Source organism: Oryzias latipes, chromosome 10 (assembly GCF_002234675.1).
Source record: "Oryzias latipes chromosome 10, ASM223467v1".
NCBI lineage: Eukaryota > Metazoa > Chordata > Actinopteri > Beloniformes > Adrianichthyidae > Oryzias > Oryzias latipes.
The window spans coordinates 15,396,781-15,540,959 of record NC_019868.2 but is presented as its reverse complement, the minus strand read 5'-3'; the positions used below and the strand labels follow the sequence as shown (position 1 = coordinate 15,540,959).

Sequence of the window (144,179 nt, the reverse complement as noted above, 5' to 3'; positions counted from 1 at the left end):
TTTTTTGACTCCTGCGACTAATACTCCGGAGCAATTTATACTCCGGAAAATAGGGTAATTGAATTGTGAATGTGAACCAAAAAAATAAACAGAAAACCGACCTGAAGAAGCTCAGAAAAACAAAAATCCCATTTAGTTCTGGTTGAACAACAGATCTAACAAAATTTTCATTTCATTCACAAAAATAACATTTTCAATTTAAGTTTTTTATCCAAGTCAAGTTTCTTTTCAAAGATGTTCAAAAGGAGTTTTCAAATAATGGTTTCAAATAACATTTTCCAGTAAAGTTTTCAAATAAAGTGCACTTTCTATATAACTTCAAAGATGGTAAAAATCGAAAATATATATATAAATACATAAGTCTAATAGATTCAAGTGCTGCGCAGCCATGATTACTGCATCCACACCGCTCTTTTCACAGGTCAACCGGACCTCCAACAGGTTTAGCTGGTATTTGTTTCTGTTGCACTGTGAAGATGGAGCACTTGGCTTAGAACTGTTTATAGTAAAAAGAGTAGTCTGCAGAAGCTTGAAACCAAGCCGATCTCACATTTGAAACAAATTGAGGTTCTTTTATCTCACTTCATGAAACATAAAAAACAGATGAAATAAAATGTTAACTTTTCAGTTTCTTAAAAGAAAAGCATTGGAGCAGAAGGTTAAAACAAATTCTGGACTTACCCAGCTTTCAAGCAAGCTTGTTCCAAGAAATCTCAAAGCAAGTATGACCTAGTGCACAGTGTTCCAACAGTGAAAGTAAAGTGTAAGGATCTATAGATCCAAGTCAGGGTCTTATGTTAGGTGCCTGACATAACCCTCAATGTAAATACAGAGGGTCATGTCAGGAAGGGCATCTGACATAAAATCTTTGCCAAACCAAATATGTGAATTAGACCAATCATACATCAGAGGTTTTGTTAGAGATTTTGGAGATACAGTCAGGGAGGCAAGACTGAAGTGACGTGTCCAGAGGAAATGGTGAATGCATTGGTGGAAGGATGCTGAGTCTATAGCTGCCAGGCAAGAGGTTTAAGGTTGTAAAAAATTTTTTTTTTGAACATTGACAAAGTGAACGTAAACTGCTGAGTGGATTTTTTTTTGTGTCGTCAGGACTTTGTAGAAAATATGCTAATTCAACATAAGGTGAGTGAAAGAAAATTAAGGTGTGGAATTATTTGATTATCAGGACTTGTAGATAACATGCCAAAGTTATTTAAAGTTAAAGTACCATTAGCTGTCACACACCTAGGTGTGTGAAATTTGTTTTCCCCATTTGACCCATCCCCTAGTGGAGCGGTGAGCTGCAGACACACCCGTGCTCAGGAACCATTTGGTGGATTAACCCCCCCAATCCAACCCCTTAATGCTGGGTGTCAGGCAGGGAGGCATTGGGTCCCATTCTGGATTTGAACACCCGACCTTCCAGTAACAGGGGGGACACTCTACTACAAGGCCACTGAGCATTTGAACACATGTTGGAAGATGTGTGATGCTTTGAAGACCGGAAAGCCTCACACCAGTCAGTCAAAGCTTTGAGATTGGAAGCAGGATTTTAAGAAATATTGGTGCAACCTCAAAGCTTTTGGGATCAAAGTTTATGCCAAGAGTGTCTGGAATACAGACAACAAGATCTTTTGTCATTTGAACTGCTATCTTTTCATTATTATTCTTATTATGAGCCTATACATCTAGTCTGATTGTTCTTGGTCTAACAGACATTGTTGATGCTCTTAGAACTTTTCTTTATTCAACTCCAACAACACATTTTGCAAATACATTTTCACCTTGTGCAAAATGTTGTGTAAAATATCTACATTTGAGTACCAATAAAAATAGAGCTTCATGTCAGAACTGTCCTGCCACAATCATACCTTTGGAGTTATACCACCTGTTGCTGACCCTTTGAGCTTGTTTTATTTAGTTTAGTTTATGTCTTTGAGCATGTGACTTCTTAAAGTTTAATTGCCTGCTCTCTACATTATTTGCCATACAGACAATAAAAAAGTATTTTTTTCACAAAGTGCTGCGTCATAATTCTTTTAAAGAGACTTATATTTCATGTGTAGATCATGTCTCAATAATTACAAAAGAGTGAAAAGGAGAGAATGAACAGAACCGGCAACTACATCAGAGTTTGTCAGTAAAAAGAAAGACTGATTTATTATGGAATATAAAATGACCATGTATCTTGTTCAACTTTTCTCTGTTAGTCCAAAACCTTTCTTTTGTCACAGTTGATTACTCTGAGATATTTTATGTTTACTGCTTTAACAATAACCACATATTTTCATTCTTCCTGTTTTTTGGTTTTACCTGAATGATTGCTCCCGTTTTAAACATGTTCTGGAATAATCTTTAAAAAAGGCATGAACATAAATCTGTCAGAGAATGCATTGGGACTCTTTAGTAAATCAAAATGTGTTCATTTCAACAAGTTTGGATATGTGTTTGCATGACAAACTTTAAGTATTTACTTTTACTTTCACCTAATTTACAAATGTAAACTATTCGAAGTCAGACACTTTTGTCTACAGATTAAAAGCACATACACTAATATTTGGGAATACTTTTGTCCTCCTCATTTCCTCTGAGTTTTTGTCTGCATACAGAAGGGCGCATGCGTCTTCCGAGCTGCTAGAAAGTGGCGTGGGCCAATAAGCATGGCGGAGCCTATTAGCTAGTTTGGCCTGCAGCCTGAGTGTCACTTTTTGCACTGCACTCTCAGTTACTCAGGAGGTGGAGGGGACACATGGGGGTGTTTCTATGGCGTGCTTCTTCTCACTTCATTAGCCTCCGCCCACATCATCAAGAACCCTTTTTTCAGTTATTTCCCCCAAGGCTCCTCTTCTGTTGATCGTTAGAGTACATAAATAATAAAATAAAATATTTTGTTATGTCAGTTTTTTTGAGTGAACAAAAATGATCACAATGGTGGCATATTTGTGAGGTTGAAAGGTAACTCAAAAGTAAAACAGAATCATCAGCTATTTAAATTCTTTGTACAAAGAATATATCGAGGGAAAATGATGAGCCTTAATGAACTAATTATATAGTCTAAGTTAAAGTAAGTCCTCCATTATTTACAAGCCATCATCTGACTAAACAGCTATGTGTTCATTTTTCTTTAAAAAGAGCAGTGAAAAATACAAAATAAGACTATTTCGGAATCTTTCACAGCATTTACATTTCTCTGGAACTGATGTGATGATTTTGATTGGTTTTTAATTACTCTGCTTCAATTACTGTCTTTGACTTTATTTGGGTGCCAGCAACCTTTTCCTTTCGCTTCATAGTTTCACAAGTAAAAACCAAATCCCTACACATGTAGTGCTATATTTCTTTGTCTGTGAGGGTCCATGCCACAATTAAAAGGCCATGGTTCCAATCTTGGCCTTTATGTGAGAAATTGCATGTTGTCCTTGTGGATACATGGGTTTTCCAGGCACTCCGGCTTTCTCCCACAGCCCAAAAACAAGCTGAAGAGGTTAATTGCTGTCTCCAAATTGCCCCTGAATATGTATATGAGTGTGTGTGTGTGTGTGTGTGTGTGTGTGTGGGTGTGTGTGTGTGTGTGTGTGTGTGTGTGTGTGTGTGGCCACACAACAGACTGCCAACCTGTCCAGGGTATACCTTGGTCCAGCACTAACCCCAAGAAGGAGTAAGCTGGTTCTAAAATGGATGGATATATGAGTACTTGGGATGGTGGAGTCTACCCAGCTACTGCCAGGGAAATTTAGGGTATACCCTGAACAGCTCTCCAGTCCATCACAGGGCATCAAAAAATCAAAAACATTTGTCAATTTTCTGTCATTTTGGTTAAAATTGCAACAAAAATTGTTTAATAATGAACTTAACAACACAGAACTGAGGGAGTGGACATGGGTACTGTAAATGTAATTTTTACTTTTACACGCTCCAGAATTTTAAAAGCTAATCCTGTATATCTGTCAGATATGTCATTTTCTTGATTTTTGTCTCTGGTCTTCCTCATGCTATATGCTGCTTAAAGAGCCTCCAATGACCTTCTCTTCCTTGTCACTATTTAACCTTAGTGTAATTAATTTGTTGACTTTTGAGCCCAGTTCTGTTCTGGGGCTTCCACCTTCAATTGGACTCATTCAGATCTTCAAGTTGGGAAAAACAAATTCACTAGTAAAAATCTACAGTAGTGGGGTTTAAATTGCAAAGCAAATATCAGGTTGGGGACATGCATGTGCTGGACTGTGGTATTGCCACCCTTCTTCAGAAATAAAATCTTGCAAAATTTTAAACTTTGCATTTTTTTCTTTTTCAGCCTTTTTTATTATTTACTGTGATCACTTTATTTAATTTACATATTCATAGAAAAATAAAGGCTAAAAAGATTAAAATCCAAATAGACAAAGTTTTAAGCATTAAAACACAACTGCACAACTCCATGCAAACACAAATACACTCACTTATATCTATCCTTTGCATAGACCTGCACACACACATATATAAATGTTATTATGGTAGCTCACAAATGCATGCAAACACAAACCAGTAAACACACTAACACAGATATACTTCATCTTTCATGCACAGATGCAAACACCAGTGTGTGTGCAGGAATTAGCAAGCAGTTGTGTTCAGGTGAGTGTGTGTTTAGAATGTCCAATGATGTTATTGATTGTGGAAGAGAAGGCTGCTGCCCCAAAGACCCTCTCAAAAGGCCCATGGTTGGCCGTGTATCGGCTCAGGGGGCCAGGGCCCGTCAGACCACCAATAGAGAAAGAGCCTTAGGGCATCCACCCCTCAGATAACCTGGTGCCAGTCATCCAGAGCCAGGCCTGGGTGCAAAAGAGCAAGATCCCCAGCTCTATAAGGTTTTCAGTGACCAAGGATCTAGTCCAGGGTAGTCTCTCCTTGGCATGCCTTGACATGCCTTAAGACATGACATGCCTTAAGACCAGCCCCAGATGAATGCATATCTGTCACCAGACTGCATAGATGCAATTTTGTTGATCATAGCTGTATAGATTATTCTCATTGGCAAACCAGGTAACCAGCAGAAAGTGGGGCTGGGTTTGTGAAAAACCAGCAGGATGTCGTCCCTTGAGGCTCGGAGTCCGAGATCCCTGCTTTAAGGTTACATGAGCATGCCCAATGCTAAAGCTCATTTGGAAGGTAAAATCCCTCATTCCCATTCCTAAATCATTTTGGTTCTGGGACTTCACACGTATATTTTGTGTTTACCTTTATTACTGAGTTGAATTGTAGTCTCTCCTTGACATTAGTGCTGACATATTGCATCAAAAAGAGTATGATTTAAAATGATAGCAGAATCAGTTTTTCATAAAAATGGCAATAAGACTAAGAACGAAGTAGTTATTTTCAAAAGCAAGGTCTCACAGGCAATTCAGTCTGCATATTCATTTTACATTCTGCTTCCACTAACCAGGAGAACAAAATCAATGGACTTTGCTTATTTGTTTTCTATCAGAAGGGAATATCAGAGCAGAATATGAATAGTTTTGGGAATGAAAATCTACATGTTTTTGTTTCCCACTGCCTGTATTATGTATCACTTTCATCTGAGTGAAAATCTATTTTTGTATTATTAATATATCAATGTGATGTCAATTTATGCTTGCATGGCCCTAAGCTGTGTTTTTTTCTGTTTTTTTAGACGAAATACGAGCAACTCAGAAGATATTGATGCGACTGATTCTTGCACTGTTTTTTTTACATTTTAAATTCGCAAGAAACTTTAATATTGGATACAATTTGGGCCCAAAGTGAAAAGAAAAAAAAAATCACAAATTTCAGGTCCAGATGAGGATGGTGGGTAAAAAGGAAGGGGTTCCCTCTGTTGTCTGCATTTACTCTATTTATAACCCTCATGAAGTAAAGTAATTTAAACAGTTTTTAACGGATTCCAATTAAACATATCAAGGAAGCTGCGGTTATCTGCTTCGAAACACAATTTTAAAAATGTCAGTTGATGCTTCAGATCATTTGCCCCCTATTTTAAATAAAAAGCACAACAGAACAACAGATTGAAAATAAAACACATATGTTTCTGGGCAGAAAAGTTTATTTCGGTGATCAACCCTGGAGTTGCTTTTGCAAACTGAATGTTTACGTTAACTGCAAACTCGTTTAGCAATCAGCAGGAAATAATGAAGCGTACTTCTCATCCAGAGCTCATCCGGCAACGCGCCAAAACAGCAGTAATTATTTTACTGGCTCTGTCTGATTTGTAAAACGTGTAAGATAGAACCAGACCTCCCTCAGCTGATAAGAGAGAGGGGGGGGGGGGGGTGTTGTTTTCTCAGGGGGGCTCATTAGTTTTCAAATGCTCTTGGTTGATTGATATTAAAAATAAAGGACAAAATCAAAAACCAGCGAAGGATTAGATGCTATGTTCTGTCAGGATGGCAGTGTGTGTGTGTTTGTGTGTGTGTGTGTGTCTGGGGGGGGGTGTCACAGGATGAATTATTATTATTGTTATTTGCTAATTTATAAAATTTTGTCAAAAGCTTTCAAATAAAGTTTGGAAGTGAATGTTTCTTAAGAAAGAAAAAAAAAATTAATTGTCTTTGCTGCAAAACAAAAAGTGTGAGATATAATGATACTTCAATTTATTTAGTCTTGTGAAGTGTAACATCAGGGTAACATCAAGAAACATGCGATCAATGAGTTCAGGCAATGTTTGACAAAGCAGAAATGAAGGGCAGCAACACCTTGAAAAAAATGTATTTATTTATTTTTGAGCACGTACTTTTCTCCAATCACTAAAAGGATAATACTGGTGGTTTTCAATTAATGTCAATGAGGGCGCTCTTGCCTCACAGCAAGAAGGCCCCTGGTTCAAGTCCCGGCTGGGGGACCTGAACCAGAACAACCTTTCTGTGTGGAGTTTGCATGTTCTCTCCGTGCATGCGTGGGTTCTCTCCGGGGACTCCTGCTTCCTCCCACCGTCCAAAAACATGCTTCATTGGTTAATTGGTCACTCCAAATTGTCCATAGTTGTGAATGGGTTTGTGATACGTGTGACCTTGCAACAGATTGGCGACCTGTCCAGGGTGTCCCCTGCCTTCGCCCATAAGTGGCTGGGATAGGCTCCAGCAGCCCCTTAACTCTGAAAGGGATAAATGGAAGAAGATGAATGAAGGAACCGCATGATTTATATTATGAATGACCTAGATATATTTTTTTCGAACTGGAACACACAGTTTGAAAAAAATTGGAAATCTTTAAATTGCCAACCAGTTAGAATGTGGATCAGGCATTGTAAGTTGATCCCTGACATAGCCACAAATACACATTAATAACAAATAAAAGAATTAAGAATGAGATAGAGGAAACATCAAAACAGTTAACAATGGGAAAGGAAAACTAAGTACAAGTCAAACTGTAACCACAACGAGACTGACAGTTTTGGAAAGAGTGCATGTCTCCAAACAATGTATAATGGTATATGCACTTTATGAGAATATTGGACTTGGAAATGATGAGAATAAATAAACAACTTCCCCTGACGAGAGTTGGGACGAGGGTTTGGCTTCAGTTGGTTTGACAAAACGTGTGATCTCCATTAAAAATATCATACAATCATCAATGAAAACCAGTTGGTCAGATGATTGTTTTGTTTTTTAGAACTTGTATCCTTTCCTCACCATTCAGTGAAAAGTGAAATAGAGAAAACATACAACACACTCAACAGAAGATAGTCAAGTACACTTCATTCTTAAAACTAAATCATGTTATTTCTATCAATTTTACTATAAATAGTTCACTGTATACACTGTGGAAGTTGAAAAATATTGTTGATATTCTTTTAGTTATTTTTCTAAAATATTTGACAGCATATAGAGCATGTTAAGGGTATTAATTATTTGATTAAAGTCCCACTCCAATCATCTTTTGATCTGTTCTAAAAGCGTTTCCAGGGGTCTTTTAATTATGATGATGTCATTTTTAGCATGTGTTGTTTTCTAGGACATAGTTTCAACAATTTGAATAAAAAAATACTAGGAAAGGCCATTTTAAACTTTATTCCATAATCAGATAAATGCCTCAATAAAAATGTTACAAACACCAAAATTACAATTTTCATTTGAGTGGGTTTTTAATGAAAAAAGGAACACAAAAAATCTAAATAATCTACAACAACTGCATTTTTTTATCATAATTTGTATAGTCTTCAATTCTGTTTTCATCTTTTACTATTTCTTCCAAGCTCAAATTTGTCTGAGTCAGAATCATTGTTCTTCCAGAGTCTCAATGAACTAAGCATCTCATCTCACATTTACCCATAATGCACTGCAACTCTTAGTAAATAACTGCATATATATTTTTTTTTTTTTTCAGAAAATAAAAAATGAGTCCCTATAATCAGTAAGGACGTTTGTGTTACTTTAGCGAATCATCGTAATCAAAATACTTCCAATGTGAAACAGATTAGCCATGTATGTATTTTTTTGTCATTCTTGTAAAACATTATTCTTATAACGTGGTCTTTTCTCCCTTGGGTATTCTGAGGACACAAAGCAGAATCCTGGATTTGTTTGTTGTAGTACTAAGGCTTCATGCAAACAAGGCTATTGATTCATGAGAACACAAATGCTCAAGCAGCAGCAGAAATTTACCATGTCTGTTTACAAGTTTTTTTTTTTTTTACTTTAATTGAATTTCTATAGACCACACAAAAACATTCTTTCATTTCCATTCTTCATTTCCTCTGAGTCTTAAATGTTTTAGTAGAATTAGCATATTAATTCAGTTTGGCTTCACACTACAAAACCCACAGACTTGAGTAGTTGTGTACACAAATGACATTGAGGAAAAAGGCTGATTGTGTTCTGCAGCCATTCTTGTTTGGAAGTGTAATGTAATAATTCCCCACAATAACCATCTCATAAGCCATCATGTAAAACAGCAGCATAGAGAACTAATGTGCTTATTCCGTTGCTAGTTTTTGTAGTGGTGCTTCTATTTAGGAAGCTTAGAGAAGGAGATGAGGCTTTTACGTCAACGAAAAGGAAATTCATTTGTTTTTTCTCTGTCATGCCTGTTGTTTCAGTGTAATTTGTTGCCGTTATTGGAGATTTTAAAATGTTGTTGCAGATTTATAATCAGAAATTCTTGTTCTGGCAAATCTCATTAAAAATCTAGATGAACCGAGAACAGTATTTATAGATCAAGAAAGCAACTGTAGAACTAGAATTGAAACTTTTTGCGTTTTAAATATTTGATCTAGCTACAGCACTTACTCTAATATGTATACTAGACTGTTTTGACCTTTAAGAAGCTTTTTTTTCCTGTCCAGTGCATGGTAGATTAGTATGAACCTTTTTTTCCGTAAAAGCTTTTGCCTTTTCTAACAAAGGTGGACTTTTACATTAATGAAAAGATCATAATGACTTTTCTAACTTCACTCTCCTTTTACAGCCATCCACTCTAATGAGGATAATTTCAATGTTGCTATGCAACACTCTTGCAACTACATTGAACAATACTTTATTTTTACACACGTTATACACTTCAGATAATGTCAAAAGTTAAATTATAAAACAGCCAGTCTTGCACAGAAGACCAAGAACTTAATACAAATAAAAACAATTGTGTGTGGTTTGGTTGTGTGGCTTTGCGGCAGACTGGCAACTTGTCCAGGGTTTAGCCTGCCTTTGCCCATCGGTAGCTGGGATATGCTCCAGCAAACCCCATGACCCCAATAGGGATCCGGCGGGTTTAGAAAATGGATATGGAAGGCTGAGAATAATAGAAAAGAACTGAACAAGCAAATCATGACTGGTAAATTTGGAAACATAGGTTCCCTTTTTTTAATGCAGTCAGTTGCATTCTAATAAAAATTTCCTGCTTTTAAAAAATTGTCTTTTTTCTGTTTATTATCCACAGACCAAAAGATTCCATGAAAAAAAGTGTTTCACAATTGCTCTATTTCATTGCTGCTTGTTTTGAATCAGATTCAAAAGGGAAGAAAGTGATTTCATCCAGCTAAGAGGGTTTGACTTGGACTTTTTGACTGGTCTCTTTCATGCCTTGTAGTCTTTACTTTTTCTGATGCAACGCTATAATCTTTCAATCTTTCCTGATGTTCTAGTTTATGAATTTTAAGTGTAACTTGAGCAGCTCCCAGTGAGAGCACAAATCAGTTTTATGGGTGAGGATGTGCTTGTGTGTGCCTGTAGGAAAAGATAAGGTGACAGGCGGCTCTGAAGTCATCCTGCCTGTATCTTGCAGACAGGGCTATTTGCCCTGTGGGTGGTTTAACTAGACATCTGGTGAACTTGCATCAGATCCTGCAGGGCATTACGTCTGTCAGCACTCGCCTCAGCTGACCCTGGCTCAGCAGACCAAGATTTACATACTGTATTCTTGAATAAAAGGAGCAGTCACTGTGCTCCTGATTTTAGATCAATTTGGAAAATTTGGAGATTAATTTGCCAGTTTCATGAACTTGGTGAAATGTACATCATGATTAAAGTCTAACACAAAGAAACATTAAACTAATAAAAGGTAAGAATAGAAAAAAAACATCAAGGGTGGATTTGTGCATCTGGTTCGCCCTTTTTCTTGTTAAATCCCTGGACTGATAAGCTCCTCCCCCCTGAAGTTCCAAACAGGAAGTATCAGCTGGCTCCAAGATTTTTCTATGAATGACATCACACACGTTACACTCATAGTCTTATAAAGTCAATGGTTAGAACTGTACAAGTACATCTCAAAAATTGTAAAAAAAATGTGTATATTTTTTTCAATTAATTCAAACAATGAAAGCTGTAAATTATTCAGAATCACATATGAAAAAGAATAAACTAAACTATATGAAATGAAAACCTAAATATTGGTTCTAAAAAAATTGGATATTGTGACAAATAAACACTGGTGTTACACCCTAATCAGCTAATGGACTCAAAACACTTCTGACAATTTGAAGAGCCTTTAAATGGTCTCTCAGTCTGGGTCAGTCAGTAAGACTACTGACTTGACAGATTTTGAAAATGTATTGGCATTCTTCACAGTCCAAAAAAGGTTATCGCTAAAAGAGCTGGTTGTTCACAGAGTACTGCATCCAAAGCATGTTAACAGAAAATTGAAAGGAAAAAAATGTGGTAAGTGTACCATCAACAGGGATCACTGCACACAACTGCATTCAAGAATTTGAGGGAGCTTCCAAAGGAGCAGACTGCTGAATTCTGTGCATCAAAATCCACCACATGTATAAAATTGCTCGTCAAGGGGTTACAAACTGCTCAATTCTCATATTAAGCCACTCCTTAACCAGAGATGTCAGGAGGGTCTTACCTGGTCTTAGGAGAAAAAGAAGTAGACTGTTGTTCAATAGTCCAAAGTTCTCTTTTTTAGATTCAATCAAATCTTTCTTTCATTAGAAAATTAAGATTCCAGAGTCTGGAAAGAAGAGTGGAGAGGCATGAGAATCCATGATGCTTAAAGTTCAGTATGAAGTTTCCACGGTCAGTGACGGTTTGGATGCCCTGTCATATGCTTAGTTCACCGTGTTTTCTGAAATCTACAGTCAATGTAGCCATCTGACAGGAAATTCTAAAGCTAAAAAAATCCTCACTATGTCGTAGCTCACCTTTTGTGGTCTTGCTCATTCTCAGATTTTTTAAAGTGTATATTTTGGCACTTAAACATTTTCAGAAATCAACATAATCAAAGAGTCCAGAAGGATGCAAACGTTTGAGTACCAGTGGTCTCTTTGTGAACATTTTGAGCTTCACGTAGAGACAAAAAGTTTTACCACATTTTTTATGTCTGTGCCTCTTTTGTACAGAACTGTCTATCACAGCCTGTAAAGTCAGAGTTGAACCAAGCTGTATTTTCACCACAGAGAAACCTGCTGCTTTTCTCAGCACTGTTTACAGCACAGGCAATCCAAATGAATAGGCCTCAGAGCAGAGTTAGCACCTTTGCTGGAGGACAAGAATGCCTTGGAGAGAGTTTAGACTGCTTGAGAAGAAGTACTCTGTGGTTCTAAAGATGACTGCACAATGGCAAAATAGAGCCGTCTATAGTATAAAAAAGGACTAAAGAAACAAGGATTATAAATGACAGAGTGCATCTTAAAAAAGGAAAAGCATTTCAAAAAGATTCTAAGTTTTATCGCCAAACAATATATTTTATTTTTGCATTGCAAGCCTTCCAAGTCCCAGTAGTGGAAAGAACAGGAGCAAAAGAGGTGTCCTGTTGCCAATTGCAAAGCCTTTCTGGCTCGTAAACATAGTAGTTAAGAGAATTAGGAAGTTAAATCACCTTCGAACATTATTGTCATTGTCTACACAGACATGAATTACATACAAAGTGTTTGGCTTTTTGCCTTACCCTTGGTGCTCTTCCAGCACTTCAAGTTACAAAGAGGTGTCATTATATTATATGCACTTTTGAGAAGACAGTAAAGCGTTTTATGGGACCATAACTCAGTGCATTTTTATTTGACATTATTCAGAGTTTAATTTGAACTGATAATGCTTTCATTCTCCAACACTTTCTGCTCTGTTTCGCTTACAAAAATTACACTTTATATTTTAACATGGCTGTTTTTTGACTTCTGATAGTCTCCTTAAGAGTTCTTTATGAAGCATTATGTTACAGTGCCCATAAGTGGGAGTAATAAATATGTGATTCTTAAATATGTGATGTGTGATTATCAAATTTAAAATACACAAATCATACATTTTCAAGTATCAGCTACAGTTGCTTATTTTTGTCATTCTGGGACTTTTTTAATAATTATGCCATACATTTTCTTTGAAAGCTCATTAAATGTAAATATCTAACTGTTTGTTTAAAAAAAAGCTAAAAAAATACAAAAAAAATAGTAAAAGCAAATAGTAACTCAAAACTATGCCTGCCTCCAAGCATGACTGAGTGTATTGAAGGACACCCCTGAATTGATTTTTAGAGCAATAACATCAAAAGGGTCATCACGAAGCAGATGAAAGCACTTTGATATTAAGTGCTATTGGTTAGGCTTTCTGGATGTATTCTGTCTGCAAACCAGGTTCAAATTTTTCATTAGTCATTGTACAATTTACCTGGAGACACCCAAGGGTGCAGCTATTTCGGTGACAGTGAAATTAACATCCCAAAGCTTTTCCTGAGAAAGATCCTTTTGAGACTGCCCAAATTGTTCAGATTTTAATTAGAATTTAATTTCTTTACAAATTTATCTTTGTAATTGTGGAACTCAAAAGAAAAGAAATTAGAAAATAAACTGAATGATGTTCAGTGATTATGTTCTGCGCCCACAACTCAGAGGAGGATTTCTAATGAACTTCTGCAGCTCTGCAGAAACTATATTCTAGAAAAGTTTGACTTTAAACTAAAACTGGACATTAGAATTATGTTCTCACAGTCATTTGATAATGATGAATCCTGTTATTTGTGTCACAAAAAACAAGCAGAATGTTGATCTGTTCTTTTTTTTTTACAAATGAGGCCCTCCTATTTGTAATAAGCAAACCTAGTTATTCATTCATTCATCTTCTACGGTTTATTCCCTTTCGAGGTCACGGGGCTGTCGGAGGGCAACCTGGACAGGTTGCCAGTCTGTCGCAGGGTAGAACCTAGTTATTAAGAAAATATTTTAAACATCCGCTTTAGAGAACATATTACAGTTTTGTTTTTTTACGTAACATGTAATTAAAATAAAGAAACTGACGGAAACAGAGGAAAAGAAGTAGAGAAAACAACTCAGGAAAAGATAAAACAAATACATATAAGAGAGAATTTAGAAAAAATTTAAAATAAAATAGCCATTTGCTATAGCTTATACACATTTTATGTAAACTAAATACTCCTTCCATTATTATTAAAAAATATTTTTCTATCAGTAAAATTACATTAAGTTTTTTTTAGTGCAGATTCTGACATAGTTCTGCATTTATTAAAAATGTTTTAATTACTGAGTCCAAAGTAGAAACTGAGCCCACGTTATTATCATTCTAAGTAAAGAGATCTTCTGGGAAATAGATGACATTCACATGAAAACAATCCAAACCAAGACAGTTTCAAGTAATCTAAATACACTTTGTAAAGTTGATTGTTAAGTTGACAAATGAAAAGTGTGTAATTATCCTCACTAAAATGAGCTTGCCACTATAAATACAAAACAGAAACAAATTTTAAAACAAGTATTTATTTGATTGAAACTTGAGATGCTCTACTCATTTTGAGCAGCATTTAACCCCTTCTATATCGACAGTAACTAGTGAATATGTATTTTCTGAAAGGTATGGCTCTATTTAAACAGATGCATAAAAATGACTTGAACCCCATTTATTTCTTGCTTATCTGAACTCTTTTTGCTAAGAAGATAAATCAGAGATTGCTCCGGGGCAAATAAAATATTGCTCTTTTTTCAAACAGTCAGCAAACTGAGCCGTATCTGTGAAGTCAGCATGTCCTGTTTTAACATCTCTGTCCCCAAACATCAAAGTGAGCTACAGCAGATGCTGCCAAAGCAGCCTTTTTCACAATCAGGAATGCTCAGAGCAACAACATTACCAGGAAAAAGAAAAAAAAAATCTCTGCCTTGTATTTACACTGTATTGACTTATTCAGGTATTCTAGTGACTAAACATGCAATACTTAAAATTACATTGAAAATAAAACAAAATTGCCATAATAAGATAATTTGTTACACACCAACTTCATTGCACTTTTCAAAAGTAAACTCCTGACAGATGATAGCTGCTTTCCTCCTTTTTAAATGTTGCATTTGTCATGTGGTACCCGTTGAACTGTTTGGTCTACATCACAGTGCATTTTTTCAGATAGTCTTCAAACAAATTGCACTCTTGGCAGTATTGTAAACTCCTCAAGAAAGTAGCTATTGGTTGAACTAAGAGTACATGTCACTCAATTACTCCATTGCCAAATTCGAATTTAATTTTCCAGGGCAAAATAAACAGAAAATTATAAACTAAATAAAATAAAAAACCCTCTTCTGTTATCCACGCTTGAGACTGGCAAATTGATTCAAAAGATACACTTTCATTTCAACTTTGTTCTGCTCTGCAAGTCGCAGAAGTACACAATGGGTAATGTAAGTTAATGAGTCAGAGTGACTGTTTGTGTGTCAAGTGCAGCAATTTTTTTTAGTTGAACTCCATCCATTTTCTTAATCTGCTGAATCTACGGGGCTGCTGGATTCTATCCCAGTTAATGTTGGGCAAAGAGCCACACAACCAAACACACTAACATTTACACCTAGGGACAATTTAGAATCACCAATTACCTGTGAAGCATGTTTTTGTACTGTGGGAGGAAGCTGGAGTGTCTGGAGAAAACCCACGCTCCACTCAAAAGGGCACCAGCCAGGTTTTGAACCAGGTCCTAATTGTGAGACCACTACCCCACCATGTAGCTCTATTTTGAAATCCCACACTGTAAAACTGGATGGTATCTGCGGTGACATTGGGATTCATTTGCACTTTTGATGTGGTGTGGAGCAGCAAAAAAAAGTTAAAAGACTTTAAACAACATGGAATTGTGACAAAATTAGGGGTCATATTAATACGTGATTGTCAGAAGACTAGCTAGTTTAATTCTTTATGCTTTTTTGTTTTTAACATTTCAACTGTGACTTAAGGGCTATCCTCAGTTGTGAATGCCATAAAATGATGTAAACTTGTTGGAAACTAAAAGACATGACAAAAATCCTAAACCTAAAATAACAATATCCAAAAGAAGTAAGACTATAAAAACTATGAAAACTATAAAACAACAGATACAATTTTATGTCAGGAACTGATGGTAATGGACCCAAAATGCAGGAGACTATGTGAGGATGGAGCACTTTAGTTTGGTTTTTCACTTGTGTTTTTGTTTATTTTGCCGATTTCCTTCTGTCAGTCACACGAGGTTTAGGTTGCCAATCATCCACAACTGTCTTAATTTGTGCTGATGATCCTCGGTGTATTTAAGTGTCTGGTTTTTAAGTTCTTCAATGTTTAAAATTATATATTAAATGTTTACATTTCCATGACCAAGTCTGCTTTACTGTAAATTGGGTCCCACACCACTAGTTCCTGCACAAACCAGGCTTTGTTGCAGAAACATTAACATGTAATAAAGCTGGTCATGACCAACCCATACCCTAAGGGAGCAACAACAGGATGACCCGGCAAGGATGAGTAGAAAAGCCGACACTCAGGCTGTGTGCTAAATTCACTCACTGCTCAGTAATCCCCAAACAGTTATTCAGTGTGGGATTATCTGGTAGCCTGAATTTTATTGTACTTTGTTAACATGCTCTCTACTTTTTATTCATTTTATTTTATCTATAAAGTTCTGAATTCAAAATTATGTGCTCTAACTGAATTGACAAACCATAATGTGTGCTACTTTATTCCTAATTAAATAAATCTTTTTAAAGTGTGACGCTGCACTGCATGTGGTCAAGTTCCTATGGAAATGACTAAGAACACCTCCCTCTGAGTTTGGTTCCACAAAGCCCACGCACTGCTGCACTGCTCCTTTCTCTCTTCTCCTTTCAACTTCTTTATTTTTCATGTTTTTTCACAATTTTCATTCATTTTTTATTCTTGCGTTGCCTCCTTTATTATTCCATCACAATACCACCTCTTGCCTTTTACCACCTAATTTTGAGATTAAATTAAATTTAAAAAGGTAAACTAAAAAATTATTGTTGTGTTTTTCATTTATTAAAAATGTGATAATTAAATTTGAACGCAAAACATTGTGAAATTGTATTTATTTTTCACAATTAACTCTTGGTCTAACCGGTCTTGCTTTCCAAATTTTGAAGTTTACCAACAACTTTTCCATTTTTGTGCCCATTTTCGGCATTGTTCTGTTGCCTGTACCACCCAATGGGGTCTCTAATCATTTTACCAAGACATACAGATGGATTCTTCAATTTTGCCTCAAAGCCAAAGCTTCACACAGTGGACAAGATCCAGGACGGCAAACTTTTTCATTGTTGAGTGATGGGCAATAACTTGATCTACATGCTTGTTTACTGTAAACTGTAAACTCTTTTACATCAAATGGATTTCAAGAAAACTTAAATGAAAAAATGAATTAGCACAGAAAGCATGGAACTCTTTATTTTCTTCTTTAATTGTTGTGTGATTTTAGTCTCTCAGAAGACATGAATGTGGAGTTTGTAAATGTCTTTTTCTGTTTTTTTTCTATTTTTGGAATAACCTAAAGAAGCAGTCACTGTTCTTTAAATTTTTTAATGATACAACAAATTCAGAAGGGTTTGTACCAACATTGACAGACAGTAAGTTTATTTAAAATGAATTAGTAATCTCAAGGAGATTGATCAGCTTAAACTTCCTCAAGGAAGCCAGTGCTAGCTATGACACGCTACTTAACTTAAATGTACATGTCCATTACTTCATAGTATTATACAAGACATTAAAATCTGCGTTCTACCCTTTACACAAAAATGGCACACCTAAATCAAATCTAATTAGGCTTATCCGTATTTTATATACTAAAAACTTTTTTTCTTTTGAATTGTGATTATCTGCCATGGCGTCACCAAAGTATAACTTTGGTCCTGCAGCTCAGAAAAATGTAAACCTAATAATTTAGTCATAACTCTTATAGCATAATACCAAACCAATAAATAGCATTTTAAAATGGGTAAATCTCAAGATCTTAGATGTCCGACTTTAGCAGCAATTTCCTGTTATACTTGAAGAAATTGTATATTTATTTCACTGATATATTCTTTGTGCCTAGTTTTTTTTCTTGCACCATGGATACTTCTGTGCACATTTTTTTTCTTTTTTCTGTCATTTCTTTTTAGCTGAATTGAATTTCCCCACATTTGGATCAAAAAAGAAATATTTTATTTTCCCTTATTTCCTTACTAATGACTGAACAACAAACTGAAGAAATTCAACTTCTCAATTTTGCAGCTGAACTGCTGATGGAGACTATTTTAGTTTAAACCTCACTAATAAATTGCAAACAAAGGTTTAGCTTAGAACACAAGGAGTCCAAAACTAAGGAATTCTGATTTAATGTTAAATGGTAATTTTAAAACAACGGAAAAGTAAATTATAAACAGAACTATAAAAAAATGACCAACATGTTCACAAAATTGTATTTAGGATTAAACAATAGTTCCTATTTTCACCAGATTAGCTCTGAAACGTTAGAAAATGCAGTGAAATGTGAAAAAAAGAAATAAATGAAACTCAGTTAATTTAAATGTATTAACTATTTATTACCTGTTACTGTTAGTTATGTTTCTTGGACCATTATATCGTCCTGTGAATGACTTTGTTTTTATGTACTGCTTATCTCCTTTAAAGGCAGAAATAAAGCACAGAAGTGGTTCTTTTGTTGGTATTCCATGGACTTTAGTTGCTTTTTTTTTGCGTGCTTGTAATACTTTTATTGTTCTGCGGAGAACATTTTACATTCAATATCTGAATTTGCAGACAGCATGTGCTGCTTTCAATTTGAAGTTGGAGTTCTGAAATGAATGTTGGTGTGAATTCTTCTTTTTTTTTATACAACACCTTTGCTTTTCCTTTTTTTTTACCTTCTCCCCTTTACCATAATTCCCTTGAAGCATCAAAACAGGCCCATACCATGATTTGAGAAATTGGATATGCCGGGGTGGCCAGGGTGCAGAAGTAGGGTGGTCGGCCTCCGATCCGATGTTGCAGGTTCAATTCCTGCCTTGTGTCGAAGTGTCCCTGGGCAAGACATTGAACCTTGCCTCTGGTGGAAGGTTGGCGCCAATTTTCGGCAGCGGAGCCACCACCAGCGTGTCAATGCGTTTGTGACTGTAAAGCGCTTTGGGCTTTCCAGGAAGGTAGAGAAACCAAAACATTGGTGTCATCTGCAAATAATACGGAAACTGTTGATTTCGCAACAGATAGAAGATCACTTATGTAAATTAAAAATAGTAAATGTACTAAAATAGATCCTTGAGGTATGCCACATTTCATTATATTTCTTTCTGAATCATAACCATTCATGTTTTAGTTTTAATATAAAGGATTGAGGGTCATATTGAGAAACTGAGAGGGTTGAGGGATGGGTTACGGGGTGCATGGTCATTGAATATTTGTGTGTAAATGAATTTGTTTTTAGAAGGTTTTCATATTTTATAAAGTTTTATTTGCCACTTGTTTTTATTAACAGTGCTTTGAGCTGATTTGGAGTCTAAAGCAATTCAATGTATAAAATTTGGTTTCATTTGATTTGAAATGTTTCGGTCTGCTTGAGACTTAAGTTTGTTGCATATCTTACAGCAAATTTTATCATTTGTCCCCTTTAAAACAATCCAAATATTTAGCTAAATATAATTTTTTTTTAAAAAAACCACCCTTTAAGCACTAAAAAATCTAACATTTCTACATTCCCAAGGAAAATGTATGTCATCAAATTCTCACATTTGATTTTCTTTAAAGTCCTCATATAAAATCATGTAACGACACAGCTTTGTGGTAAAATTATCCAACTGTGGTAGTAAAAAAATATGAGAAAACACATTAAAATGACAACATCTTCAAGTCACATTTTCCTGTCTTTCCCAAAGGAATAAACATAGTTTTAATTAAACACTGGTGTAATAAAAATGCGTGTCACATTGGAAAATGGGTGAGAAATGCTGGAATTTTACAGAGGCCATCATAAAAGCGTATGTATAATCAGTTTATCTATTATCCAAATCACTGTAAAGCCTTATTTTGGAGTAGCCAGGGGATCTGTCTCTGCACATTAAGGTGGTTTTGATGAACGATTTTAATGCTGCGTAAACAGAAAATTGAAGGCAGGAAAGGCAGACGATGACAGTTGCTTTGGGCTTTTGTAAGGAGCTGCTCCACTTAACTAGAGGATGAGTAACAGGGAGAGCAGAGATGATTTAGGAGCTCTATGAAGTAATGTGGCAGACTGCAGTCTATTCAGTGATGAAGAGATTGTCATTATGTTAGAGTCTTGTGATCTTGTAGTTTTACAATGAAGTCAGTGGAGCTGAGCCTTAACATGTCAAATGAAGTGGGAAAAGGGTGCAGATAGAACAAGTTTAAAAAGGAATAAGTATGAACGTTAAAGCAAAAAAAGGACTTGTAGGTTGCATTATATTTTTGTAAATTAAAAAAAAAGCAATTCATTATTTCATTCCCTATTCGGTCCAATTAGAACCTGGAACCATTGCTACTGGTAAACATTTTAAAACAAGTCTAGATTTTAGCACAAATAATTAGTAGAAGAAAAAAAAACTTTGTGTCACAGTGTTTTTCAGACTTTAGACTTGGAGACGGGAGAAATTTATATACTATTTAAAGACCCACTCCAATGAAAGTTGTGTTTTTGGTGTTTTAACATGTTCTTATAGCATTTGTCTTATGATAGGGGACATATATAAAGACAATTAAGATTAAAATGGTATCTTTTGAGTTGTGTAATGGGAGCAGAAAAAAAAAATGCCACTGGAAAAAGCCTGTGGCAGTGACATAGGTGCTACGGTTGGTGGGCCACAAGCTCCCTGCTCCATTTTCATGCATCCACTTGCAGACAAATAGATCCATGTACGTCTTCATTTTCCTCATCCGAGCTGCATCTGGCTCAAAACTGTCTGACTGGATAGCTCCATTTTTGTCGCACTGGCAATGTTAGATTGGTGCTGTGAGGGGGTGTAAGCTAGCAGGAAAGAATGTAAACAAAGGGATGATGGGAAATGGGTTACTCCATGCCAAGAGTTCTGCCCACAACTCAGAGGAAAATTTCTGATGACCTATTGCCGCTCTGCAGAAACTATGTCCTAGAAAATGCCACAGGTTTCATATTTATTATTTTATTATAGCTACAGCTTAATAATCATATTTAAAAGATCATTGGGAACTTTTACAATAGATCATGAGATGATCAGAGTGGAACTTTACCTGGTGTTTATTTAATCATTATGTAACACAACTAAGGCTACGCTCTTTGACTAGACAGAAGAGTATCCGTCTCCAGGACATGCAGCTAGACACGGAGTAGGGAAGAAAAATAATGAGTTGAAATAAAACATTAACAAAACAGCATTGCCATGGTTTTGAATGACCTATCGCGTGAGTTGGTTTATTCGCATATTTAAGATTTAATAGAAACAGTGTAGTTGCAAAATTGTGTTCTAGAATTTCCAAAACGTTTTACGCGTATGTGTAATGTAAACGCAGTGATACATTCAAGTTCTAAGATGCATTGTTTTCTCTCGTCTACAGATCCAGAATTATGTGAGGTTCATCATGTTTCTAGAGTTTTGTGGTGGATTTTAGTGCCATAACTCCCCACTGCAGTTCAATGGGTAGCTCGCCATCCAAGGTACTATAGGTGAAGGGTTGAAGAGGGAATTGAATCCAAAAGGTGAACAGAAACAACCAAAAACAGAAGTGCAGCTGAGTGGTTGTTCTATTCAGGTTTTTGGTTTGAACAGCAAATGGTTCAGCAAAGAAGTATATCATCATGGCAAGATGCCGTTTCAAGCACAGCCAGCTGCAGCAAAGAGAAGCAACCGAAGGCAGGAAGCAGGAAGTCAGGAATACACTAACCCGGGTGTAATGTAGCACATGACCCACAGCAATAAAGGTTGGGGATTGGAAAATAGTTGGCTTTACTGGGTTACAAATATGACACATTTAATCAACTTGAACATGTAAGAGAAGTGAAACAGGTTGCAACTTATTCAATACCAAGAATGTATTTGTGCACAGCTTCTCATGGTTTTTTTTTTCAAATAACTGGTCAGTATTGCTTGTACGATACGCACATCAGGGAAAGGGAAAATAATTTTCTCAATTTCTCATTCTTAATTAGTTTGATGTTAGGAAATGGAAACTCATTGTGGAGCTTTCTTGACACAACACTAAAGTTAATTTGGTAGGGATGTTTGTCTGGTACTGTCTTCCACTGGACTCCTTCTAAATTGTACAAAAATGTTAAAGGTTTTACCAAGTTGTCTACTTCACCTAAAATGGGACTTTTACATTGGATTTTGGAGTGTGGTTTATTTAATTTCATTAACAGAAAAATGTGATCTCCACCAGAAAGCTCTAATATGTCATAAGCCTTTTCCTCACAGACTCCTCAACCAAACTATTGTTCTGTCACATGCGTCTCCAAAAAAACAACAAACCACCTGAATGTTTGCTCTCATACGATGAAATTACCTTTAGTAGCAGCAATATCATGGGTCCCTTTTAGCCTCTATAGTGTCAAACCACATCATTCACTGCAAACACACTGGCTCTGTTTAGCAACCATTTCTGTCATTTCATGTTGTTTTTGCTCAAACAAGATACACATTTTTATCTGTTGGATTTGGACATCCGTTAGCCATGAACACTCCCGGTTTATCTCTGCTTACAAAAAGCCCTGCCAAAGCATGCGCTGACCCTTGTAAACTACTCACTTCCAGCTGTTGTTTTTTTATTGACCACATTCTTTTTATTTGCACATTTCTTGTTATCCCACAGAGTGTTAAAACAGCATGAATATGAAAAGTTTAATCCAAAAGCCAACAAGAAAACACATCTAAACTCTCCTCTTTGTTATGCAGCTGAAGCTTCAGGTTCAGAAGATGTCAGAACCAATCCATAGAACTAATGCAGTACCAAATCAAATCCTCCAAAAAACAACAAATATACAAAAGAAAGAAGCTAAAAAAAAACGAGATAACGGTCACACACTATGAAATTCACTCTGAAAGAACTTTGGTTGCATTTCAGCTTATTTTGAAGCTTCAGTTCTCTCCTCAAGTCTTTCTTTATCACGTTCAGCTACTCCTTCAGGCTTCTGCCGATCAAGCGTTTAAAATTGGAAAAACACATAAACAGCCTAGTGGGCATGGTGTTCACCACACTGAAATAAATTTAGTTTGTGACACTTTTTACTGATGTCTGTGTTTTTAATGGAGAGCATTTATGGCCTCAAAGCACCATTGCAGGTTTGTTTTTATACAACAATAATATGCTTCATGATGCATCATAATTCACACCCAAATTTATATAGACATTATTGTGAAAAATGACCAAATATGACCAAGTGAGTTGTAGCCCACAAAGCTGAAAAGCATAATGGAGCATCATGGAGCTCTGCCTCGTCTGGAACTGCCTGAACTGTAAACACAGATAGCAATAAATCTATACTCTTTTGATCATTTAATAAAATGTATCACATGGAAATAATTTCAACGATAGGAGCTGTTGTCAGCTTTATAGTGAAACAAAAATAATCAGTCTTTTTACCTGACGAGACACAACTAAGGACAAAGCTCAAAAATGAAGCTTAGCTGTTCTTTAAATGTCTGCATGGATTCATCCATTATTTACAGTCAAGTCAGACTGAAAAAAAAAAAAAACATTTAAATGCTTAAAGTTACATTAGGAAAAAGAACAAACTGATTGAACACCTAATTTGTCAAATACATTTTTGTTTAAACTGAATGTAGCCAACGTTTATTCAAATAAAATGAGCTAATTAGATTTTTAAGCTTGCGTTTAAAAAACAATGTGCAATTGTTTACATCTACCCAGATACAATATTTAAATTTAGTATCAGTTTCCAATATGTGCTGTTGTACTGGTTGTGTACTACAGTTGATTTGTAATTTGCAATAATGTTACAGAGCGTTGAAATTATTTTAATGTGAGCAATTAAGGGAAATCCACCATGGATGAGTGCCTGTAATGGAAAGTTGTCGATAACCAAGACACAAAATCTGTTGATCTGATTGACTGAAAAAAAAATTAGCATGAAGAAATAAATTTAATTTGAACATGTGATCGTAAGAATGTACTCTGTAGAACTACAAAAAAAAATGCAATGCTTTTCCCCCCAAAGATGCAATGCTTTGGGGGAAAAAAAGCATATCCACTCCTCGTGTAAAAGTGCATAAATATCCTTTGAAAATTCAAAATGTTTCTGTTCTTTTTAACCAAAAGACCTCGCTATTATGTTGATAAGTTCAAGAATTTGGGATCTTATTTCTCCAGGCAGAATAAAAAAAGCACCAGTTCAAATATGAAATAACAAACAAAAGGGTCTCTAATTAAGAAGGATAAACAGGCTTAGTTGACAAAAAAAAAGGAGAAGAAAAAATGAATTTTGAAAAATGGGTGTCCCCCTGCAGGTTCTGTATAAAACAGTATCAGATTGACACCCATGAGCCAAGCCAGTTTTCTAACCACAAAACAAGGCTCCTTTTTCACCAGATCATCCTCACCTGGTTGTTAGGGTTGGGTTTAAAACCCAACGCTAACAATTTGAGAGATTGAAACCAAAAAATCCATATTTAACAGTCTCGTAACACACAAGTGTCACTCTACCTAAGAAGTTATTTATTTGTTCATGTTTGACCAAATACATTTTTATGTAATATATTATTTATTAAGTTCACCAACCTGTCGTTCAAAATTAGTAATTACAGTATCTACTTGTACTGTAGAAAAGTGTTCAGAAGCATTTTTGGAATTTAAAAAACCTGAGTACAGTCTAAAAGAGAAGATATCTTAAAGTATTTGTATCAATTTTTTTCTTTGAAGCAGAACATTGTGGTTCATTGACTGTTGCCAAAATTCACTGCTAAGAATTTGGGATGTTATTTCTCCAGGCAGAATAAAAAAAGCACAAGTTCAATCTGAAATGGGAGACAAACTCTGTGACATGCAGCACCCCTGCAGCCTGCTTAGCTAATCTCAGCTGGAGTTTCGCCGACATCTCAAGCTTTGTTTTCCCAAGAAAACGGTTGAATTTTGCATCTTTCTCTGCAGTGACTAAAAAAAGCGTTCTACATTTAGGAAGAATTTGCACATTGTGCCAAAATACCAGTTTCACATGATAATATTAGGGAATCATTATTGCCTAAGAGCCAATGGTGTAAGTGTGTTCTTCCAATAAATAGGTCACACACTGGACCAGCAACGGACTCCGGTTTGGTGCTCTGGCACTTCCGCGTTGGGTCAACAGTTTATTGGGACTCCAAATTCTGCATTGTGGGCGTGGCCATCCGTTTACTTACTTTTTACTTTAACAGATTTGTTTGTGGGTTGATGTTTAAGGGTTCTGGTAAGATTTGCTGTCCAGTGCTGCCCTATATTGGGTTTGGCCTCGTCATCGCTTTGGCTTTAGTTTATTTTTTCATTTTCATTTTCATTTTTTATTTTACAAGAGTTGCTATTTTTAATGTGCTTACTTTGCTAACGTTGCAGCCTTGTTAATCAGCAATTTCTTTTTTTAAATGTTAAAATACCTTGAAACTGAAGGGTTTTTTCAGTCCGTCTAAGTGGTACAGAATAGCTCACTGAATTGCTCCAATTTCATACTTTTTTAGGTAAGAAAACTTTCTTCAAAGCTATTTTCTGGCTTCCTTTTGCCCATGTGGGTGCAGAGTAAGACATGCTGGGATAACAGCAATGAAGCTAAACTCTTAGGCCTTTGCACTTGACAGCTCAGTGCAAAGGGACCTGCTCTCTGCTTAGGCCAGGGGGAGGGAGAGAGGTAGTTTTCTCATGATGGCATGCAATCTTTACCTGCCAATCTGTCAACATACAAAATATGTTTTTCCGCTTTATTTTAGGGAAAAGAAACTTTGTGGGAAACCAATCTATAAGGATTTTCTGGATCTAATTTTGATCTAATTTGAAGAACTTTTAGTATTAAAACATTTCAATTTTATTAAGTTACATGTTCTAATAAAAAATGCAAAGGTAAACGGGCTATTTCAATGCACAACTTCCACAACTAGGCTCACATCAGGCAAAAGAAACTCAACATTTGCAAAGTAAAGTCAGCCACAGAATGGGCTTAATCTCCCAACTAAATTAAATTTGTCATTGTAACATTGTCTGATGGGCTCAGAGCTCACAGGAGAAGGGATTAGGCTGCTGCTTTAGACTCCCTTTTCTTCACTTCTATTCTCTTTGCTCTTATAATGGAGTGTCTTTAAGCATAATTAAACATTTCTCTGCGATTCAGAAGACACTGGTCCATAATTCTGCATGCAAACATGTTCATGCACAGATTCTGTCATTGTTATATTCATCTTTATCAATTTGTTTCACTGATTTTGTGGGCATTTCATTTTGCAACAGGTTTTAACCACATCTGGTCATTTATCATTGAATAACAAGTATTTTTATATGTATTAATGTGTTAGCAGGAACCTATGGCATTTTATAATAAGTTAAATAATTTAGTTGTAATTTGACTCATCAATATGTAGCAGAAATGATGATACATAAAGGATTTGAAATATGCACCTCCTCCGTCTGCATGCAATTCAACATCTAAAGGTTCCTTGGTCTCATAACTGTTCTTTTGTTGGAGTCTAATGCTCAAATTAAAACCAAATTTTGTCTATGGTGAAACTTTTGAAGTCTAAAGTCTGGAATTTCTGTCCTAGCTCCTCTTTCAATGTCCCCAACAAGGTTAGCTGTTGAGCGTCTTAATTAAAAGTCACTTATTTCCAAAAACAAATTTAATCAAGCAAAACACACCCTATTGTTGTGTTGCAAATGCATTTTTTGGTCTCAATTTCTGACTATTGTTCAGTTCCCACCTGGCTCCGATATTGTGGAGTAACAAAACAATGGGAATACAAAAGCGGGTAAACTTAAACTAAAACGTTTATTCACACAAATAAAGGTAAACGTTAAGAGAAATCAGAGTAAGAAGAGCCTCAGGGAGAGCCAAGGCTAAAATAACAAACAAAAGGGTCTCTGATTAAGAAGGAAAAAAAGCTTAGTTTTTATTAACAAAGCCTAGAATTACAAATCTAACCTCTGACTACCAAAACAAGAAAAAAGAGAAAAAAAAGAGAAGAAAAAATGAATTTAAAAAATGGGTGTCCCCTCTGCAGGTTCTGTTCAAAACAGTATCAGATTGACACCCATGAGCCAAGCCAGTTTTCTAACCACAAAACAAGGCTCCTTTTTCACCAGATCATCCTCACCTGGTTGTTAGGGTTGGATTTAAAACCCAACGCTAACAATTTGGCAATTTGAGAGATTGAAACCAAAAAATCCATATTTAACAGTCTTGTAACACACAAGTGTCACTCTACCTAAGAAGTTATTTATTTGTTCATGTTTGACCAAATACATTTTTATGTAATATATTATTTATTAAGTTCACCAACCTCTCATTCAAAATTAGTAATTACAGTATCTACTTGTACTGTAGAAAAGTGTTCAGAAGCATTTTTGGAATTTAAAAAACCTGAGTACAGTCTAAAAGAGAACATATCTTAAAGTATTTTTATCAATTTTTTTCTTTAAAGCAGAACAATGTGATACATTGACTGTTGCCAAAATTCACTGCAAACACTTTTTTTTTCTTCTTCCAAAAAATGGGGTCAAAGCCGGAACCTTTTGGCACAGATGATAGAAAAAAAGCTTCATCTATTCTATTCAATTCAATTTTATTTGTATAGCCCAAAATCACAACAACAGTCATCTTGATGGGTTTTGTGTGGATAAATGTAGGGTAAAACATAAAATCAAAAGGATCATGAACACACAATTCAATAGAAGGATTCTAAACTGAACTAACAAAACTAAAACTGGCATCCCTGCCCTTAGACCCTTCTTTGCGGTAAGGAAAAACTCTTGAAAAAAAAACGGATTCCGAAAAAAACGAAGAAACCTCATGGGTCTCCACATGAAGGAGGGATCGTCCCCCAGGATGGACAGGGAATGCCAGAACTCATAGAGAAGAATTAGCTTATCTAACTCTACAACTACACATTTAAAGTCCAATAGATGAGCTTCATCCAGATGGAGTCAGGGGGCAGCTGGGGCCGCGAGACGAGCCAGACACAGGATTTAGCCAAGTGCAGGAGCAGTAATAGAGGCAAGCCAGAGACGAGGTACACGGTCAGGTACAGGAGCACGGATGAGCCAATTGGATATCTGGAAGCACTCCCACTCTGCTGGAGGGGAGTGGGAAAGAGGGAAAGTACATGAATCGCACTGCACCAAACAGAGGCATGGAGAACTAAATGATTAATAAATTATGAAGAATAAAGAAGAGAAGGAGAGGAGAAGTAGATGAGATTAGAGGACAGATCCCCAGTTCACCATACTTTCCCCAGGTTCTGGTAAGGGTTAAGTTAAGGGATCAGGTCAGGGCTAGGCTTAAGGGGGTGAGTTTTGTCGGTTGTCTTTGGGTACGGTCATGGATAGGTCGTAATTTAGGCGGGATCTGGAGGTCCCTTGAAAATATTCGTGTGGTTGCAATGTGATCAAATCGTCCCTTGAAGTGTGGTGCAAGAGTCAGGTCGGGTCAGGTCAAGTCGGGTCAGGTCGAGTCATGTCGAAGATGGGTTAGGATGCAGTCAGGAAACATAATAACAATGAGGTATATATTCTCTGATTACTAGCTAGTCTGGCAATAAGCCTGTCCAAAAAGGAATGTTTTGAGACTAACTTTGAATGCACAAACTGTGTCGGCCTCTCTTACATGAGCTGGGAGTTTATTCCATAAAACAGGGGCTTGGTGGCTAAACGCTCTACCTCCAACCGTACTTTTACAAATTCTAGGAACCACAAGCAGTCCTGCATTTTGCGAGCGAAGTGTTCTGTTTGGGTGGTAAGGCAGCAAGAGGTCTTTGAAATAGGATGGGGCCAAACCATTAAAGGCCTTATAGGTTAACAGGAGGATTTTGAACTTGATTCTAGAATCAACTGGGAACCAGTGAAGTGAAGCTAACACAGGAGTGATGTGATCTCTTCTGCTAGTTCCTGCTAACAATCTAGCTGCTGCATTCTGAACAAGCTTGAGATGTCTTAAGGAACTCTTAGGACATGCTGCTAACATTGAGTTACAGTAATCCAGTCTAGACGTAACAAATGCATGGATGAACTTTTCAGCATCGCTTTTAGAGAGTACATTTCTGATCTTAGCTATATTGCCCATGTGAAAAAAATGCAGTTTTAGACATGTGAGCCTTAAATGATAAATCTTGGTCAAATAGAACCCCTAGGTTTCTAACTGAGGAATTGGAGGCTATATTTACGCCATCCAAGGAGACTATCTGATCAGACAAAGCATCTCTGAGGTTATTTGGACCTAGAATAATGACCTCAGTTTTATTTGGGTTCAGGAAGAGATAATAATTGTCATCCAGGTCTTAATGTCTCTGATGCAGGCATTCAGTTTCTCTTTATGGTCATTCTGGTCAGGTTTAATGGATTAATACAACTGCGTATCATCTGCATAACAGTGAAAATCAATGCTGTGTTTCCTGATTATGTTTCCTAGGGGTAGCATTTAAATCATAAACAGGCTAGGTCCCGAAACTGAGCCCTGTGGGACTCCGTAGCTAACTGGAGTGCACTGAGAGGACTGTCCATTTACATTAACAAACTGGTACTTATCAGATAAGTATGTTGTCTATGTTGTCATCCTATAAGGAAACTTAACATTTTGTTGTGTCGTATGTTGCAGACTATAACCTGTGTTGCTTTCTTCTAGAGTTTATAATGCACCACATTTGAGTTTGTTTAAGGATCACATCAAGCACCTGAAACATATTATTTATTTATTTCATGATGACTTAAATTCATTTTAAAATATTGTTTCCTTTATTTTGGAGATACCTAGACTAGTCAGTATGAGAGGTATGTAAACTAGTAACAAGTAAAAAACAGTGATTGATGGATAAAGAATATTAGGCAATATAGGAATGTAGATTCTCTTCAATGAATTTAGCTGCACTTAGGGATGCATCTAAAAGTCTCCAATAGAGAAAAAACCAGTAGCATCCAGAAACTAATCTGCATCAAACGAGGGAATTACTCCCCCGTCGGCAGCCGTCCGTCTTGAGAGACGATGGTGTAGCTCCTTGTTGAATCTGCCTGCACCGCCGAGAGTGGCTGTGCAGTCCGATTCTGGAACGGCAGTCCCTGCCACACTTAGTACAGGCTAAGGATGATGGCTCTTGCAGCTGCTGCTGCCACTGCTTCCTCCTGGTTCTTTTCTGTACAGCATTCTCGTTCCGCTTGGCCTCAGCATCTGTTGTACCCTCCTGACTGCAAGTCTCCAGATGGGGCGATCGTCTGCTTGACTTTCCCATGTGTAGGGGTCAATGGAGCACCACCTCATGTCCTTCTTGCAGACATCTTTGAAGCGTAGCTTTGGACACCCTCTTGTTCTATAGCCTTCAGCTAGCTCGCCGTAGAGGAGGTCTTTAGGGATGCGGCCTGCGTTCATTCTCATGACATGGCCAAGCCACCTCAGATGTCTCTCACCAAGTGCTGCGTGCATGCTGTCCATGTTGGCTCGTTCCAGCACCTCGGTGTTTGGGACATTGTCCTGCCACTTGATCAGCAGCACGCGCCGCAAGCACCTCAAGTGAAAGGTGTTGAGCCTCTCATGCCTTGCGTAGGTGGTCCACGTTTTGCTGCCATAGAGGAGAGTACTGAGCACGCAGGCTTGGTAGACGTGCAATCTGGTCTTCTCAGTGAGGCTGGAATTATTCCACACTCGCTGGATCAGTTTGGCCATGACTGCAGCTGCCTTTGCGATTCTGCTGTTGATCTCCGAGTCGATGGACAGTGAACTGGAGATCATGGACCCGAGGTAGGTGAAGTTCTCCACAACATCCAGGATGTGTCCGTCATTGGCGATTGTTGGAGGGGTCTCAGTGCCCTGGGCCATGACATTGGTTTTGTTCAGACTGATGGTAAGTCCAAACTCCTTGCAGGCGTGGGAGAGACGACTGACGAGCTGCTGAAGGCCGCCTTCAGTGTGTGATATCAAGGCTGCGTCATCAGCAAAGAACAACTCACGGATGAGTACTTCTGTCACTTTAGTCTTGGCACGAAGACGGGCTAAACTATAGAGCTTGCCATCCGACCTGGTGTGGATGTAGATATCCTCGAATTACTAGAACATGATAACTGCTGACTTTCCCTGGCTGACTCAGTTGTTTCCATATTCTGATTGATAGAGCACACCTGATTCAGGTAAGCAATATCAAGAAGTGCAAGGAGAGCTAGGAAACAGGCAGGATGGTAGATCTCAAAATCAGGACTGAGCAGACCTGCTGTAGAATCACTGTGATGTACAAAAAAGAAGGAAAAATTGCTTTTGACAATGTTGTTTTATGAAGGCAAAACAGATACATTCCTTTTTAACTTAATTCTAACATGGATTTGATGTTACATTCTGAATTCATCCGAATGCATTGTTTAAAAGAGGGATGCATCTGAGAAATCTGCTAGATGCTTCAACAGAAACTAAAAGACGAAAATGATAATTAGTCATTGTGACAAACATATTTTTGAAGATGGGTACATATTTGCTATTCAGTGGAACAAAATTCCCAGACTCTACATATCTAAGTGCAAGTTAGACATTGATTGTGTGGTGAGGGAAAAGTAGTGCAGCTTTTTGTCAGCGCTGTTCCACAGAAGTCTGAATCGATCTGAGTTATCACACATGAAGTGCATGGGGAGTTAGAGGGCAGGTGGGGGAGACATGGGGGAGAAAGCAAAAAGAAAAAAAAAAACTAATTTCAAGTAGGAACCAGTTTTTCTTGTCTGACCTGGAGCTAGGTGGTAGATTTTCTTTTCCTTATAAGGATGTAGAGTTCTCTATGAGCTGTCTGCAGTCTGACCATCTTATTAAAGGCTAAGATACACACTTCCACTCACAATATGTTCAAAGAAATAAGGAAAAATGGTTACTTAATGGACTACTTTAAAAGAGAAATAAATGTAAAAAATGTGAAAACAAAAACTATATATTTGGACAAATCAATGTTTATACCTCAAGATTTTGCTTGAGAAAATACAGCAGATGCTGCTCTTCACTCATTAGGTTGACCAACTTGTTTTAAGCTCCATGCTGGAACGTTTGCCGCAGCGTGAAGATGTCAAACAAGTTAATTACATCAGATTTTTCACAACCTCCGAATTGCATCAGTTAATTGCTGTATCCCATAGCTCCCTTTAGGATGAACTCCCATTTTTCATTTTCACTCCTCATTAGCTTTTCCCCTAATCCTGTTCACATAAAAACTTGATGTTACTATTATATCCTGGGAGGTTGCAGTAATTTATCAGTTATTTCCTAGTGAGAACCCTTCTGGGATTTTAGATTGATTTCCTTCTTATCTACTCCTGTTGCTCAATGAAAGCTTTTAAAACTACCAAAGAAAGATGACCTAAAGACACTTTTAAATTGATTTCTGTTCTGATAAAATATTTAATGTTTCTTTCATACCAGTGCAACCCATTACCAAGTTAAATGCAGAACAAGCTATCTGGTTTGTGGTTTGGATGTTTTTTGAAGATTGAGGATGATGCAACCCATACCCATTAAACCACTAGGAGCTTTCTGGCATGTGGATTTGCTAAATTATGCATTGCCACCAGTAGCTACATAATAGTGGCCTGAGATGAGATAGCAATAGGCTATAGCTGAAAATATTTTAATAGTGTGAATCCATGATTAAAGCAGAACATGGTGAAAATAGAAAAAGCTCTATAAGCTCTGCAAAAGTCGTTCTAAGCTTAGTTAAAGTGCACGAAAAAACTCCAAGGTGAAAGACAACATGAATGGTGTTGGAAGACCAAATATTTCAGCTGGAAACAAGGCCCTATTATAGCAACTGGATCAAAAACAAATTAGACTTTTAAACACCTTTGTACCAGGGAGAGACACAGGTTGATTACATTTTGTGAAGGTGTTTTCATTTGAAAGAGATCAGCAATTGAAAAGTTGTTGCTGGGGAGAGAGTAGCCAGATAGCAGAGGATGGTGGCGTGAGGGAGATTCTCGTAGTGAGGAAGATGAGGAGGAGTTAAAAACAGCTTTGGGATATCAGGAGGTTCTCCCAGATTATTGAACAGCTATAATTAAAGTAATTGCGGTGATTGGAAGGCTGGTTTGTCATCAGGAATGAGGAAACCTGAGAAGGAGACTTGGTGGTAGAAGGAAGAAGCTACGAGAAAATGTTCAACCATAGAGTGGAAAAGGAAGCTTTTGTGGAGCAGGAAGAAGCAAAACTCAATAAGGATGAACTGAGGAAGGAAAGGTTAAAAAGTGGAGAAGCAGTTGGTCTTTACAACAGCTGTGGACATAGGGAAGTGTTCAGGAAAGATGGGATTGAAGTTTCTGACTGGGCTGTTCAACAAACTCTTAGAGAGTGAGAGGAGGGCTGAATGGGTGTGAGGTGTACAGAGAAGCTGACGAGTCACACAGCAAAGCTAAAGGGAAGTGTACCATACATCCCAGCAATGTTAAAGTTTGTCAAAGGACCAGTGAACAGCTGGGTTTGATCGTGTTAAAAGCTGAACTAATTTATACCGTCCCATGCAAATGTTAACCTTTTAATACAGAAATCTGTCAATGCTGATACCGTTGTGCGTCCCTGCAATACATGATAGAAATTTTGAAACTAAACAGTGATATCCAAATGTAACTGAGTAAGAGTACTGCTTTTTATATTATAGTAAAAGTTACAAGGTGAAAAAAAAAAACTACTCAGAAATACAATTTTTACCAGACTACCATTTTCCTCCTCTATGAAGGAGTACATCAGAGAGGTTAGACTGAGCAAGAAAAATATTGAGAACAGGATTAAATGGAAGCGAATGACACACTGTGGCGACACCTTAAAGGAGTAGCTGATAGGCAAAGAAGATGTATCAGAGACAGACATCCCATAATTGGATCAAGTTACCTGAACATTCCTGCTGTGGACGCTCCTGTACAAAAATATCGGGAAGAATATCTTAGATCATTAGATATTCTAAACATCCCATATTTGAACAAAAACTATGGTTAACATGTGTCCTACCTATCATTAAATAACCCAACAACATACAAATGTTCCACAGTTTAGGATGCACAATAAAGACTGTCAGTAATAAAAATGTCAAAGATCCTTTAGTTTTTTTTGTTTTCTTGTTAGTTTTTTAAACATTTAAGACAACCCCATATCATTTTTTTAAAGTGTGCACATTGTTATGTATATATTTTTTGTTTGAATAAAAAGGGAAATTTTATTCTCTCGTTCTGATTAAACACTTACTCAACAGTTCTTCTGGGTTCATTCAAATAAATTGATAGTTTGAAGTAGAACAAAGTCTCTTTTTTTCTTTTTGATTTCAGTATAAGATTGCACAGTATTATGAGTCAAACACACAGAAAAGGTTTTGTATAATTTGGGTTTTTATCTTTTCTCAGCACAGTAATGGAGTTGCTCCTACCTTTGTCCAATATTGGGTTAATTGGTGATTTTAAATGGCTGTCAGTGGGTTCCCCATCATGGTTTGACAACCTGCTGAGAACAGGAAGAAAAGAAAGAGTAAGCATAGAAGATGTGTGAATTCTCACATAGGTTATGCATTTATGTAACAAAAAATGAACGATTTGTATATTATCATCATTGGCTTAATGGTCGTATGTGTGCAAATTGATGTATACATGTAATTCAACTTGTGATAATTGACTGCAAAAAATCCAGTTCAGCATTAATCAAATTTAGTCAAGATTGAACAGGCTTAGTTTATACAGACACACACAAACACACACACACACCCAAACACACACCCACACACACACACACTCACTTACTCAGTTGATGTTGTGTCATTGCTACAGTGTTTTCTTTTTTTTTACATTTCTGTTTGTCACTTAAGTTATTTCTGTAGTTACTTTACATTTACGTCTTACACTCTACTCTCAATAAAAACTGTACTTGTGGTTGTCTTCTTTCTTTTTCTTAAAAGTTCTATTCCACACAGTGTGTTATAGATGTACAATCTTGCACTGGTTCATAGTGTCTCCTTTAGCAGTACAATATTACTTTTAAAAAATACAGTACTTTCTATGTAAAAAAGACTTTATGTAAAAAAGACTTTTTCTTGGACAATTTAGAGACATAACCGACATCATTGTGTTGTTGATTGTTCAGTAAATTTTGTAATTAAGGTGGACACACGGGTGTGAGCAAAGAGGATGCTGAAAAATAGGTTAGATGGAGGAGGATGATTCGCTGTGATGACCCCTAAAGGGAGATGCCAAAAGACAAATGAAACATTCAGAGAGGAAAGTGATTTCCTACATCTGTTATTTATTCAAGAGTAAAATCACTTTTTGCACACACACAAAAAAAAGCAAAAAAGAACAAAAGACACAAGTCGGAAATACCAGGTTCAAGTTCTTGCTGAAAGAAGCATGTAAGAACTTAAACTACTTGGGTGGGGTAAATAGGACACACATTTGAATTTCTGTCTTATCTGGTCATGACGTGGCTGGGACCTTGCCATTACTGGACTAATTCAAAAAGGACATTTCCACCAAGACAGCTGTTCATTGCATGCACTGGACAATTGCTGGCAATTGACATCTGCAATTACACTGAGTTCACTTTTCCCCTTTTAGCTTATCTTACACACCAGTTCCTTTCCACTTATGACCAAAAAGGCTTCCTACCATATTTCCAGCTCACGTTGGGGCTCATTTACATTTAAAACAATCTTTTTTGTGTTCTGTTAGATTGCAAGTTTCTATGTGAAATAATCATGTCTCACTTAAGGAAATGATGATCGTGTTGATTGGCCCAAGGTAAATGACATTTTTTAGAACTTATTTTCTCAAATGTATTCACCTTCCCTGGAAGTAATGTGGTCCACACACCAGCCTCCTTAACATCTGCAGTTCAAGCAGGGATGAAGGAATTAATGATGTGTGGTATTAGAGCCAAAACTTCAAAGAAGGCATTCCGTAGACGTGAGACTGATGCTAAATGGTTAAAAAGAAGCATTTGATGTTTCTTCATTTGATGATAAAATATCTTAATGAAGGGTCAGACACCTGTATAAGAAAAAGTAAGTATTTTAGGACCAGCAAAAAAGTTTGGTGTGTTGTACATTAATTTTTTTGTCTTATGTTATGTTGGTAGGTCACAAAACGCCACTTTAAAATATGAGCTTTTTACTTTTAAGGCCTGTTCACACCGGGACGAATTTCGCCGGCGATTTTCGCCGACGTTTAACGCCTCGTGACTAAACAAAGGGCCCCAATGAGAGTGTGCACACCGACGCGAAAAAACGCCACGCGTTAAAGCGTCAAAAAAAAAAAACGCCTCGGGTTCGTTTTTTTTTTTCGACGCGTCGCGTCGAAATCTACTCGACCAATGAGAATGGCGCTTTTGCTCACGTGTCTGGAGCTTCTGAAGTTACAGTAAAACACAACTTGGGGGCGCTCAAACACAAAACTGCCTTGCTGAGCACACATACCAGCGAAGAAGATAGACGCCAAGTAGCGTCTACACAGCCGCGAAGCAATAATGACGGACATTCTAAAACATCCCCGAACCAAGCACCAGTTGGAGCTACTGGTGCTTGAAATATTCATGTTTTCTTTGTTTGATTCTGACAAGCGCGTAAATACTTGCTCTCTTCTTCTGAGTGAAAAGTGACTTTAAGAAGCATAAAGTTGCGCAGCGCCACCTTGTGTACAGGAGTATTTCTGTTTTACATTAAGCGCCATCTAATGTCAGGGAATGAAATTGCATGTTCACTCCACTCATCGTCAGCGAAAATCGCCTGGGTGTGAACACAAAAAACGTGGCGAAAAACGCTGGCGAATAACGCCTGGCGAATATTCGTCCCGGTGTGTACGGGCCTTAAACGTAAAATAAACATAAAGTAAAGAAGCACTTAGGGAAAAATAAGTCAGTCGTGTTTGAGAGTAAGGAAATAAAAAAGCAAACTGACCTTTAATATCTAAAGACAGAAATTTGAGCAACGATAATTTTCAGAGACATTTAAGAAAGCGGATTTGGTCCAAAAGCATTCATATTTGTATAGAATTCTCATGCTTTTAAACTCTACTGATGTTAAACAGTACAAGCCTGATACTCGTTTTTTCTTCTAAAATGAAGCTTAATTTTCTTAATTTTACTATTTTGTTGATAGAACATGATTTATTTATTTATCGTTAGTCTCACAAATGACCCTAAAACTCTTGGGCATTTAGAATACTCTCATCTAATATTTAGTTTAAACTTTTGACAAAGACGGTGTATTATGAGGAGCGTGGAATCAGTTAGAATCATAATCAAAATTCCAGATAAAAGAATTATTAAGATAGGACAATTATAGGAGATTGAGGCTTTTTACCTACACATGTTTTGTCAGCTGCAGCCTTGCTTGAAGGTGTCAACCGCCTGCTGTGTGTCCCAAACATTTTTGACAGAATAGACCTGTCAAGTCTGACTGACCACAGTCCCCATCGCCTGGTGGTCCTGGGAGGAAGGTATCCTGGGTGATAGCATGAGTGGCCCCTTCCTGGTTATATGTTTTTTTTTTTATTAGTGGAGGGTTATTGTTTTAAAAGACCTGGGTGTCTAAAAAGATTTTAAAAACAGAAAGCAAAAGAAAAGATCCTTAAATTCACCCTAATCGGATCTTTGCTAAATGAATAACTGTAAATTGAAAGAATATATAAAACATTAGATACAAGTTGACAGATTTGAGTGAAAGATCCGAGAGACTATCAACATCACTCAATGTAAAAATAAAAAAATAAATGACAGATTACCATGAACTTTGTTTTTACACCACTATTAGCTTATTCCTCACCTTTTTTTCGCCAACAGGGATTTGCCGAGTATACAAATTGTATTAAAATCCAGGATTCGAGTGACTTTGAAGCAACAAACAAGTCCAGAAAATAAATGTTTTTATATGTTCCTTGTATTCTCAAAAGCTTTTGGTTTACCCAAACAAGAAGCTGCTTTTTTGGTGGTTTCTGTTATCTTTCTCAAGTTCTTGGGCTTCAGCACACCTTTGTGGACAAAGACAGCAATGACTATTGATTAGCAACAGTTGTGTGGCCCTGGCTTAGTGTACTCCAATGAAAGATTTTCCCACATCTCCTCCTGCAGCTGTACACAAAACAGTTCCCAATCTATTATTAGAAATGCTCTTGCAGAACTTCTGAGTCAGCTGCAGCACTTCAAATATGACAAACCTTTTAGCCTCCAGCAAGTGACAAAGGATGGAGAGCGTTATGAAAAATGAAGGGTATGTTTCTAGTGCAGGCTAGGATATATTAAACACAAGTAGTACTACTAAATAGCTTGCAGAATAGGGATATTTAAGCCATAGATTCTGCTTAAACAAGACAAAGAGGGCAAAATGGAAACCCAGAGAGCAGGAAAAGAAGGAAGGAGTATAGAAAGGATTTGATAGCACGTGCAAACAAGCATTAGAGCGAATGTGGAAAGTCAGACTGGTGTATGATGCACAAAAAGTGTTCTTAAAAAGAGGCTCCATCTATCCAAAACTTTTCTTGTATCCATACTTAGACAGCCGTGAGCATGCTTTAGACATGTTTAAAATCAACAATAACATGTTCAGAACTGGACAAGACAAGCCAAAACATTTTTTGGACATATGAAATATCTTGAACAAAAATTTATTTTTTTAAATTGACTCTCTGTTTCTCGTCGATTTGATTTTCTGGAAGAAAGAAAAAAGTCTAAATGAACAAATATGTATCATAAATGACTTCAGGTTTCATACACTTTAACCTTTTCATGTCTCAGCTGTGAAGAGACGAAGATTGCAAGGTCACTGACCAGCGAGTATGTATTTTTATGATCAAATTAGGAAGTCTATTCGGTCAGGAAACTTTTATTACTTGTATTGATTTTTTTGTCCTTTTTTGGTCTCCCTCCAATCTCAGAGTCTTTCATCAGAAGCACCTTTGATTTGGAAGCTGTCTGGTGTGATTTTTATTTTCAATGACAGTGGGACCTCAACTACTGGGGTTTAAACATTTAGCATGTGTCCTTTGGTACATTTTAGTAAGAACTGTATATTTAAACAACAACCACAAATGTGCACCTGACTTACACGATCCATCCTTTAATCTTGTATCTCTGCTTAGTCCAGGGTACAGGGTCAGTAGGTATCTTATCCTGACTACCTTAAGGTGAAGGCTGGATACACTGAATAGATGGGTGGGCCATTTCAGATTATTCTTTGTGTTTAATTTCATTGTTTTAGCTGAAGGGCGTGAGTCGAGCCTTCCCCCAGCTATCCCCTAGTTCCATCTAGATGAAGCCCATCTGCTACACCATTCAAAAGTGTAGTTGTAGCGTTAGATACAGTAATTAATCTCTATTCGTTCTGGTACATCACCAGTCCGTCCTAGGAAAAAGGTCCCTCCTTTGTGTGGACATCCCATAGGTTTCTTCTTTTTTTTTACCTGAATCCATTTTTTTAGGCATTTTTCCTTACTGAGAAGGAAGGTCTGAGGGCAGGGATGCCCAGTTTAGCATAATCTGTTTATTTTAGTTTATCCATACCTATTGTATTTTATGACTAATTTCATGTTCTTATACAAGTACCAGTATGAATCCCATTGAGACAACAATGTTGTAATATTGGGCAATATAAATAAATTTGAATTGAATAGAATTAACCTTTTAACACTGTGACAGGAACTGTGATAGAAAAGCAACACACATTATTTGAACTACTTTACTTCAGACAGGTTAGGTAATAATGTAATTCCAATGGAGTCTGATGTTGGCAAAGCCACTTTTCTCCACGTTAGAATCAATTTACGTTGATTGCACAAACACTTCACAAAAATAAAGCATATCGGCGAAAATATGCTTTACTCTGCTTCAGAATTGCGTAAATGGTTGAAGAGTTACAAAAAGAATGTCAACAGGCTTAAAAGTTTTTTTTATTTCAAACTTACTTGGCACAGCAGTTAACAAATATGAGTCTTTTGCAGGACAGCAATCGAAAACTAAACCTTTGAGTTTTGCTTTTGTTTGATACCTTCATTATCTTCATAGGCACTTAGAGTGCTTTAACACTGGAATGAACTGAGTTGTCTAAACTAGATAAAGGTGAGAATTTAAGACATTCTTTGTTTGTTCAAACTAAATCCTTTGGAGCACTTCCTCTCTAGCATATGTGGCTATTGCTGCTTTATGAATTTCAAGTCGCTATAGAAATTTTTTAAAAGAGAGTGAGCAAATATTTTTGATGACCCGACATCTGAGTAGCACTCCCCTCTATGGCAAGGAAGTGTTTCAGTACAAGGAATCTAAAAACTTGAGACTATCTCTAGTTGACATCAAGGTTAAGACTGGTGGAAAATGGAAAGTCAATGAAGCAGTGGACACCAAGCAGAATCAGAGCGGCATTCGCAGAAACTGTTGGTTGCCTGGCTGCCAGCCACACATAGAGAGCCTTCCAACAAATGACTGCAAAGGGCAAAGAAACACTTGAACTGGTGCAAAAGAAGTAAAGGCTGGAGATGAGGAACAGTGTGCCAGGAAAATAGTATGATTGTGGCAGCAGAGCACATGGACAAGGTAAGATCTTTCTCTCAAAAGACCTGAGCTGACCTGGAGAAGGCTGATCCCTGCCACATCCAGTTTTTCATCCAGTCTGTTTATAATAGTCCATCATATCAGTGAAAAGAAGGGAGAAAAATGCAGAGATGGTGGGGTACTGTTGGAGACAGGTGGTGTGCAAAGGGTTTACACTGAGATAGAGAAAGGGCCATTGTAGGAAAGTTCCTCTGCTGAGCTGATAGCTTGGAACATGTAAGGACACACAAAAAAAAGCCATCAGGACAAAGGTTGCAGATTAAAACCTCTGAGGTGCTGTAGATTTGGAGGGAGAAGCAGTGCGCCAATAATTGATCACTTCCAATCAAGTCATAAATTGAAAGACACAAAATCCCTTGTGATATGTCCAAGACAGTGCATTATCAGAAGTATAAAAAAATATATAACTCACAACAGATGTTTGAATTGTTCTTCAGGTTGATTATTAATCTCCTTTTATCTTTTTGCTGCTTTCTACCGCTTAAAAAAACCTACATAAACTTTCATTTTTGTTTTTTGCAATCACAGAGCACTGCATTACAATCTGTTCACATTTCTAGTTTCAAAGTTAGTCTATCTAATTAGCCACAAGGGCCTAATTAGACTTAAAACTCAATTTTAGGAACTTAAGGATTCAGGATTCTTAATTTCAGTTACAAGGACTACATTTATATGCATCACAATATTTCAAAATAAGATTGAACAGTTAAAAATACATATTTAAGTTCAATACTTTTTTTGATTAACTTATGCTAGATGGGAATTGTTCTAGCTAAGACATGTTAAATGTGTTCATTTTATTTGAAAAAGTCCAGCCTGAAAAACCTTCTTTATAACAACAGCTTGCTTTCAAAGGGGTGCAGTGACATGCACAGTGTGGTTTTTACATTTTAATTACCGTAGTCTTTCCATCAGTGGAGAGATTTTATCAAAGAAAGAATGAGCATAATTTGTTTCTCCACTCTGCACTTGTTTAACATTTTACGAAAAAACACAGAAAAAAACAAGGCATAAGAGCTGGCTGTCATTTCCTCGTGAGAAATGACAGGCGTTAAAATTAAAGGGTTAGTCATGACATTAGAAGCTGCTGAATGTGTTTTATTAAAAATGTAGCTTGAAACCCTTACATTTATTATTACTGCTGCTGCATATATAAGCACGCTTTTCTGAAAATTACTAAACCCAAGTTAAACAGTATAGTAATTTTTGTGTCAATGCAAATGAAGTCGCTGATTAAATCCCTCTTCTGCTACCAACTGTTTATTGGCCAGAGATACATTATACTACATTTTTTAATCTGTGGCCCTATATGTTTTTAAATGTTAACAATACATGTTATAACTAGAAATGAAAATTATTCTCCACCTAAACTCTATGAAGCTCTAAGTGTCATTTCCAATTAGCTTAAAGAAAATCTACATTCCATAGATTTTGATTACTCGTCCTTTCCTTAAGGCATCATCACTGTTCTTTTCCACACATTTATTTACATCATGTCATACAATATATAAATATTTAAAACATCTTTTATATAGAATTGCATCCTTATTTAAAATAAAAGAACCACAAACCACAGCAAGTGTATTTTAAATCTCTTGTTTTATGAATAATGGAGTCATAAAGAACAGAACTGCTGACAGGCAAACGGGATGTTAAATCTTAATGAGGTCTGTTTGTGTGAGAATTTAGTGCGGATGCCTTTTGAGCCTCAGTGATTGACCTCTTATGTAAAATTTAACATCGGTTCAACATCCCCCTTCTTACTTATCTGTTTGTATTTCAAGCTTTCAATTGAGTTGCTTTACTTTAAAGGAGAATTGAGTGGAGCTGTGTTCAGTATTTTCCTACAAAAAACTTTTTTTTTTAAAGTATGTTTTTTTGTATAGGATTTTTTTTCAAATATAACTTGTTGGGTTAAAGTTATACAGTAGAAAATGTGTACATTTATTCAAATAGCATTTTATTCAAAATCATCAACCCTTCTTCCACTAGTTTGCTCGTTTTCCTGGGTGTCAACTCTTCAACTCCTCCTTTGTTTATTTCCTGCTATGCCAAATTCAGCATGCGACAGATATTGCTGGAGGCTTCCTGTTTATTAAAGTTTTTGACAATCCATTCTGACTAGTTGCATACAGTGATGCTTAGTTAGCAGCCCTCGGCATCAGTTTTTAACATGAAGGGTTCCCCTGGAGTCTAATTTTTCAGCTTGAAGGAGTCTTTGATAGACTTCAAAGTCTTTCAATTTTTGAAACAGTCCCCCATGGGCCTTTAGCCCGTGTTTTTCTAAGATGATGTCACACTTGAGGGATATGTTGCCACAGTAACCCAAAGCTTGCTCCACTATGATGTCCAAACGTCCATCTAGTCTATTGATAACTCCAAATGTATTGTTTTAAAATGCATTAATCATCATTGGGGTATGAATGACATTCAGACAAATAAAGGTGGTCTCCTTTTATATTGTATACATAAAGGACATTAATGATAAAACTCACAACCAGCACAATATTTTGATTTTATTTTTATTTTTTTACTGAAACTTAAATGAAGTGAAGCTTTGGCCCAATTTCTATAAGGGATATCTCCCTCACTTCTGGGTACACTGGGTTCTTACATCACTCATCAGTTAAACTTCCATTCAAAACAATATCTAAATTCCTCACCTTTTCTTCTCGGCTAATCACAATCATAATTTTGCTTTTAAATTCATAGATATTTATCTCTCTACATTCTAGAGGGTTTTGCTGGGCCTCCTCGACGCCGTCCTCCACCTGGACCAATGCTTTGTCCTGGACTGACTTTATTTGTCTATAGCAGGGGTGCCCAAGTCCTACATGTTTTCCAACCATCCAGCCATTGAAGCTCCTCATTGGCTAAGCCCACCCGATCCAGGTAATTAATAGCAGATAATATGTTTTAATTTATCAAACCCCTTTAATACTTGCCCAACTCCCCCTCACATTTGTGCATTCAACTTTACCTTGGAATTCATGTGTTAAATCCTTCCCATAATGTGTTAATGCATAATATGTTCCACTGAATGTGTTGTTTTGTCTTGCTTTTTACATACATTTCAACTATTTTATGGCCTTTATTGGGCTTTATTGGATATATTTTAACATTTAAAAATGTTCTTCTTCATTAAAAAATGCTGGCCAACACAAACTGTAAAATGTCCAAACAAAGTGTTCTTTGAGCAAGTACAATTGATTTTATCTTTGAGGTGTAGAAAAATCTTCCTGTTGCAGTTTCTATTAGCACTTGCTGTTCCCATCAAAACACCATTCAGTATGCATGGGAATGCTGAAAACGGTATATGATTTCACTTTTCTTGAGTCCTAATGTTATTTAGCAACAGTTGTGAACAGAAATCAAGGTCAACGCAGTGTGTGCAAATGATGGCTTGGGCTTTAACTTTGGGTTGGATAATTTTTTGTATTAGACTTTACAGTTTTTGACTTGGGCTTCATTAAGACATACTAAACTGTTTTTTTTTTTCTTGTAGCTTTTTTCCATTATCGAATAAAAGCTTTTTAAAAGAAAAGCTGGCAGTCAGACCAAACAGAAAACACATAGGCCACTTTTCCCTTTTCCTAGGATCTTTAAATGTTACTGATCGTTGAAAGGAGCTTCAATTGTCCACCGCTTTAATGTGTTTTTCTTCTTTTTCCTTATTTTCTTTGCAATGTTTCCTCTCTTCCTACTTTTTATCTGACATGCTTTTGTACTTTTAATAATTTCTTAGCGGACCAGTGACATGGACTTATCTCAAAGCCCATACTGGTTATCACACTGCAGGTTCTAAGGTAAAAACTGGGAGAGCCACACATTACTCTAATAATTAGAAACATGCAAAGCTGCTTAGCCTTAGACCTTAATTAAAGCCTATAGATTAAATCCCCCTGTGCACATATAGGTGTGATTGTGTACATGTACTTGTCAGTGGATGTGATTTCATTACCATTGACAATGGCCTTATCATAAGCAGTGGAGAAACTCATTAAAGAAAAACCCACAGTCTTGTCTTGTTTGCTTTGGTGTAATTACCCATCATATTGTCACTGCACATAGTAATGTCTTTGGGAAAAAAAATGGATGCAAGTAAATTGCTGGTGATTAAATCTAGACCTAAAACATAATGTTTTTAAATCCTGAATGAAACAATTGATGTCACTAACATTTAAATACAGTATGTCAAGTACAAGCCTCCAGTTAAAGGTATCAAATATCCATCACTTAGGCCCTGCCTCGGGGGTGTTCCTCATTAATCTTCTTTCAATTATATTGGCTTGTCACCAACCAAGAGTGAAGAAATGGGATGCCTTTTTTGATAAGGTTGTTTTAACAAAATTGGATAATCATTATAAAGTTTTTGCTTTTATTAATAATTTATTCACTTGATACAGGCAATCTACCAGAACACTTATTCTCATTTAAAGTGGAGGGCTTTACTTCGATACATAGTTTCATTATTTAGTGTTGCAAGTGAGAAAAAGCACAAGAGGATACCATTTAAAAAAAAAAAATTCAAAAAAGCAGATGATTTCAAAAACATCAAAATTTGTTTTCATGTTTTAGCTTTTGATACCTTTCCTGATTAGTTTTGCTCATTTTACAGATAAGTGGATGTTCCAGCATCCACTCGTGGCCATGAGTTGTGGGTTGTGAACTATTAAGATCATGAATGCTGGCAGCCAAAATGAGATTTCTTCATTAGAGGGCTGGGGTCTTCACAGAGACTGAATGAACAGTTCAGCATTTCAGGAAGAGCTGCTACCCTTCTATAATATTCCACACTTTTTTGGCATGTGACCTACTCTTAAGACGACAACGTCTTAAAGATCTACCTGTAAAAACACATATATATATATATATATATATATATATATATATATATATATATATATATATATATATATATATATATTATTGATTGCCAAAACCTCAGCCTTCAGTAAGAAAGCCTAATACACTCTTTTTAAGATATCTCTTCATGATTCTCTCACTGGAAAAAAGATAAGGGACTGAATTCAGACGACGCTGTTGTTTCTTTGAAGGGCAATATTGGGTTGTAGTGAATTTAATTCCAAAATCGAGCTGATATCTCCCCAAGTTCTTAGCATAAAATTTCCCTTTGTGTTTCAAACAGACCGCCTGTCTTAATGAGCTGGGGTGCAGAGAGAGTAACACAAAGAGATTAAAAAGGCAGAATTTTGCAAACTATAAAGATAGATCTGATTAACTCAAAGAGAAACTTCATTGGATATGCTTCAGAAAAATTGTGCACCTACGGAGAACGATAGATTTTGTCCCCCGTGACTTTCTTTGAAAATTACTTGGTGGGTTGGGGGTTTTCTTTTGGCTTAACATTGACAGCATAAACCTCATGAACCAATAAAACTCTGGCAGTGAATGTCTCACCACCCAGCTTCTCTTACTGGTCTTGTTCAGTAACATTCAGTCTGCACAGATCAGCTGAACCCTAACTTAAGTATGGTAGTGGACTAAGATGTTCCAATAGCCCTCTAAATGTCTTTTCCTCATTATGACATGTTTATTCATCTTTAGGGGTCACGGGGCTGCTGAAGCCTTTCCCGGTCACTTGGGGGCAAAGGCACCAGACAAAGGCACCCTGGAAAGGTCACCAGTCTGTCGCAGGGCTACAAATCACTCACCCATTCACACTCACATTAACCCCTATGTACAATTTAGTGTAACCAATTAATGAAGCATGTTTTTGGACGGTGGGAGGAAGCCGGCACTGGCTCTGGCAACGCCGTGACCCCAAAAGGTATACAGTGGGTTTAGAAAAGGAATTAATGTCTTTTTGGTAACTTTAGGGTTTCATCATCACTGCAATTCCATTGAATAATACTATCATATGTGAATCTTTGGTTGTGAGGAGAACTTAAAACTTAAAGATGAACTAAAACTTTATCAAATCCCAAACCAACAATTGTTTATTTTTAACATTTTGTTCATAAATGCATTTGTTGCACATGGAAAAGTCTTATATCGTAATGCTTTTAATCAAGTTACCGGTAGGTGTAAAGCTATTTAAGACTTAGGGAAAGGTATTCAGAGGTTACAATAAAAAGTTTGTCAATATGAGACTTGGGCCCAATGCTGGTGGTTGTTTCACTAATCGAAGGTCAGTCTATCAGCTGTCCCCGACCAACCCTCCTTCCTCATACGACCACTTATTGGCGAGGGGGGGTCAGCCTGCAATGCACCTCAGGGGTGAGATACTCGGCAGTGGACCCCACATCCCATGGTTGCTGCATGGATTTGGGCACTTGCCCTCTCGGTTTTTAATTCCACCTCAGACATGTAGGACCCTTGTACGGAGGCTGCTTGGACCTTAGACATTTAGGGACCCTTGGTGAGAGGGTGCTTGGACATCACCGTAAGGGTGGCTGCCATTGTGATGGCAAACTGGCATCCTGTTAACTAAGAGAGAGGCTCAACAGCCCTATTCAAATAAGCAAACATCAAAGAAAAGGCCTAAATTGATTTGACAGCACAAGTACTTACAAGAGTTATCACTTCTCGTAGTTATTATCCAGCAATTGAGGCAAAGTAATCCCCTGCAAACTTGACTGCTAAGATTCTAGTGGTTTTCGCAGAAGTAATTTTTTAGAGATGTAAATCTGACAGTTTGACTGCAGTCTGAGGGGAATATGTTTCACTCCTCACAGCACAGGATATTCATCAAGTTTGTCAGAACAACTGAAAGATCCCTCGTCGACCAGGAGAGCAGGGTCATCACTTGTCACTCTGCCTTCCACCAGACACCTGGAGAGTGCAAGGACTGAAGGACAACGATGACCCAGGGTTGTTACTACCTGGCAGATTGCTGAATTATTTATTTTCATTATATATATTCTTTCCGCTTTCAAGGGCAGAACAGTATCTCAACCGGACTCATGTTTAAAGTTTATGCAAGTTTATGTATGTGCTTGTCTGGGTATTTGCCTGCAAAACGACATGATAAAATGGTCAAGCCTCTACATTCAATCAATTTCACATGCCTTTGACATCATTTAATTCTGACAGGAACTCTTTTTATATCAGATTTATAGACTTATTAATACTGCGTGTCACATAAAAATGGACAGAACTTTGTAGCTGGTGCACTCACCCAGAACTTCTGCCAGAATAAGACACTGAACTACTACAAATGTCTTTTAAAAGAGCAATTAGCAAAATCCAATGCAGTAACAGTAAAGTCAATAGTAGATGGGAGTAGCATGCAATATAAGCTCCTGCTAAACAGAAAAAAACAAGCACCCTCATTGTCTATTTTGCTTGCACGCTGTATTTTGTCAGCATAAAAATGTAAGCCTCCAGTTTGCTGAATGTTCAATGAAACCCAGTAAATTACAAGCTGAGATACGGTGGTCTCCAACCTGTTGGAGATAATAAGTAACTGATGGAGAAGCTGTGTTAGGACATGAGTTGAATGAGTAGATGTCTTCTTATATGCCTTCTCTGTCTGCTTAGTAGCTAATCATTTGCCAGATCAATGGCTGATTTCTGCAGAGGAGAGGACTGCATCTGTGCTCTGCTTGATTGTCTTGGTTCTGCCCTCCTTTCATATGTTTTACCATCTAGCAATAGTTTCTTGCCTGTTTTGAACAAGTTCTTTCTTTTCCCTCTCTCTCTGTTGCGCAGATATTTTATACAAGTGGCAAGGCAATGTTTGAGATTTTTATGTCGTTCTTTATATAGTTTGCTGGCTATCTTGATTTTCATTTGTCCAAAAGGGTGTGGCGAATGATCAAAGAGGACATCTACTTTCATCTGAGAGAAAAAATAAATAAAGAACAAGTCATGTCTTTTTTTTTAATTCTATCAAAATTTGTTGCAATCATCAAAACATGATTTGATTGTCTTTAAGGCATTTGCTGTCATCTTGTTCAGATTGAGACCTTAAAGAGCCTGCCTCACGCTTTTCAGATTAAACTATGTCCATGATAATATTTTACCTTTGACAGGACAAGTTAAAGAAAAATGCAGCGCTGTAGCACACAATTGGTAATTGTCCAAACATTTTCTGCTTACTGGCATGAATGTAAGCCACCATCTGCATTATGCACACTCTCATACCTTCAGCTTCCCTGCTGAGTCTCCACTGTTTACTTTCCTTTTATTGGGCTCATACAATGAGTTTAATTTTATGATGATTGTAGTTTAACTGAAGATCTCCAATACAAGTGAAGCCTGTTTTCCTATTACTCATACTGTATGAATTCAACGATCATTGCATGTTTGTGCGCTCATTTTGGAAACTGTGACATCACAAACTCCGACTTGAGGGTAGTGGTTTTCTGTTTTTTTTAACTCTGTGTTCTATGCAAAAAAGCTTGTGTTTACCAGTCCAATCATTTTTGTCTTTATTAGCTGGGTCTGAAATTGTCGAAGCAGCTTAGGCAAAGATTTTTCTAAACTCTGCAGATTTATCCTAATGAGAAACTGAGTAACTGAGAAACTTTTATAAAAAAATAATAATAAAAATACAAAAAAAATATTTAAAAAAGTAAATCAAATGATTAATCACTTATTGAAAATTGTTAAATTGATTTACTTTTAATGATATTACTTCACTTTCTCCAAAAATTGATAAATTGATTCAAAAATCTTTCCTAATGTAGCATAATTTTGCACGTTTTTAACTTTTGATACTTGATGAAATTTTGCTATGAAAATTCCTGAAACAGTGTTGTGTCTACTTTACTGATATAGTATTATGTTTTATTCATATGAATGGCTTTTATAAGTAACATAATCTGCATATATTTCAGATGACTGATCTGCATTTGCCATGTTGATTTCTAAAATAGTTATTTTTGACGTAATACTTAAGTAATTCATCTTTGTCATGTGCTTTATCGATATCTTATGATTTTTAATTCTGTCTGATAAAAACTGGGAACCGGATATTGATAAATCATATAATAAAATGGTTACAGTATAACGGGTTGGGATTATATAAGTTCGCTTCCTTCCACTCCCTTTCAAGCAATATTTATTAATATGTATAATTATCCTAAGTTTGATTAGTTACTGTATGAATGTATAACTGATGATTATATTGCTGTTGTGTATTATTTGTACTTAATTGCTTGAAATAAACCGTTTCAAATCAAAAAATCAAAACTGCAGCCGTGACATCCAATCTTTGCAGCTTGTCCTCTATATGCCTCTGGGTCTCATTCAGGAAGAAATGTCTCACCAGAAAGTCCCCCAGAAGGCACAAAAACAGACCAAGCTTCATTTTATGAGTTTGTACAGAGCAGCTGGTGACTGTTCAAACAAAGAATATTTTTTCTACTTTGAAGCAGTTTTCATTCATATTCATAGTTTATCATGTAAATGTCATGTGTTAAGACAATGTCCTGTGAACTAAGATTTTGGTAAAATAGTTATTGTTTGTTTTTAGGAGACTGGAAATGTAAAAATTAAAAAAATTAAAGAAATCACAAAATTTTACCAAAACCGAATTAAAAAATAAATGAAAGAAGCAAATACTTTTTAAAAAATAACATAAAAAATACATTCAAACTACAGCTTATATATACACACTTATAAAATTATCTGGGAAAGACTAAAACTCACAAGATTAAAATCAAATTCAGAAGATACAAATGACAAAACATCCATAACTGCATGTTTATAAGTCAATTTAGAAAAAGAATGAAAATCTGAAAAAAATGGAAATCTGATAAATAAGAAGGCCCAAAACCTTTGAGAATCTGAAGCTGACAGGCAGCCAGCGCAGACATTTCAAAACTCTTGGTTTAAAGCTGCATTTTGGAAAAGTTTGAGTTTTTTTACTGACTGCTTTGAAAAAGCAGAGAATAGAACTCTACAATAGTCGATCCTGCATGTAATGAAGCATGATCCGAGCCTCTGCACTGGCTTTGGAAAGAAAGGGTCTGAATTGGGTAATGTTGTCAGGTGAGAGGAAGCCTTCTCGGTGTTGTGTTGAATGTAAAAGGTAGAATGAAAATCTGCAACAAAAGATTTTTTGCAGAGTTCAGTGTTTTTATTCCTTGACTCTGCAGGGGTGCTGAATTTAAAAATTCCCTTCATGAAAATGATGTGACAATTTTACCACATTTAGATATTTCTTTCTATATATGCTCCATTTATGTCACATTTTGTCAGTACTTATCATAAATGAGAGCATTTTCTGTTACTTTCGGGTCTGTACTTTTTGATGTCACTCACAAATCTAAAAATTTGAAAAAATTGTACATTTAAATGTTAAATGAACATGTCAAATGTAAAATAAATGCAGCACATATAGAAAAAAAATCTCTGAATGTGGTAAAATTGTCAAATAATTTTCATGATGTGAATTTTTACTATCAGCACTCCTTACTGGGGTTTTAATTTGAAAGTGTTTTGTCAGCTTAATGATGATAATAAAAATGTTTTTTTGTGCTGGTTGAGAACAGCAACACATTGTGGGATTTTTATAGTTTTAATGGCTGTCCTCTTACGTAAATAGGTGATTCCTATGTTTAGTTGTAGGCTGATGATATCCAAACAGTAGATGTGTCTTATTAACATTAAAAATTAGTAAAAAGCAATAGAACTAAACAAATCATTCACTCGAATCTAAAAACTTGAGTCATTTTAGCCTGCAAAACACTTTTTTTTTATTAAAAACAGAAATATTTAGAAAAGCAGAAAAAACCCATCTGTAATGCAAGATACAAGTGTCTTATTTAACTCATTTTAGGAAGGATGAATCCATGTTTGTCACACACCACCTGGTCAGACAACAAAAAGAATCTGATTGTGGTGGCACAAAAACACAAATTAAAGCAAGTGATAAGTTCTCAAAAAAAATGCACAAGAAGTTTAAATTGCTCTGCTAAAAAGCACCAAAGCTAAAAAAATCTTGATCTGGAAAGAGCAATTCTCATCCCATGATAATCAACAGCATATATAAAGATCATTAGAAGATCTGTGAACAGGTGCAATATTGCAAAGAACCCCTCACTGGACATGAGGACTTTTAATTTCCTAAAATAAGACAAATTGAATAAAAACTTCTAAACTTCAGATTTGTGCATTCTAATAATTTATATTTCTTAGATGTTTGCTATCAGATCTAAATCATGTTTGTACAAACATAGCATGCCTAATAGAACATATAAACGTTCTGTCATGGATGTCACATATCTGAACTAACCATCATTTACAAAAAAAATTCAAAGCTCAACCTCTAATATTCTACAAAGAAAAAAATCAGGCTTGTCTTAAATCTGTGGAAAACAGTTGTGACAGAGCTAAAAGCATGACAGGAGGGAAGTCTGAGATACTTAAAGGAAGTGCTGGTGTGTGGAATTCAGCTCACTGCAGAAGATTTGTTTGGTAGGACAAAATGTTCCATTAGGAAAGATGCATCATGGGAGCTCTCATTAAGAGTTTAAAAAAAAAAGGCATTCATCATGAATCCAGCACACTCGAAGAACATGACAGATATTCATAAAAGGCATTGTAATGTAAACAAAAATACATAATAAATATCCAATATGAAAGACATATTTGTGTGAACTATTTTTTTTACTATGAAATGTGCATATTTAGTGTTGATGTGACTGTAGTGTCAGTGCTCATAATTTGTAAAGTTAATGAAACATCCTTTTAGCACAAATCCTGTTTGAATCCAACAGCTTTGCAGCTGTGTGATGCAGACAGTGTGAAATCCAGTCATTTATTGGATCAAAACTGTGCTGTTGCATTTGCTAAGAACATCAACTTCATAACTTCACCATGAAAGCACCAAATGAACTCCTAACAAATGGCGTATATCTGCCTATCACCCGGTAACTACAGAGAACTGAAAAACTCTCTTCAGGGTCCCAGGACACCCAGTCCAGCCGATGCAGCAGATGTTACCAGAATGCGACTTGCATGTTACAAAAAAAGCAATAACAACAAAAAACGGAATGGGTGTCACTCAGACCATCTGGCTTCTAGAAATCAGTAGCCAACTGCAATGACTATAGATTTCAATCAAAAAGATTAAAGCATATTTCCAACAAAATTCAGAAACAAATCAAAGGCTGTCAGTTCTTTTTATCTATTTAGTCATTGTTATTATATTAATGCCTAATTAGACTCATTTGGGTGTTTTTTTTTTAAATATTTAAAATAATAACACGTGTAACTGATGACTGAATGAGCCTCATTGTAATTTGATTGTCATTTCTCCGCCAAGTGCATTAAGATGTCATTATCCAGGAGTTATTCCCTTTAGCAGCTGTCATGAAGACTGTAAGAATGCTCAGAACCAAAACCGTCTTTCATTCCTGTTTGACCAAAATTCTGTTTCCAACTGCTGCAATGAAACACCAGATACAAAATAAAAGCTTTGTGTAATTTAAAGATCAGAAAAGATGATTTCACATTTTTCAGGTCTATTTGAAAGACACCAGCAATGCAGCAATGATGATAGGGGGCTACTTTTATGTTACTGTCATAAAAATGTGTAAATATTAGTAGGTCTATGTAGCTAAAGAATGAAGGCTGAACCTAAATAAGGAAAGAGCAACGTGTTGTCAGGAAAGGGTTAACAATGGACCGCTAAAAAACTGCACTGCTGTAGAATTGATTTGTTTTAAGGCCATTTCAGCACCTGAGGATGGGAGTTTTATGTGTACCAACTAGTTTCCTTTGAGTTCAAGTAGGACATTTAAATGCACACACCATGGTAACCATGGACTCAAAGAAAACTAGTTGGTACACATAAAACTCCCATCCTCAGGTGCTGAAATGGCCTTAAACAACATGCTGTTCCCTGTGGATTTACTGGAGACATGAGTACCCATTGAAGAAATATAAACAGAAGACGATAAAACGTTTTTGTTTTTCAAAACTCCTGACACCATTACCCCTTTACTTTTAATAGAAATTGCAGAACTTCATATTTTACCTTTTCAGTATAAAAATAAAAACATCTGAAGTCAATTCTTTGAAAAAATATAACTACATTTTTAAATATCATCATAAAACATGTATGTGATGATTCTCACATCATTTAATATATTTATATTTCTCTTGTGTTGACTCTAAAAATTCTAAAATCTTAACAGGTTTTGATTAAATGAGAGTCATTCATGAGGGAAAATGAATGGCTGCACAGGATTTAAAGGAGATATAAAAAGAAAGAATGAGAACTGAGCAGGAGGATTGCATCTCTCACTCTGAACAACCTCCTCTGCAGAATTGCTCCTCAGTGAGTTTGCCACATCAAATGAACAATCTGGCTGCTGCAGCCTGGGTGTGTGTGCCTGTACAGGCCCCGATCTATTAAATTTACCTCCAGGTTGACCTTCTCCTATTGTATTCAGAAAATATCTGAGGTATATATCTGGCCATCATCAAGATTTCATGTCACATAAACGTGCTTGTAGCTCCCATTTCTTTCAACCATATGCCCTTCACCCCTTCAGCAAGCTTTTAAAGAATACAAAAGGAGATATGCTCAAATATAACAATGTTAAGTGTGTTGAAATAGAGTGCATCCCTTCTGGTTACATGGGTGTGTATTTCAAGTATTGACTTGTTGACATCAGTTAACAAAGTGAGAGGAATGTTCTTTTTCCTGTCATTTGGAAGAATTTTTACAACTTCGGTGTGACAAGGGTATGACAGAGTTAGATATAAGCTCAAACTTTAAATGTGTACCATGTTCTGGCCATGAATTCATGAGCAACACATTGAATTTTAGCTGCTCAAATGAAGACCTAAGTGATGGCTCCTTGCCACATTATGTTTAAAAAAAAAAACTATGCATGAAATATTCCCTGTTATGTCTATGTTAAGACAAAATCCCTGCTTCCATTACTATGCTGATTGTTATTGTCGTTTGTAAAAGATAGAAATTAAGTATTCTGTTTTATTTCAGTTTCACCAATCCACGATTAAGGATACCTTAAGGCACGATGTATGTGGAAAAAAATTTCAAAGGCAAAAAGTCTCTGTTCTAATCTATAAGGGTGATGCATTGGGCTATTTTTAGGGTTGGTTTCAGTTTAAATTGTTGCAGCAAAAGTTCTAATCCTATGATCTGTGATTTAGAAAACAAACACTCCCTTCTTTCACATTGTCACAGTGCAGTGAATAGTTATATGCCAAAGAAGTGTTACACTTTTAAAACAAATGTGACATCGATCGTGTAACTTTGTGCTGTTGTTTTCTTGTCCAGATGTGCCATTAAGAATGCCAATTTTGAACAAAGAGTGGAAATACAGGAAATGTATTAATCTCACATTTTTCCAAATACACCATTTCATTTGTTTTCAACACACACGCACATGTGTATAGATATTTTTGGTATAAAATTTCTCATAAAGTATTATATTACTATGATATACTTGGTTTTAGTTGTGATATCATTCCTGACACAATCTGCATTTTCCGGATTTAGGACACACGATTGGAATGAACCGTTTACATGAACAACGATCGGATCAACAATCTGCATAATCCACATATCTCGATCAGAAAGAAATTTTGATCCGAACGATTCTTATCGGGGCAGAGTATTCCAAACAGCGTATTTACGTGACAAATTTTTCCTCCGATCAGGCGCTCTTTACGATTCATTTTTTCCATGTAAACGCAGCTGCGGGGCTTTACTGTCTTCACACTTTAACACATAGCAAAAGGTTGGAACCACATCGACGACCTTCTGATTAGAGGTTGAACGCTCTACCTCTACATCACAGCTGCCCACAATGTAGCACAACATTTTTCCTATTTGCTTTCACTTTTAAAGGAAGAAGTTGATGTTTGTTGGCTTTCGTTTTGCTACATTTCAGTTTCCACTTCCCCTGTTTTTCTGATACATTTACATTTCAGATTTTTTTGTCTTATTACTGAGAGCTGTGGTTGGTTTTTTGTTACACTTCTGTGATAAGTGTTTTTTTTTTAAGTGGAGTTATGAGGAAGCGACAATTGCTGTTTTGCAGGGTGATGCTTTTATTTTTTTATTAAAATCCCCAATATTGCTTTTTTGAAATCTAAATAATTTGGATCGTCCATCTCCATCAGTTGAAGAAGTCTCATCTGCCTTTTAAACAAATTTATTTTATTCCAACTCCAGCTGATCAAGTTGTCTCTTCTGATCTATTCTTTCTCTTTTCAGCTCTGGAACTTGTGCAGGTTTTGTAAAACAAGATCCATTAAGTGCAATAGTTGTCTTTCCATGCCTCGGTTGCCATTTTCAGATACTCTAGTCTGTCTGATTCTTTGACAGACTTCTCAAGTCCCCATCAAGCTCATTTAGGGTCTTCTCTATAGTGTTTCCTTTGAGTAACAAGCTTTTATCTGAAGAAGTAGAACAGTTTGGCCTTGCTTTACATCCTTTTCTGTTCTAATGCATTTTCTTCTTTCATTACATTTTAATATGCAGCGCTTCTTTAAAATCTCACACTTCACTCTCTTTTTTGTTCCTCTTGCATAGACTTTGAGTCAGCATTTTTATTTATTCTGACTGTTTTCAGCTTTTCCAAGTTCACTTGATCAATCTATTTTGTTTTTTCCTTAATGTAATGCAGTCTCTGAAGTTGTAATTTCCTTTTGTTTTCATCCCCCATAACATGAAACTGAGCTTTTACTTTAATATTGTTTATCAGCTGTTTATTTAGAACTTTAAGGCTTTTTGATGTTCAGCTTTGGCATTAACCACTTCGTAATAATTCTTTTTGCCTTTAAAACTACAGGTCTTTTGAACAGTTTTCTTGTAAAATTGCTTTTCTTTCTTTTCTTTTTACTTGTGTTATTTATTGCATGACTCTGAGAGTTTGTTTTTAAAATTGAGGACTACTTATCAATTTCGGATCCTTTTTTTCCCTCTCATTTCCTCTAAATGTCTTTCTTTCTTGGCTGTAATTAGTAACTTATTTGTTTTCAAACACAAGATAGACTTAACCCCGTGATGCCTATTGGTGCAAATATGCAACAAACCACCTCGACTTCAAAATTCTCGAAATTTGCCATCTACATGAAAGCAAAAGCATAATTGACATTTTTCGTTAAAAAATTTCAGACATCAAGGGGTTAAATTTGTTTAAAGAGAACACTAAATAAATGTTTTGTCTTTATTCATTTTATTTATTTATTTTACACATTGCTTTAATGGTTTTAAATGAAATTTAGCATCTACTTCTTGTATTATTACTAGATTAGTTTTTTTTACATTTTCTTTTCAGTACTGTAGAAAGTAAAATTTTCATTTTAAAAAATACAATTCTTAAAAACTAGTCATTTCTACCCAATTAAATGACTGTTCATTGACTGTGTCTTAAATCGAGTGCAATGAATTTATTTGATATGAAGTTGAATGTACTGGATGAGATTAAGAGTTTGGTTGTGAAAGAAAAAGCTCAAGGGTTTATAGTTTCCTTGACTTGTGAATTGGGCCTCACTTCTGGAAAAAGGCCATGTTCAAGCAGCTAGGTTTTGAAGGCTGCACTGAAGAATTAAGGCCAAGTGTATGAGGAAAAACAAAATCAAAGAAAATAGACTATCCATGCTGGGTAACATGGTCTGAACTTACATTACTTCCAGGTAGTCATGATCTGATGATCTTTGAAATCGTTTTTAAAAATGAACTTTCACTGGTCAGTAACTCACAATAAAATATATTCCTTTTCCGTCAATAAATTAAGAAGTTTTGTTTTATGTTGATAAATTCTGTTCTGATAACTTTTAAACATGTTATTTTTGCAATTTACAGATACTTTGTACAATAATCTGAAAATCACCATTTTCATAAATCTGGATTGATCATAAAAAGTAAAAAAAGACTACAAAAGACTCAATAAAAGCAGAAACAAAACATACACAATGTTTTTCAGACCACAAGTTGCAAAGCTGTCTAAAATACATTGTCAGTAAAAAAAATATATATAAAATGCACCAGATTACAAGACGATTAGGCGAAACGAAATAGACAACATCCTCTGATACATACGTCACTGCACATGCGTGTTTAAATACAATGAGCGCAAATTCTGTCTGTCATCACAAAGTTGCTACCTGCCCCACGACATGTCAAGTCCCCGGCATAAGACCACTCCGCCCCACTGGAGTGTTTATTGAGGCCCGGATTGCCCAACGTTCCTCCGCAGTTTCATCCCGATGGATCCAAGCCCACTAAGGCAGCAGTGTTTCCTGGAGCATGCGCCTCTCGAGTGCTGCCCACGGAGCAAGCAGCCCTTTGGAAATGCCATGCTCCCCCCATTGCACGGTTTGCAGCAGAGCAGGAAATACAATAGTCGCTGCTTTCTGTTTTTGTAATAAAACACCTCATCTGTAAATACAAAGATCTCCTCACAAATGTTTGTGTACCGGTACTCTTACTAAGTAGTTTTTGAATTATCAGTACATAAACAATGTTTGTTACTAACAGTTCATAATACTATGTTTATTAAACGGTATTATAGTCTCAAAATACTACATGTACTACTATATGTATAGAGAGAGAGAGAGAGGTTGACGTTTAAGACATTGTCGTCTCAAAAGTAGCTCACATGCCAAAAAAGTGTGGACACCCCTGGTCTAATTTCTAACAGTCAGGGTGCAAGCAAGGCGCCGCCTGTGGAGCCTGTACAGGTTTGCCAATTCTTCACCCGTGGACAGCTCATATCCTCCCGTAAGGGCAGATGTGATTAAAGCTTTACTCTCAGGTCTGCACAACTATGATGCCATGCTTGTCTTTATTCTTCTCCTGAAATTTATCCATACTGAACCCTGCTTGCAGGCATCAACTGTGTTAAATCATCACTGTGCAGACGACTCAACTGTGTCAGAGGTCTATGTTTAACTGTACCATAAATGAAAGCACACTTCTTGCTGAGCGTTGTTAGCCTCCTGTGTTTTCTTGCCACGCGTCTTACCTGTAGCATGCTTTGACCATCAGGAGTCTCAGGGTGATGCTCCACTTCGCTGAAGTGCACCGCACTTTAAGTGAGGACACTAGAGGTGGCTTTTATGCTGCTGGGGGGTCACTATGAAAAGGCCAAAGAAGGAAGACAGAAAAAAAAATACAATTTTTGTTCTGACACAGCCCTGAGAAAGGGATTTGTTTTTGTTTTTTTCCCACTTATCTCGTTTAGACTTCTGGAAGTCCAGTTCTATACATTTTGTAGAAAATAAGACTAATGCAAGAAACACTCAGACCCAATGCAAGGAAGGAGGGGAAAAAAGAAACAGCACAATGGAGCGCCTCTGAAAAACATTACCGGAGACTGACTGAGTTATTGTGTGGCTTCTCAATGGGGAGAAAGCTTTTTCACAAGGTGTAATCCAGCTGAGCCCCTTTGATGAATTAGGCCCCTTTAGCTGTGGGTAATGATTTGTATCCGGTGGGAGTGATGAAGCAATTCCTTTCCACAAGCGTGTACCTGGCAGCTTCTTCAAATAACAAAGCACCAGTTTTGAATTTCCACTTGAGAATGTTGTTGTGCAAATCTACTGCTATGCGCAAAATGCGGAGTGAGCCCTGGAACGACTGTTGAGGAATTTGCCAAAGAGGCATATACTGCCAAATTACATTCAAGTGGTCCTAGGGAACTATATATATTCAAGCTGTCAAAAAATGGAAGTTGGGGTGGGGGGTGGGGGGTTCACAGATAAATGACCTGCTAAAATATGGAACAAAAGGCTTTTACTTAATTTAAAATGGTCAATGCAAATAAATGTTGGTTTTTATTGTGTTCTAACAGATTAAAAAAAAGTATTGAAACACACTACATGAAGCCTATGAAGCAAAATGATGATAAACTTTCAGATGAAGCACTTTTTTGGAATATTTTTAAACAGTTGTATACCTACACTCACCTATCACTCCACTAAGCGTACCTATCCAACTGCTTGTTAACGCAAATTTATGATCAGCCAATCACATCGCAGCAACTTAATGCACTTAGGCATGTAGACATGATTAAGATGATCGGCTCCAGATCAAACTAAGCATTAGAATGGGGAAAAAAAGTCTATGAAGACTCTCATTCATCCAGGTAGATTCCATCATAGAAGTAAGTTGTCATCTGGACTTGGTTTTTAAAGTTGAAGACGTTTCACCTCTTATCCAAAAGGTTTTGTCAATTCTAAAATAGCTGGTAAAAGAGCTGGTTTATATGTGCTCATGGGGGAGGAGTCAGACCTGAAACTGGATTGTATTATTTACTTAGACTACCCTCCTAGGTCATTAACAGCTGAAAGAGATGTCCAGGTTGGGGAGGGTAGCTACTGTCGCCCCAACCCCAGCTGAGGACAAAGGACTCTTAACGACCCGATACCTTGTAATCTACGTAGACAATACTATCTAGTTTCAGGTCTGACTCCTCCCCTACTGTGGTCATAAAGGGATGGACATGGTCAACCATACTCGAGTAGGCTGTGTATTTGTAAGGATGCTCAGTTGGTACTAAGGGGCCTAAGTGTGCCAAGAAATATCTTCCACACCACTACACCACCACCACCAGCCTGAACCGTTGATATAAGGCAGGATGGATCCATGCTTTCTTGTTGCTGGTGCCAAATACTGACCCCAACATCTGAATGTGTTGAGTCTGGGTGAACGGTAGCTTCAGTTTACTGTTCTTAGCTGTCAGGAGCGGCACCGGTGTGGTCTTTTGCTGCTGTGGACCATCTGCCCAAAGGTTGGATGTGTTGTGCGTTCAGAGATGTTCTTCTGCAGACATTGGTTGCAACCAGTGGTTATTTCAATGAATGTTGCCTTTCAATCAGCTGGAACTAGTCTGGCCATTCTCTTCTGACCTCTGGCTTTAACAAGGATTTTTTTTCCACAGAACTGCTGCTCACTGGACATTTTCTCTTTTTTCTGAGTATTATCTGTAAACCCAAGAGATGGTTTGAGTGAAAATCCTGGTAGATCAGCAGTTTCTGAAAACCTGAGACTATCCCGACAATCATGAAAGGTCAAAGGCACTTCATTTACCTTTTTTCCCCATTATTAGGTTTAAAGGTTGTCATCTGGACTTGGTTTTGAAAGTTGAAGACGTTTCACCTCTTATCCAAAAGGCTTTGTCAATTCAGAAATAGCTGGCAAAAGAGCTGGTTTACATATGCTCATGCATCTTCTGATGGCTTCTTCCAGCAGGATAAGGCGCCATGTCATAAAGCCGAAATTATCTCAGAGGAATGTTTTCAGTACCTTATTGAATCTATGCCACGGTTTAAGGCAGTACTGAAGGCAAAAGAGGGTCCAACCTGGTTCTAGTAAGGTTTGCCTAATAGTTGCAGGTGAGTGTGCATCACTGTTTTGTATCAGTGAGATTTCGTTTTCATTGCAAAACGTTTGTCTTTACTTATTTTGTCTTTGCGCCTCTCAACAAGGAAAAATGTTTAAAAGACAACAATAAGAGCTATACATACAGTATGTTCTCTGTAATTAACCATACCTTCAAAACTCCAGCACGACTAACCCAACAATCATGTAATGGTGCCAGGAGGGATTACAGCACATGTGTCAAAGTCAAGGCCCGGGGGCCAAATGTGGCCCTCCATGTCATTTTCTGTGGCCCGCGAGAGCCTACAAGCTTTTAATCTCTTAAAGTAAAAATAAAAATTGGTGTGTTTTTATTCATTTCTAGGGGGAATATCGGATTGGGCAACTATACATTAGGACTTAAACACTGTCCTTGTAATCTAACCTGACAAAATCAAATGTAAAAGGATTTATGCTAGAGTAACAAGCAAACATATGTTTTCCATGCAACTGGAATTGTCACTTCATAATAACTAAATAATGAGTTATTTAACATTAAGGAGTAGTTACGTTTATTTTTCGTTATTTGGTTACATGTATAAGTTATATCTGGCCCTTTGGGGACGGCCACTATGCTGATGTGGCCCTCAGTGAAAATGAGTTTGACACCCCTGGATTACAGGAAGAGGGGCTTTTTACTGTGCTTTCTCTTTTTTGTCCCCTTAATGAGCCATCCTATTGCAGAAATGTGGGTGACCACCCCTTGAGGATAGATGGGGCTTGAACACAGTGCCACTCTGACTGATGAAGCCACTTGGATGAGTGGTGAAACGTTTTATAAAGAAGACTTTAAGATGCAGTGACTCAATTTCAAGACGACCATACCTACAGTCTTGGGGCTTAATTCTTCTCTAAATTGCAAATGAGGACCTTCCATTCTGGTCTAAGACACTGATATGGTGCATAGCACGTAGATATCTTAAATTTGTGTGGGACAGGTTGGAAGGAATATAAATAAATAAAGATTTGCATAATTAGCATGGGTTCATGTCCAGTTGCCATAAACAAGTTCACCAGGCTGTGCCAGCCTGACTTCACTGCTTGTTTGTCACACATGGCTCAGCATGACTAAGCTCTGATTAACACATCCCTGTTTGTTGCGCAACGAGCATGGAACTGAGATAAATATCTAAAATAATTTAAGGCACCCTTTGATCGTGCACTATTTTGACTGTGATTATGTTAAAAAAAATCTATTAAAGCTTCGTGTTTTAGATGGTTGCTGCGTAGGCGGGGGGTAAGGGGGGAATCGTTTTCCGAAAGCAACACTAATCAGTATTTAACTTCAAACATTTGCTTGTACTGCTAATTGAGGATGAAACATGAAGAAATTCCAGCCAGCTTGTAGAGTGTAATTGGAGGGTAATTCTCTGTGATTTGTCTCATCTCAGTGGGACAAATCAGCAGTCTGGGAAGGGGAGATAATCAGGTGAAAAAATCATTGTAGCCTGTCTCTAAATTCTTGTTGAACTGCTGGACCTGATAAGCCATGCTGATTATAAATGAGCTCAACAGAACATAACTGCCTGCTGCATCAATGGCTTTTTAATACTATGCATGGTGAAGCGCTCAGCACTGCAGGCAAAATGTTTTGGTTCGATTAATCATCTGGTCTCTTTTGTGTCTAATCCTACCGACAGTGTTTTTACCTGGTAACCCTCGTGTAGGATTATACATAGTTGGCATTGAAGGATCTATTTTCTTTTTTTCTTTTGTTGAAACTCTACACACAAAGAAACTGGAATGAAAAAGGCTTTTAAAAGAGTCTGTCTGAGGTTCCTGAAGTGTGTTTGTTTCAGTCTGTCTGCACTCTTACTTTGTATGCCATAGAGTCTGAATTGTCACGGATATACTTGCATGTAATCTTATTTACTAAACTGTAGATACAACAAACAAAAATTTTTGCATTTGCAACTCAGTTACCAGTTTCTTAGTACATCAGCACCACCATCACTGGTCTTTACACCTATTAGTAAATGCCTTAGTAACAACTGCCCTTCCACGTGGATACGGGGTGTCTGCAGGTAGCCCGGATTAAATTTTAAGATCGTAGACAACCTGGGGAGCCCATAGAACAAAAATGTTAATGCATATCTTTTACTATGGGCATGGTGCAGGTGACAGGTCAGGGCAAAAACTTAAACATGCAAGAGTTAGTAAGGGTGAAGTAGGTGTAACCCTCTTTTTGCTCCTACTGTTCCAAAGGCGGTGGCTGTCCACTGTGGTAGAGGGGAAATGTTTACTCCAGGTTGGGTGAAGACAAATTTTTTCTTTACTTTTTTTCCACTTCAGAAACAAACCAAAAAATAAGTAATAAAAAAAACCACTGAAATCTCTGGGAAAATTGTAATTTGGAGCTCCAAAAAAAAAAAAAAAAAACCTCAAATGAGTGTGTCATGGTGCCTCTGTCAGCCCCTCCCCCGCCTGCTCTGCTCTGGACGCGACCAGCTGTTCCCACTCACCTCATCATCTCTGCAGCCTTCATAAGGAGCTTCTGGACCTTCACTCGACGCCAGTTCGTTGTTCCTCCTATGGTGCATAGCCTGGTCTTATCTCATGCTCATGCTCATGCTCATGCTCATGCTCATTGCCACGTTTTGCCTACTCATTGTGCTTTTCGCTCTACCTCAAAAATCTCTCCGGATACTCACCTGGTCGCTGTCCTCTGGTCTCCCGTGTATTCACCCTTGGAAGTCCGCTGCAAGAAACCTCCAGCCAGTAGCCGCGCCTCCGCCTGGAAAGAATCATCACTCATTTACCTCCCCATTAAATCTCCTAAACTTACCTCGTTGTCTGAGTCTCCTTCCGAATTTCAGCATTTGGGTCACTCTGAACTTTCGCCCGATCATGACAGAGTGCACTCAACATCCCTACCGCCCTCTAATGTCCAGGAATGTAGTTCACGGAGTCGGTTTGGGTGTAAGGGGATGATGGATGGGACCTTTTCTTTTCACTCGAGAAGGGGAAAGAACCAAGATGGAGGCGTGAAGTACCGGGAACAGAAGATGGCAGATGACGGAAAACTCCTCTGGAATATCACAAATGAAAAAAAAACAGCCTGCACAACGTGCAGAAATATTATTCATTTTAAACTCTTATTCATTAAAAATTTAAATAAAACAGTTCAAAAAGTTTTTCCTTTTTTTCCTTTTCACAGCACAGCAACAACATACAATGGTCTTTCACATTTATCAACTGCATTAACCAGGTTATAATTGACAATGTGACTGAAGATAAAACAACCGACAAATTCTTATAAAAAGTAATAAAAGTTATCCCAACTGGTTTTAACGTAATCTTGTGCAGGCTCCAACTCTCTTTAGCATGCTAACAGCGATTTGAAAAGCTGCAATAACTCACAAGGATATCCGTTGTGCGAAGTAAAAAAAAAATGTTCAGGGCAGCGCCAGCATAAATCTAAGTCTTTCGAGGTTTTTCTTTCTTGAAACTCCAATATCAATTCGGTTATTCACTCCCACGTTCCGTTTCTTCCTCTGTGACTCTGCACACGGTGTTGCAAAAAACACAATCACACAAAGATCTCAGTAGGAGTAAGATGATCACTCTGAGCTAAAAATCCGCACGCCAAAAATGCAATTCCAACAACGATGGTGGCCAGTTAAGATGACCACTCTTATATAACATTTGTTAACATTAATTTTGTTAGGAAAAAACATTTTTTTTTCTGTTCTAAACAAAATAACCCACAACAGCAGGCTACTACCTCTAAGTACTATATAAACCTCAGAGTGGGGTCACACTACCTGGGTTACATAGGCGAGACACAGTTACACCAGACAGATTTTTGTCTGCGGGCTGAAATTTAAACCAATCCTAGAGCTGTGAATGGAAAAGCCTGGTGCAAGATTCGCAAGATTTGCACTGCTTTGACATTTCGCACCGAGCCTCTTCCAACTGTAAATACATGTGCTATTAGCAAGAGATCTGTGTGAACACCATATTCTAAAGCGTGTTCAGAAACACCTGTTCAGTGCCCTCTTGAACAAGCATAACATGCCTGGTGTGTATGCAACTTTAGATGCAGCCACACTTGTCTACGACTCGTCTTAGGCCCAGACAGCCCAAAAAACTGCAGCACCTGTACAGATCAACAGGTGCATGTGACTAAGGCCTAACTTTTCCTTTCGCTTTGGCTTCTTTGGTTTACTCACAAACCCGCTCCTGACACTCACCTGTCAGTGCATCTTTTGTTTCCGCTTCTCCTCTTACTGACACTAGCTAACAGTCTTGTTTCTTTCTCAAACTGCAAATTCTTCACTGAATATACCGGTAACAGAACGCACGCCGTTCAACTCTTGTATGCATCCCTATGCTCCTATATCTTTTAGTAATTTGTTCCCTGCATCCATTTCTTTTCATGCCCACTCCCACAGATTATGCCAATCTAACATATCCTCAACTCTGTTTCCTTCACCTCCACACCGTCTGTTCAAATCCCCTTAGTTCCAACATTTCCTCCAGCGCATTCCGGAATTCCTTTTCTCACATCCAACTCGTGGGGCACTGAAAATCTTCCACCCTTAACCCACCTTCAATTTCAGGCTTGAGACCATGTTTGTAAGATATAATCTGCATTGTGTGTGTATCACATATAGCTTAGAATGAAAAATAGGATATCAGCCAATATCTCCCATGCTTGAAATGTGCACTACGAGAATTTATGATATCATGTGCAACAGAAAAGAAAAGTTGAAAGTATTTCTTCATAATAAAAACACTGAATTCAGTTCATTTTATTTTTAAAGCACCAGCAGGAGAGGCTTAAAGCTGTAAACAAAAAGCAAAAATCATTAGACAAACTTTATTAATTCATTCTAGCATATCAATGGATTACATTATTACCATTCTAGCACCATGACTAAGAAATTTCAATCCACATAAAAAATCTCTGGCTTTATGTTTTAACAACTGATTTCCGGTTTATATCTTCCTTTACATGATAAAAGCACAACAGAAACCTAGAAATTCTACGTTAGCCTCTGGCTAACTGTTCAGTAATTTTAAGCAATACACAACTGACTAAATACAGAATATTTCATCTGAATTAGGTTTCTGATTCAACTATCTTAATGTTTTGGGGACTGTACGGGTCCGCTCGGCAGAGATTAAGCCACATGACAAAACGATCTACAAATCGGGGGTTTTATTCTACCGAACACAAAAATTGCATGGGCCTAAATTAAAATGGCATCAACAAAACAAAAATGTAACTGAGAGAATCAATAACAAAAGCTAAAACCAACTGAACCAAAACCGACCCACCAACAGGAAACATAAGGGAGATTTTATACAGGCTGATCAGACCAATGACACAATAGGGAGGGAACTACAAATACAAAACATTCAAAACCTGAATAGTAACTAAAGTAGTAAATTACTAGTAATTTAACGCTTTAAGCAAGAAAATGAACTTATACTTCAAAACAAGTTTAACATATCCAAAAAAATACAAACAATAGTCCAGCATAAGAATAAACTTTGTCTTCCCCCTACATCTTCTCCAGATGGAACTGTTCAGGAAGTTGTCCATGCTCCTGCCTTTCCACGTCATCAGGAACTTCTTCAGCTCCTCCCACTGCCACATCATCAGGGATTTGCCCAGCCCCTTCCCCTGTCCCCAGCATTAGGCCTCAGATAGAACTCAAAAGAATAGAATTACTCAAAACAATACAAAATAAACTAAATGTGTGCACAAGTCATTAAGTTAATTTTGTTATGTAATGTGTGAAATAAAATGAAAGGGTTTATTCAACAGAGAAATGAACTTAACTAAACTGTGGGGCAATGGGTTCTGCCCTCACAGTGACCAACACTAGAAGTATTTTCGCCTTTGGCCCATTGTGGCCAGTTTATTCTACAAATCCTGATGGATCATTGGCCAGCGCACATCTATAGGTCACGTGTTTTGTCATCTGGCTGTAGTAACCCTTGTGGCATCTTAGATGACCCCACCCTTACATTGACGTGTTCTCCCTACCATGACAAAGGTGGACAAAGCTGGAAAGATTTCTTGTAATCCATGGACACCAGTGAAGATCACAAATCATTGAAGAAAAAAGGTTCAGCGCACTGTCTAGTGGGTCTAGATGACCCAACTTCCAACGTTAAAGTGCCTAGGATAGCACAAGGGTTAAGTCATAGCTAAATATGTGTGCAGACAATACAGTTTGTGCTGAAGGATGTTCATTTATTTAAGATGATTTATGGACGGATTTTCTGATTGTCTGATTTCCCTAGAATCTGGACTCTTGAAAGAAATAAAAAGTAAAATCCACATTTATGGGAACCATAACTAATAAATGATGTTCATATTGGTTTGAAAGTCCTCTGCAATCATGCAGTTTACATTAGAAGGTTCCATGGAAGATTTTTACCTCTTCAGTGTCAATTTCACTCTAAAACACTGTAATTCAGCTCCTGCCCCTTCATGTTTAAGAAAACAATAAAAACAGTGAAAAAGGCTGGGAATGTCACCAGCAATTTGATAGTTTAAAAAAAAAAAGCACAATGCTTTGAGAAGCCACCCTTTAAGCTATCCATACCAGCTTCACTCTAAAGGACCATGACATTGCTGGATTGCTGATTGCCCATCTTAGATATTAGGGTCCACCCTGAACAGCTTTGCAGGAAAGCTTACAGGGACAGACCCACTTACTCCAAAGGGGCAATTTGGATTCACCAAACGACACATGAAACATCCTGTTTTGGGATGATGGGAAGGAAGCCAAAGAAAAGCCAAACATGCACAGGGAGAACATGCAAACTCCCCACAAAAAAGACCCAAATAGAATTTGCATTCAAATAACATTTATATCTGCAAACAAAATGTGTGCTTTTGTAAAAGTCAAAAAAAGGCAAGAGCAGAACAATTGTGTTCTTTTGCAATGCCAGTGTATCCTGTGTAAAAATGATATGTGGGTGCAAAAATTCTTTGAGCACGTGTCAAAAAGGTTAAAAATGTTTTGCACACTTTCAGAAACATGTGAAACTCTTTAGGGTGCCATTCCCCCCATTGTAGGGGATGCTGCTATGAACCACAGCTCCTCTGAAAAAGCAAAAAATTAAAATTCTAAATTTAGAAGTGATAATGATTTGGTTTCAAGTTGATTACAATATACATACTTCAACAGATCTAACAATGACACGGACATCAACTTTGATATACTGTCTGTAATCCTTTCTCTGGGAGGTGTCCAAGGCCTACAAAGACAGAGAGGGTGAAGTATTTGATCTGATATAAAGACGGGGAGCTTTTGGGAGAAACTGATGTGAGATAAAGTGCTTATCTTTGCAGCTGCAACACCATTATCACAGGAATGATCAGACCAGCACCAGGACAAAAAAAAAAATCACTTTCACTCAGCCTTACAAAGAAGGTCATATGTCAGAAGAGGACTATTGTGAGTGGCAGGACCAAATGCTTGACCTATTTCATTCTCTACTGCCCAATACGACAGTTTCCTGTTGATGGTCAGAAAGTTGCAGCACGCAGGGAGCTCATCACACTCAAGCAGTAATCACAAAAACAATTATTGTAATTACCCAAGATTTAGCCCAGAAAATTGCACAATACTCAAAAGGAAGTCTGTTCAAGCAACAGACTTCCTTGAAGGCACGGTTGCAGCTTTTCAGGTACAAGCAGCTGCTTTGCAATCATTAAAATGTCAGTTGTATAAGGGCATTTGTGTTGTTTTGCCATTTACAAGATGAAAGAAACCAGACATTTGGGGGAAAAAATGTTCACTCTCTGCAGTTTTGTGTTTGTTCGTTTTTTGTCTTTTCATTTATTTGATTTTGATTGGAATATATAAGCCTCCAAACTATTGATGGTTTTCCACTATTACAGTTGACCATGCTTGCTCTAAAAAAAGGGCAAAACACCAAAGATTCAGTAGTTTATAGTCTGGAATCATTACTGAAAGTCACTCACACTTACACCACTAATTAGCTGTCAGTTTGAACTGACTGCAGTTGCGTGCGTTTAATCTGCATAAATCATTTATTATTAATTAAAAAAGAATTACAAAAAAAGGCAATTAAATGCAATAACATTTCTGTAAAAAACTTTTCTTTTCTTTTTTCTTTTTTTTAATAATACATTTGTGGAAAAATTCCACAAATGTGCATGGATAACACATAAATGACACTGAAGACATACGTCTGTTCAGGCAAGGCCAGAATGACCACAGGGGCAGTAGGGATAGATAAGTTGAATAGATAAGTTTAAGACATCATGCAATCAAAACAAGTGCTTGTGACTTTGTGCTTTTCTGTTTTTTACCTCTATTATCTTATCAGGCTTCGTGTGGGACAGAGGCACAAGCACGTAACTAACAAATCAAGTTCTTAAAAAAGTTTGAAATGCATAATGTACTCAACAATTTTAAAAACTAATCTTGTTTGTCTGTCTCGTCAAGATTTGTGCCAGTGTTGGATCTCAAAAATAAAAGTTTTACCACTTCTGCATCTTCTGTCATCTTCAGTAAGGAAGGGGCAAAAAATACCCCCCAAAATAGGTGTTTCCTTTGATTCGAAAACAAAGCTTTATTGAACCTTGAAAATAACAAGAATCTTCTCAGTTGTTATCAACCAGAATACTTGGTGAAGTTTTTATTGATTTGGCTCAAAGAGGGAAATTACTCTCCACCAGTAAATTTTACTTTGATTCCTCAATTGGCTACTTCAGTGGCCGATAATACTTAGTTACAAAGACACATACTGTCTGGTATTACCTGAAAAATGAAATTACAAAAAGGTCTCGGCTCTTTTCCTTATGGATGATTCTCCAACCTTTTTGGAGGGTTTTCCAAACTGCTCAGGGTAGAATTTATTCCCCGGTTAACCATGAAGCTACTTTTGAGAGGCACATAAGAAAAACTTGACTCTCCAGTGAGGTTTGTCACTTTGGAGTAGTTGGAACACAATCCTTAAACACTGCATTTGAGCGTTACTTCAAGAGTTTCTGTCATGCTGTTGTTTATTTTTGTCTCTCCTGAAGTTTTTTAGTAAATGAAGATACTTATGTTTACTGTAATATCAGAAAAAAACAAAATGAAGAAAAGAGCTAGAACAATAAAGGAGAAACTAAAGCACAAGTTATAACAAACGCTAACAGTTTTAAGCATTAAAATTTTTCTTTGGCAACTTGTACTTTTGATCCTCAGGCTTTATATTTGCTGTTGAAGTGTTTCCTTTTTATTTCTTATAAACTATAACTCCATAACTTAATTAGGTTTAAAATATCTATGCACTGGCCGCTTTAAGAGACACACCTGTCCAACTGCTCGTTAATGCACATTTCTAATCAGCTGAGGCATTAGGGCAGTTATGATGGTAAAAGAGGGTCCAACCCATACTAGCAAAATGTACTTAATAAATAAGCTATTGAGTTTATGCATATGCATAAACCTGTTGTATTTGTCTTGTTTTTGTTTTGATTGCTTGAAGTAAACAAAAAAACAACCCAAATAAACCAAAAACACAGAGTGAATATTAACCTCTTCACACCTTATGTTGCTAATCTGAAATGTACAATTTCATCTTCACTCCACTTAACTCGGCATCATCTTGAAAAAAAACAAACAAACACTGAAGAATATTTTTTTGTATAATTGGAAAGTGCAAAGAAAATAATCAGTCAAAGGGTTTATACTATAAGTGCTGAGTGGACCGGTTTTTATTAGGAATTTTGAATAACAAAACAAGGGCAGAAAGAAGCTTTCTTTAATGCTGCATCACTCTCTCATGCATATTATCAGTAAGATGAAAGTGATACAAATGAATGCTGCAGGTGAAAAGTGAAACAATGCAGGAGAGAAGGAAAGGGCCAATAAGTCAAGAAGACTGTTTTAGGAAGATAAAGTCCATTACATTCTTCTCACTCTAAAAGAATAGCATACATTTGAGAACGCTGTGTTGTGTGTGTGTGTCCATGTGATGTTCCCTGTAGTCAGGGAGCAGAATGAGGCAAAAGCTTCTTGTAAATCCCAGATGTCGTGCACAGGAAGCCAGGAGTCACTGGAGCTTTGGCCTAAATGCAAATGGGTGATGAACGGCTGGTTAACCCATGTTAAAATGACGGAAATGTCGCCGGCATCACCTAAATAACACATGCTCTTTAACCTTCCATAACTGGACGCGTTCAACGGGAATCAGATTATTCTGCAACATTTTTTATTAGCTTTCCACCAGCGCAAGCCACGTCTCTCCGTGATTTACATCCATAGGGTGAGCACCTCACTACTGTAAAGTGTAAATATCTGTGCAATGTTGCTTGTCTCCACTTGAGAACATGCTAGAATAATTTTTATTGCATAAACAGTTTGAGTTATGGTAGTTGAAAGAGTGTAAACAATGGAACTAAAGCTCTGGTGTTAAACGGTTAAAGGGGCCGACAAACAAAAAACACATGATTTTTGATGGTTTTTCGACAAAACAGTCACTGGCTAGAACAGTTTTAATTGTTTTATTTTGAATTCCAGTCAATAAGGCAGTTGTGTAGCAGTTCTCTGCATAAACATAACCAAAAGGGGGAACATATCGAACATGTTTGAAAAACCAATGAAAAAGGCTTGTCCACTGAATGAAATCTTTCAATGTGTGATTTCTTTTAGATGTCCCCAATGACATGAAGTGTTACTTTTCAAAAGGCTAAAAAATGTAAATGTTCAGACTGATTTTTAGTCATTTGTATTTTATAAATTAAATACCGGCCATAATGCCCTTGTTACTGACACATTTTCTTTTGATAATAATAACAATTGATTGAATTTATCTGTGCCTTTCCAGACGTTCAAAGCGCTTACAATGTGTGCATTATTCATTCACTTCTCCTTCATACTTGGTGATGGTAAGCTGCGAATGTCGCCACAGCTGCCCTGACCATCACCAGGAGCACTCATGTGCATTCACACACCAGTGGGGCAATGCTGGGGTGAGGGAGGGCGGGGTGTCTTGCCAGAGGACAAAGCGGCGGTTGACTGGGGATCAAGCTGCCAATCCTTCGATCATTGGACAACCTGCTCAACCACCTGAGCCACTAGCTCAGGTTAATGTGTCTTTTTTTAGAAGGGTTTTAAGGTTATTTTACTGCTGTAGTTAAGTTAGGTTAGAAAGGAGAGAAGTAGAAGACAGAAAAATGAGCATGAGGAAGTAAGATCCAAAGAGAAATTTCAGAATCAATCAAGAAAAGAAGCTAAAGAAAGAAAAAGTTCTTATCCCTTTTTGCCCGCTTACAGCCAGCAAAGTATGTTTATTTTATGTTAGTATTTTTATTGTGAGTGTGAATGTTTATTATCCAGTTGTTTTATTGATTTATTTATGTTTTATTTTTGCTTTTTTGTAAGAATTAAGTGTTTTGTTTGTGTTTTCTATAGTTTTCACGGTGTGTATAAGACTTTAAAAAGGTAACCTGTTTAAGGAAACCACTTGTGATTCTGGACACGCTGCTCAGGAATCACACCATCACCAGAAGTTAAACCATATCTGCAGCTCTGAAGTGCTTCTTCATCACAGCAATGCCTTCATCAACAAAACACTCTAAGAGGACCTGGCTGCAGACATCAGCCTCCACTTCTGGAAGTCCTCGACCAAAACCGAAAGTCAATTGCTCATTGGATAAAAATAAGATAATTATTCTAACTGGCAATCTTAACAGTTTTTTTCTCCCCATTTTTAGCTTTGATAAAAGATTTTTATACAATTCTGCACAATTTTGGTTAGGGTAATTGTATAATTTCCACTTCTGGTCGATGATGTCAGTCGCCATCTTGTCTTTAACCAGGTCCCTCCCAAAAATGTTCTTTCTTTAGAAACAGTTCAGCTTTTGTCAGAGAAACTGATTAATAAATCTTTTCAAGATGTTTGAGCATGTTTTACAAAATTCTTGATGTAAAAAAAAGGTATGTGAGTGAAAGTGGTGGGGTGGAAAAAGTTAATTAGTTGAACTAGAGGACTCACTTGTCAGGATGAACCCACTGGTCAGAACACTGCTCAGAGTTCATTGTTAAGTCAATCAAACCTTTTTATATAGCCAAATGTACTGCTGGTTAACCTTGCCTGGTCTCTCAAATAGAAGAGGAAACTCTCACTGAGATTCAGACATGTTGATGGGACTAGTGCAGATTGTGGTGGGAAAATCTTAACTGCTTGAAATTCCTTATCTTTTCCTATAGTATCTTTATTTTAGTGAATTGAACATGTGGTTAATTGAGCATGTGCTCTGGTTTACCATTGCCAGATAAACAGTTAGTATACTGTACTTTCACTGAATAGATTTTGTGCCAGGAGAAATAGGAGCAACTACAGATTATACACACACCATTATTAGACAAATATTTGATATAAACATATATCTCAAAATGAGATCCTCAAGAAAGATGTGCTGGTTTAGAAGCGCTTTACCTTTCAGTTGAGAACTGCAGTGACACCTGGACCTTGATATTTATGATCTGCAGTCTCCCATATTTTATCTCGTCATGTCCCTTTGTAGTTTGTTGTAACACTCTCATAAAACTGCACAAGGTCAACTCTTGACAAGGAATGACAAGGAAGAAAACGGAGAAAAAAAGCCATTCCTTGCGTTTAGTGTATAACAACATAAACATTACAAGAAGTTAAACTGCAATAATAAATGTACTTGGGCCTTTTTCTTTCCATTTGAATTCAGAAACAGAGACAGACATTTTGCTTTCAGTAACAATCATTTATACGTGTGTACATGCATGGGCGTGTGTGTTTTTGTAAAGACATTCCAGATGCTGCAACTAGTAAACTCAAGGTTGAACGTGTTTTTTTTACTGTCTGGTCAGTCCAATTATACGCCTGAAGGAGTCTGTTTAAACAGCCACCTGATCCCAAACACTGGAGGACAGCTTATTGATTAAGTCCTTTGATTTAGTCCATGTAATCTAAAAGTCTGAGAAATGTATTGATTTTGAAAGCATATTTAGAAATCCTCTTTATGTGGAGCATAAAATGTACTGTGTCTCATCATTTTATCTTCTTGTTGTCTTCCTGCTTATTTTTCAACCGCAGATTTTTTTAAAGTACTCTTAACACGTAAAACAGAAATGTGAGACAGCCCATAATTGGTTGAAATGTTAAAAGCAATTTTACTATTTTAGGAATACTTAATCCTTGCCGTATGTGTCCTTACACACACAAATTTTTTTCCATTAGTTTAGATATTTCCTTTTCACTCCTTCTCACAAGTAGATATCAATGCAACAAGATGTATTGGATGATGTCTGTTTAAACATATTGTTAATGTTAAGTGTCAGCTCTCTTTCCAGCAGCAGAGAGGGATTCATAAACATAGACATAACCATTTGGATTGAGACATTAATCATCAATCAACTGGACTTTGTTCAAACTCCGGTTTTGGTCCTCAGTATTTTTTGGGATCGATTTTAATCAATTTATTTAACTTTAAGATGATTTTATATTGGTATAGGTCGATCTGCGCCAATTAAAAAATTGCCTCAGACAGATAGGTGTGATTGGATCATAGGAACATAAATGATTTCATCGATGGAGTCAATTAATCGTTACATCCCTACTATCTACTTCTAACTTTTATTTTTATTTCATTCATTCATTTATTCATTCACACATTCATTCATTAATACATGCATATGTAGCTATTATTATTTATTATTAATACACATGAAAATGTTTACTTTTACTAATATAAGTATGACTTTAGCTTAACGGGGCTGGGAAGAGTGTAAAAAGGTTGATGTTTTATGAAAGAATGAAAATGCCCAATAAAGTGTGTTTACATAAAAAAAAGAAGAAAAAGAAGCACAACTAGCTGCCCCCTCCCTCCCTCTCTAACCCCCCTGCACATAACCACAACTCATCATGTTCCATACACTGTATCAAACAATAATACAACTTGGGCAAACGTTCTAACGGATTAAAAACAACCTGTGATTTAAAAAACAACTTTGTGAAACATTCCTTCATAGCAACAACTGCAACATTCCGCTCTCACTTAGCAACCCACCCCCCACCCCCACCCCACCTGAATCTGCTTCTCACATTGAAATCTTTAATTTAAAAAAAGCTTGGTGAACATTCCACCGTCACTAAAAACAAATAACGGATGACATCAAAGATCATAGAGAGCTGTCCTTATAAATAGGCTTGAAATTTTTGACCTTCACCACTTCACAGCCACCAGCTCTGAGGGGTAAGTCTCTGTTTTGCTACTTTGAGAGTGGAAGCTTCAAATTGAACTTTTACTAAACACTGCAGTCCTTGTGCTTTAGTGAGGTTTACAACAATTGCAACTGCCTTGATTTTTTTTAGAATCACTTGGTTAGAGATCTGCTTGTAAAGATGGCAAATATGTTAAACAAGAGAATGATTGTGTTTGATGAAGCTTGGGAAAAATTGTGGACCGATGCAATAAATGAGGAGGAAGAAGTATTGGATGATAACTTTTATAGCATGGTTATCTTTCCGGAGGAAAGTCCCTCAGAGAATCTGAACGAAGACTCTCCCATCCTTCTGGTGGATCCACTGCCAAAAGAAGTCTTAAGTGATCAGGACTTTTCTAAAATGGACATCCTTCCTGAAAAACCTCCCTCAGAGAATCTGAACGAAGACTCTCCCATCCTTCTGGTGGATCCACTGCCAAAAGAAGTCTTAAGTGATGAGGACTTTTCTAAAATGGACATCCTTCTTGAAAAACCTCCCTCAGAGAATCTGAACGAAGACTCTCCCATCCTTCTAGTGGATCCACTGCCAAGCAAAAGTGAAAATGTCCCAGCAAAAGAGGAACACTTTGATGGAAAAAATAAGGAAGAAGTCTTAAGTGATGAGGACTTTTCTAAAATGGACATCCTTCCTGAAAAATGTCCCTCAGAAAATCTGAACGAAGACTCTCCCATCCGTCTGGTGGATCCACTGCCAAAAGAAGTCTTAAGTGATGAGGACTTTTCTAAAATGGACATCCTTCTTGAAAAACCTCCCTCAGAGAATCTGAACGAAGACTCTCCCATCCTTCTGGTGGATCCACTGCCAAGCAAAAGTGAAAATGTCCCAGCAAAAGAGGAACACTTTGATGGAAAAAATAAGGAAGCCGTCTTAAGTGATGAGGACTTTTCTAAAATGGACATCCTTCTTGAAAAATGTCCCTCAGAAAATCTGAACGAAGACTCTCCCATCCGTCTGGTGGATCCACTGCCAAAAGAAGTCTTAAGTGATGAGGACTTTTCTAAAATGGACATCCTTCTTGAAAAATGTCCCTCAGAGAATCTGAACGAAGACTCTCCCATCCTTCTGGTGGATCCACTGCCAAGCAAAAATGAAAATGTCCCAGCAAAAGAGGAACACTTTGATGGAAAAAATAAGGAAGCCGTCTTAAGTGATGAGGACTTTTCTAAAATGAACATCCTTCCTGAAAAACCTCCCTCAGAGAATCTGAACGAAGACTCTCCCATCCGTCTGGTGGATCCACTGCCAAAAGAAGTCTTAAGTGATGAGGACTTTTCTAAAATGGACATCCTTCTTGAAAAATGTCCCTCAGAAAATCTGAACGAAGACTCTCCCATCCGTCTGGTGGATCCACTGCCAAAAGAAGTCTTAAGTGATGAGGACTTTTCTAAAATGGACATCCTTCTTGAAAAACCTCCCTCAGAGAATCTGAACGAAGACTCTCCCATCCTTCTGGTGGATCCACTGCCAAGCAAAAGTGAAAATGTCCCAGCAAAAGAGGAACACTTTGATGGAAAAAATAAGGAAGCCGTCTTAAGTGATGAGGACTTTTCTAATATGGACATCCTCCCTGAAAAACCTCCCTCAGAGAATCTGAGCGAAGACTCTCCCATCCGTCTGGTGGATCCACTGCCAAAAGAAGTCTTAAGTGATGAGGACTTTTCTAAAATGGACATCCTTCTTGAAAAACCTCCCTCAGAGAATCTGAACGAAGACTCTCCCATCCTTCTAGTGGATCCACTGCCAAGCAAAAGTGAAAATGTCCCAGCAAAAGAGGAACACTTTGATGGAAAAAATAAGGAAGAAGTCTTAAGTGATGAGGACTTTTCTAAAATGGACATCCTTCCTGAAAAATGTCCCTCAGAAAATCTGAACGAAGACTCTCCCATCCGTCTGGTGGATCCACTGCCAAAAGAAGTCTTAAGTGATGAGGACTTTTCTAAAATGGACATCCTTCTTGAAAAACCTCCCTCAGAGAATCTGAACGAAGACTCTCCCATCCTTCTGGTGGATCCACTGCCAAGCAAAAGTGAAAATGTCCCAGCAAAAGAGGAACACTTTGATGGAAAAAATAAGGAAGGCGTCTTAAGTGATGAGGACTTTTCTAAAATGGACATCCTTCTTGAAAAATGTCCCTCAGAAAATCTGAACGAAGACTCTCCCATCCATCTGGTGGATCCACTGCCAAAAGAAGTCTTAAGTGATGAGGACTTTTCTAAAATGGACATCCTTCTTGAAAAATGTCCCTCAGAGAATCTGAACGAAGACTCTCCCATCCTTCTGGTGGATCCACTGCCAAAAGAAGTCTTAAGTGATGAGGACTTTTCTAAAATGGACATCCTTCTTGAAAAATGTCCCTCAGAAAATCTGAACGAAGACTCTCCCATCCTTCTGGTGGATCCACTGCCAAGCAAAAATGAAAATGTCCCAGCAAAAGAGGAACACTTTGATGGAAAAAATAAGGAAGCCGTCTTAAGTGATGAGGACTTTTCTAAAATGAACATCCTTCCTGAAAAACCTCCCTCAGAGAATCTGAACACAAACTTTGAGAATAACCGCCCTGTTCAACTACCCGTTAATGATGACAACATTTTGGATTATCATTTAAAGCAAGCGAATATAGTTTTTATTGAAGAAATGGCCAGCGAAGCTGAGATAGCTTGGTGGCATCAAGAAGAACTTGCCAAAAAATCAGATGACAGCCTTGTTCTTATAAAAAGACTGGCTGCTGAAATGCCTCAAGAATCAGATGTCCCACATCCACAAAGAACTTTGACACCACCTGTGGACCCAAAGCTTTTAGAAAGACCATCTTTATGGCGACGGATAAAGAAATTTTTTACACCAAAACATCGCCGTCAGTACAAAAGAGAGAAATTCCTTCAAAATTTTGAACAACAAGCATCTAGAACAAAGACTGCCACAGTGGGGCATTGAAGATAAATTGCTGACAACCCTGATGGTGCCTGTTCAATACGACAGAGTTTTAGGGCCACCAAAAAAAAAAAAAAAACTAGGGCCAAAAAAAAAAAAAAAAAAAAAAAAAAAAAAAAAAAAAAAAAAAAAAAAAAAAAAAAAAACTACAATTACGAGATTTTATCTCATAAATTTAACACTTAAAATTTCGTAAATTTACGAGAAAAAAGTCGTAGATTAAGGAGAAAACACCGAAATTGTCCGTTTATCGGAGCGTAGCTGGAGAGATGAAATATGTTGAAGCTTTTGTGAAGCTTTATTTCCGGATTATAGGTTTAAAGCAAAGAGATTCTATGAAGGTGAAAATGCTCCAAAAAGAACGCACCTGTAGATTTGATTTGAGATCTTGTAATATAGAAAGTGAATACTTGTGCATCAAAAATCTGGATCTGTGTGTAAAAATCTTCTGTTGTGAACTGACAAATTCCCATTTGCATGTGTTCATTTAGAGTTACAACTTCAAATCTGTGATTCCAACTGCTCAATTGTGCTTCTGTGTGTGCTCGAATCTGCTGGCGCAAATCACAGGTGCGCTACAACTGCGCTCTGAATTCTGACACATTCCTTGCAAGAAACTTGTGTCTAAACTGATTTGTGTCCGATAATGGGACTAGGGGGGTGCAGGACTCTGAGAACTGGGTAAAGTTAGAAATACCTTCACAAATTCGGACTTCCTGCTTCAATAACTCTTCTGATAAACGTTCAAATGTGACATTAAGTCTCCCAATCATTTTGTATTAACACAGACAGTGAACAAAAAATACATTTCTAAAGAAGAAAGTCCGTTTTTTCCTGCATTTTAATGAGAAATGATCTCTTCGTGCTTTAAATGCAGACATGCAGCTATGGCTGCGAACGGACAGCGTCGGCAGGAAAATCATCTTTGTTGTAGCAAGACAACAGGGCCACGGCTATTGAGCAGCTTTATTATAAATCATATGGATTAACATTTGAAAAAAATGTATTAGATCAGATCAACGCTTTTGATGTCTGTGTTAATACAAAATGATTGAGAGACTTGGTGTCACATTTGAACGTTTATCCGAAGAGTTATTGAAGCAGGAAGTCTGAATCTGTGAAGATATTTCTAACTTTACCAAGTTCTCCTAATCCTGCACTGATTGGTTGACTCCGCCTCTTCTTACCCCCCCCCCACCCCCCACCCCCCAGTCCCATTATTGGACACAGATCAGTTTAGACACAAGATTCTTGCAAGGAATGTGTCCGAATTCAGAGCGCAGTTGTAGCGCACCTGTGATTTGCACTAGCAGATTCGAGCACACACAGAAGCACATTTGAGCAGTTGTAATCACAGATTTGAAGTTGAAACTCCAAATGAATTTTTTTTTTGGTGGCCTTAAAACTCTGTCGTAGTTCAACCTAAAAAAAAAAAAAAAAAAAAAAAAAAAAAAAAAAAAAAAAAAAATTATATCCCCTCCGTGAACCGCCACCTTAACGTGGTGGAGGGGTTTGAGTACTCAAGTGATCTTGGGAGGTGGGCTGTCTAGGGCTGACACCGCTGGTGAGGGCCCAATGGCAGACAGGCCCTAGGTCATGAGTCAGACTAAGAGCGGTTCACAACCCCCTTGTAAAGATCGGCACCACTTGGGGCCAGGCAAGGGCCTGGTGGCCAGAATTCTTCAGAATGGGTCATTTGGGTCCACTCAAAAGGAAAGCAGGAAGATAATTTCCAACAAAGGGTTAAACTTTGAGAGATTAAACAAGTTTGAAAATGTTGATCTTTGTCTTAGAGAAGTGTGTAATGAGGGATTTTACAGCCTTAAAACATCAGCAATTTTTGTGAGAAAAAAAAAAGGATTTCACTTATTGCAGGTTTTTTTCAGCATGTAACTCCAGTGATAAAAGATGGACCGCTGTAAGCAAACTTACATCTAGTGAATAATCTTTAGATATAGGTTATTCTGTTTATCCACATTTTTTTGCCCTATTTGATGTATCCATGGCCGGCCCTCCCTATACGTGAATTACGCAGCCGCGTAAGGCCCCCGTCAATACCAGGGCCCCGAAGTGGCGAAAAAAATAAAACAAAGAAGGACCCAAACCTGGCAACCCATTTCATAGAATTTCCGTACCAACGTGCGCTCTGAATGTTGCAACTACCCCTGGCTGCAGCCGCATTCCACTATGTTGACCAATTCTGCAGGCTGCAGCCAGGGCTTACTCGAATGTTGTGCAAAAGAAAGTTGCCTGCACTTTTGTGATCCCCTCCTTCAACACACCTGAACCAATCTGGCAACCCAAATAAGGACGTTACGCCCCTCTTAGCAGCGATTGGTCAACATCATTGCATCTGATCCTGGCACAGTGTGAATTTATGAGCGCATTTTATTTCAATAAGGTTGGGAAAATGAAAAAAACGAGCACATTTTGTCACACTGATCAAAGCGACAACAAGAGAACTTCATGCCAAAGAGACTTTATGCATCATTAGGAGCTGAAAAAAGATGAAGAACTTCAACATCAATCACAAGGTAAGTTTGGAGGATGTTGGGGCCGTATTTTTTACATTATCCAGTATTTCTGTGCAGCTGCACAATTTACGTAAAATACTAATCGATCCGAGGTGAAGATTGCACATAAACGACCCCGTTTGTTATTATAGCAGGTCAGGTAGTCTGACTTTTTCAACATTGAATATGTCTTAAAATCTTGCATTGGCATGAAATATGGAGAATCAAAACTGCCAAATACATAGGAAATAAATGTTCTCATTTATAAATGATAAACAAAATAAATGTACTAATTTTAAAATCATGAACGTACAAAATAATAGATAAAGACGTGTATAAATGCTTATATTTCCATTTCTACTCAAATTATTGTTCACATTTATTATTTATAAATAGGTACATTTTTTTCTTATTTGTATTTTGCAGTTTTGGTCCTACATAACGATGATGTTTTGCACAGTTCCGTCTCAGCCAACAGTTTCTTCTGCTCTCAAAAAGTATTGGAGGTGGTGCATTACCTGAGATGTCATCTCAGGTAATTTTAAAAGCATGTAAAGTAATTTAAAAAACAGTGTCTGCAAATCCCCTTATGTTCATTAACAGCAGCTGAAGAGTATGGAGTCCCAAGTTGTTCATAATTAAATTAATAAATATGACCTCATGCAAATATACAATCAAACAATAAATCTCATAAATATATAAAAAGATCATAAATTTGTGAAAAAACCTGCACACAGATTTTAAATGAGCCACCAAACTATTAGTAGTTTTCTGCTTTAGGTTTTTTATTAGTTTTATCGTTGATTATTGTATAATAATAATTCTTGTTTTTTAGCTGCAGAAGAAACTCCTGTCACCACATCTACTGTTGAAAGGGAAAACATTTGACTGTTTGACTTTTCACTGTTTGCTTTTATTGAAGATCTGTATCTCATGTTCCAGAGGCTCCAAGAGAGGCGTGTATGAAAGAGGAGCCCACTGGATCCAAAATTCCACCTACCGGTACCTCAAATCCAGTTGGTCCAGCTGAATGACCAACCACACTCTCTGATACAGTAAGAATGGATTTGGTGCAAAGAGGCCATTTTTAGACTGAGAAAGATTATGACTTTCCAAAATCTGTTGTTTTCTTTATGTTGGATTGTTTTACCGTTATCTGATTTGGTATTAAGTTGCTGTTTTCAAGAAGTTGGAGTTTTGTGAATGTCATTTGCCTAATGTTACATTAAAAAATATATATCTATATACATTTGTCATTCATATTTATTTCTTTGCATTTAAAATTTGTTTGGCACCACTAAATGTGCATCCAACATGCAGGCAACATACTGTATTCAATTATTCGGCAGCAACAATAATTCACAAATGTATTAATAGAGAGATCTCATTTAGATTACAACAGTTACGTTTTTTTGGTGCTGCTGATCAGTTGGAGGGCCCACAAATTAAATTTCGCTTAGGGCCCCCAGAAGACCAGGGCTGGCCCTGGATGTATCGGTTAAAAAAACCCTGCTTAAAACAAGTTTGTCAAAAATCCTCACTGACTAGAAAATGTACAGATTATTTTTCTATTTTTTGCAGGTATTCATATAGTTTTCCATTTTAACAAATTCCAGCAACCTTTGTTTTCATCTGGAAATCCAATATATGCCACTTCAGTGAACTCTCTATTAAAGATTAAAAATGGTCTGTAAAACAACATTTTCATACAAAGTTGATGTCATCATTAAGTTATAAAAGGTGTTGTGTCTTTATTTTAGGCAGCCAAAGGGCAGAGGAAGATCCCACCTTCGGTTCTGGCCTTGCCCGCTGAGTCGAAGTGTCCTTGGACACAAAACTCCACATTGCTCCTGGTGGTTATAGGTGACGGTGTATGGCAGCAGAGCTGCCATCAGTGTGTGTGCACGGGACTGTAGTGGCTTGGGCCTTCTAAGAAGGTAGTAAAGCCTTATGTAAGTATATGCCTTTTTTTTTTTTTTTTTCACTTTTTTTTGTTCAAAACTGGACATGGATGACTTGGATTATCACAACTCAGATGGAATGTGCTTAATTTTCAAGACTTTCTAAAAGGTTGAGGTAAAAGTAGAGAATAATAGATAATAAAGGCCCGTTCACACCGGGACGAATTTCGCCGGCGATTTTCGCCGACGTTTAATGCCTCGTGACTAAACAAAGGGCACCAATAAGAGTGTGCACACCGACGCGAAAAAACGCCACGCGTCAAAGCGTCAAAAAAAAAACGCCTCGGGTTCGTTTTTTTTTTTTGACGCCTCGCGTCGAAATCTATTCGACCAGTAAAACACAACTTGGGGGCGCTCAAACACAAAACTGCCTTGCTGAGCACACATACCAGCGAAGAAGATAGACGCCAAGTAGCGTCTACACTGCCGCGAAGAAATAATGACGGACATTCTAAAATATCCCCGAACCAAGCACCAGTTGGAGCTACTGGTGCTTGAAATAGTCATGTTTTCTTTGTATTATCCTGACAAGCGCGTAAATACTTGCTCTCTTCTTCTGAGGGAAAAGCGAGTTTAAGAAGCGTAAAGTTGCGCAGCGCCACCTTGTGTACAGGAGTATTTCTGTTTACATTAAGTGCCATCTAATGTCAGGGAATGAAATTGCATGGTCGCTCGGCTCATCGTCAGCGAAAATCGCCTGGGTGTGAACAAAAAAAACGTGGCGAAAAACGCTGGCGAATAACGCCTGGCGAATATTCGTCCCGGTGTGTACGGGCCTTAAGGCACCAAAGTGGAACCCTTCAGTCTGTGTTTATCTAATGTTCCATTCATATTTCATTCAAATAGCCATTAAAAAAAGCCAGAACATCTTTAGCCATTAATTCAAACAGTGTGACTCAGAGATAAATACCTGGATACTGAACATTACAGGTGAAGTTTTCCAGATTCCTCATATTTCTTGCAAGATGATCAAGTGTAAATATATAGCTAATGGATTTATTTCAATTTGAAACAATGTTGTAATGGTATAGGTTGATTTGATTAACAACTTGCTGTCACGGTTCCTCCGGCTGCTACTCCTCCCCTCCCTGCTCCTTCATTGGAACCAGCTGACCTGCATCATCTCATCACCTGGCAGACCTTCTTAAGGAGATCCATCCCAGCATACTACGCCAGTCCGTTATACTCACTCCGGTGATCACGCCTGGCCTCAAGTTAAGTTACCCTCGCTTTAGTAATCCTAGCTTGTACTTACCGTCTGTCTCACGTCTTCAGGTCTTCACTCCATTGGTCACGCTGGTTCCTCGCTCCACGCTGATTACATCATCCTCGACGTCCTCGCCTTGCCTCAAGCTGGTTACGCTGTCCTCAGCGTTCACGCCTCGCCTCAAGCTGATTACGCTGTCCTCAGCGTCCACGTCTCGCCTCAAGCCGGTCACGCCGCCCTCGGCGCTCCACCACGTCACGGACTGTGAACGCCGTCCTCGGCGCTCCACCTCGCCACAGCAGTTTCCTGCATCCACGACGTCCCCTGACTTCTATAATTAAAACATCCTGTTAAATACAACGCCTTCCTGAGTTTCTTCCGGGTTCCAGCATCTGGGTCTCCCTAGTAGTCCGATCATGACAGAACGGACTGGCCATTACCCAGACCCAGCTGACCCGGAGGGACTCCGCTTGGCCGTCACTCACCAAGGCATCGCTCTGGGACGGCAAGCTGAATCCCTCAACCAGATGGCCGCCGCCCAGCAGGATCTTTTCCGTCGCTTGGACGGTATTTCTCTGGCTCTGACGGATTTAACCTCCCGAGGACCTACTAACGCCTCAGCCAGCAACACGGGTTCCGCCACCGGAAGCCCGGGCCCCGCTGCAGACAAAGCAGCTCACGAAAACATCCGGCTCCTTCCTGAGCCTTTCCTGGGTGACGTAGGAGCCTGCGGGGGATTCCTCCTGCAATGTCGTTTGATCTTCCAGCAGGCACCTCGGCACTATCATGCAGACCACAGCAAAATCACCCTTATAGTGAACTCTCTCCGGGGTAAAGCGCTTCAATGGGCTCAGGCTTACCTGACCGCTAATCCCATCTCTCAAGTTCCTTTCGAACGCTTTTTAGGCGAGTTCCGGCTGGTTTTCGACCAACCCCGCAAGGAGGAGGAGGCCACCCGCCGACTGCTAGCCCTCAAACAACGCCACAGATCCGTGAGTGACCATCTAATAGACTTTCGGATTCTAGCTGTGGAGGCGGGTTGGCCGGATATAGCCCTTAAAGGGGTGTTCTACCAATCCCTTAATGACTCGATTAAAGACCATTTATGTTCGCAACCCGAGGCTAGCTCTTTTGAAGAGCTCGTCACCGCGGCCTTGCGGTCCGACGTGCGTCTCCGTGAACGTCATGCTGAGCGCCCCCGTCAAGACAAGAGACTCCTTACCAGTGCTTCTCCTCCATTCCCTGCTGCTAACTATGTTCATGTTATGTCTCACGATTCTGTCGGACTCTCCACAGAGGAACCGATGCAGATTGGACATTCTAAGCTCACCCCTGAGGAGCGGCAGAGACGAAGAGATGAGGGGGCGTGTTTCTATTGCGGCCAGACCGGTCACCTCGTTCATCAATGTAAGCTTCGTTTAAACTCCCGAACCCCCCGTTAGAAGGCAGGCCACGGGCGGGTCAATCTTCTCTCTCTACCGAGAGACCTTTTCTTTATTTACCTGTCAAGTTAAGTTTTTCTTCTAGTGTTTTTGAAGGTAGAGCCCTTATCGACTCTGGAGCTGAGCAGAGTTTCATTGATGACTGTCTTGTTTCTGAGCTTAACATTCCCACAGAACCTTTGGATATCCCTGTCAGGGCGGCCGGATTGGGTGGTCAGGTCCTCACTCACATAACCCACCGTACTAAGGCCGTTCGTCTCATCACGTCTGGTAATCATCACGAACTCATTCAGTTTTACATTACCAAGACCCCCCAGTCTCCCATCATTCTAGGGTTCCCCTGGCTTCGCGCTCACAACCCCCAGTTCGATTGGGTTAATCTCCACGTTACCAACTGGAGCACTACCTGCATGGCTAATTGTCTTCGTTCCGCCATACCCTCGGTTTCTCCTCGTTGTGATCCAGATCCTGAGGAGATCGATCTTTCTAGGGTTCCTCCGTGCTACCACGATCTTGGGGCTGTTTTCAGTAAGACCAGGGCTGGTTCCCTTCCTCCCCACAGGCCGTACGACTGTTCCATCGAACTAGTTAAAGGCGCTACGCTGCCTAAGAGGAGGCTATTTAATTTATCAGGCCCTGAGAAACTGTCAATGGAAAAATATATCCAGGAAGCCCTCTCGGCTGGTCATATTCGCCCCTCATCTTCTCCGGTCGGTGCGGGGTTCTTCTTCGTCCAGAAGAAGGACAGAACTTTGCGCCCATGCATTGATTACCGCGACCTCAATCAAATTACTGTTAAAAATAAATATTCCCTTCCGCTTATTGACTCTGCTCTACATTCTGTTCAGGACGCTCGAGTCTTTTCCAAGTTGGACCTCCGTAACGCTTATTATTTGGTTCGCATGAGGGAGGGGGACGAGTGGAAGACCGCCTTTAACACCCCACTCGGTCATTTCGAGTATTTGGTGATGCCTTTTGGGCTCACCAACGCTCCTGCTACCTTCCAGAATCTCGTTAACGATGTTCTTCGTGATTTTTTGAACCGCTTCGTCTTTGTTTACCTTGACGACATCCTTATTTATTCACGCGATCTGGATGAACACACCCACCATGTCCGCCAGGTTCTCTCACGGCTTTTAGAGAACCGACTATATGTTAAAGCCGAAAAGTGCGAGTTTCATGTACCCACCATTTCATTTCTGGGTTTCATCATTGACTCTGGTAACATTCGCCCCGATCCGGCCAAGATCGCGGCCGTCACCAGCTGGGAACCTCCCACTTCCCGTAAACAACTTCAGAGGTTCCTCGGCTTCGCAAATTTCTACCGTCGCTTCATAAGGAACTATAGCAGCATTGCCGCTCCGTTGACTCAACTCACCTCCGTTACTAAACCGTTTCTCTGGACCCCCGAAGCTCAATCCGCATTCACTAGACTTAAGCACCTCTTTACTTCCGCTCCCATTCTATCACAGCCTGATCCTCTCCGACAGTTCGTTGTCGAGGTCGACGCTTCCGATTCTGGTGTGGGAGCGATTCTTTCCCAACGGGAGGTTGGCTCGGGGAAACTGAAACCATGTGCGTTCTTCTCTAGGAAGCTTTCTACGGCGGAGAGAAATTATGACGTCGGTAACCGCGAACTCCTCGCCATTAAACTCGCTCTGGAGGAATGGCGTCACTGGCTCGAGGGGGCTGAACATCCGTTCATCGTTTGGACGGATCATAAAAATCTCGCCTACCTACGTACAGCTAAACGCCTTAATTCACGTCAGGCCCGTTGGTGCCTTTTTTTTGACAGGTTTGATTTCACTATCACCTACCGGCCGGGTAGCAGGAACATTAAACCAGACGCCCTCTCACGTTTATTTTGTTCAGGGGATGACCAGGACAGCTCTCCCATTATTCCCCCCACGTGTATTGTGGGTAATTTGACATGGGACATTGAGAGCAGGGTCATCCAAGCTCAGGGAGAGGAACCTGACCATCCTCCGGCCCCCCCTGGAACTCTTTACGTCCCCTCCTCCCTCCGCTCGGATGTCCTGGTTTGGGGGCACACGTCGCGTATTGCTTGCCATGGCGGCATTCATAGAACCCTGAGGCTCGTGCAACGTAGATTTTTCTGGCCTTCCATGGCTCGGGACGTGAGGGAATTCGTTGCGGCTTGCGACGTCTGCGCCCGCTCTAAGTCTTCCAACTCGCCGCCTGCTGGTCTCCTCCATCCTTTACCTGTTCCGCAGCGGCCCTGGTCCCATCTCGCCATGGACTTCATCACTGGGTTGCCGGCCTCTCAGGATAACACCGTCATTCTTACAGTTGTCGACCGTTTTTCCAAGGCTGCCCATTTCATTCCCCTTCCCAAGCTGCCCACGGCCACCGAGATGGCTGACGTCTTGGTTCGAGAGGTATTCAGGCATCACGGCATCCCCAGTGATATTGTCTCCGACCGCGGGCCCCAGTTCATATCCCAGGTCTGGCGGGCTTTCTGTTCTGCTCTGGGTGCCACGGTTAGCCTCACATCCGGTCATCATCCCCAGTCAAATGGGCAAGCGGAGCGTGCAAACCAGGAGCTCGAGGCCGCCCTCCGTTGTGTGGCCGCCCAAAACCCCTCCAACTGGTCTTCATTCCTGGCATGGATCGAGTACGCCCACAACAGCCATCCGTCTGCTGCTACCGGTATGTCCCCGTTTGAAGCGTCCCTCGGATACTCTCCACCCTTGTTCCCCTCCCAGGAGCTGGACTTGGCGGTCCCGTCGGTTCAGCATCACCTGCGACGCGCCCAGCGTGTATGGACTCAGGCCAGGGCCGCTCTCCTGCGCACTAGAGAGAGGAACTGCAGGATCGCTAATCGCCACAGGGTGGAGAGCCCCGCCTACCAACCGGGACAGAGGGTTTGGCTGTCTTCACGGGACATACCGCTCCAGGCCACCTCCCGTAAACTGGCTCCACGCTACATTGGACCTTACCCCGTCGAGAGGGTCATAAACCCCTCCTGTGTGCGGCTGCGGCTCCCGGCGGCGCTTAAGGTGCACCCCACGTTTCATGTCTCGCAGCTTAAGCCTGTCCAGGAGAGTCCTTTGTGCCCGCCGTCCGCTTCCCCACCGCCCGCCCGGGTCATCGACGGCGCTCCTGCCTACACCGCCAGCAGGGTGTTGGACGTCCGCCGCCGGGGGCGCGGTTTCCAGTTTCTGGTGGACTGGGAGGGTTACGGTCCGGAGGAGCGCTCATGGATCTCCCGCTCCCTCATTCTGGACCGTACCCTCATTGACGATTTCTTTCGGGACCACCCTGATCGTCGTCCGGGACCGCCTGGGGGCGGTCGTTGAGGGGGGGGTACTGTCACGGTTCCTCCGGCTGCTACTCCTCCCCTCCCTGCTCCTTCATTGGAACCAGCTGACCTGCATCATCTCATCACCTGGCAGACCTTCTTAAGGAGATCCATCCCAGCATACTACGCCAGTCCGTTATACTCACTCCGGTGATCACGCCTGGCCTCAAGTTAAGTTACCCTCGCTTTAGTAATCCTAGCTTGTACTTACCGTCTGTCTCACGTCTTCAGGTCTTCACTCCATTGGTCACGCTGGTTCCTCGCTCCACGCTGATTACATCATCCTCGACGTCCTCGCCTTGCCTCAAGCTGATTACGCTGTCCTCAGCGTCCACGTCTCGCCTCAAGCCGGTCACGCCGCCCTCGGCGCTCCACCACGTCACGGACTGTGAACGCCGTCCTCGGCGCTCCACCTCGCCACAGCAGTTTCCTGCATCCACGACGTCCCCTGACTTCTATAATTAAAACATCCTGTTAAATACAACGCCTTCCTGAGTTTCTTCCGGGTTCCAGCATCTGGGTCTCCCTAGTAGTCCGATCATGACACTTGCCTCAGATCAATCTGGTTGAATTTTGGGAATATTAACTGATTCATTGATTAATTGTTACAATCCTATATATAATAATAATAATAATAATGCTGATTGTTTTATGAGTAGCAAATACAGGCACAAAAGAGTAGACAGAACAACAAGCAGCAAATAAGACATCTGCTAGCTGTGGAAGTCATTGAGGCTGTTATGCGTACACTAAATATCTGATCATAAACAAGATCATCTAAGTCTTTTGTTGCAGTTATCCTAAATGAGAAATCGGAAACGTATGAAGATGTCCCTCTGAAAAGCTTATATTTCCTGGCATGCTTTCACTTCTATGAAATTTTTTGGGAATTTATATGTGCAAATCTGAGAATAAAATGCAGAAGTTCAATCATGATGTAGTCCCAGGGTTGCATGGCATACTCAAGACCTTTTTTTCGTGGAATATCAATGGAAAACAGCAGCAATGTGTTGTCAATGTTGCATATATGTGTTTCCATATTACCTAAACTGATACAATGACCATTTGTGCCATCATTGTTTTCAAGACCAGACCCAAAGAAGTTTTGAAAGTAGCAGAAAGTTTGGAACTTTCATCATTTTATAAATTTGACTGATTTCCCTGAGTTCTCAGATTTTTATGGCTATACGGGCTAAATGTCATTTGAACATAAACTCAAAACCCTAATTTCACATGTGGATCTTGAGCTTGTCAGCTTCTCACCTACTAATAAAATCCATCCATTCATTATTTAAACCCATTCCATTCTGAGCAGGGTCACAGAGGGTTTTGGAGCTGATTTTGCTGACTTTAAATGAAGACAGTACACACCTAGAATATCCTGGAACCACTAGAAGAAACATACAACAGCACACCCCTCTCCATAGTTTAAAATAAATAAAATTCTATCCTCGTCTGCAGAGATGTTGGATCCTTAGTCTGTTTGAATATTTTTGAACTTGTTACTTTATTGAAACAGTTCTTGGGAATCAAATCCAAAATGTATTCAAGATACTAGTGGTACAGGAAATTCTGTGCAGCACAGCCAAATATCCTGTTGCATACCAAATGCAAGAAATGGTGCATTTGCACAAACCAGATCTGCATGCAAGATGTTACTTTCTGAGTAAGAGAGTTTTTAGCAAGAGCAGTTCAATATCTTTGTGTGAAAGTGTTGTGAAAAAAGGTATGAGTTATAAACACACATCAGTAAGTCTGATGTGTGTTTTGTGTGTGTATGTCTATGCATGTAGTGTTAGGAGCCATCTATGTATAAAGAAAGCTTATTTTGAGGCACAAGTGTGTCCTGCTTTTTTACTGTTTAATCAGTCCTGAGATTGACATAATATTCACACTGCAAGCATTGAACAGTCTCAGTAAAAAGGAACAAGAATCACAGTTTTTACATACACCCTTCATTTCTCCACATTTTTTGCTACCTATTTTGTAGATAAACAGCAATTGCAGTGTGACATATGGCACCAAATAACATGTACTTTCACATTCACAAGATAGCCTTGTGTAAAGATACAGCAGCTAATCTTTGTCCATGTGGGAGTGAGTGTGTGTAATCTAAGGTGCATTCATATTTTAGGTTTGACCCCACACATAGTGTTGTTACTTTAAACAGGAAGATGGCAGGTGTGAAAGTTCACCTGAAGTCTGGTGAGGGTCAAAAAAGCAACCCTTGGTTTGTTTTTGAGGGTCTCCGTTTGCTTCCTAATGAACTCTGGTGGAGTTCACTTCAGTGGGAATAAAAAGCAGACCAAAGAGTGAAAAAATATGAACATTTGGAAAAGAACAGCAAGAATGATGAAAGATAAAAAGGAATGAATAGCAAATCTAAACACAAGCAATTTATGAACAATGTCTTGTAAAAGCAAATCTTAATTTATCAGTATTCCCCACCATGTAACCAAGTCCACTGACTATTCCTGCATAGAAGCAAGAAAATAGGTGTTTCAGCTATGTGGAAGCAATGGAGGGAAATGAAACTGAAGCTAAGAAAACGAGTTGGCTGGAGTGAGAAACGAATCACTTCCAAACTGCAATTCATCCAGCAGACTTGAGTTGAGCTGCTCTGTTCACAGTTTCGACCACATACTTCTGTTTGGTCACTGCTTTAAAAAAAACCAACAACTTTAACTTATCTTTATTCTCATCTTCAGCTTCCTCATCTTTGTGCGCTGCCCCCTTCGACAACCGGCACAAAGCATCATCTCATTTACGCCCACCATGCAGGACAGGTACAGGCACACCTGCAGCCACTTAAGGTGAGTGGGGCATGCGTAATTAAATCAGCCTCTGTCACCTGAGGCTACAGCTGCTCTTCCCCTTTCCTGATGTCACAGTGTGCTGTTGCTAAGGAGCTGGGCACGCTGCTGATCACTATTAGACTAGGGATTGCAAGTGTGAGGCTCAGTTTCAGGCGAGCTACAGCGGTGCGTCCAAATGGTTTGCAGGTCAACTCTTAGTTTTACTGACACCAATAATATTTTTGTTTGGAGAACCCAGTATGCACAAGGTTTGGGTGATGTTTCTGGGTCCCATATAACCCCCATCAGGTGCCTGACTAAACTTTTGTTTTTTTGGGTGTTTGCCGGCTAATGTGGTCAAAGAAGCAGTGAATTGCACTTTGTCTCAGACGGCTGTGAGCTTTCTTTTTTTAAACCTCTCCCTTTGTGGCTCCCCTCTTCTTCTGTTGTTGCCTTCCCCATTTGTTGAGGATTTGAGCTTTCTCAAAGCAAGTGGCTGCCTGGAAGACATTCACCCTCCAGCTACACACTCCCACAGACTGCTGCTTCTGTGCTGTCCTGTAGGCCAGTCCTTTCTAGCCATTGGTTGGACTACTTGGTACAGTAGATGGAGGTGGGCCACATCTGGCTGATTTCCAGCAGAGGTGGCCTTTGTTTAGCCCACATACGGGCCAAAAAATGTTTAAACATTTTTGTTGTCTGGGCGTGCCACTTCAGTTATGGTCTGGTCATACATACCAGGCAGGGTATGTACGATGCAGGGGCTACAAGATGTACACAATACAATCATTAGATAATTTTTAAGACTTCTTTTTTTAAATGTATTATTTGTAGTTCAGAATTTGGCCCATACATGGAAAAAAAATTAGGCTTTATAAAATATTTTATTCTGAAGACTATTGAGTTAAAAAAAGGAGCACTTTGTTTTGTGTTTTATTTATAGATGTTGTAACAGGCCGAAACCTGTTAAGTAAAATCCTAGAATAAAAATTGTCAGTTTTACTAGTCTATGTCTATGATGGTTCATGGAATTTTTTTTTTCTTTCTTTGTCTTGTCATGTTGTGTATGATGTATTTTACGTCTGAGCAGGAACCTGCTGGAAAAACAGTTTTAAACGTATTCAGGCCAAATTATAATTTTTAATAATTGCCCGTTTATTAAATAAATACATAAAATGAAGCAATGTAAAAGCCGTGATAAAGTCTTTGAATACTGATTTTTAACTAATGACAGTTAAAAGTACTCAATTTGGAGAACTGACACATTTAATTATACTGTAGGTTGTGAGTTACAGGAGGTTAAAGGAAACTACAAATAAAAACAAAATTGTGAATATTGCAGTTGTTGGATTGTTGTTTCTGAATGCACTGTTGTGTTTTAGAGGAGAGCAAACAAAACTTTTGGAATGCTGTGCAAAGCTTGTTTCTTATTTATGTTTTGTCTTGTCAGTATTCAATCCACTAAATTGCAGTGTCTGTCCTAAGCCCCCACCTTTCATTCCCAAATTCAATGTAAACCCTCAGGTACCAAATGTTTCAGTTCCTCAAAAGACCACCGGAGGCAGGTTTCAGGTGTCAACAAATTCTCATTTCCCTCATATTCAAGAAAAAAAAAAATCAGATTTTACACCCAAAATAAATGCAGACTTCAAGTCTTGTTGAAAAAATGTATAGATAAATTTAACGTACTCAACTTATTCTGAAAATAAAGTCTAATATTAAATATTTTCAGTGAGAATGAACAGCATTTATTGTACTAAAATAAAAAAAAAACTATTGGTGTTATTCTAAAAAATATTTTTTATAATTTAATTCAATATTTTCAGGGTTCATCAATTGTATTCTCTCCTTTTCAATAGGCTCTTGGACCACTTCCTTTTAATCAGTCCCAGTAATAAAGATATCCGTGTTTGGTTTGGGTTAAACCTGGAACCTGGAAATGTGTGGAATTGTATCAGCAAAATACTGATGTTAAGGCTGGTAGACAGAGCAGCTCAGACACAGAGGTACCAAGGACAGTGTTTTGCCTTCACAGTAACAGGACAGCTTTAATAAGAATAGAAATATCATCAAATGACAGAGTTATTGAGTTCATCTCGGAGTGATTGAGATGAACCAAAGACCTTGTGAAATATATGAAGATCTGTGACTAAACAAAAGCTGCAGGAAAAACTAAATCGCCACAAAGCCAACCACCATTGTAACATAAAGGTGCTTATTTTAAAACAAAGGACTAGATCATTTATGTCCAACATAGGATTTGATGCAAAATTATTTGATATTTATAATATACAAAGGTGAATCGGTCAATATTTACTGTACATTAAAAAGGAAGAGTGTAAAGGCTGGGCATTGTGGAGTGATTCCTTTGTTGAAACTGATAATTAAAAATTGACTGTGGCTTACTTACAGAACAGATAAAACTTCATGTTCTCAGTTTTCATAGATGAAAACCACCTGTTCTTGCTTTTGGTTTCTTCCTTTGATTTTTTTTGCATTCTTTTTCAAAGGAATGGGAGAGTCTGGATATTGATGGTCCAATCAAATTCATCCAGTAAACCTTTGGTCAAAAGTTACATATTTTCCCAAGTTTTAACTTTCCAAGAATTTTAGTTTACTTTAGTAAATCAATTTTAAGGCTGTCTTCTATGAGTTGATATGTTAAAATATCACCAAACGTATTAAACCATGGAAATCAGTTATTGGGACTTTTTTCATAAACTTGATGACAATCCTGTTTTGCAATGTTATCATCTTGGATTTGCTATCTGTTGTTGCCATGAGAAACTTTAAAGTGTAACACTGTGTCAGTTTTTACAGCCTTCAACCCTTTTTTTTTCTAATTTCTTTAATAGCATTTAAAATTTACTTGAGCAAGAACCTGTGACTGGCGTTAGGAAAATGAGAACCATACAGATATTTCTTAGTATTGTGCAATCTCAAACAAACATTAGTTAACATAAAGTTGGTTTTATCCATCCATCCATCCATCCATCCATCCATCTTCAGAACACACTGAATAACTTTTGGGGTCACAGGATCACCTGAGCCAACCCGACTACTGGGCGAAGGTGAGGCACACCCTCAACAGGTGACCAAGGTTGATTTTATAACCATTATTTTTAATCTGCTTTTATAACTTAATTTAATTTTAATAGGACTAAAAGTGGGTTCAACTTTATAGCTTAATCTGACTCAAACTTGCTTTTTAATGGGTGACAGTTTGGAATAAATGCCTCAATAAATAAAAATAAAACTGAACAAAACAAAAAAAAAAAGACTAACCTTTCAAAACAAGACAAACTGAGCCTTTCTTCAAATACTCTTCTGTTGTTGAAATCACATTTATATCTCCTCACATCTCCGGGGTCCGGGGGTCTCCTGCCCCCTCTCTCCTGGTCTGGCGGTCGGGCTGGGGAGGATATGGTCCCCCTAGTGAACACAGACTTCGGCATCATGCTTGCATCTCAACCCCCACTTGCACGTGCACACTGTCACACTGCTCCCTGTCTGCTTTATCCCTCGCTCCTGACCCAGAGTGTATTGATGAACGCAAACCGACATCTTCTGCTTATCTTGGTGTCAGATTTTCACTCTTGGATGTAACATCTGTCTTTCCAGCAGCTCTGGCATTAACGTTTTGAAGCTTAAAATCATAACCTACTCAAATTAGCAGCTTGGCACTTGTATCCCCTTACTTTCCCCCCCTTTCTTTTTTCCTCCAACCCCCCTCCTTTTTTCACACATTTCCCCTCTCTCTTTTCTCTGCAAAAAAATAAAACGTATTAAAAAACATAAAATATAATATATAAATGAAAAATAATGAAAAGGATAGAGAGAAACAAAGAAAATCACATATAAAGACATAACTCATGCATCTATTTCATTTGTATTCCCGTCATTGTTTGACTGCCACTATGTGCCAGTAAATGTTTTCTCTCCTTATGCGGTTTCCTGTTTTCCCGTCTGACACCAGAAAGTAGGTCTGTGTTGTCAGTGAAATGACATAATAATCTTAGACAACACACTGCTTTGATCTTTGTCACATTCAACATCAGCTGTGTCTCTGTGCCAAGAGACTATAATCACGGAGGAGACTGATGTGTAGGAAGCAGATGATGATGGTATTCTTTCTCAGATGCCAAAAAGCATGATGCACAAATTTTAATCCTTCCAATGTTTTGTTTCAGCAGTTTTCAGGGGGTTTACATAAACTTTACATAAACTTTTAAAATAAGAACGTTTTAAGAGTTTTCTATATTCTCCGTCTTTTCCTGATTAACTTTTTAGGCAGGCAAGCCATGGTGGTGAAAGCAGATTAGCAGCAGTGTTCTGTGAACAATGGCTGGACACCGATTGTTGATTAATAGCAACAACTAATCTTTTAAAGTTATCCTCTGCAATGTTTACCAAAAAAAAAGTTAATTATATATTTTTCAATTTTATTTTTCCCTCTTCATCCACAAAGAAGACTGAATGTTCTGTTAGTCTCACTTTCATGCTACAAAAAAAATTGTGTTACATTGAAAAGTGTTGTTCTCCTGCCTGAAATGATCATTTCACAAACTTTTATTTACTCAATGTTTTACATTAAAATAACATTTTAACCAGTGGTACACGTTTTATAAATTAATGTTAGGAAAAATTACCTACTGCCTTCGACCACTATTTAGCTCATTTGGCAACATTTCAAAATTGTAAACAACAATTTGAATTTGTATTAGAACTGCTGTGACTCCTAAACCCCTTCATGCCGAATGTTGCTAATTTGTTATATATTGTTACATGCAGAATTCAGTTTAATTTTGCATAACCTTGAATGAAAAAGAAAAAAAAGAATTTTTTTATGCATTTGGAAATGAATTCAGGCACAAACTTTGCCCCTTTATTTTGGATTTCTTTCCTTTTTGTTATTTTTTAAACACTTTTTTATTGTTTTAGGAGAGGTTTTAGAGTGATGAAATGTGGTTGGTTTCTGCCATGTCACCACGCCAATCTGAAATCTTCCGAGGCGTCTGGTCACGTCCTAAAAATGATTTGTCTCTATATGCACTTGAACTGGGTTTTTTTTTTTAAGTCATGGGAATGCTATCAAAACCAATATGTGGCCAAGCCTGTGTGAATGACAAACGTGTTTATGTTTTTGTTCACTGCCCTTTCCTATTGATCAGTCAGGACAAATAGTGTATTCTTAGAGTGACATGCAGACAGAGAGATAGAGTATAAAGTGCAGGACGGTAATTCCCAGCCAAGATCTAATACTTTATGTCTGAATTGAGGCTCAGATCAATAATATAAGTTTGATGATAATAATACAGACTTCCTGTCTGACCGTTTACAACCACATCCTCCGGGATGCAAGCAAAGCTCCAAAACACAGAGAGGATTGCCTTTGGCCATCCTTGTGTCTCAGTCCATATTGTCGAAGCGTCTTTCCACATCTGTCTTTCATCCTGAATAATAAAAAAAGAAGACATATATGATCCTAAAAGCCAGGCAGCAAAGGCAAGGACTTTAATCCACCCCTGTAGACATGTCTTTGAAGGTATTTTTAACATGACAGCTTTAGTTGCTTTCCTATTGTGTGTTGATGTTCTCTATTCCTCCGTGACTTTATAAACTGTTGGGAAAAAATTACAAGTTCTCATTTTATTGTGACATCTCAGCAAGAGCTTTGCTTTTTTAGAAATTGTGTCACTTTGTCTCAAAGGGGCTGTTTGTGTTTAGACTGAGCGTCAGACATGCTTCTACCTGCAGTTTTCTGAGCCACTGTTCTGTCATCCATTAAATCGCACAATCAATGCAATGAATTGCGATCACATTTAGTCGTTTTCCCATTTCTCTTTTGCACTTAAGTTGTACGTATCTGCTTGTCATCTTCCGCTCATTTTTCTGTTCCATTCCAATATTTTTGAGTGACACCCGTGTCTGAAAGGCAGAAGGATTGCCTAAAAATCCTAAAAGCTTTAGAGATAAATTACCAGTGCCTGTATTTCTTCTTTTAGATAAGCACTTTCAGATGTCTCCGGTCCTCCCCTCTACTGTCAGCATGGCAAAGGCCTCATCACTCTTAAGATATGAAGGTCGCACTGAAAGCTGGAATACTGCTGTTTGTCACAGAAGTTCTCAACTCACTTTGACATTCTAAAAAACGAATTCATATCATTAAAATCCGAACAGCTGTATCAGATTGACAGTTCATAGTAGCTAAATTAGGTAAAATTGATTTTCCCAATCCTAATCTGTATAGGAAGGGATAAATATAAAACTGAGAAAAAACACCCTTTGCTTAAATTTTAGGGAAAACAAACCCCAAACCCAAACTTAAATCTGTGATACAGATTTGGTTTAAGTTGTTTTGTCTGACTCTGACACACTGAAGCCAAACACATCCTGCAGTGTTGCTCAAAGAAACGGTTAACAGCACATTTTGTGTCTGTACATCTTGTTCCTTTGTGTGCTTTTCAGCGTGCAAATGCTCCTATTTTTTTTTTTTTTTTTTGCTCCAGTTTTTCTGATTCACTTCCCAACAAAAGGACTTCCATCACACACGGCGCTTTTGTCTGTCCAAAGCAATTTGGATCACACCAAATGAGACCAAAGGAAGGAGGAAAAAAGGGATCTTTAGAGTCATTGTGGACTAAGCTACAAAGACTAAAGACACTGGAGAGGCAGAAAAAAGGACAAGGATGGAAACAGGATAATTAGAAGATGACTGTTATTGTGAACATGCAGCAGAAAAGCAACTGTGAAAAAGAAATTTTTTGACCAAATAGCAAGTTTGTTAAGTAAGGAAGAATTTTATTTTTTATGGTAAATGTTTTCAGAAGACATTGCTTTTCTAAAACAGTAGATTTTAAATTAAATTTATTCTAAAATGTTTTGGGTTTTTTTTTAGGAGTTTTTCCTTTCCGCGAAGGAGGGTCTAGGCAGGGATGCCCAGTTTAGTTTAGTCTGTTTAGTTTAGCCATTACCTATTGAATTCTATGACTTTGTTCTTTATGATTCATGTTTATTACACAATTACCAGTATAAAGCCCATTGAGATGACTATTGTTGTAAACATAGGGATATATATATAAAATTGAATTGAATTTAATTAAATTAATGCATTTTTAATGGATTTGTTTTGGTCTTTAGGACAAAATGTATTAAATTCAGGTTTTAATCAAAAAAATTCTAATAAGATGTAGTGAAGAAATTATTATGTTTTTTTAATATCACTGTTTAGGATGAGCTAAAAGCAGGATTGCATGTTTTCTTTTTTTTAATCTTTTGTTTTATTTGGGGGGGGGTCTCAGTTCTTCATGTTAACTTGATCATTTTAGTAGCTTATTTAGTCTTCCACAACGAGACACTTTGATTCAGTTTAGATAAAAAATGAAGATGAGGGTTTAAATATCCTGCAATCATTTTTTTTCTTAATTGAGTACTTGTTTACAAAATTAGGACCTATTCATATTTTTATCATCACACTCTATATGTCAGCCTATATGACACCAAATAAAAAGATACATTACTTAAGTGTGTGTGTGTGTGTGTGTGTGTGTGTGTGTGTGTGTGTGTTTGTTTTAAAGAATCCAGACAATTAGTTAGGAACCAATGGTGTGGGATCCAAAATGCAGGACCCAATTTGGTGGCAGACATGTAAAAAATGGATAACTTAAACATGGAAGGGGAAAAAAAATGAAATAAGGGTGCAACAAAAAGGTGACAGGGTAGACATGACAACAAAGAAATGAGAACCAGACACTAAAATACACTGAGGGTTGTTCACTTTTTGGAATATCTCTTCAGGGGTCAGCAAATTAGGTTTCACAGATTCACACAGGTGGTTTGGCAGAGAGTTCGATGCTGGATACCCTTCTTGATACAACCCTGTATTTGATCTGGGCTGGAGACTGGCCCAGGGGGACCCAGACTTAGACCCTCTTGTGGCAACATATTTAGAAAGTAGCCTGAAGCTGGTGTGACTGACAGAAGAGAAGCTCAAACAGAACATGACCAAAACCAAGACACATAATCAAACCAAATCCAAGGGCACAATTCTCATAAAGTGTCAATGAACAAGAAATGTAAATATTTAATTTTTAATAATAGTTTTGTTGGACAATTGTTTCACAAACAAAATCCATTCCAATCCAAACAAAAAATCATTTAAGAGCAGCAAATACATTTTTTCCTGTGTTTTTTCTTCTTTTTTTCATTTTTAAACGTGTTCCATTTACAGTATAGTTTACCGGTGTGTTAGAAGGCTAAGCATCAATTCCTTTGAACTTTTACATGAATTTCTATTTTGCGGAATCTTAAACTATAAAGCCCCTTTTCTTACTGCATTTTGCAAATTAAGAAGTAAATATACTTTTTGTTTTAACTTACCAAAACACAACTCTCAATTCCTTGAAGAGAAGCTCAGAGAAAAATCATGATCAGAACAAAACAGTCATTGTCCTTTTTTTCTCCGGTCAGTCTCTTTCCAAATACTCTTGGGCTCCATTTCAGGTGTGTTTTTTCATGTTTATGGACTAACATTTGTTGTTTTGAGCCTGCTTCTGTGCTTGGTTTTGTTTCAGCCCAGGCTCTGGGTTGCTTTGTTTAAAACACAGCAGAAAGGCTTCCAAACGGATTTGGAAGCAACTGTGGCTTTGCTGATGCACTCATGGCAGTAACATTTGGATCAGATGAGCCAGAGTTTCTCATACAATTTAGTGCAATTTGTAAGAATTAAATAAGGAGGTGGGGACAAAATGGGATTTTCGTTATAGCCCCACATCAAATGTTAGTATGAATCTCGTAATTGCTATCAGCAATTTTCCCAAACCGACATTAATTTGTTGCACGTTTTGTGTTGGTCCTTAAACCCTCAGGAAGACACAAACTGAGGGGAAAGTTCCTTTTTTTTCTCCTTTAATATTGTTAAAATATTTAATTGTAATTTATTTCAAATATTCAGTCTCTTAATACGTTCTCTGTTGGCATTATGAAGTAATTATGGATGATTAAAAAAATGGAAAAAGTCAGAAGATGACAAGAGACATGAATTAAAATAATGTAATATAAAATTATACTTTTTTTAAGATAAAAAGAAAAAATGCTATTAAAAGACCATTTAATGGGGTTTTTCTTATGCACAAATACTGTAGATATGATTATTGACGTATTTTTTCTGCTGAAAACAGACACCCTTGTGTTTTAAGTGTTTCATCAAAATAAACCAAAACACAAGCCTTGTATTAGTGTTTTTGATATTTAACTCAATATTGATTTATTTGTTCATTTTGAATTAAATATAAATTTTCTATTTCATTAGGAAACACAATTAACAAGGTGGTTTGAAATTTGAACAACAAATTGAATTCAAACTTTCTACCAAAGCTCAAAAATGTATCTGACTTGGTAAAATTATTTGAGATCAAGAACTCTGCTGACATCACCAGAAAATTGTATTGAAAGGCGGATGACGAAGAGGTGGTGGGTGCAAAACTAAGAAAATGACTTCCAGCTGAAAGGAAGTCAAGGACAAGTTTGATTGTGGGACAGAAAAGCAGGTTGGAGGATTTTTAATTGTCCTGTCTTCTCTTTTCTAGATTTTATCCTTTCACTTAATTATTAGTCTTGTCTCACCATCTAGATTTGAAATTTATCTCATCTTCGCTGAAGAAAGTGTGTACGGCTATTAGAAAGCTCCAGATGACCTCTGTGACCCTGAACAGGATGAAACAGTTGAATTGATTTTACACAAATGTGTCTGTTCTTCTGAAATGAAAACGATTTGAATTTAAAATTTGCTTTGTTAACTATGTTTTCAAACCTTTAGAAGTAAAATGGCAACCTATCCTCTGCTTGGATTGCCTCTCATTGCAACACTGAATTAGTTCTGTTTAAATTCTTTTAAATCTTGAAATTCTATTTGCATGTTGTTTTGGAAACCTTTAACAAAAGGCAAGTAGAAGTCATAAACCACTATTTATTTTAAATTAAAATGAATGTTGTTTATGTATTTTATGTTCTGAAACATAATCAGATGCTATGAAGTATCTCCATAACCCATATGACTTTTAGCGATTCCCATCATGATAAAAGTAACTTTGCATCACCGGGCACGCCTTTGCCTTCTTTTAATGTTCTGTATTAAATCCATTGAACTGATAATGCCGCTTTTGTAGTCAGTTTGATTAATGCAGCTCAAAGGAAATCAATTTTCCACCATCTTTTTTCCCTGTTTCATCTCCTTCTTCGTTATCCTTTCCCTATCAGTCTATCTGCGGGCATGTCATGGCGGTGCAGTGTGAGTGATTGCATGGATTACTGTATGTACTAAACTTAATGGTATGGAAACTTCATTTACTTGGAAAGTGACAACCAAGTCTGACCTTGCTTTCAGTTAGATCCAAACCTGACAATAATAGTATCTATTGCTACACTTTGGAAGTTGTGTGTCTGTGTGTGCCCTATGTGATGGACTGGCAACCTGTCCAAAGACAACCCTGTCGTTCACACAGTGACAGTTGCGGTGGGCTCTGGTGAACCCATGTGACCCTGAAGAAGATGAAGTGCACACAGTAAATAAATAAATGGGTATGGCGCATCAGACATGCTTGTATGCTCACATAAAGAGCATAAACTACATTTAAAAAATGATCCCAGATGACCATTAGGGTTCTGATTAATTACAGTAATCATGGCAAGAGCTGTGATGTCTGTTGGAAGCCTCTCTGTGATGCATACGTCAGATTTTATTGGAGCAATAGTTCCAATGAACTTTATTTTGTTGAAAAAAAAAAAAATGAAAAAAAAACAATATCAACTACTACGTATGAGCTCACAGGTGAATAAAACCTCAGTTGCACCAATCAAGACGCGTAACGTGTAAAATATCAAATGGTCAGTCAGTGTTGATGTGTCAGAGGCCAGAAAAACAGGAATCTGCTTCATCGAGGCCGGGAATCAAACCTGGAAAAGTGATCAATAGGACCCAAAGCTGGCCTTTAAAGCTTTAATACTTACACATTTTATATGAAGTTTTGAATATAGTGCAAATGATATTTCCAATGTATAGCTGCATACACAAATAAGCTCCCATGTTGACACATCGCCAGTACCAAAATAGCAAACAAATGGTTGTGTGAGATCATTGTAAAAATTGGATCTCTGTAGGGATTTATTTTACTTCTGCACCATGCATTTAGCCTTTAGAAACAAATGTACAACTGGAGGCAAGTGGGTTTAGGACTGCTATGGTAAATGGCGTATACTTGTTTAGCGCTTTTTTTTACATTCATACAAGGCCCTTTGCACTTTGCAATCACAGTCCCATATAACCACCAGCAGCAATGTGCGGCTCAGTGCCTTGCCCAAGGACACTTTGACACATGGGTGAGCATGGTGGGAATTAAACCTGTGAAACCTGCGACCTGCCGTTCAGAGGTCAACCACCCTTTGACTTTTGTAGCTCCCCAACACAACTCTGAATAAAATTATTTTTGTTGGCAGTAATTCTGAAATTTTGAAGAAGATACTTTTGTTCTCCAGTGATCAAATTTCTGATTCTTTTTTTACTGGAAAAGCTTGATTACACCAGAAGGAAAATGCCTATTTTTTTTAAGTTAACAGTTTGATGATTCAGATATGTTAACTTGATAAGATATGATCTGCTAGTATGTGTCTGTTATAATGTAGACTACTAAAATTACACGTCAGTCCTAGGAAAGCAGTACGATTGATATGATCATCTGGTAATTTCTCCTTGAAGGGAGAATCCTGTTGTCCGGGCTTTTATCAGCTTTATGTGCCGAATACAACAAAGCAGTGACAGGTTGCTTGGTTGAGTATTGTTTGCCTAACAAGCTTCCTGTAAATATTCATTGGTCTACTTCCCAATGATGGATAATATGACAGAACGGGTCTAAAAGTCTGACTTAAACTGCAAAAGCATATTAAAGTGCATGCTCCCTGAGGTGTGAAAGACAATTGGACTGTGCCCCAGGTCAGTCAGTTGTGAATGCTGGCCAGCTGCACCATATTACCTTTGGGTTTAACCCCTTTCAAATGCATCATTAAGATTGACTGCATGTCCTGGCCTCTAAATTGAGGTTATTGGTCTTAATCCACTGCTCTGATAAACTTCTAATAGCCTACACTGAGTGGACATGAAGCATAACTCTCCCTAAGCCTCAAAAGAACTAATTTATATTTATGACAACCCCAGCTCTCCATTCCTTATTAATACACTTAATATTAGGATGCAGAGCTGTAAATCTTCTGCTTCTCCTTTAGTGAGCAGTAAGAGATCCAAGGATGTGAACAGAATGGTAAACCCTTGAGATTTACTCTTGATAAATACTTGCACAAAACACACTAGCCTCAGAAGTGAAAGCACACAGAGACATACAGCAGGTGGCTGGCAGACAACAACATTAGCTCCATCTTAGCGCCATACAGCCCAACCTAAGAAGATTGGTTTAAGCCATAAGCAAGCTGTTGAAGTTGAGGACAGAGAATGAGCCAAACACATAAGCGCAAGTCTCATATTAGTGACTCAGCAAAGAACACCCATACTTTAAACCTTTTAGAGAAAGGATGAGTAACAATAGGTTATGCACATTTGAGGTGTTTAACACATTACTTATGAAGACTTTCATGTTGTTTTCCTGTTATTTAAGGTCCAATTGGCTTAATCTTTTCTGCTACTGCCGATTTACCCACTCCATTTATTACAACAACAAAGACTGTGGTTCTATGTACCGCTGAAAATCACTGCTTCCAATTTCATTCATCCATTTCCCTTCAACTCAACTGAAGCAGATGGCCAAAGATTGGGGAGAAAACTGATCTGGGTTTGTTTTGGCTCCCGCTCTGCACATTCCAGCTTGTTTACAATCGCATAAAGTTATTTGTCTGCCTTCACATGCAGGGTGAGGGAGTTGTGTGTTAACGTCCTGCACTCCAAAAAACTAACAAGGTTCTACTCTCAGAGACTCCCATGGTGAGTGTTGATTGGTTGAAAATTTGTCAAAGCCAAGACGAGACAGATAATCAACATTCTCACAGAAGGGAAGGAACTGCCAAAACGTTAAACTGCAGAGGCACAGTTGAAAAATTAAGAATCCATGCAGCTACAAGGGTAATAAGTACGTTGGTGCACAGCAGAAACCAAGACCCAACCAATACATTTTTAAGGAGTTTTTGGAGAACTATGGAGACAAATACAAAACTTTTTTTTAACTCTTCTCTAATCTTGAAGCCAGTGACAGTAGGTAGAGGAGAGAGAATTTTGTTCAGAATACATACACCATCACAGTTCATCTTAAATCTGAAACAAGTGATATTTACAGAAAAGTACAATAAAATTAACAAGCTCATCACAGAGTTTTTCAGTGAAAGTTCACACGTTTGTTGACCTGAGTTCTGATTGGCTGTAGACCTTCTCAATGAATCTTATCCGTGCCGTGTCTCCCGCACAGAATGAGGTCAGCATGCCAGATTACATGAATCTTTAATCACGAGCATATCTTTGTTTTCTTTCTATAATATTGAAATCATTCTGTAAAGGTTTGAGCATAAAGTGTGAAAGTGTGTAGTGAGGACTTTTACAGCCTTAAAACATCTCTTTTCCTATTTTGCAGATTTCATCTATCGCGGGTTATTTTTTAGAAAGTAACCCCTGCGATAAACGGAGGAACACTGTACAGCTAAAAACGTTCACTTTCCTCCGGCTAGATTGTTTTGGCAAGCTTTTGAGGGAAAAAAAATTAACAGGATTTAGGAGAAACAGCATTTTGTCCATAAAAAACAAGGTTTTTGGGGATTAATCATAATGTTGAAAATTCTGCATAAATAGATGTCTTTTTTTAAAGGCCAGATCTGCTTTTTTGTGATGTAGATCTTTGTGATTATTGGCCTTAATTTCTTGCCATATTTATTTAACCCTTGTGCTATCTTAGATGACCCCACCTCACATTGACGTGTTATTCCTAGGTGGATGAAGGTGGAAAGATTTAATTTAATCTATGGACACCAGTGAAGATCACAAATCATTGAAGACAAAAGGTTCAGAGCACTGTGTAGTGGGTCTAGATGACCCAACTCCCAATGGTAAAGTGCCTAGGATAGCACAAGGGTAACGCAAATGCTGTACTGTATTCAGTGTGTATTAAGATCTTAAATAGACCAACCATTTGAGACTGCCATTAAATAAGACAAAACAATTCATTTCTAGATGAACTAAGTTAAAACAAAAAGTCTTTAGTGGGAATCGGTTGCAAGAGACTCTGAAGGTGATTGGAATGTGTAAATAGATAAAAGCAGATATGCACAGACGTTTTGAAAGGTTGACATACCAATCCTCAAAGTTTGTGGGCTGCCTGTTCATATTTGTTAATTCATACTCCAACCCAAAGTGGGGTTGGACCTTTTTTTTTTTTTTTTTTTTTTTTTTTAACTGTTGAAGCTCTTCTGAAACCCTGAACAACACCTTAGAAATAAATATATAATTATGGAATGTATATTCTCAAAATAACAATAGGAAACCCTGACAAAATTGTTTGCATTAGTAAACACATGGCTTGAAAAATCTTTGATTTGTTAAACTGAAACAAAGAAAATCGACAATGTGTCAGCCTTCACTGCCCACGGTCATGCTCATGGTCATGTTCAAGCTCGTGCATGACAACAGAGTGAAATGAAAAACAGCATCCTAGTCAGCGGAGCTCCTATTCAAAGCATGCCAAGAGCCATCCATTTCCAGGCAACAGATCATTACAGCTCTAATGATCGACAGATGGAGATGAATCGGCTCTGATGAAAGTGCTGGCAAATTTTAGAGGCAGTCAGTTGCAAAAACTGCTTTATCATATTTTCTGCATGACTTCACCATCCTGAGAGTGCCAAGAGTTTGTCAAACATTGTGATACATCCCCACAATGCTTAATACCCACGTTAAAGATAATTTTGATCATCCTTAAGTGTTTTTTCAGACAGTAAAGTTAACTGAATATAAACTGTTTGAATACACTATATTGTCTAGTAATGCCTTCAGTGTTGATTTCTGAGGGTTTGGTTGACTAAAAATATAACAGGTTTTCCAAAACTCATGTATAAAATGTTTAACAACTGAAACAATGTAGAAAATACTGTTCACTTTTTAGCTTTACAATGCTGCCATCTAGTGGTACAATCTGTCAATGCCCAGACAATTTCTCACTGATTCATGTAAAGGTGTGGATTGTCTCTATTTAGATCATAGTAAAAAAAATGGTTTATATTAGCATCAACAGATACTATTGAACAAGACAAAGAATATGTCTTTAGGAAGTTCAGAGATGTGTTAAATTCATTACCATCTTGGAAACGTTGCAATGGTGATGCTGTTTTTAAGAAGGTACAAAGTTGACTGTACGTCTTGAGGAAGTTTAAGTCACACAACTTTTACAAAAAGATGTTATATAGGGGAAAAATATAATCAAATCTGCAGTTGCTTCTTGAGCTAGTTGTCCAAAGAAGGTACTTCCCAAGATAAAACCATTATGGAAAACCTTGAGCGTCTTGTTCTTTAACTTGAATAATGTAATATCTTTAGTTAGAGGCTTCATACATAAGATCTGCTTTAACACGCAAACGTAGATCCTTCCTTCCCACAACTATTACCCTCTTCAATGATTTTTTTTTTAAAACAGTAAGTAAAATGAGTTAGCACAAAATGAGTTTGCACAATTAACATTTTTCTATTCATAATCACAATATTTAGAAACAACCATTAATAACTGTAAGAATTCATCCATGTTTTGCAAATCAGGCTTGACTTACTTGGTGCTTGGATTGAGCCCCCCCAAAAACCCTGTCTGCCAGATTTTGGACATCTGCTGTACTATGTATGCAGAGCGGCTTTTGGACCTGAAACGAGATATTGGAGCCCCAGAGGTTTTGGGTTAGACACACACCTGTTCAGAGATTGTGAATTTGACAGAAGTCAAGCGGAAAATCCAGGAAATCACATTTTTCTTGTGTTCCCTGGTGTGTTTCCCTCCCTGGTGTTTTCTCTAAAGAGTGAATTTGTTTGGTTGCATGTAAGGCGGCAGAACACAGACAAAATGTTCTGCTGGCACACCTGAACCTCATTGCATCATCCCCTCCAGCTGGGGTTAGAGTCAATCGACTAACCCATTCATAGCCAGTCTACTTTCACCAACCTGTGTTTGATTTATGCTTCTACAGATCTCAAAAGATTTGATTTGGAGTCATTTCCCATAAATTTTAATATTTCTATCCTTTATTTCTTGACATTTTAATGATTGTGGCATGTAGATACTAGACTGGAAAATGTGTCTCAAAAAAAATCAGTCAGTGCCTGTGAGGATTGTGCTGTTTGTTTTAGCTTTTTTTTGTGGTTGTTTTTGTGGTTCTTATATGTTTTTTTGGTGTTTTTTTTTTCAAGCTTGTTACCATCTCATCTGGTTTTATGTACTAATTTCATACAGCTGTCCTCATTTAAGTACCGGTAATGATCCTCAGTGTATATAAGTGTCTGGTTTTCATTTCACTGTTTCTCAGGTTATGTGCATTGTCAGCTTTTTTGGTTCTCCTTTTGTTGTATGGTTTTGTTATGCTTTTGTTGTACTTTGAGTTTTTTTATTAAAAGCTCTAAGTTCCCTTGCTCTCCTGCATTTGGATCCTTCCACACTAGTTTCTGAAAGGGGCACTGCATAGTGGTTTAGAAGTCCTGATTGCTTTGACGGTATCTGCTCCATCTTTCTCTTAACCCTCGTATTATGTTGAAAAAAAATTACCTTGATTATGTTGCGGGTCATTTTGACCCGTACTGTGTAAATCCACTCAAAACAATTTAAAAAACAGGTTAAACCGATATCAACTTTATTTTAGAATATTTCTACATTTAGGAAAGAGACAAACAATATTTTTTTTTATTCCAACACTATATTTAATATTTTTTTCCTTCTTCACAAACAGTTTTTTTAATTACAATTTAAGTACAATTTGCCGGCATTCCATTCCTGGTTGATTTCAAACCACAGGACATAGGCATTGTAGGCAGACACGTCCACAATATTGAAGAAAATTGCCATGGGCCAACGAACAGTCTTGCGCTGGCACCTGTATGTTGCTGCGACTTTGTCAAGATTGTCAACTCCTCCTTTGGTGGAGTTGTAGTCCAGGATCATTTGTGGCTTCATGTCATCTCTTGTGCTCAGAGATGCATCTGTGTCCATTGTACTCATTACAAGAACATTCTTGTTTCTCTTCGGGCAGTATGTAACAACTGTTGCTTTTTCAGTGAAAGCAAATATTGAGGAATGCATAGGTCTCCCCTGTATCTTGAGAATTTCACTGGGAAGTTCTGGCTTATTTCTTTTGACTGTTCCCAACATAGTCAGCTTCCCCTTCTGAAGTTCTTCCCCAAGGCGGTAGGATGTAAAGAAGTTATCACATGTGATGTCATGACCTTGCAGCCCTTCACTCATTTCAAGCAGCACACGCATCCCCTGGTTCTTCTCAGGTGCTCCTCCAGGTAGTTTTCCAGTGTACACTTGCATTTTCCATGCATAGCTAGATTTTGCATCACAGGCTGCCCATATTTTCATGCCATACTTGGCAGGCTTGTTGGGCATGTACTGTCGGAAAGGACAGCGCCCTCTGAATGGAACAAGGCGCTCATCTACAGTAACATGGGGACCAGGATTGTACAACAAAGGTAGAATTTCGACCCATTTATCCCATACATCTCTGGTTGCAGCTAGTTTGTCACTTTCACGTCGACCAACTCTGGTGTCGCGGTTGTCAAATCGGATCACAAGAGATATCATGTGAAATGTCTCCAGAGACATTTTTGCTCGAAAGATTGGTCTTCCATTCTCTTCATTCCATAGACTTGAAGTTGCTTCTCCCTTTGACCTGTACACTCCAGCTAATATCAGAATTCCAACATAAGCATTCAAGTCAGTCTGATCCAGTGACTTCCATTTCTCTTGAAATACATGCCTCCCCTCCAAGTTAGTCATGTCCAGCATGTCCTCTGAATCCTCCTCATCGTTGGAAAATTGAAAATCTGGATCATCAATAACATTGTCCTCTGCATCTGAAAGATCCTCTATCTCTGAAATTTCTTCCTCTGCATCACTATCAAAAAACAGTGATAAAGCTTCTTCAGCTGTAAATCTTCTGGAGCTCATTTTTGCTGTGTTTCTCAAAGAGATGACATGAGAACAGTGACAAGGACAAGGGAGAGAAAGCTCCTCCCCTACACACACCTGGGTCTCTGAGTCTGAACGTCAAATTCAGAGACGGTCAAAATATAAATAATTTAGCAGTCAAAATAAAGTACATCAAAGAGACATGTTTATTTCGGATCTGGACAGCTACTTGCCCACATCAAAGTGTCTGGGTCAAAATGACCCGCAACATAATCTTTGTAAACAAACTGTGCACAGACATTCCACGGCACATCACAGTATCCAGATTTTACACACAAGTTCATGACCCTAGATGAGGAAAAGTCACCAACTTTCATGAAGAAAAAGAAAGGATAACCAGTTATTTGGTCAAACCAAAAACTGAAATGGGTCAAATTGACCCTTAACATAATATAAGGGTTAACAACCCATAGAATTTCTGTTAGGTTCAAGTCAAGTGAGTTCACTGGCCAATCTAGCACAGTAACTCTGTGGTCATTGAACCAGCTTTTGGTACCTTTACCTCTACATAGGGTTTGTCAGCAGAGGGTAGAAGGAAATGCTCCAGGATCCTAGTAGATGGCTGTTGACTGAACTTAAAAAAAGTGAACCAACATCAGTGAATGGCACTGCACCTCAACACATCACTGGCTGCAAACCTCAGGCTTTGCTCCTCTCTGCCTTCAAACTGTGGGATTTTAATATTCACTTAAATTAATCATCTGACAAGAGTCTAAGGCACTTCTGACCTTGTCTTTGGTGCAGGAGTGGCTTGATGTGATGATTACAATGTCTGTGTATGCTTGATACACCCACTTATTTTGATGCCCCCCCTAAATTCTTTAATGAATGTCTCATGACAATTGTCTTGAAGCTGCAATCATCCCTGTTGCTGGTGCACCTACATCACACTTTTCTTTTCACTAAACTTGCTGCTCAATATTTTTCGATATAGAACTCAGTGAACAATCAGCTTGTTTAGCAATGAGCTTTTCAGATTTCCCCTCCATGTGAAAGGTGACAACTGAGACTTAGACTATTTAAAGACCTCACATATTTTAGGTGTACTAAAGGAATTAGCTCATTAGAACACAACACCATCAGTCTAAAACGTTGAATTTTCCTGCAATATTTTAATTTTCTTATTACTGGTAAACCATGATCATTAAAAGAGTAATAAAACTTAAAATATTTCAATCCATGCATATTTGTTCTGTATTCGAGGTTCCCTTTTTAAAATGACTTTTTCAATGTATGTTTAACTTTTTCATAATATTGCCTTTTGTTAAATGTACCTGTAGCCCTTTCCATCCCACCTTCAGACCCAAAGAGTTTTACAGTCAGTACAGCAATTTGGTACATTACAATATTGTTAGAAAACCAAGAGCTAATTTACTAGGATAAAACCAACACAATAAATAACAAACGTCTTATGTGCTTACTTATGCAGAAAGGTTGCATTTTTTGTTTGCCTCCGATTTGGGACTGATCAACCAAGAATGACAACAGAATTACAGTAATAAGAAAAAAGAGCAGTATCTAGATTCAATGTGTCTTATGGTTTACAAAAAACCATGGAAGATTTAAAAAAAAATACTAAAAATATATCTAATTCCAATAGAGATAAAAGTGAAGGAGGCAAATAAAAACGTGGCACGTTTTCTGATGTGTTAAAAGACAGGGAAAGGAAGGAAATTATTACTTATAACAAAACCTTGGCGAACAAGACAGTGCAAGCCCAGCAGGAAAGATTATTCGGACTGATGTTGAGCGACAGATAAAAGCTGTGATTAAATGTTGAATCTTTTCGAATAGATCAAAAGGTGATTGGAGAAGGGCTTTAAAGGGTTAACCCATCCATGCACGGGGAGATTTGTTTACAGCAGATAAGCAAATTTTCTCTGGCTAACTTGAAGTATCTTTCCTAAGGACTATTCACATACTTAAATATCGAGTTTCTCGGAAAATTTTTAAGCATGATGTGCACAAAGTTTAACTTTGTAGTGCTGTTGGAATGGTTTGGCCCAACTGGTGTGCTATAGGCTTTAATGTCCCTCTCTAATCATCTTTTAATCTGCTGTAAAAGTGTTCCCAGTGTTTTTTTTTTTCTTCCCATCACCTATTTTTTTGTGCATCTCAAGCTTACATGATCTATCCAGCCATACAGTTTGAGCCACATGCCAGCTCAGATGCATAAAACTAAGATGTACATGGATCTAGTTGTGTGCAAAAGGATGCATCAGAATAAAGAGGAGCAGGGAACTTGTGGTCTGCCAGTTGTAGTTTCTAGGTCATTGCTACAAGCTTTTTTCAACAGCATTTTTTTCTGCCCTTCATTCGTAATTTGAAGAAATACTCAGAAATGTATTTTTGTATATATGTCCTCCATCATGAGAAAAATGCCACAAGGACATGTTAAAAATAACAAAAACATAATTTTCATCAGAGTGGGAACTTTTTAATAGTGCAATGTTCGAAAGCAAACCAAACAATGGTGAAAATAATTATTATTCTCCATCCTTTCACACCAAACCCCTGTAACTGCCCTAGCTGTTGTTGCTAGCATTTTTCCAAAACTTCAAATCCCATGATGCACAGTTACAAACGACCACCCAGCTCAAGTGACGGCCTTGGATTTCATCCAATCGGTTTGATCTAATTTTGAGTGACAGATCATCCGAGGCATATGATTGGTTTCTATGCAGTTTCTAGGAAGTGAACGCCACGATTCTAATCACCTCCCACATGTGATCTCCAGACTGTAGCACCACGCGCAGCGTGTGAGGGAGAGAAACCGGTCGGGAAAGCAACGTCATTCCTCTTGACTATCGACTCGACATAAAGCAGCCGATAGAGAACGGAGTGGAGCGGTGTTGTCCGTGGCAGGTAAAGTAACGGTTCCGATTTTCCCGACAAAAATCGCGTCAGGAAATCTATGTTGGATTTTAATGTAATGTTAAGAAAGTAGGTCGTATTAGATAAGAACGGGGTGTGCGCTGGGGCCTAGTAGACAGCAGGCCTGGTGCTATCCACGTTCTGTGCAAATAGGCAGACTACAGCTCTTCCCTTACAGCTTGTCCAGCTGCCCAGCTCTGGTCAGGTGTAGCAGCGGACACGGCGCCAGGGGTTTGAAGAGGTACAGACTCCAGATAGTTCAAAAAGAAGCGCCATATTAACCGCGGCTGTGTCCATCGACACATTTCCTCCTTCGTCTAATTCCCTTTACTTCTTTTTACATCTTTTCAGGTGCTGAAGCGATTACAGCAGAAAGATGGCGGACGACCCCAGCGCGGCGGACAGGAACGTGGAGATATGGAAAATCAAGAAACTGATCAAAAGTTTAGAAGCTGCCCGCGGGTAATTTGCCGATCTGTGTTACTTGCTAATGCGACACTTAGTTGAAAAACAAGCTGAGTTTATAAATCCATTTGGTGGATTAACAGAGCCATCACTCAACAGCTGGAGATCTGATAAGTGGGGCCGAATTTGGGAGTGGTTAGCATGGCTAACTTAGCTTATCGTAGCTATTGGTGCTATTTTTGTTAGCCGAATGTGGCGCGCCAAGTGTCATTATTTAGCATGGTTTGTTGTTATAAATGTTGTGTTGAGGTACAGTTTTGTCGTGTTCTGTGTGTGTCATGTTTCTGTGAGTGACACCGCAGAGATTTTCCCCTCCCTGGCTCCACCGAGGCTCAAAGTTAGGGGCATTGTTGCTAGCTTTGTTGCTAATGTACCCGCTAACACGACTCAGACGTCATTTCACGACAGAGGCCGCCATGGGTGTCTTTAACAAAAAACGCGAGGCCGGTCAGCTAGTTTCAGTCGGGCGTTCGGTTACTGTGTATACCGCCTTTTCCTAATGTAAATGGGGTTTTTTTTCTCCCCCATGACGCTCACATGATAGAGCTGATATGACACTTTTTGGTTCACTGTTGCCGGTCACCTCATGGCAACCGAACAGCTTAGTTAGTAATGTCTAAGATGGACGTGATCAAAACCGACCGCTCCAGAGTGCTACTTTAGTTTACACCCGTGTCCTTTGGGGATCTGGATTTATCAAATGTACTGCTTGGTGCTACTTGATCGTTGCTTGATCCTGCTGGGCAGAATTGGCTGTCCTGTTCTCAGATGCCTGCCATGTCACACATTGTAGCTAGTATTTGCCCTACAGACACAGACCTCGCTACCTGCCCCTGTGTTAGTAGGTGGTGTCAGAGTTTCCTGTTGTGTTGTCCTTTTAACTTAGTCCTTGATTTCAAGGACAGTGATTATGTAGAGTGTAACAGAGAGACAGTAGTGGCTTTAAAAAAAAAAAAAAAAGCTTGGAAAGATGTACTATTTAGCCGAGTACCTTACAGAAAAAACCCATCTGGAATAGTTTATTACAGATATACAACATTTAAACTCTTCCTCTTCACAGTAATGGCACCAGTATGATCTCACTGATCATCCCACCTAAGGACCAGATTTCCAGAGTGGCCAAGATGTTAGCTGATGAGTTTGGCACAGCGTCCAACATCAAGAGTCGAGTTAACCGGCTTTCTGTGCTTGGGGCCATCACTTCTGTACAGCAAAGACTAAAACTCTACAACAAAGGTAGGTTTACACGTGTTGAATCACGCACTGCAAATATGATCACATTTAATGAAGTTGACACCTTTTTTTTTTTTTTTTTTTTAAATCAATTTCATTCTGTGCAAAAGAAATTGAGTTCCTCTGTCTTATCCAGCGGTTTCTTTTTCTCTCTGTTGCCAGTGCCACCCAACGGTTTAGTTGTGTACTGTGGCACAATTGTGACAGAAGAAGGCAAGGAGAAAAAAGTCAATATAGACTTTGAACCTTTTAAGCCAATCAACACCTCTCTTTACCTCTGTGACAACAAGTTCCACACCGAGGTGAGGGTTTCCTTTGTATCTTTACTTAGCTGTTGGTTGTTGTTGTGTTTTTGTTTGTAGCTTAAATTCATTTTTTATCCGTTTCTGCTCAACAGGCGTTGACGGCCCTTCTTTCGGATGACAGCAAGTTTGGCTTTATTGTGATTGATGGTAGTGGAGCATTGTTTGGCACACTGCAAGGCAACACCCGGGAGGTGCTGCACAAGTTCACTGTGGACCTACCCAAAAAGCACGGTAAAGAAAACTCTGTTCTGGCGAAAACCGCTCTTTAAGTGTCGATGCGAGTCAATAACAGGATTGTGCTTCTCTCCTTTCTTTCAGGCAGAGGAGGACAGTCCGCGCTGCGTTTTGCTCGTCTACGAATGGAGAAAAGACATAACTACGTGAGGAAAGTGGCTGAGACCGCTGTCCAGCTCTTTGTGTCCAATGACAAAGTAAACGTGGCAGGAATGGTCCTTGCTGGATCTGCTGACTTCAAAACCGAACTTAGCCAGTCGGACATGTTTGACCCAGTAAGTTTATCAATATTCAAGAACAATACACTACTTGCAAAGTATTTATGTATGAAAAGGACAACAAATAAGCGAGAATGTATAAAAAATGAAAAAATTATTTAGTTTGTACTTCTTTCCAAGGAAATGTTTTGAAACGTGTAGTAGTATCATTGTTCATAATCCTTTTTTTGTTTGTTTTAATTATAGTTTGAAATCAGTCATAGGTGAGATACATATATTTTTTTACAGAAAAGCAATACTCATTTTTTTTAGAAAGTATAATTTCTGTTTTGCTGTTTGGCCACACCTTTTTCCATTATTCTGTTAAAACTGCAGTGGACAGGGTGATGAATGTATATCTTTGAAGCATATTGCTAAAAATAATTTTTTATGGGCTGCAATACACTTGACTACCATAAAACTGACATAATTTGAAAATGTACAACTTTTGTTGGAACAAGTTTTGGCATTTAAGTGTGCTTAATGTTGTCTTTTTTTTTTTTTCTTTTTTCCAAAGAGATTACAGGCCAAAGTTCTGAAGCTTGTTGACATCTCCTATGGAGGAGAGAACGGTTTCAACCAGGCCATTGAGCTCTCAGCAGAGGTTCTATCAAATGTCAAATTCATCCAAGAAAAGAAGCTCATAGGTTTGACACTTATTTTTATTTAAAAATCATTAGTTATTGATATAAATGTCATCATTAAAACAAAATGCAACCGTTTATTGCTGAGATGACAGAACTACTCTTTTCTGTTTTTCTCTGTAGGGCGGTACTTTGATGAGATCAGTCAGGATACGGGGAAGTACTGCTTCGGAGTGGAGGACACACTCAAAGCACTTGAAATGGGAGCCGTGGAGATCCTCATTGTTTATGAGAATTTAGATACCATGCGTTATGTTCTTCGTGTGCATGGAGCAGAGAGCAACGGGGCCGAAAATGGTACAAAAATTGTGTGTTTGTGTCCATCCTGTTGTTGGTTTAGACATTAATCTGCCCCTGAACTTTATTTTCCTTTTTTTAAATGTTGTATTCTTTTCATTTCCAGATGAAAAAACTCTGTATTTGACGCCAGAGCAAGAGAAGGACAAATCTCACTTCACAGATAAGGAAGTAAGTACTAGAAAGTTAAAAAGTCAGAGTTAAAGCTAGGGTATTAGCATTCCAATCCAGTCCTTCTAACCTTTGTGGTGTTTTCAGACAGGACAGGAACACGAGCTGATCGAGAGCATGCCCCTGCTGGAGTGGTTCGCAAACAACTACAAGAAATTTGGAGCCACGCTTGAAATAGTGACCGACAAGAGCCAGGAAGGGTCCCAATTTGTCAAGGGCTTTGGAGGCATTGGGGGTGAGTAAACCATTACATCTGTTCATGACAAAGTTATTACATGTTTTGTCAAGAACTAGGCAGCATGTACGAATGCATGTTCAGCCCTGCTGCAGTTCAGCTTCAGTCTAGAATGTGTGAACTTCTCACTTCTGTCCTGACATCAGTCACAGTGAAAGCATTTTAAACAAAATGTTCCAGTTTGCCCCATAGTATCTGTGTGTGAGAAAATACCATTGGATTTGTACGTTTTGCAGCTACTACAGAGCTATTTCCCTATGAGGAAGTCCAGTGAATTATGAACAATGAAAAAGTGTGTCAAGAGTTGTAAATGTAAATCAGATATATTTTAATTAAAAAGAACAAAAAAAGGTGTCTTGCATGTCTGGAAAACTTCAGTTTCAACGGTGTAGCTTTTCCTTCTTCAATTCTTTTCGGATGCCACTCCACGGTACTTTCAGCTGTGATGAATCTCTTGCTGGGTGCACTCTGACAAAGTCTTGGCCCACCTATGCGTGGATCTTTGTGTTGTAGATATGTTACTCAGATGAGATTACCTTATTCTTATTAAATATCTTTAGCTCTAAACTTACACAAGTTCTGGGGATCTCAATGCATTGGTTAATTTGTGTAAAATCTTTTGTCCCTAGGTATCTTGCGGTACAGGGTGGACTTCCAGGGCATGGAATACCAAGGAGAGGACGATGAGTTCTTTGATTTGGATGACTACTAGGTAGTCTTGGACTGATATTTAGAGGGAAAAAAAGAATTGAAGAATTAAGGAAAGAAGAAAAAAACGCCACCTCTCTTGCAGCAAGTGAGAGGGGTTCCAGTGTTGACGATATTAATGACAGACACACCTTCCAATTTACCTGTTGCATACACAAATTTGCAAATACATCTGTACACAAAACAAAAATGCATTACACAGGTTGGAGAGGAGTGAGATTTTCTTTCATCCAGAAAGGAAAAATGCCCTTCCTGAATAAATCCCTGCCTTAGATTGCTGGATCCTTCCCCTAGTTGGATTGGACTCGACTCATTTTGGTTGTTTTTTTGTTTTTGTTTTTTTCTCCCCGCTGCCTTCCCATCATTTTAAACACAACAGCAAGTTCCCAGATTCCTCGCTGTCTCCAACTCTGTCTGAAGATTAACTTTGGACTTGCCCCCGACGTACAGAAAATATATTTTCCTTTCTTGCCTCATGTCCCCACCCTCTTTCTCTTCTGCCCTGTCATGTTCTTTTTTTTTTTTTTTGCATTTCATTTTTTTACTGGTAACTGCTGCTGTTGCATTTTATGAGAGTGGGGGATTTTTTTTACCTGGGTTTCTGTAGAGAAAGGGGGACAAAGTATTAAATTTGAACTGCTAAAAACCATTGCGATTTCCTCGCAAGCTGTGGTCTCATGTTTTGTGCTGCGTCGGAGCTGATCAACAGTTTTTTGGTGTTTTACCATCAAAAGAATTGAAATAATTCTGTGAAACTGTTTGTGGCTGCGATGTTCCTTCAACCACATCCTATGAGGGGGGTGGGGGCAGTCTTCTCCATATTGGCATTAATTTGACATCTTTCATACACAATCAATACCATTGTATTCTAACTGCAAGACTGTCTATTGTCTGTACATGCCTTGGGAAGAAGTATACCTTGGATTGGTAGACAGTACACGAGAATCGACTGCACTTATTTATAAGTTATTTTAATAAAGTAATAAATCTGACAGCCTGGAAAGTGGGGAGAAATGGGATAAGTGATAAAACCCCAAACCTTCACAAGTGCCATTTAGTAGAACAAAATGAAAATGTTTGGGGAGGGGGGGGGGTATTTTTTTTTAAAACAAATTGGATTTTAATTCAGTGGCTGCATTTATGAAATGTGTTAAATCGTAACATTTTATTATTTTTCATACCCGGTGTTAATAAAATGATTGGTCACAATTGATGACATATTTTACATGTTTTAACATTGTGTATTTCTAAAACCAAAACTTAAATATTAGGAAAACTAAAATTTTGAAAATATGGTTGTAAAAGAACCCAACACATTTTTTTTAAGTCATAGCATTTACAAAAATTCATGTTGGTGTTAAAGACCAAAATAAACTTTAATGGTGGGAGGGTTACAGAGAGAGCAGACGTATTGGCAGTCAATGAGTAATAATAGCTATTTTTCCTATCACTTTTTTATCCGCTTGACAAACTCTCAAAAGCATTTTGGGAATAGAATGTGCTGAAAATATGCCTTAAAAATGAAATACTATATTTAATGGATAGTAGTTACGTTTATCTTTTTGCTTTGGGATGCATTAGGTGAGGTATACACCTATCAACGGTAGTAAATTCCAGTGGCCACAGTGTAGCATTCTAACAATGCAATGCGGATGATTGATTTTACCTCGGCGTGTTCCTCTTTAGGATAGCAACAGCATTTTCTCCATTTTCCTTTTTGTTTGTGGGAGTCACGCGGCGAAAGCCTTGGTAGCACTGTGAGCCAATCAATAAAAAGCAAACTGTTTAAACTACGCCTCCTTGGACAAAATCTGTCCAATAAACGCTCTCCTTTTTTACATGGGCGTTCCCATCCCCCCACTCACTCTTTTGACACTGCCCTACCAAAGCTCGGTGGCTGTGTGAAGTGAATGACGTCTCTGGAATTGTGGGCCGCCGACGCAGGGCTGGGTTTCCATTTTCATAGCGAGTTTCGGGGGGGATCGTTAACATGGAGCCGGAGATGGAGGACAAAACGGTGGAACTGATGGTAAGTACGTTTTTTCCGGGCTATTATGGACACCCACAAGTATCGCTTTCTATCGTTTACTGTGGCGAAAGTACCGTTTTCGACGACAGGAATGAGCTGAAGCGGCTTGTCGGGAGAGGTGGAGGAGAAAGGAGCGGGGTGGGGGGGACTTGAAATGAGAGGGAGGGCCTGAAAATATCAGTATTGTATTTTGCTCAGAATGTTGAACACACTGTCCAAATGTGAACGAAAGCTACTCCCGTAAATCGTTAAACAAGTCTTCGTTTTAATTTGGGGGTAAAAATTGGCAAAGAAATATGAGGTAAATGTAATGGAGGAAAGGGTTGGTCGTCGGGCGAAGGCAGCCGATGGTTCTTCTTGGGGTAGCGTTTACTGCGGTGACGCTGCGCCACTTTAAACTGGGCCCCGTCATGTGTAGCTAGCTATCCTGCTAACATTGGCTATGAGTCGATCAACTATGTAAATTTACGAAAAAACTATTGTATAATACATGATTTGAGGACTTGACATCAGACGTATTAACAGATGTGGGGTCAACCTAAAATTACGTCTTTATTCAAAGACTAGACGTAAAATACTTTTTACCGATGTGTTGATTGAATGTTTATATTTCTTAAGTGCGTAGAAGGAAGTGTCGCTTTTTCATTCACACAGACAGCGATGTCACGATTAGTGAGCTAGCGTTAGCCTAACAGTTAGCGTGCTAAGTTGCTTAGGCACATTTCCCGTATTCCATTTTTTACTGAAATGTTGCCAATTGCTGGGTGCTCTTTTATAACCAGAGAATAATACTTCCATTCTGTATGTTCACTATTTAGATGTTTTTAGTTTCGCTTAGTTTTAAACAGTCCCCCCCCCCTTTCTATATTTCCGAGGCTATCCGAGGAAACAAGCTAAGTAGGCTAATGTTAGCTTACTAAAAGTTAACATTCGCCGGGGTCAAATGAATCACAAAAACTTTTAATTCACTGGTTATACGTGTTTACAAACTACAACTTCCATAAAATATCTGGAAAAACATCAATTATTAGTTTCTTACATCTAAAATGTTGCTCAACTGTCTAAGAATTCCTATCTGACTGTGTCAACTGAAGTAAAATGTTTAAGTTGTGGAATTTCGGGACTAAATACTAAAATCTTTTTTTAACCTATTTGTAAATTTGGAACATGAACCTACTTCTTTTCCACGGGCTCCTGAGGAAAAAAATGTCCAGTATACTTTTAGTTCATCCAATGTGTCCTTAAACCATTGCGGGGGGGCCTAAATTAGTCGATTAAATGAACTGTATGAACGTTAATCTACCCCTAACTGAGTATGGTTAAAACATAGAAGTGAAAATCTAAAATCAAAAGACTTAAAACAGTTTTTGTCCCACTCTTTCCTTTTGCTTATTACCACTTTAATGTGAGTTTATATACACAACTTTTACACTTTGATGACTGAAAGTATCACAACTGTTCCCTGTGGGTTGTGTCTTTGTTTTCTGTTGTCATATTTATTTATTGTTTTCTTTTTGTGTGTGTTACTCGCTAACCACTCATGAGAGTGGGGATGGGAGAACAGTGAGTGGGGTTCCTGTCAAAAAAACCCAAAAGAATTGGGGAAAGAAGTGCCAATTCCATTGCCCCTCCCTCTCCTCTACCTGTCCTCACACAGGCTATGTGTAATAATGCTTTTGTGTGTATGTTTATCAGTCTTTTTCTTGAACGTGAAGGGGTGTGTGTTCCTGCGCTCACTGTGCCAATGTGTGTAGCTCTAATACTGGTTTTTCCCCTCACTATCCCCCACTTCCCCCTCCTCTTCTTCTCTCTTATCTTTGATGGTTACACATTTGCCTCCTCTCAATTTCAAATTGAATCTTATTTATCCATTTATTTTGTATTGCACAAAACCACACTCCACATCTCCTTTCCCAACCAACTCTACACCACTTACATTCAATGATTCATTACTTCACTCTTTTGGTTACTTCTCCCCCCAATCCCCCCATTACCTCTTTTTTTTCTTTACCTCTACATCTTTGTTCTTTCGCTTTTCCCCCTTTCTCTTCCTTCACCCTGTCCACTTGGTTCTCCTCCCTTTCTCCCCTCCTCTCTCTTTCACACAGTGCTCTGTGCCTCGCTCTCTCTGGCTGGGCTGCTCCTCGGTGGCTGAGAGTTTGTGTGCACTCAGGTGCCTGCAGAGCATCCCCTCCACCCGGGCTCACAACCAGGTTCTGCCTCTCTCCTCTTAATTCTGCTGCTCCTCCTTTTCCTTCCCTCCCGTGTCATCTCATCACCCTTCACTTTTGTTTGCCCTCTCTAGACAACACCTCATACCACCTTGTTGCAAAATGACACTCACTCACCCCCACCTCATCTTTCTTCCTCCTCACCTTCTGTTGTCCTTTCTTCTCTGTTGGAAGCGCTCAGCTGTTTGGGTTCTTCTCTGGTATATTCTGAAGTTTTTTGTGCTAGAATTGGAGGTGTACAAATGACATCTTTTTAAAATTCAGCTCTAGAGTTTTCAGTGCCTGTACCATGTCAAGTGTTGCACACATGTGATAAGTAAGAAACTTTCAGTTTTGGAAAGAGTGGGAAGTACTCTTGACAATAGAAGAAGTATGCAGGATGTACCAGAGAAAACTCATGGATTCAGGAGTAGCATTCTTTGCCCTTCTACCTGGAGATGTGAGAACCGAGGTTGGGGAGGCGGGGGTTGATCTCTGAGAGGCCACATGCTTGCTTGCCTGCCTGTTTGGCCCCACCTAGCCTTTCTTCTTTTCTTTTTTTTTATGTTTCCCTTCTTGTTTGCTGCTCTGCATGATCATCAACACCTGCAAGAACTTTTGTGGCTTTTTAAAATGTCTGCTTTGGTTGTGATTTTTATACCATCTGTTTGCACAGCTGTATTTGCAGTAGCCACCGATCTGTGATTTTATCTCCAGATAGTCATTGATTTATATCTGTGCATAAACATAAAAAAAATATTTATTTGGATTTCCAAATTAAAGAATTATTTAATATTTAAACACCAGATATGTTTAGTGGTTTTCTAATAAAGTTATTTTAGTTGACCCATTTAGAATGATATAATTCTTTTGTAAGTCACCTGGACCAGTTCACCATCCACAGAAATGTATGTAGCAAAATACATTAATATTGAATGTTGTATTTTGTTTACCAGACTATCGGACGGAATTGGAGAATTAATAATTAGAAAATTCCAAATTTGCATAGTCTCCTTTTCCAGTGAATTTTTTTTTCTTTTTTTTTGGTGATGTTTGTATACTGCAGTTTTTCTACTCTTTGTACTAGAGTACACGAACATTCAAATACTAAGAAAATACAGCTGTGGGTTGTGTAAGAATTTATCCAATTGATAATGTTGAACTTGTTTTCAGTGAAAGCTGAAACTTGTAAACTGCTATAGCCTGAGACTAGGTTTACTGTTTGATTGTGACACTGTATACATGTTATGGGCATTGTGGTTCTGGTGTACTATTGTTTTAGTTTCTTTTCTTTACAGAACCAAGGATTTACTATAAATGTCAAGTTTTCTTGGTGAAAAGTTAAATATTTGTGATTATTTAAGTTTACGTTCAAATTGTTCTCATATGTAGCATCTTTTCTTTAAGATTCCAGAAAATGGTATATCTTAGTTACTGAAGAAATGTAATAATCCTTCCCTTTGTGTTTGATGTATCACCACAATCTGTTTTATTGCAGTCATACCTGAGCTGGTGCCAGTGAAGTGCCCAAGATTTTGCTCTTTAATTTCCTGTCCAGACTACTTAGCCCACATCACAGACAGACAAGCAGATAAATTCCTTTTGTTGAGTCTTTATTTAACTCCATATTTGTGTGTGTATGCACGGCTGTTTGTGCGCGCACGCTTCAGAATTCTCGATGGTTTACCTTCCTTTGGCTGTTATTGTAGGCCTTCTTTTGTCAGCTGCTGTCTGAACTGTGGCCCTGGCTTTTGAAATTCCTTTCTGTCGGTCGAAAGGGAGGAGAACTTAACCTGTGCCTTCTCTGTCTTGTTCCTTTTCTGTAGAACACATCAGGGATGGAATCGCAGACCCCCGTGGATGATCTGTCACCAAAGAAGAACACTGTTCTCAAAGTATGTTTTTATTTATTCTCAGATAAATCAAACCCATGAAACTGAAATCCGCATTTGTTTTAAGGGAAGCTGTTGCTAGATTATATAAAATATCAGTACATATGAATAAATGTTGCAGTTTAAGATCACTAGCTGATAATATAGTTAATTTTAACTCCTCCAAAAATGACATCAACATTTGTGTCTGAAATAGACTTTTGAAAAACAAATGTCCATCTAAGAGAAATAAAGATTTTAAGAACCTGCCTCTTATCTTTACAGTTTACTAATGGCCCTGTCGTGAGTTCGCGTAAACGTCCGTCAGAAGGGAACTATGAGAAAGAAAAGGAACACTGCATCGCCCTCTTTGACCAGTGGTCTGAGGCCGACCAGGTGGAGTTTGTAGAGCGTCTGATTTCCCGTATGTGCCACTACCAGCACGGCCACATCAACTCCTACCTCAAACCCATGCTGCAGAGGGACTTCATCACTGCATTGCCAGGTACCACTGCTAAGAAATGCCCATTTGGTTATCTTGTAAATCTAATCTGTATGCCATAAAGGCAAAGCAGTTTATGCCTGTGGCTGAGAAGATTCAACATTGTTTAAAATCCTCCAAGTATTGCTGTGAAAATGTGTATTTTATTCTATTTTTTGTCTTTCATTGTTTAGCTCAAGGTTTGGATCACATAGCAGAGAACATCCTGTCTTTTTTGGATGCACGCTCCTTGTGTGCTGCAGAACTAGTGTGTAAAGAGTGGCAGAGAGTCATATCGGAAGGTATGCTGTGGAAGAAGCTCATTGAACGTATGGTCCGGACCGACCCGCTATGGAAAGGCCTGTCTGAGAGACACCAGTGGTGAGGATTATCCCTCATACCCATTTTTTTAATTAGTAAAACACAAAGATTTTAAGTTTTTTTTTTTTAAATTCACTGAAAATGCTGTGATGTGTTGTTGTTTTTAAATGTGTGCTTGAGGAAAAAAAATCCCACAGGAAAGACGACTCATCATTTGTTTGTTTTTCTTGCTTCCAGGGAGAAATACCTTTTCAAAAATCGCACAGCAGAAATCCCGCCTAACTCCTACTATCACTCCCTTTATCCTAAGATCATCCAAGACATAGAGGTATGTGGTGTTTTTGCTTAGATTTTATTGAAAGAAAAAGTGATAGTGTAAAAGAAAAAAGACAATCTAAATACAACTAAAGAAAACTGGTTTGTTTTTAAAGCTAAATAACTTTCAAACTGGTTTAGTTTTATTCAGCTCAATATTTAAGGGAAACATGGAGAATATCAAAATAAAGTGTTTGAAAGGATGTGTAAATGGCAGGAGATTAGTGGGGGGGTATAACTGAGCCAATTAAATTAGAGCAGGATACTAGTATACAGCTGGAAATTGGCAAATGAACAGCAGTCTTTTATGCCATGCTTCTTAGCAACAGCTGAGTATTGTTGACAGATTACTTTGAACTATCTAGACCTGCACTGCCACTTAAAGGCATGCAGTTGGAAATGACCCTAAAATAATTCGAATAGAATCTCAATTTAGGGAGTGGGGTTAGGCTTCACACAATGCTTCTATATTTCTGTAAAATGTATGTTAGATGCATTATCAAATGCTAGAAAACACATTTCTGACATGACTAGCTTGACATATTTTTGATCCTTGGATAAGTGGAAAATGCTGTGTTTTTTTTTTTTTTTAAATAGATTTCTTTGAGCGAGGTCTTTTCTGTTTCTCCACGCTCCTGAGATGCATCATGAAACAGCTTTTCAGAACCATATATATGGGTTATCTGCTAAAAGTTGAAGGAACACTTCTTACCACACCAAAAGCCAGAAAAAGCCTCTCCTTCTCCCTGAGAGACTGACATTGCACCATTCTCCAAGTGAAGAGCTGTTTCCTCCTCCAGCGCTCTTCTCTCCCAGCTCTGCACAACTGTGGCACTTTAGGTAGATGTGCCTCTGCGCCCTGTCAAACTCCAGATGGAGCAGCACACAGAGGCGCAGATGAGTCTGCAGCTTTCCTAAGCTCGCAGGGACAGATTCTCTATCCACTACCCCCCCCCCCCCCCACCCCCCATGTTTTTCTGGAGCTCGCACCATTTCAGCCAGCTCTAGAAACTCCTTCCTGTGTCATGAAAACTGCCTTTGCACTTTTGAACGTCAGATTTGAACAGTTAAATGTTTGTATAACATCTAGGACTTCAACTCCTCTGAAACAACTCGATTAATAAAGTGTCGTTGTCTAGTGGTTTTATGCTAATATGTTCATTTCTTTATCAGTTTTACTAAGCCTCTCATTCAGTTTTTTGTTTGAGGTTTTTCACTTGTTTATGTTGTTAACTTCTTTCTCAGAAAAATAAACACCTAAAGGCCAATTATTCCTCTTTTACAGACTATTGAGGCAAATTGGCGGTGTGGCAGACACAACTTGCAGAGGATTCAGTGTCGCTCAGAAAACAGTAAAGGGGTTTACTGTCTCCAATATGATGATGAGAAGATCATCAGTGGCCTTAGGGACAACTCTATCAAGGTATGTATGTGTGTCATTAAAATTGACCATTGTTATAAGTCTGATCATGTTGTGTGTTACGGAGGAAGGAGAATGGTAATAAAAGAAGGCTTCCCCCCAGCAGAACTGCTATTGACTCTTTATTAACCCGCTCCGGAGAATCTGAGGGTCAGAACAGGGATTCCGCCTTCTGACGACAGTCGGAAAGGGAATAAAAAGTAATTGCGGGAAATTTTCAACACCATGCTCGGCTATTTCGCTAGAAATTTTTTCAAAAACCGCCTGGTTGCGATAAGAGCCCTGGAGTTTGGCCTGGATAGAGCTGTCACCCCAAATATGAATCAAATCAGTGACCCCGCTTCCCTTCCACTGACTGGTCTCAGCAGCATCATCCGCCATGGTTGATGTTTATGTTCTCGTTTCCGCCTACTTCAACGCAGAATTCTAACTTTTGTAGCGAATCGATGACGTACAGGTCGGATACACATGGCCTGGCCGTTCAGACAGAGGTCGCATTTGAAAAGATTGGATACGTATCGGATTCAGGACCAAATACCCAAGTGGTGTGGGTCGCATTTGAAAAAAACTGATCTGTGTCGTTCAGACTGTCATGAAAAGATCAGATACAGGTCACATAGGGGCAAAAAGATCGGAATTGGGTCGTTTCAGCCTGCAGTGTGAACATAGCCTAAGAGTGGCTATTATTTAAACATCCACTGATTTAAAAAAAAAAAAAAAATGTTTTTTAACATGTTCTTGTGACATATTTCTCATGATGGAGGACATATATGAAGAAAATTTGGCTTCAAATTGCATTTCTGAGTATTTGTTTATTCAAATAGTTGTGAATCAGAAGCAGATGAAAACATGCTGTTTGAAAAAGATTGTATTTGTTCCACAGAAAATACAATGTGCAACTAGATCCGTGTAAGTCTGTTTTGCTTGTCTGAACTGACATCTGGCTGAAAACTGGACAGCTGGATAGCCCCAATATTGCTCGCCATTTTTGTTACACTGCTTATGCTTGGTTGAGCGTGTGAGGGGCTGTAAGCTAGCAGGAGAGCATGTAAACAAAGCTCCGTTATAGTGATGGGAGAAGGGGGCGACCTTGCTCTGCAGAAACTGTCTTAGAAAACGACAGGTTTTTGATTTTTGGCTAAAAACGGCATAATCGTACATGAGACCACTTATGATGATTGGAGTGGGATTTTAAAGAAGTTCTTCCAAAACTCAAAACCATTGTTTTTTGTTTATTCTGTTAACAAAGCTACAGATACAGTTGAGATGGAATCTATAAATGATATTTAGGGTTAACTATCTCCTTTTATGAGACTTTTTTTTTCATCAGATTGTCTGTATGTTAATCCAGTTAGCACTTTGGTTATGACAGAGGTATCTTGTAGAGGGAGATTCATATACTAAATATATTATTATAAATGTTTTTCTTTTCCTGAATCCTCTGCGTCTCACTGAGTTGAATCTCTATCTGGCTCAGAGTAGTGTTCCTGTGTTGCTGTAGCAGGGGTGAACCAGCAGACACATATGAATTATGGGATAAAAGGGCTTTAGCTTAAGATATGTTGTGAGTTCCACTTACCTGTCTGACCCTAGAGAAGAGATGGATGAGGTAAGGAGAAGAGCAGATTTGTCTTATTGTTGCAGGAGAGGCCAACACACACCAAAGGAAGAGCTGAATGGCTCTTATGTTCTCTCGCATTCACACACATACTCGGCACAGCAGTAGGGAAATGGAGCATGAAAAAGGGCTTGAACATTGTGAAAATATTCCAGTCCTGGTATGACTCAAATCTGTATCCTTTTAAAAAACACTTAAGCCTGAACTTTTTTTTCTTTCTGCGTTGTCCTTCTTCTCCAACCTCCTCTGTGCTGCATTCATCTTTTCACTCTCCTGTTTTTTTTTTCTTCTTTTTTTTCCCCCCTCCTCAGATCTGGGACAAGCAGACGCTGGAATGTCTGAAGATATTGACGGGTCACACAGGCTCAGTGCTGTGTCTTCAGTATGATGAGAGGGTCATTGTCACCGGCTCGTCTGACTCAACTGTCAGGTATGACGTGAGGCGTCTTTCTGCAAAATAATTAGGGTGAAAGCATGCCACTGATGCCCAAACAAGGATTTCAGTAAATTCTCAGCTGAAATCCTGTATTTCAACCAAATGATACGTTTTTTATTAGTTATTGCATTTATAAAGTATTTGAATGATCTATGGAACAGAAATCTAGGCATTAAAATGGTGTAATAAACAAAAAACCCCAAAAGTTTTAGTCCTGGTTTTTGTGCCCACTAGCTGGCTTTTGTTGACTGACAGCTGTAAAACCTTTTTCTCTCTTTTGGGCTTCTGTAGGAACATGGCTGCACAATCGAGCAGTCTTTAAAAACAACCAAAAATGTTCTAAAACCATGTAAGCAACTGTTTTTCATGCAAATTTTACACCATAGTGACCTTTTTAATGCCAAATAAATTGGTTTGGTTAGACTGTAGTACCTGTTAATGAAAGTTTTTTTAAATTTTAACAACAAATCAACATATGCTTGTTTACCAGTGAGATTATGAACCCATTTTTCCCCCCAGAATAGAAATTGCAAATGTGTTACAGTTTTAATTGCAGCTGTAATTCTTGGTGAGATTTTCTATTGTCACCTGCAAATTGAAAGATTTAGGAACAAACTTTGTTTCTGGAATGTGAAAAGATGATAATTAATTGACTGTTGCAAGACAAACCCCCTTCATTAGGTTACACTTTGGTCGTACTCTCTGGAAGTCATCCGAAGCGGGAGAATGACCTCACTTCCTTAGCAACAGCTTTGCGGGCACTTAGTTTGGGAGGTGTCGTTGTCAGCTTTTCCAGTGTGTTTTGCATTTAGCTTTCAGTGGCTTGGGGGAACATGCACTTGTGTAAAGTTTGACCTTTTTTTTGTTTGTTTTTGTTTTGATCCATGTTGAAGCCAATAAAAATACCTTTCTCCCTGTCTCCAATTGTTTTCCTTTTTCCTTTGTTCATTCTGCCTGTTTTTGTTTCCCCGTCCACGTCATGTTGTCTGCCGCTCCTCCTGCTACCTCATCGTATTTTTCTTTCCCACTGACTCCATCCTCTAATTGTTTTCCCCTTTTCCCCCCACTTCACTGTTTTGTTCCCATTCCTCCTTCTGAACTTGAAATTCTTTGGGTTAATTCTTTCTTTCTTTCAGCTTTGCATTCTACTTGCACCTTTCTTAATATCTGTATTTTTTTGTCTCCCAACCTTCTTTTCTTCTTTCAGGGTGTGGGAGGTGACCACAGGTGAGGTACTGAACACGCTGATCCATCACAACGAGGCAGTTCTTCACCTGCGCTTCGCAAACGGGCTGATGGTCACATGCTCCAAAGACCGCTCCATTGCTGTTTGGGACATGGCATCGCCAACAGACATCAGCTTACGTCGCGTCCTTGTGGGACACCGCGCTGCTGTCAACGTGGTGGACTTTGATGACAAATATATAGTGTCTGCCTCAGGGGACCGTACTATCAAAGTGAGCAGATGAAGGGATTTTCCTGAGAGATTGTTGATATTCTGTGAAAATGTGAACAATTAGTTTTTTATTCATATATTGTATTTATGTCTTAAAGTTTCATGTTTCCCGCTCCCTCTGCAGGTATGGAGCACCAGCACATGTGAGTTTGTGCGGACTTTAAATGGTCATAAGCGGGGCATCGCCTGTCTACAGTACAGAGATCGTTTGGTCGTCAGCGGCTCATCTGATAACACAATCCGGTATGTGAGCCACACCCTAAAGGATGGAAAGATTTCTGTGAATTCACTTTATGCAGACAACTGAGTGGCTGGCCAGTTTATAACTTGAATAACTTGCTATAAAGACGATATAATAAAAGAAAATTAGGATTACCAAGAACATGTAAACACATGTAGGAGATCAAGAACTGTTATTCTGACAAATATGATTTGAGTATTGTCTGTTTTATTTCTTAATAGAAGTTTGGGGATTCTGGCTTCTTGGAGCCTGCAGATACTTCCTGTTTGGAAGGCATGGGGGGTGGGGGGTCACTCAGTTCAGGTCTCTTAGACAGTCAATGATTTACACTCAAGCCACCTCTTTTATAGCATCACTTTATAACAACATTACTGTAAATGTGAACGTTGCAGCGTGTATATGTTTAGCTTTTTTTTAACTGGTCAAATCCATTTTAATTGCAAATCAATTCCACTCAAAAGGAAACAAAAGAGAAAAATTAAGGAGACTTTAAAATCAAAGGATCAAAAAGTTGTTTAACTTGCAGTGATGCTTTAAAACCCCTTAGTTTAACAGAACATAGTATTTCATAAAAACCAGGGACCAGATGAATCCTGATGTTCACAGTCTTTGTTTATGGAAATGTTTGAACACTTCTGTGTCGGTATCTGACGTTTTAACTGTATTGTCACAGGTTATGGGACATAGAGTGCGGAGCATGTTTGCGAGTGCTAGAAGGCCACGAGGAGCTGGTGCGCTGCATTCGCTTCGACAACAAAAGGATCGTCAGCGGCGCTTATGACGGGCAAGTCGCAGTCCCAGAGTTTCCAGCAGAGTGCGAGCTTGTTTTGTTTGTCTTCTGACCGTCTCTTTGCTGTGTTTTCTCTTTTAGGAAGATAAAGGTGTGGGACCTGCAGGCAGCTCTGGACCCTCGTGCCCCTGCCAGCACTTTATGTCTGCGCACACTTGTGGTGAGTTCATTGAATGGTTTCCAGCCACTAATGGGGCTTACTGACAGCTGCTTTAAACTGCAGGTTATTTACTATTCGAACGACAAAAGTGTATTTTGAAAAGCTTTTACTGATCCATAATGCTGTCTAATTGATTAAAGCTGTGGGAGAAGCTCAGTAACTATCAAATATTTAGTAGTTAATTGACATTGTTCTTGCTGGGGCCTTTTCTTCATCTAAACACTTGAGTGAAACCAAAATTAGTTCACAAACTTAATAAATTTAAATGTCTTTGAGCATGTTCCACTCTATGGGGACCTTAGATTGAGTTGGCTGCATGTGAATCAAATATTTTTCTTTTTTCCAGGAGCATTCTGGCCGCGTGTTCCGCTTGCAGTTCGATGAGTTTCAGATCATCAGCAGTTCTCATGACGACACCATTCTGATCTGGGACTTCCTGAACGTCTCAGCTAATGGCCAGTCAGAGGGACGGTCTCCTTCACGCACCTACACGTACATATCTAGATAGCAGGTATACATCAGCACTAGGCTGCTCAGACTTCAACATTTGAACACTATCCAAGATTTGTGCACGTGTGTGTGGTCGAGAAAAGCCCGCTTTGGTGTTTTTACCTAGCTTGGTGTTCTTCTCCCCCCCCCTTAGGTGGCGCCACTTGACACATCCATTCTTGGAGGAAGCCCAAGGCTGATTGGTTGATGGGTGCACACCTCGTGCAAAGGAGCCCATGTTTCTTTTCCTGCCTCCTTCATCTCTGTCCATCTTCCACTCAGCCCCCCTCCACCTCCTTGCCTGTTCTGACAGACTCTTAAGCTTGTGCCCATTGCCCGATAGTACAGTCAACACTGACGAGGAGTCCCTACTACAAGAACCAACTCAGCTCTCTGGAGAAGTTCACCTTCTGCAACTAATTTATGTTTTGTAAATTACAATAATGACAGTATTAACGTAGACCTTATATATGTCACAAGCGCCCCTCTTTTGCCCCTGATAAAACCTAAAAGCTGCTTCTGCTACTCGGGTTTTTACCCCTGCTCCTGCCAAAAAGGTTTCCACTCCAGTGGAATATATATTTCTATATATATTACACAGACACATGCATACACAGTGGCACAGTTGGGCAGAGGATGACCAGAGCTGTTACACGGGAGACAGAGACTCTACTCAGCACTAGGATAGAAGGGAAGGGATGGGTGATGGAAGGAGTGAGTGAAGGAGAGCTTCCCTTTCACTCCTTCCTGCTCCTCCCTGCCTCTCTTCTTATCCATTCCTATTTGCTCGCCCTCTCCAACCCCCTCCTCCCCAGAGATGCACATTTGCTTGGACTAGGAGGGTGCACACACCTGGGTGTGCTTGTCTGTGTGGACTGGTTAAAAAAAATGGCAGAACAAAGCAGAAGCGTCAAACATGCATGTGAGGTTGCCTGGGATACCGCATCCTGGTACACCTCTGCTTTTTTTTCTCTTTAATGCTTACTTTCTTACTGTTTTTTTTTTTTTTTAAATTCTATTTTCTAATTTTATTTGAGTATTTTTGGTTCTTAGTGCAAAAATCATACTAGACATAGTCTTCTCTCGTCCCCTTCTTTGTCTCTCTTACTGTCTGTTTCCTTCTTTTCTTCATCTGTCCCTTTCACATCATCTTCCTCCCATCATCTATGTGCTTGCTTTGGTTATGAGAGAAGCTGGAATTCAAGAGCTCAATTTTAGCTGTAAACTGAGTTGTCTTGTCAAAAATTGTGTTGTATATTAAAATGATTTTTTAAAGAAGAAAAATGACCTTATTGTGAATAAAGTACTTGACAGTGGTGGAGTGTTGAGCCAACTATAACTTGAGTGTTTATGATCTTTTCTCATCTTTGTCTGAGTTTAATTTTTAATAATGGTTTCACAGATTCAGGCTTTTATCAACCCTTTAACACACAGCCGCTGTCTGTTTGACAGATTGTTTTATATGTTAATTTATTTTGGTGAAAGCAGTAATAAAAATTAAATTTCTCTGAAATTTTTTATGAAGAAAGCCTTTTAAGAAATACGAATGTTTCATCACAAAGGAGAAAAAAAGCTGCAAAATAATAAATTTTCTCCATTTGTGTTTGGCTTTTCCAGTTGGTTATATGTTCAATGGTCTTGAGGAAAGCGGCCCTTTCTCCAGAAAAAATGTGTGCTTTACAAGATTAAATGCATACGCTTTTTTATTATATTTGAAGAAATAAGGATTTTTTTTGTTTAAAAACTAAATATTCACAAATCATTTCCCGCTACTTTATAAATAAATAATTATAGAAAAGCCTTTTTTTTAAACCAATTGCGCAAGATTTTGTCACATACTTCACATTGAATTGTTCCTTTTTTTTAGTACCGACTTTGATCACCAGATGTCAGTATAAACACACCATTCTAGCTTTCAAATCTGTTTTTGAGGTTTTGTCATTTTACTGTGAGAAGCAAAGTCTATAAACAACCTGTTTTAGAAGATCACATAGTCTTGTGGGATGGAGTGATGAGTTTGTATATCTGTGGGGTATTTTAATTTAAAGCTCTGCCCTGCTCCACATTTGTCCAAACATTCTGCATTGGTGTATTCTCCAGGATAAGAAGGGGTGGTTTGTCTAGGGGTTGGTTTTCCCTCATTTCTGGGTTAAGTTCTGTAAAGCAGAAATGTTTCAAATTCTGGGAACAAGTTCTGTGGGATGGATTTGCGTTTGGTGGAGCACCATTAATATATGATGTGTGCATGTGTTGGGTATGGGTGTGTGTGCTTCCTCTGGGTCTGTGGGATTTTGGTCCATAATTCCTGCAGCTCTCAGGTCACAGCTCCGTTCTCACGCACATATTTGGCATTCCTTCCCCGACATGATTACCATACACCTTCCACTCTGGGTTTGGCTACACAGAATATTTCCATCACTCCCAAGTGGAACTGAAGCAACGTTCCAGAAATGAACAACTCACCCCAACTCTGCTACCCCCACTCGCTCTTCTTTATCTCATACCCAGCTTCCTTCACAGTTAACCGTCTATTCTATACAATCCCTTTCCAGCACTACAAATCCTCTGGTACAAACTTTTTTCCTCCTGAGTCAGCTGTTTGTCTCTGCCGACACGATTGGGTCATTTGGCAGAGGCGTCTCTTCACTGACCTCCTGCTAGGATAGGAAAAGGAAGGGGAGGGATGGAGGATGGGAGTAAGAAAGATGAGGAGAAGCAGCTATTAAATGTTTATCTCTCCACTGCATGTTTTACCTCGGAGGCCTCATACTGCGCCTTGCTGGCAGAGGTTTACACTTTTGAGGTGACAGTTGGTCTCTGCTCAGGCCCTTTGAAAGGGTCTCTGTGTGCTCGGTAAATATTAACTTTGTATTTTAAAAGCTGTTTTAATGCTCACTCAGTATGCATATTGACAAGAACCAGGAAAAAGAAAAAACTTGAATTTGTTTTACCGTAGCCATCAGTGTTAACCCTTTGACTCTAATTTTTAACTCTTGCAACAAATTGCTGTCATTTTTCATCGGGGAGCTCCCACACTTGCTTTGCATTCTGCTGTTTGCACCTTATTCAGAGGTGCTGTACAGTTATTATAGCTTTTTCATTAATTTCATGACATCCACTAAGTCTGACTGTCAAAATGGAAATCATGCAGAGACGAGTGTCTGTTAAATCTGAGTAACTTGATCAAAATCAAGCTTCATTTATAATGTATGTAAACTTGATGACAGGTTTTGTTAAACTGAGTGAGACATTGGTAACACAGTAAGGAAATTTCTTGTGCATTCTCATCAAAAAAGATCCTACGAAACATTTTTTTGCATTTAAGCTGATGTATATTCATAAATATATTTATACTCCTGTTTTCATTTTCTTTCTTTTTTTTTCTTTTTGGTCAAGTTGTCTGAATCCAAATCAGATTAACTTTTTGATGTTACACAAGAAAGAAAAGCAACCAAGCTCTGATAAGACCATTCCTGGGGGTCAGGAAATATTTTGCTGAATGTAAACCTCTTTCTTTGCAAGTTATTCTTTTATCATGCAACCTAATATCAGATAAAAGAAAAAAAAACGTACGCCCATGGAAAAAAAAAAGGATCTGCACAGTTGATTTACGTGAAGAACCTAAGAGACGCAGGAAACATTTCTTTTAAGTTTACTGAGTCGAGAGAGACTGCTGCACACAGAAGTGAAATAAATAAATGAAATAATTTTATAGTTATAATTATAGTAAGCATCATAGTAAGATTGCTTATTTAGGGTCTCCTTTTATATATATAATATACAGTATGTGTGCATATATACATATATATACACACATACACACACATTCACACACAGCTTTCAATAAATTGTTCCCTTAAATATTTTCTTTTGTTTGTATGCGTGACACTTTGGTTTGTTTCACTGAATGTCCTGGGTAGCAGCACTCTGTATCCACGGTATCTCGCATGAGCATCATCTCCTGGGTCGTTTCTATAGCGATGAAATCAGAGAAGGCATCCTCCCCGTTGAGCATGCGCCTTCTACGCAGAAGGACTGTGGTTGTTGTGTCCTGGGAGGAGGCAAGGCATCGGGCGAAACCGTGAAGGTTTCCTGTTGTCTTTGGTCGCCACTGGTTTGGTTCAGCTGTGATTGACTGGCTGATTTTGGTGCAGCTTGTTTTGTTTTTTTATACATTCCAGTTCCGAAAGTCCGTCCCTGCGGTGAGTCGTCAAGGGTTCATGCAGGGGATCCAGAGTCCCTCATGATCCGGACACACACAAACACACACTCATAATACATACATGTCCTTGTTGTCCTTGCCTTATGGATTCACTTACTCGACTTTTACTGGATTATTCTCCCATTCCTCCTTTTATTATCCATCCTGCCTTCATGCCGCAGTCTGAAACATTCCCACTAACTTAGCAGTGAGACAGATAAGTGCGTCACATGTCAAAAGTCAATTACATGTCCACTGGATTGGTTTGTATCACTCTATCTCTCATCGTCTCCCTGGGTTCACCTCTGTTCCTTCCCTTTTATCTGTTGGCTGAGCACCCACTCACTTGTTCAGTTAGTCTGTCCCAGCGTGTTTTCTCTGTGTGGTCCCGTCGTAATCCCATGCTTGACATTGTCCAGCTGGTCTAGAAAAAGATGTCTTGGAGACCTTGGCATTCTGCATTTGCGAAACGATGGCCTTTGTGCAACACGGATTGCTGGTTGGCCATCAAGTTTTCTGTCACAATTTCAGGCCCTTGAAGAGAAACAGACCATTTCCTTTCAGCTTTAAGCTTTAGGCCAGCTATCGTCCGCTTGGTCCAGGAGAGGAACAGAAATGATCACTAACTGGGGGCTTGTAGTGGCGATTTCGGCGACATGTAAAGGTAAACCCCAATGAATGATTCATCAAGTTTCTGGTCAATATTTGTCCCAACAAAAAAAAAGTTGTTCAGTCATGTGTGACATAAGGGATGACTTGGTTAGCCATTAACAGGCTCAGATCAAGTCTTAAGACAACAAGAAAGTGGGTGCTAGCATTAGCCTTTACTAGCGAGGCCCGTTTGCGCGGACCCGATTGCCCCGCTTGCTGATGGTGGTGAAGCGGAAGGGGGTGGTGAGGTCAGGCTGCTCCCCAGGTGGGAAGCGCTTCATGAAGTGTCCATCCTGTTGGTTGGGTTGCGTGCGGCTGCCGGGTCGAGGGCGCCCTCTTTTATTGAACCCAACATACCAGTCCGTGTAGCGCGCCGACATTAATGCTGTGTAGTGGTTTTCTAGAACCTTCTCCACAAAGACGCAGTCGGCGCTTCGATTACTGGCCTTCTGAGAAAAAGCAGAGAAACCACAGGTGCACACAATGGAGGCTGGTCAGGAGAATGGAGGAGGAAGAATTTTCTACTGAGTAGAATTTTTTTCTCATGCAGTCTCACCTTTCCAACCAGTTTGCCACGGCTGTTCATGCACAGGTAGAAATTGGTTTCTTTCCCCCGGATTCTCACCTGGCTACCGAAGGTATCGGCCTCCACTACAAGCTGGGCTTGTGAAGGGACAAACAGAGGGACAGACAGACATTAGATCCGTAGAAATCTGGAGAAATTCAATGCTTTGTATTTCCTACAAGGCAAGCACTGAAACGGAAAGATAAAGATATCCCACTTTTGAGTTGTTCACAGTTGTTCAACTAGAGACTTTTACGACCTCCTACACGGCCAAGTAACCTTGCTTTATTAGCACAGATTACCAGTAAATGTTAAACAAAAAAAAAGCTCTGCTAGACCAGATAAGACATTCAGGCTGAGTCACGGTTTGAGGATTCATAGTTGCTATTAACCCCTCTAATAAATCAGAGACAGATGTAATTGTCTTGGGGTGAACAGATGGTTGTCAGATAAGTCTGATCTCACACATGGATGAGAGGCTCCTGACCACAAATGGCCCTTGTAAAAAAAAAAAAAAAAAAAAACAGGACAGAAAGCAGGATAACAGCCGAGAGAAGAGGGAGCACTGTGGGCTGAGGGAAGCAGGAGAACACTTAGACTGGGTATCTGTGATACTGTTGTTTTAAGGCGGGTGGGTGTGCTCTTGTGCCCCTGTGAGTTGGTGTGTGAGCATGTGTGCAGGTGCACTGTGTGTGTTCACCCTTCCAGGCAGTCCCGCTTCACTAACTACACATCTTTAGAGAGCGCTTGTGCCTGTTTAAAAATAAATCCCTAAAACGGTTTCTACATGACCTTAGTCAACAAAGGGGTCAGGAGAAATCAATACCTCCCTCCCTCTTGCCCTCTTCATCTGTCTTCCCCCAACTCTCTTCTCATCTCCCTTCTGCTCTTAGACTCCATGCTATGCCACCGTGCCATTTTTGTGTCCCTCTGGTAGCAAAGTGTAGGACACTGCTGTAACAGTTAGTCAGTCACCTTTGGGGAGTGATTCCCTGCCAGAAAAAGAATGAAAAAACCCAAAGACATCCCTCCACCTCTGAGGTCTTAAGTGTGCAGCAACATGTGCGATCTCACTTGTTTATCAATGAACAGGATGTGACATGCGAGCCACATTGAAGCTACATACAGAACTGTTTAGCTTTGTGGCTTGGCTTTCATCTCCCAATTGATTTGGCAAGGTTTAAGCATAGGTTAGTCAAGGATGTGGGGGATGGACACAGTGAGTGTTAGAGGATGGATGTAGGGCGAGGGAGAGAAAGCCTGCTGTTTTAAAACCAGAGGAGACAACATTCAGGATGAAAAATCAATGCGGAGATCGATGAAGGAGATGAGTTTCTGACGCTCAGGCCGACACTCTACCTGCCTTTCCCCTTCCTCTTACTCACTGGGATTTTTATTTTCTTCACTGTGGCCTTTTTCCCTGTCTCTTTTCTCTTTTGTGAATCATTGAGTCAGCCAGTCGATGAGGTCTTTGTACTCCCAAGACAAGCTCCACTGCCCCTCTACCAAAGCCTGGGGAGGCCCGTGTGTGAGGCCTTTTGTGAGTGTGCCTGCACGGGTGGATTTTGTCTCCATTCATGCATGTACTTGGTCAACCTTTAAGTCTTTGTACTTGTAGCCATTATAGGGTGTGTGATGATGGTGCAAGTAAGCATCACGTGCACTGGCACGGTTTTCTCGGTGCACGTGTGTCTTACCATATTTGTCTCCGTCTTCTCCTCTGGCGCTGATCCTGCGCCCCAGCACCTGCACATGCTTGCCACTGGTGCGGCTGTAAAGCTGGTAGACTCGGTGATGTCTCCGACTCATGGTGTCTCGCACCTGTGTCTGGTTCTCCACGTGCACGCTGAAGTTGACTCCATCCACGCCAAGCACCTGCTGGAACACCCACAAACACACCCGGAATTTGGCGGACAGTTGACAACACGCTTGAATATGCAGAGAAAAGCAATATACAACTCGTGCCACTCGTCACTGTCATGCATGCCGATGCTCACCTGTAATGGATTGCACATCACAAGCAACATCTGGATACATCTGGAAAAAGTAGAAACAGATGGGTTTAGAAATACAGAATGTTGGAAGAGTCGGGCATGACACCATCATTTCCATCTCTTTTTTGTCTGCCGTTCCCTCTGTTCAACATCTCATTTCCTTATGGGTGATTACTCACACTGCTGGGTGTGCAGCTGGCACTGCAACTTTTGACATGCAGACAGGCAGATATCCAGGGATCGGCAGATGGATAGCAGCCACAGCAGTGTTTATAGTCATGCTACCAGCTTTCTGTCCAACTCCACCATCTGACCCGTTACTTTTGCCACACCAAAATCTGGCCTCCAAATGACCCGATTGGAGCACAGCTGAATGGCAAACATGCCGAGACGAGAAGAACACGCTTTGGTCCAAATATCTGAGGAAATGGGGTGGCTGGTTTGGCTGCTCTTCATATGTAGACAGCTGGGCTGGACTACAGGTGTACTGGAAAGGGTCTGTAGCTACATTTACATTTGCTATAAATAAGCAAGACGGTAAACTAACGAGACAAGTGGAAAGATGATTCACTTTGTGAAGTTGTAGCCTGCAGATTTATTGAACAAAGAAAATCCTAGAAGGGCCTCTTTGTATTACTTCTTATCAGTTGTCCATCTTGCTGAACTTTTAGATCCATTTTTGGGAGAAGCAGCTGGTTATATTTACAATTAAAATTCTTCCCACTCTATCACGTTGCTTAATTGAGGTGTAGACCTTGACCTTGGATGTTTCACATGTTATTTACAGCTTTAGTAAGGGAGTGATTGTGTTGCAAAATCTACTTTGGCAGTCCTTGAACAGCTCTGAATTAGTGACTGAAGACTTGATGAAGTTCAGAACCAAGTGTGTGGGCTGAAAAGCAATTCTATGAATTTTGTCTTTCCCCACCTCATCGTTCGCTATCTTTCTGCATGCCTCTTCTCTTTCTCCGACTTGCGATCCTCCCTTTCCCTGCTCCAACTTATCCTTCCCTCCCCGTCTCTGGGTCCGCTCTTTCTTTCCGCTATCGTTGTCTGTCTCCAATCTTCCTTTATGTTTAGGGTTAGTGAGGGGACTCCTCCGCATTGTCATGGGCATGCACACAGATGTGCAGACGTGTGCAGGGCATGTGTGTGTGTGTACAGAAGGAGCCAGCAGCTGACAGCTGGTCATAATGTAAGACATGCTGGGGGAGCAGAGTGGGGGGTGGGAAAGGTAGGCTGAAAGGTACACAACACCACAGGGACGGAGCAGAGCAAGGTGATGTCAGAAAAGATGAACCCAAAGAGGGCTACCAAGGAATCAGAAAGAGCATCAAATATCATGCAGTTGACAAACTTTAAAAAAAAGGAGCAATGGAGGAGAATTTGTGATAAAAATGTGAAAAGCAATCTAAAAGACGAGTGTAAGAAGCTAATTAACCCATTCACCCTCCGAGTTTATCACTTGTGCACCATCCGTCTTCACATTTCTCTGTCTCAACATTTCCCTGGCACGGCTCTTGTGTCAGCTCCTGACTCGCCCTAATAGATGCAGACACCCTGGGAAATGCAGCAGAGCACGGGCCCTCACTTTTTGCCTGCGCAGCCGAAAAACCCGGAGCGCCTGTGCATTGTGAGGACTCTCAGCTGTTAAAACACCACGGCTGCACTGCCGCAGAGGACGCTGCAGGAAAAGTGCCTCAGCACTGGATTCCCCCGCTCCCACAAAAACCACAGACACTCCATATTATGCCAGCCACAGAGAGAAAGAGAAGGAGAGAGGAAAGAGGGAGACGGGATCAACCGGCGGTGGGGGGAGGGATGAGAAAATGAAGAAAAAAATTGATGAATTAGAAAGGGCAGAGCAAAAAGTCTGGGAGAGTAAAGATAGGAGGTATGGAGAGAGAGCAGGCATGGTGCGCCTGGGACAGCTGCCAAAACAAGTAACCATCTGACATCATGAACCTGCGTCGCAGCAGATCCACCATATGGAGGCTGTGGTTAGGCGAGCAGGCCTCAGAACCACGGATTGGGCATCGGCTTGGACTGCAGGGAGACTCAGCACAGAGCAGTGGTTTCAGCCGTGTGTAGTGGTGGTTAGTGTGGTAGGCCAGGGCTGGAGCGGTGGGTTTCAGCAAAGTGCAGAGGTTTCAAATCTTCTGCAGCCGGCCTTGTTTTAAAACAGCGCTTGGCCAACATTAGAGCCAGTGATGTAGCGATGGTCAAAACAGTATAAGTGCCTAGACATGAAAATGTGGCTTTTGGTAAAGAGGCTGTTTTGGACTTTTTTCCCATTGACAGTTTTTTCAAGGTTTAACAGAAAATTGCCATGGTGATTGAAAGCAGAGATGACTGACTCGTGGTGGTGGTGGTGGTGGAGGTGGAGGTGGGGTTTGAAGTAAAACCAGCAGACTAAACAGTGAGAGTACTCCTCTTCAAATGCTGCCAGGGGCACCATCTTTCAACGGTTATTAATTCCTGCTTTTTTATCTGGACAAATATCTGTGGAAAATAAGGGGTATGGGCAACAAGAGGCAGACAGATGTAGGCAGTTAGGTGAGTAAGTGGGACGATTGTGCGGGAGGGAGACACAGGCAGCAGCACACACCCTGTCCAGGTTGTGTAAGGAATGAGAGGTATCTGGAGATGACTGCCATCTGGGAGAAATGCAGCCGGCACAAAGGAAGAAAAATAAATCCCAGGGCTTTTAACAAGACACACCTCAAACTGGCAAACCCAAGCCCCCTGAGTTTAGACTCTCCATGCTTTAGATTTGTTCTTGGCGCTTTATCATTTTTTTTTTTTGTGTTAAAACTAAAGTCGAAGTTTTTTTAATCAACTTTGTAAGAGGGGGAAACATCTATTTGGTGATGGGAAAGTCGTCTTTTCTCAGCTAGACTGGTCATTCCCTGAAGTATGTTCATGAAGATGTTTTTGTCAGGTTTTATGAGTAACACAGCCCTGACTCTGACCCCATGACCCTGAACTGTCAGCCAATCAAAACAGAGCTTTTCATGGCATGTTTTCTATGAGGAGTGATGTAACTGCTAGACACTGCAAACTCCCTCCCAGACCTCTTTCTTTGCTGTTCATGCTTCTCAAAAATCCTCAAACAACTGATCAGAACCAGATTATCACAAGATCATAACAGGAAAACGTGAAGGAAGAGACTTACAAGACGGTCAACGTGGAAAGAAGGGACCACATCGCTTCCCCCCTCCACTATGGAACTTGACCCAGAGACAGTCTCCTTTCTCGGTCTGAGCCAGTCCTACAGTCCGAAGAGTCCCCCTCTGGGGTTTGAATCCGGTGGATGCTGCGTGGAGTCAAATAGTTGACAGCCGCTCCTGTGGGCATCGGCAGCGCTGCGCCCCGGTTTCCCGGTGTGGGCAAAGATGCAGCCGCGGGCAACGAGGGGCGTGAAGCTGGGGTAACTGACCGCTTGACAACCTTTAACAGCTGTCCAGACCGGTGGAGGGGTGGATGGGCGGGGGAGCACAGGACTTAAAGCGCAGAAGCTGCGCGTGCCCGACAAAGAGAGGAACAGGTGAAAGCGCGCTCACGCGTCACAAACAGCCAATTGATCTGGATGACCCCGCAGGGTGATGCCTCGGCCGTGCGTAATCCAGTGCGTAACAGCGAGCTCCACGGTGAGATGATGATTGTCCCGCCACAGACCGGAGGCAGCTTCAGTCCCAGCAGTGAGGGTTCAGATGCTGGTGGAGGTGGGAGACATGGGCTGGCTGATTGAGCAAACGGAAACCTGGAGAAGGGGGCTCTGCGGGCGCAGGGTAATGCGAGACGCTTTCGGTCATGTCTGCGTCCCCACGCCGGCTCAACGGGTCTGCAGCTCAGGTGACACCGGACAACGGTGTTGGAGAAAGATGGAGATAGGGTCCCGGAGCGGTCCAGCTCAGAGAGATTTATGGGGAGTGCTGAATGAGAACAGGAGGGAATAATGAAGGGAAAAGAAAGACGAGGGAGGGAGGGGTGGCTGGAGAGGATGGGAACAGCTGTGACTGGGTGGCGGACTCAGCCACCCGAGCGAGGAAATGACAGCCGCACTTTGCACCTGATTTTACGGACTTCCCCGCTCTGCTCAGCCGCTGGTTACCGCCTGGTTGCAGCAGTCCTCCCAGCGCCCTCTCGACACAATACCTGCCAAAACACAGCGCGATGACATCACCCCCAAAATGTTTGAAGGGGGAAAATGCAATCCGATCTTTTTATTTATTTATTTTTTTCTTTAAACGCAGAAACTTTGGACACTTTCTCTGAGGAGAGCGGGGGAGAAACTGTGAAGTCTCCGGGGGAAAAAAAAAAAAAAAAAATCCAGGTTGCAGGAGCAGATCTCGCCAGTTTGCGAAGAAATAAAAGTTCAGGCAAAAACGTGTTTACTCAAAATCCCGCTGACAGATCGACTCCCAGAGCAGAACCTGCGCCGTTCTGCTCCCTCAAATATCTGCCTCTCGTTTCATTCAGACACCAGAGAAGAAAATGCAAAGGGAACGCAAAAAGAACCCAGCCGAGAGCTTTTATCCACTTCCCTGGTATTATGCAGATCCTACTCCCTTTCAAGAATTCCAAGGTTTCTTTTCATTAAAAAAAAAGAAGCTCTTTTTTTTCAGGGGGCTGCACGGGAGAGGCGCGTCGGCAGGCACAAACCTCACTCCAAGAAAAACCAGAACAAGATTTTAACAGACGCGGATCAATCCTCCCTCCCGCCTCTCCCCCATCCTTCCCACCTCCTCCCCGTTCACCCCCCCTCCTCCCTCTCTCACACACACAAACTCACACACACTTATTGGATCAAAATGGGATTAGTGGCTCGCTGCGCGATGCTGTCCAAAACGCACAAACTCAGAAAAAAAAAAAAAACAAAATGAAAGAAAAAAAAAAACATTTGAACAAGTGATCACTTCAGCGTGTCTGCTAATGAGATGGAATAAGTTCACTTGTTTGCAATTCAAAGGGACTTTTTTTGTCAGTGGATTCCCAGAGTCTGGCACCTTTTTTTTTGTCTGACAAACGTGTGCATTATTCTGTTTTTCCTTCTGCCAACATTTCTGGTAATTTGTGAAAATAGATTGGAAACAATGAAAATGATGTCATGGTACCGGGAGCAACACGCGTTCCAGAAAATAGGAGGAACAAATGGGTTCTTGAAAATGTCTCCTGCAGGAACAGAAAGAGAAATAAGGAAAAAAAAATGCCTCGAAGGGTATTATCATAACAAAAACACCTGGCTTTGTCAGGCGCATATCTTTCCTAGAACCAAGTGGACTTCTTGCTCTCTATTATCCCTCCAAAAATATCCTCACCCCTGCAGCCTCAGTGGCCCCGGGGTCAGGGCTGAAGGTGGAAAGTGGAGATCACCGCACTCCCGCTCTCAAGTGATGTCTTGACTCCCTGTTTCATAACTTTTAAGTTAAACCGGGGGGGGGGGGGGGGGGGGGGGATGTCGGGAGGGCGGTGTACTCGCGCGGACATGGATCCAAAACGAACATTTCTCAGGGATTTCGGCAGCAACGCCCGCTCTGCGCTCCCAAAACTCCCTCTCACCGCCGCGTAACCGCAGACGGCCCGCCAGGCCAACACAACACTCCTGCCATACCTTTCATTCACACACGCACACACACCCACACACACACATGCGCGCCATGAAAGAATAGAAAGTACATATTTTCCGTGCATGTGTGTATTGAGGGTGGGAGGGTGTTGGCCTCCTCCATGAGGGACAGTTATCTTGGCTCCAAGTGTTGGGCTTATTCTTTTCAACATTGTACTTTCAAATTACACACACAGACTTGTGCAACTGGACACAGCTGAGCGGGGCTTGGTAGGGCCACTGTGGTTGAATGGCTTTCCAGTCATGCTCCACAGACAAACGTCTGGCCTCCTCTCCCACTACTGGCTCTCTCCATCGTTGCACCTGTGTCTGGGCGCTTTTTTCTGGCCTCACCACAACGCTATGGGGAACATGAGTGTGAATGTTGTGACGAGGGGTTTTGAACTGCTTTCTGGTGATAAGGTATGGGCCTGTCTCTTAAGCCCAGCAATTCAAACAAGGGACTGTGCAGTACATCTTGATAGAAGAAAAAAGCAGACCAGAACGTTCAAAGCTCAGAATATTTGCACAAATTTCCAAATACTTTTTGATTCTATATTCCAAGTCTGTTGAAAAACCATTAAA

The 144,179-nt window shown here is 39.0% G+C and overlaps 4 protein-coding genes and 2 long non-coding RNA genes across 10 annotated transcripts; 3 read left to right on the top strand and 3 right to left on the bottom strand.

The window, feature by feature from the left end:
- Window positions 1-33,650: 33,650 nt before the first annotated feature.
- LOC110015753 lies at window positions 33,651-63,191 on the bottom strand. The gene is made up of 4 exons (XR_002290996.1): window positions 63,154-63,191; window positions 58,296-58,406; window positions 34,214-34,287; window positions 33,651-33,709 (listed from the first exon to the last, which is right to left on the bottom strand). It is a non-coding gene; the product is annotated as an uncharacterized LOC110015753 (long non-coding RNA).
- Window positions 63,181-64,274, bottom strand: LOC110015752. The gene is made up of 3 exons (XR_002290995.2): window positions 64,052-64,274; window positions 63,343-63,749; window positions 63,181-63,220 (listed from the first exon to the last, which is right to left on the bottom strand). It is a non-coding gene; the product is annotated as an uncharacterized LOC110015752 (long non-coding RNA).
- A 10,892-nt stretch (window positions 64,275-75,166) lies between these two features.
- Window positions 75,167-88,620, top strand: LOC110015751. The gene is made up of 4 exons (XM_023959482.1): window positions 75,167-77,345; window positions 83,995-84,542; window positions 84,847-84,957; window positions 85,286-88,620. Exons 1-4 carry the CDS (start codon window positions 75,167-75,169, stop codon window positions 88,310-88,312), a joined length of 5,865 nt encoding a protein of 1,954 aa, XP_023815250.1. The 3' UTR covers window positions 88,313-88,620.
- A 23,424-nt stretch (window positions 88,621-112,044) lies between these two features.
- On the top strand, window positions 112,045-117,387 carry etf1 (eukaryotic translation termination factor 1). 2 transcript variants are annotated; one of them, XM_023959183.1, is made up of 12 exons: window positions 112,049-112,180; window positions 112,368-112,430; window positions 112,541-112,651; window positions 113,715-113,890; window positions 114,050-114,189; window positions 114,285-114,423; window positions 114,511-114,701; window positions 115,201-115,330; window positions 115,451-115,624; window positions 115,731-115,795; window positions 115,883-116,030; window positions 116,660-117,387. In XM_023959183.1, the coding sequence occupies exons 3-12, from the start codon at window positions 112,566-112,568 to the stop codon at window positions 116,740-116,742; spliced, it is 1,332 nt and encodes a 443-aa protein (XP_023814951.1). In that variant the 5' UTR covers window positions 112,049-112,180; window positions 112,368-112,430; window positions 112,541-112,565; the 3' UTR covers window positions 116,743-117,387. The 2 variants fall into 2 exon arrangements, with proteins under 2 accessions (XP_023814950.1, XP_023814951.1); XM_023959182.1 differs by lacking the exon at window positions 112,368-112,430 and having other exon boundaries at window positions 112,045-112,180.
- Window positions 117,388-118,617: 1,230 nt separating this feature from the next.
- fbxw11 (F-box and WD repeat domain containing 11) lies at window positions 118,618-131,914 on the top strand. 2 transcript variants are annotated; one of them, XM_020706586.2, is made up of 14 exons: window positions 118,618-118,767; window positions 120,876-120,980; window positions 122,804-122,872; window positions 123,134-123,353; window positions 123,524-123,710; window positions 123,888-123,978; window positions 125,251-125,388; window positions 127,315-127,433; window positions 128,647-128,896; window positions 129,020-129,138; window positions 129,810-129,920; window positions 130,008-130,086; window positions 130,433-130,597; window positions 130,730-131,914. In XM_020706586.2, the coding sequence occupies exons 1-13, from the start codon at window positions 118,729-118,731 to the stop codon at window positions 130,592-130,594; spliced, it is 1,689 nt and encodes a 562-aa protein (XP_020562245.1). In that variant the 5' UTR covers window positions 118,618-118,728; the 3' UTR covers window positions 130,595-130,597; window positions 130,730-131,914. The 2 variants fall into 2 exon arrangements, with proteins under 2 accessions (XP_020562245.1, XP_004073339.1); XM_004073291.4 differs by lacking the exon at window positions 120,876-120,980.
- A 2,045-nt stretch (window positions 131,915-133,959) lies between these two features.
- On the bottom strand, window positions 133,960-142,800 carry fgf18 (fibroblast growth factor 18). Of its 3 annotated transcripts, none has more exons than XM_011480199.3 (5): window positions 141,162-142,800; window positions 137,990-138,029; window positions 137,690-137,870; window positions 135,984-136,090; window positions 133,960-135,873 (listed from the first exon to the last, which is right to left on the bottom strand). In XM_011480199.3, the coding sequence occupies exons 1-5, from the start codon at window positions 141,191-141,193 to the stop codon at window positions 135,604-135,606; spliced, it is 630 nt and encodes a 209-aa protein (XP_011478501.1). In that variant the 5' UTR covers window positions 141,194-142,800; the 3' UTR covers window positions 133,960-135,603. The 3 variants fall into 3 exon arrangements, with proteins under 3 accessions (XP_011478501.1, XP_004073338.1, XP_011478500.1); XM_004073290.4 differs by having other exon boundaries at window positions 133,960-135,876; window positions 137,690-137,867; window positions 141,162-142,797; XM_011480198.3 differs by having other exon boundaries at window positions 133,960-135,876; window positions 141,162-142,791.
- Window positions 142,801-144,179: the final 1,379 nt, after the last annotated feature.

What these genes read in the sequence shown, in the direction of transcription:
- fbxw11 (XM_020706586.2), top strand. Translation starts at nt 118,729, where the DNA reads ATGGAGCCGGAGATGGAGGACAAAACGGTGGAACTGATG. An exon ending in CTGTCTGAGAGACACCAGTG is followed by an intron (nt 123,711 to 123,887) that starts GTGAGGATTATC and finishes TCTTGCTTCCAG; the next exon opens with GGAGAAATACCTTTTCAAAA. An exon ending in AGATCATCCAAGACATAGAG is followed by an intron (nt 123,979 to 125,250) that starts GTATGTGGTGTT and finishes CCTCTTTTACAG; the next exon opens with ACTATTGAGGCAAATTGGCG.
- etf1 (XM_023959182.1), top strand. Translation starts at nt 112,566, where the DNA reads ATGGCGGACGACCCCAGCGCGGCGGACAGGAACGTGGAGATATGGAAA. An exon ending in ACTAAAACTCTACAACAAAG is followed by an intron (nt 113,891 to 114,049) that starts GTAGGTTTACAC and finishes CTCTGTTGCCAG; the next exon opens with TGCCACCCAACGGTTTAGTT. An exon ending in CCAAGAAAAGAAGCTCATAG is followed by an intron (nt 115,331 to 115,450) that starts GTTTGACACTTA and finishes TTTTCTCTGTAG; the next exon opens with GGCGGTACTTTGATGAGATC.
- fgf18 (XM_011480198.3), bottom strand. Translation starts at nt 141,193, where the DNA reads ATGTGGTCCCTTCTTTCCACGTTGACCGTCTT. An exon ending in TGATGTGCAATCCATTACAG is followed by an intron (nt 137,871 to 137,989) that starts GTGAGCATCGGC and finishes TGGGTGTTCCAG; the next exon opens with CAGGTGCTTGGCGTGGATGG. An exon ending in GTGGCAAACTGGTTGGAAAG is followed by an intron (nt 135,877 to 135,983) that starts GTGAGACTGCAT and finishes GCTTTTTCTCAG; the next exon opens with AAGGCCAGTAATCGAAGCGC.
- LOC110015751 (XM_023959482.1), top strand. Translation starts at nt 75,167, where the DNA reads ATGGTTATCTTTCCGGAGGAAAGTCCCTCAGAGAATCTGAACGAAGAC. An exon ending in TCAAACAACGCCACAGATCC is followed by an intron (nt 84,543 to 84,846) that starts GTGAGTGACCAT and finishes GACTCTCCACAG; the next exon opens with AGGAACCGATGCAGATTGGA. An exon ending in CGGTCACCTCGTTCATCAAT is followed by an intron (nt 84,958 to 85,285) that starts GTAAGCTTCGTT and finishes GAACTCATTCAG; the next exon opens with TTTTACATTACCAAGACCCC.